General features: G+C 39.5%; 2 long non-coding RNA genes across 5 annotated transcripts; both read right to left on the reverse strand.

Annotated features, from left to right (window-relative positions):
• Positions 1 to 35,602: 35,602 nt before the first annotated feature.
• Positions 35,603 to 119,695, reverse strand: LOC116443219. Of its 4 annotated transcripts, none has more exons than XR_004239783.1 (4): positions 117,398 to 119,695; positions 43,106 to 43,268; positions 37,996 to 38,115; positions 35,603 to 36,842 (listed from the first exon to the last, which is right to left on the reverse strand). It is a non-coding gene; the product is annotated as an uncharacterized LOC116443219 (long non-coding RNA). The 4 variants fall into 4 exon arrangements; XR_004239781.1 differs by having other exon boundaries at positions 37,996 to 38,141; XR_004239782.1 differs by lacking the exon at positions 117,398 to 119,695 and adding an exon at positions 43,574 to 55,822 and having other exon boundaries at positions 37,996 to 38,141.
• On the reverse strand, positions 71,315 to 74,090 carry LOC116443218. Its single transcript, XR_004239780.1, has 2 exons — positions 73,523 to 74,090; positions 71,315 to 71,934 (listed from the first exon to the last, which is right to left on the reverse strand). It is a non-coding gene; the product is annotated as an uncharacterized LOC116443218 (long non-coding RNA).
• Positions 119,696 to 140,400: the final 20,705 nt, after the last annotated feature.

Consider the following 140,400-nt stretch of genomic DNA (forward strand, 5'->3'; position numbering starts at 1 on the left):
TTTTTGGATTCCCCATTTTGCTGCTTCACTGCATTTTTCATCTTTGACTCTTCTAATTTCCTTCTATTGCCATTTATTTTTGGTTTTATTATTTCTCTTCATTGTTATTTCTTTTAAAGTTTTTATTCCTCTTTATTTGGACTGTTTATGTATGTGTTTGTTTTCTGCTTTTGCTTTTACAAAGCCTTTACTCTCTCTTCTTGTCATGCTTGCAACAGGAATTGTTCATAGCATACTTCTATTAAAATATTGTACAAAGTTGCCTGCATCATTTTGTCAGATCAAAGTGTCAAAAAACTAAAAAGAAGCACTCTGGACTGTATTAGGTGCTTAACTAAGATCCACAGCTCTATACATGAAGGTTGATTTTTTAAAGCCAGTGTTCCTTTCCCAAACTATGGTATCAACTGTGTGAGGAAGAGGGACATGGAAAGACTTGCTTCATTTCATTTTATATGTTTCAGGACAGTGGTTAATCTTTGGTCCACTTTTGTTTGTTGCAAGAAGCTGATACAGGAGAGAGATGGATTTTTCCAGGACTGTGAGAACCAGATGAATGGAGAGGGTTGAGCACGTTGGGGGAATCAGGAGCACTGATTCTGGAATTCCAGTTCTGTTTTAAAATACTGCTACAGAGTTGCAGAGGGATCCAAAGAGGAGAGGTCAGGTAACCTCTCTGTTTGGAATCAACTTTTCCATTTGATGCTGAAATGACGTACAACTTGTGCCTGAGCTCAGCATGCGAGTTGGATTGCCATTCTTCTAGGATAGAAACTTGTTCTGGCGTACAAGGAAAGTCAATATTCACTCTGAGTAAATCAACCACAGTATTTACAACAGTGTAGCCCTTTGACCAGCTCTAATTTTCACACATGAGGTTTTCAGCTGCTGAATCTGGTTGTTATATTATTGTGTTGGCTTTGGTACATTGTGATGCTGTCAACTGAAGTTATAAATGAGTTATAAAAGAGCTTCTGCTTCCTGGGAAACTCAGCTTTTCAATAACTTTTTCACAACTTACCAGAAAGAAAGCAGACAATTTCAAATTGTCTTGAAAGCATCATTTATCCTTTTTCCTTGGTTTATGATTAATCACAGTATTTTGTCTCACGTTTGATTTTTTTCTACAGTTTTTTACTCTATAATCTGGTTTGAGTGTAACATTGACCCCATTGTGAGAAGGAGACTGGATTAAGTTCCTTTCAACATGATTTTTTCTGTGATTCTTTCATTTTACGCATTTTTAAAATTCAAAAGCTATTTAATAATGGAAAAACAAAATATTACGGACCTGGAAATATAATATTTTTTAATTGTGAAATTGTTTTCTGAAGTTTCAGTGAAATCAGCAAATTCACCTAACCACTTTTGGTTTCATTAAAATTGTGTTGTCCAAGAGAAAGATACTATTAGGAGCAAACACATATACTATTAACCATAGCACTCCAGTTTTATCCCAGCATAAGTTATCTGAGAAGCAGGAACCATTACTTCTTACAGTTCAGATTATTAGTCTTGCTAAAATTTGTGCTGTCTTAATATTCATAGCTCTTAGCAGTGTTGCCTGTCCCTATCACATCATCCAGGTAAAGGTATGAGTGTACAACAAATAATGCTCATGTATATATACTCATTTCAGGATTTATTCTGCATTTACCAACTTCACTAGAAGCAAAATCAGCCACTTCCATTAGCACTTCTTATAAAATGTCAGCTGCATATTATGTACGCATAGTTTGATCTAAGTGCAGCTCCCATGGGATTTACCTCTCTAGAACAAGATCTAGCTAAGAGGTAGCAATATAATAAGCCATAGTGGGAAAACCCCAATGAACCAGATTTATAGAAATTTATGGTTATGCACATTGAAAGCCAGAACCAATATAATCAGCGATGAGGAAATTTGAAAAAAATAAAAGCTTATTCTAATCCAAAGATCAGCCAAGTGTGTCATACAAATGATTTTGTAAATATCTCATTTTCTGTGAAATTGCCACATTTCTGCAAAACAGAGATTTAGTATTTCTTAGGTCTATTTTCTTAACATCAAGATTAATTTAGTTCCTGTTTGAGTAAAAGTTCAGTTCAGTGTTGATCTTATTCAAAATGCCTAACACGTATCCTGATAAACAAATTAAAATGATTGTGCATGAAACAAATCTCTGTTGCAAGGAAAAAGTAATAAAAAAAAAAGAGATGCTGTTCAGCATTTGCAGAATCTCTAGTCTTATAATTTATCTGAGTGGTATAGAGGGTGCACTGAAGATTAGCAAATTCATGACAGATTCAAAAACTGAACATATTTCAGAGTATGGTCCTCATTGTTGATGAGGAGACCTCAGGTCAAAATGATCTATGACAAATATTTGTTCCACTGACAACTCTGAAATGGAAAATCAAGAAAGAAATTATATCGTCTCTGAAGAGACTCAACTAAAGTGTCCCATGTAATAAAAAAAAGGACAAACTAATATTGAAGATTAAGTGATAAACCCACATTGCCTTTCAATTTCTAGTGCATATAAGCTTTGCAATCGGTTTAACGGAAGGATATTCTGGAGGGCATGGAATTATGCCAGAATAGGGTCTCTTGACATTATGTGAAATTTCCCTGCACTATTTTTATCTTAATTTTATTTTACACCTAAATCACCAGCATTCTGCTGCAGTGTCATGCTGATGTCTGAGTTTACAAACGTGTCAGACCAGACTGCCACAAAATAAGTGAAGACTTGAGGCTACATAGAGGACAAACATCCAGAGTGCTGCTAGTAAAGGCAGAAGTAAAGAAAAAGCTTTTATTTCTTTCTTTAGGGTTCAGAGGGCAGAAGAACTCCAAAATTAAACTTGAAAGAGTTCAAAAAATCAGATAATTGCCTCTCTAGGAACTCAAACTTCAAATCGAATTAGAAGGCAGCATTCTCCCTCCTCCTTCTGCCACCTAAACTTCAAGGCATATAAACTTCATTAGATGCCTCCTAATTAGGAGTCTTTCTAGGCTCCTGTTTCTTCAGCATATGCCCATTGTATGCACAGTGATGCCTAGCACACCGTCCACACCTGCTGAAGACCCCACTTCAGCAGAGGTATTCAATGCACTTCCAAAGTAATGCAGTGAACCATTTCTTTACCATCGAGGCAGCAGAAGTAGATGTTTTCTGTGGCAGAACAGTTAGGAAACATTGCCTTAAATACTGCTGACTCTAACTTGAGGGAAGTCCAACCCACACATCCAAGAGACTAGTGTGAGCCTGATAGGATGGACAGCTGGGGACATGCTGCCTTTCTTGCACTGCATTGCAAGAAACTTGAGTGACATTATTAATAGAAAAGAATATCCAGCAATGAGTATTAGGGGTAATGTTTTTTGATAACCCTGGGCAGTAACCCTCAATTTCTCACCCTCTTATTAGCCAATGAGCTAAAAACTCTAAAGAAGTTTTCACAGCAAGAGCTGGGACCAGGAATCTACTTTTCAAGTTGTACACCTTATTTTTAGCACCCAAACCCATTTCCTTATACACTCCTCTCTGGTTTATGTTATCCGGCATTTATTCATACCGACTGGCTGAGTTTCACTGTAGTTCAAAGTCTGGTCTTGCCTGAGCACCATGCAGGCTGATGCACAAGGTAATGTCTAGGGAGAAGGAAGCTGAAGCCAGAGATTTCTCTAATCTCAAGGAGAAAACCCAAAAAACCACAAAAAACCCTAACAAAAAAAAATCCACCTTATCTGTAGTTTCAGAAGTGATCAAAACATCCTGAAGACCTGAATCTGAAGCCTAAATCACAAGAATGATCAGTATTTCAGACATTTCTCTTAAAACTTTGATGAGTTAAGTGACAAGTTCCACACTGCAAAGCAAGGAGAAGGGCTTAGTCTCCCATGAAGTCTGTAGAAACCTCAGATTCCTCCATCAAAATTTAGGACTCTTTTACGGGAATGATAGGTCTGACACGTGAAACTTAGGAGATATCACAACTGATTTTTAGATATTTTTGTCATCTAGTGGATATGTCTCTTTTAGGATTCTGCCAAAGAAATTAAAATATAGTGTCTGCAACATTTAGGTGCTTTGCAAAACCCACCAGGTGCATCTATCAGCACCAAAGATGCCTTTGTAACTTTGAGCATGGGTCTGTATCAGAGGACGAAAACTTTGCTAATGTCCAGACCCAGCGAAATAGATTAAAAATTAAAATTGCTCAGACTAAGTCCCAGTTAAACTCACTAAGGAAGATTCACCTGTGTTTACCGTTTTAATTTGGTTGAAAACACAAAGTATCTTCTTGTCGAGAAAAATGCATGACAATCTCTCTAGAAATAAACACAGCATCTGGAACACTGTCTTTCTGCTGTGCTTTCACACCACCCTGCAGCAAGCACCAGTGTGGAAAAGGAAGGATGCCTGGGACTTCCTTTACAGAAATTTCTGACTGGCTGTTCCACATGCCCACTAGCAATTACAGTAATTTAAAGAAGCCTTTGGGGTTTTAAGGCTCTCCTATTTTCCCACTGAGCTCAACAGCTTCCTGTGAGGAGACCTAAGGCACCACAAGAAGGGCAAATGGCACAAAATCATTCCAGCAGCTTGCAGTATGTGGGCAATGGGGTATTCTCTGAGGAACTGATGGCTTCTTCATGCCATAAGATGGCATAAAGAGGAAGTCAGATGCATCCCCTAGGAGCTGTAAACACTTACACATGAGTCTGAAATGATCTGTTTGTGAATGTTTATGTCAATAAAGGAGATCTCCGAAAAATCTACTGAGTGTGAACTTCAAGGCAATGTAAACAGGACCAGATGAACATTTAAATGACTGTAACTAAGATGTCTTTGTTGTCATCTTTTTACATCGAAAATTTCTGCAACCAAAAGGGCAGATTTATCCCAAATCAGTGAAAATACAGAGCTGCACATTTCTGACCTCATGTTATCCATGCTAGCTCTGACACTGTGTGTTTCACCATCTGAACTATAACAGAGCTTTGAATTTTAGGTGTTTTGTTGGAGGGGGCTTTATGGGGGGTAAGGGAAAAAGTCGTGGATTGGGGTTTTTTGCTTTAATGACAAGTTTACCTCTTAGACTTCTGCACTATCCTCTGATGGCTTGCTGTTTCAATAATTTATCTCCTTTGTCATCTTGCAGGTTCACCAGTGCAGGATCAATGTCATAAAATTTAAGGGCACTAGTTCACTTGCTCAGATGGAGCATGGATTTTACAGGAAGAGTAAAGCTAGTATAGATATTTAAGAGCTGAATAATAAAATGTCCCTTCATCTGTGTACTTAATTAGCTGCTTTCCTCATGATTACAAAGATCAGTACCAGGAAGAGAGGAGCTTTTAGGTCTCAGCAGGTTAACTCCACACCAGAGGATTAGACAGGACCCAAACTGTGATGCTTAGTGTTCTCAAATCCAGGACAGAGCTGGCATCCAGTACTCATCTATTCTGCTCTGCAGTGAGGTGAGACATTTGTGGAACTAAAAGCTCTGAGCAATTAAAAAACAAACAAACAAAAACAAAACAAAAACCATGGAATCATTTTGGATGCATTTTTGCAGATTGCTGTGTTTAAAAAAGGCAAATATGAATATGTAATAAATGATAAATTATTTCCTCCTCCTTGTTATCACTGGCAACTATATTGCTTTGTCATACAACTGCTGCAAAGGCTAATCCTCCACACTTGGAAAATCTTCTTATTCTAACTGCCATGGCCGTGCTGAAGCCAGGGTTTATGTCCCTAAAAATAGGAGCAGGATTACTTAGGTTGCAGTTCACTGAAGTAGTTTAAAGGTTTTCAGATGTGGAGTGAGGAGAGAAAAAAATTATTATAAACTATCAAAGCTCAAAATTACCATTTTAATCAACTTTAATTAAAGCCTTCATACATTCCCATACAAAGGCTTCCAGCATGAATGAACTCCTATCCCATTATGAAAATGAACCACCAATAGGCACTTATTTTAACTCCTTACCTCAAACTTTTCATATCTGCCTCAGAACCCCCTGGCTTTAGTTTATTGATTCCAACTTTACAGTGTTGAGTAGGGGTTTTAAGAAGGATTTAGGCACTTGCACCCACAATTGCAATCCCAACAATCCCTACTTACATATGGCCTAACCCTGGGCCTTTTGGGAAAAATCAGGCCAGGGTGAGGTTAAGGGCAGCCAAAGTCAAAGGCTCGCCTTCCTTCTGAGCAGGCAGTCAGCAAACTGAGTCTCAGGTGTATGCTAGGGACAAATAATAAAGAACAAACTAGAGGCAGAAGTGAGTCCAAAAGTTCAATAGAAGATATCTAAGCATGAAAACAGAGCAAAGAATCCCAGCATTTGAAAATGTTTAAGAAGTTAAAATATGTTACTGGGTATACTCTACTTTGAGAAGTGAAGAGGGAAGAGAATAAAATTTGTATGGGACTAAACCACCACCAGGCTTTAGACCAGGTCTCTGCCTCTCATGCCTAAGCCCTAAGCTGGGCCTTCCACTACTTAGCATTCTTCCTCCACTTAATATGCACCATTTAACATAAGGTCTATTCTGGGAGGCTTGGCTGGAGAGTTCCGAAAACAATCTAACAGGATACAAGTCCTTCCAAGAAATAAAGGGAACTACTCTTTCTTGCACAAGATGCAGGAGAACAAATGTCCCCTTTTTTTTTTTTTTTTTAATAGCCTCATTCTAAGAGGTTTTCACCCAGGCAGAACAACCTGTAGTTCAATTCAGCCTTCAGATCCAGGCAAGCTGGATCTGAGAATAATGTCTCAACTGTGGGAGCACAGCCTGTGGGAGCACAGCCTTGTACAAAGGAAAATGATTTGACTCTGAGCCTTCTCTCCATCTTCTCTCTACCCTTTCTTTCCATCCAAGCTGTGTCACTCTACAAAGGGGATTGCTGAATCAAAAGAAGGGAAGACAATAGGACAAAGAAGTGTTCTACCCCGATGTTAAGACAGCAGTTTAGGATGAAAAAACCTATAGTTTTGGTGTCTCTGTTGCTGGGACAGTTTTTCTTTAGTGTAAAACACAGAAATTGCTCTTTGACCCAGAATATTGTAGCCCAGGACATCTCCTTTGTAAACTAAGGACCCTGAACCTGGGTGATCAAATCATGCTCTACCTGACCCTCTTTGCCTCCTTTTTTTCCCCAGTAAACTCTGAATCATTTTCACTCACCTGTATGTTTCAGCTAAGGATATGAAAGATGTCTCTTCCCATGCTCACCTCAGTATTCAGGAAACTTACCTTTGAGATGGGAAATATGATTTTGAATCAAAGAAGATGCAATCAAAATTTCTCTTTCCTCAGAGAGTGTCCTGAAAGTCAAACTTTTAAATGAAAGTTTCATTTTAAGAAATTTTCTTGGCTTTGGATGTGGATGAGAACCCAACTTTTAGCCCCTTGGGACAGAGTCAGAAAACCCAAGCATGCAATCTCATGCTCCCTCCACTGTTTAATGCAGTTAGGACATGAAAACAGGAGAGAGAAATGCTTTCTCCTCCTCAGATGTCCCAGCTGCCCTTAGAGGATGTGCTGGCATGGCCAGTGTCCTCTGCTCAGCTGGCAAGACTACTTACTTCTCTACTTTCTTTCTTCCTTTTATTTTTCTGTCCCTCTCAGATATTCATTACTTACATAATTGCACACAGTTATTGCACAGCAAAGCAGCTTCCCCGCTCAGAGCAGACTGCACTCCCTTCTCTGGAAGACAATTCTCAGCTTTCTCTTGGAGAAGGTTACAGGCCCTGGGCATCAAGGATACAGAACACTCCTTGCTTCTCTGCCCTGTGTGGGAACCAGTGACTTCTCAGTTTCATTTGTCAGCTTGGTGCTTCTTTTCTGTGTAGCCCAAGGTGTCCCTCAAGTGCATTGAAAGTTTTCATGCCAAGGCTTACAACCCCCTGCACACACTGCACGTGAAGGTAAGGTACCAAACCCCCTGCTTCCATCTTCTTTCAGGAGACAGGTGCCTACAGGCTAGGCACTCTAATTACTAAATTACAGGTTTTTTGCTTCTATTCTCTCACATTCCCTCTCCTTAACCTTCAGCATAGGTAACAGTTGCTGAAAAATATTCCAATGTGCAATAATATTACCTTTTTTTTTTTTTATATGTTTGGCTGTTCAGGTTTTCTGCTCAGATACAACAGTGAGTAGGACTTCTGAGTTTCCTTTCAGTTTACCTTGGTTAAACACCAGCGTAGACGTTATCCAAAAGAAGACTTTGGTGGCAAGCAGTAGTGGATGGGGGATACCTCTGCTGCGTGAATATTTGCAAGTAGGCTCATTCAGGGGATTGTCTTTCCACTGGCCAAGAAGAGTGAAGGCACTGTGCTCTAACCATAAAATTGAGTTTTATTGTTCTTCACAAATCTTGTCCTTCACATCAACCAGCCAAGAAAAAAAAAAACCCAGAACTCCTCCAGCTAAACCTGAGTTCCTCCAGCTGGACAGATGGTGTCCCTTCCACAGGCAATGTTTCCACCTTCCTCTCTACCGCACTCCATCTTTCTGCCATGTTGGCGTAATTTGATTCCCACAACTGACAGGGCAGAAGAGAAGGTCTCAGTCACAGAAGAGACTGGCCGGAAAATGTAACCCATGGATTGGCAGCAAGGCAGGAATGCTCAACTGGGAACCCAGTAGGCATAAAGATATAAATAGACCCATGCTTCGGTCCAGGTCAGATCTGCTTCAGGAACCCTATCCTTGAACAGTGAACAAATACCTAACTTTGGTTTCCACAGCTATCTGTGCCTGACAACTGTCAGGAGCATGGCCTGTAGAACAAACTCAAATATAGTTTGCCAGAGGTGAAGCTAACCTGTCTATGGAAGTGCTATAATGCATTAGTATAAAGAAAAAACAGCTAAGTATTGTAGCAAATAATCTCTGTACTATAATTTTAATCAGTTCCAGAAACTTCTATCCTTCAGGTAAAGATTTCTAAAAATTATATTCTTTGTGTTAATTTCCTTAGATAAATAGATATAATAATAGATAAAAAAACAACTGAGGACAATTTCTAATAAATCAGTGTCATGATAATAAAGTAATGATCAGCCAAATTTCTTAAAAATAAACCATCCTGAAACCTTCCTATTTGGAGTTTATCTCATTTATTTGCAAATAAAGTATTTTACAAGTTAGACAATGGATAGTAAAACATTTCTATTACAACTTAAGGAGATATGCCTTCAACATAGTTGAAGGCTCTACCAGATCTAAGAATATTTTTTTTAATTTATTTTTTTTTCATCCACAAACTTAGCCTATATTGGGGATTTTGTGTTTTGATATTTCTATCACTGAATGGAAGCAAAAAATGTTTAATTTCTATTTATTTAACTTAATCATTTTCCTATTCCAGCTGCTTCATATCGCTCTCTTCCTGTCTTCACCAAACAGATTATTTTGGTTTGACTACATGCAGTATTTATTATGCATTGTGTGACTACAGGAAACACCTTAGGTTTTGTTTCTTTTCCCTGTTCTCCATGTGGTCTTTCTTTTATTTTGGTCACTTAATATTGTTCTCAGTTTTGTCAACCAAACTAAGTCTTCTGGGACCTGCTGATGTCATGGTGATCTATGACTTTGCAGAACAACAAATTATGGATTCATGTGGGATGACCAAGTGCTCACAGTTTAATTGACGAAGTTTTTCACTTCAGTAATTATCTTCTAAAATGCAGTAGCAGATTTCCATTTTCATCCAACAAACCTCTCGAGCAGGGAATGCAGTTCCTTCAATATTCTGAAGTGTCTAGATATTGTACTCAAGACATTTGATACAGAAATCTCCCCTCTGTGTCTACTAAGGCATCAAGAGAAGTGTTTTTCTTTCTCTAGTAGCCTTCTACTTCAATTACTCAGGTTTTCCTCATTGACAAACTGCATTGCTGATACTATTCTGACACATGTTCTACGTGGGCACACACTGCATAAGCAGTAGCTACGTTTCAGATGCATACAACAGGCTATGCAAACAAATATATGTAAAATATATGTACAACCTCTCCTTGTGGTTCCTAAATGGTTTATCAGCAGAGGTCATGGGCCAGCCATTGGATCCCTTCAAGTGATCTCTTGCAGCTTTTAGATCTGATTGTAGAATTACTGTCTGCTTAAAACTAAAATTATTATATGCTTACAGAATGACATTTGGCAGTGACAGACTCAGTTCTGATATGTACCATAGGTTTCCTGGGTGATTTCCAAGCAATGTATATACTCTTTCTCTGCATTTCTTCCACGATTTTAAAATCAAAACAAACAAAATCAATCAAACAAACAAAAAACCAAGCAAACAAGCAAACAAAAAACTATACCCCACACAAACTAGGAATGTCATTCCTATCTTTTCTGATAGGGATTTGAACTCTGTGGGAAATGCATAGCTTCTGAGCATTCCAGATGTGTATTTACCCACAAAAGGCCAAAACTCTTTTAGAGTCTCCAGATGCTGTTGTAGCACAGACAATAATTTCTACTGCATATAACGGATTTTGAACTTCTAAACAGTTATAGAATTCTCAGTGTTCATAGACTGACAGGGAATGGGTGAAAAACAAATGTTCTAACAAATTTTCTTGGTCTTTTCTGATAATTGTTATTTTTCATTTCTAACACTTTAGCACTATGGTAAATACCATGTGTCCTTTTTGCTCTTCAAACTACTGACAAAAACGGCAAAAATTATGTTTCTGCACACTTCAAATTTCTTTCATCCCACCACAAAAGAGCGGCTAAAATTTCTTCGTTCACTATTTTTTAATCTCTGTGAGCTATCTCAGGCTACATGCTGGGCTGAAGAGTTAATTCTTGGAATCTCAGATGATAGAATGTCTTACACTCTCCATCATATTTTCCATAAGGTTCTATTCAACATCCACCTATAAATCCACCCTTTTCTTTTTTTTTCCATACACCCTGCAATTCTGCTGAGAAGTGACTGTCTGGTCAACAGGGTCAATCTACGGTCTGATTCAGAACCAGAAATCATATTATATGCTCTTTTTCAGGAAACATGATCTAATCATGGGACAGAGATTGGTGCTAGAGGCTATCTAATTCATCACTCTGTCCAAAAGTAGGATTAATTTGTTTTATGATGCTTGAAATAAATGTTTGTCTAGCAAGTTCTAGGAGATCTCCAATGATGAAGCTGCTAGAGTCTTGCCAAGAAATCTATCCTGCTCTTTGAAGGGATACTTACGAAAAATGTAAAACAAAGTCTTACCTGATGATTTATAAGAGAACAACTAGGTTGTCAGATGGTTCTATATAATTGCCAGTCCTTTCTGAAACCATGAAAATGTGCTTGTGTTTCATAGCAGGTGTGGAGATCCATAGCGCAACAAAACTGAAGATGCAGAGGCCATGCTTTTGCATTCGACATCTAGGAGAAATATTAACAATACAAAGTTTTCCTAAAAGAATTATCTAGTTCTATTCCACTAGTTAAAATACTAAAACACTCATCAAAATGAAGAGATGTAGATCATCCTTTGGACTTAGAATATCTGGGAAAAGAAAAAAGGTAGAAAATAATCCTTTTCTATCTTTTCACAGTTCCAAAATATCAATTTATCTATTTGACCTGAAGATCACTTACAGCAGGAAAATGATGCCTTTACATTAAATATATGTATGAAAATTCTTGGCTGGATCAGCTAGTACTGGCTAGTACAGTTTTCATGCTGTTCATGGAGGACAGATCAGGTTATGAAAATAAAACAGCAGTGAAAATCGTTATCTCTCTATAAATTTTGAACAAATCTGATTAAAACAACAGCATAATAAAAGGAATATTCATCTTACATGTATGGAACACAACAACTTGTGTTATTTTGTTCTTTTAACAAAGAATTTATTAGTTATTTAGAATATTTTTGTGTGCAGAAGGAGTTCAGTAGAAAGCAACAAAGATAACACATTGATTTAAATTAGAATGCTACAGAGTAAGACCAATCTAGTGTGGAGTAGATGAGAAAGAAAAATACAGTGCTCTTTTATGATAGAAATGTAAATTAATTAAGACTTTTGACAGCAGTACATGCTAAGTTAGAAATAGCAGCTCCTTGGTTTAATGTTATTTTTCATGTGGTAGCCCAAGTACAAGGAAAAATAAACTCACTGAAGAAAAAAACTGGTCATTTATTTCTGGTGTATTTAATAGTTTAGATCCTTTCATCTTGCATTATGTTATGGTTGAGTGGCTATCATTTAGTTTTCATCAGCTCTTTAAACTTCCCCAACTAAATACCTTGCTATGGCAAATTCTAAAACTCAGCTTATAAATCTTGAACATTTTCAAATTATTCTGGTGTTATGGTAAAAACTCGAATTTTTTGGACATTGCAGAAAGAAAAAGATTTGAAATTTGGCACTTTTGGAAAATATTTATTAAATTGTGTCTTTTCTTTCCTAGAGGCTAAAAGTATCTGATTAATGTTCTTAAATCACACTGTACCTCCTCTCGTGCTTGTACAGTGGTAGAACTTGGTTACTTTGACAGGTATATATTTTTAGAAAACAATTCCCAGGCCAAAACTTTTGCCTATTCGTCTCCTTTCCCCTGAGAACTGTTAGAATTAATTTTGCTTTTCATTGAGTGAACTCATGAACCGTAACAAACAAAGGCTGGGGAAAATCAGAACTTTTTAAATTAACTTAGCAAGGTCCTGTCCGTGGCTTCTCTGTTAATGCAAACCATCTCCAGATCACATTTAACTCTTTCTAATCTTATCTACTGCATTCAATGTCTTATGGGGTGACTAAGCTATTACAGATATCCTCATCTTTGTAAATTATTCTCCTTCTTATACCCAGGAATATGACTCCAGGGCTCATCGCTGCTCGAATAGCTGAAAAATATAGTTCTGTGACACAATGCAGCAGTAAGAGTCCCCTCCTTCAGGGGTTAAACTGTGCAGGTATGAGCTACAGCTAGTTAGGAGGAGTTCAGAAGACCTGGTTGTTAAAAACAACTCCAGTGCACAGCCTTACAATTCACACTCGCTGTGGGGATGGTTCTTCCTCTCACTATTCCTTTCATCCTTTGCTTTCAAATTCAAATCAAGAGGGCTTGCTCTGTCTCCATGCTCCAAAGCTCAACCCTAATCTGAACATTCAGAGTCAGCACACTGCTAGAACTTTGAATGGGCTGAAGATATCTCTAAACAAAGCTGGTTACCATTGTATTTAAGGGTCTAAAACCCTAGGAGCTAAAAATCAAGAGATTAAAGAAGACTAGTTGAAATATTTCCCTTGCAAAAAAGCTGCATATTCAGTTTTCTGCAGGAATATGTGGTTCTGTCAAAGTTTTGCCCAAAATAACGCAGCCTAGGAGAAGATCTGACCCATTCACCCACCTCTCCGCCCCTCCCTGCCTGCTTCACCGAGTGTCTCAGCTGTATGCTAGAGATCTCTATGGATGCTCCAGCATATTTTCCCCAAATTGCCCATTTGATATCCTCCTGCAAGAGTGAGACTTACAAAGTTTTCTGCTCCTCACTCCCCCTCAAAAATGTCTCTGAGAGTTGGCTAAGCCCACAGTTCCTCTAGTTAGCTGCTCCTTTCTCAGCCAGCCGTGCCCTTACTACAGCCCAGTACAGGCTGCAGAAACACCCAGACCTGACAAATGAGCTATCCGTACTGGATAGACTAAAAGTCTGCATTTAGGAGTGCCTGAATTCAATTTTGGGGGGATTGAAAATATAAACAGAATGTATTTCCTAATTCAAAATGAGTGGAGAAGTTAAATTATATTCTTTTTCCTGACCAGTTGCAGTTTGGTCTCTGTTGCTAACCTAGAGGGAGGACAGGTTTGGTGATTCATGCAAGGAGAATAACTCTTTAAAGTACATTTTGTACTGAAAATAATTAGGATAACCTTTAATTTATAGTATGAATCACCAGAAGACATATTTCACAGCTAGTGCATCATACTTCCACTGTGTGATTCCCTGGATGGGAGGTGCCTTGCGCCTGCCTCTGTCAGTAGCTCCATTATCTATGATGGCACATAGTGATTGCTGTGCTTGCACTGGGATTGACCCCCTCCTCTCATCTGAGAGCCACCAAGCTCTGCCACGGGGTGGAAGAGGCTGCCAAACTTGCTCCAGCCCACCCAAGAGGAGAAGATGCCCTGGTCATCTGCCACCTTGAGGGTGTTTCCATCCGTGTAGTGAGGCAAAATGTCTGCACGGGCAAGGACGGGCAGGAGCCACCCCTGGCTGCTGGTAGCCTTCAGCAGGGAGAAGGAAACCCTAGATCAGGCCTTGTGCTGGCAGCTTCCTCTGCCTACCTAACTCTGATGGGCTTTACACACATCCAAAGGCAGGTGACAGCTGGAAAAAAAAAAAAAAACAAGGATGTGAGGATCATGGATCCACAAGCTGGCACCTAAAAATTGGAGTTCGTGGTGGTTTTACTCCCTTGTGGATTGAACCCTGAGGGATCACTGAGCAGCACACCTGTTCCAACAGCTGCTCTTGGCTATATCCAGTTTCCAGAAGTCCTTGAGAGCCTCTGGAGTGTTTCGAGAAGCAAACGATGACATGGGCTCCTTTGGGAAAGTCCCCTCCAGCTGGCAGGTTATGTCATCACCATCATGCCTGCGTGTGGTGTGACTGCAACAGCCACACCAGCCCTGGACTTAAAGGACCCCTGCAGGGGGCAACTAATTTTACCAGGCAGTCTGGGAAGGGAGGATAATTCTCCCTATGTTTGGTCAGCACCCTTGTCAATCTACAAATGTGTGTGAATGATTTTTTTTTTTTCCAGTTATATCTTTCCCTGGGATTTTTCTCTAACAAGCAGAAAGTAGCCCTGCTGTGCCTTTCTATTCTTTCCACGTAGGGTTACCATGCATCTAACTACCAGCAACTCTCTTTATTCTTCCCTAGATTTATCTGCATCAGCACTGCTGAATTTTTATACAAAGTACATCATTGAAGAGCTCATTTTTGTTGATTTTAAATTCTTGTAAATGGAGATGAAATATGATTGATAAATGGATAGGGAAAAACCTTAATTAAAAAATATTGTAGCTTCCTTAGGTAATCTGTTTGTTGCAATGCATCCTAACCCTATAGCATAAAGCGAGGGCTGAGACAGCATTCTGAATTATAAGGGCATGAAATACTTGCTCAGTTTTACTTGCTTGATGCACTCGCTCTTGTACTCACTAGTCCTGTAGTTTCAGCCTACTTGCTTGGCAGCTGCACCATGTTCTTCAAAGTGTTACATGACATTTGTGGAAAAAAAACCCAAGTTAGAATAATGAGTCCTCCATTCTTTCAGGCTTCAAGGATTTCATTCATTACAGGATGCAGACAAGAGGTGAGGATTCTACAGTGTCACTGATATATTTTTTGATTCACCTATTACTTAGTTGTTGCTACAATTTTGAGGCAGTTTTTAATACATTTTTGGGTTTTTTTCATTTGCTTTTAAAGAGGCTAAACAACCAAACTAACATTTCCAAAGTCCTACAATCCCCACACAGCATAGTGGCAGGATGGCCGCCGTGTGTCCTGACATAAAGTAAGACAAATGCTGCAGTTATCAAAACCACAGCAAATCAATTGGCTGTTTATGTGTTCCTGTTCCCTCTTCACAGTAGCCAGAATAGCATCCTGCAGAGATAACTGCTCTCTACATGCCATTGGGAAGTCATTCTTCAGTTATAGTAAGTTAGAAAAGGCCAAAAATATAAATTAAATTGGCCTTTTATTGCCAGCATTCCAAACTAAGTGAAGTTTAGCAGCACTGAGACATACCCGCTGTTATCTGCAATTTCAGCCCTAAGACTAGCAATTCTGGAACAGAGAAATAATTGGCCTAAATCGTCCATGAGTCCTGTATTCTCCCCCAGGAGAAGCTTTTTAGCTAAACCATTAGGGTTCGAGATAAAACCTTGTGGTTGTTTTCCCCGTGGACAGTGTATCGGGTTCCTTGCAAAGCAGCTGCATACTTCCTTCAAAATGGTTTGGTGACGTTTGTTTGTATTAGTCGAGCTGAAGTAGGAGTGAACATACTCGAGGTGATGCAGGAGTCCAAAAGAGCTGAAAAAGCAGAAACATAATGCATGAATAAGCAAGTAGAATATGATCAACATCTAAGTTTGATGCAATTTAGGGATTGCTAATTCAGATGGTATTTGTAGGGGTTCTACCTGCAAGAATATACATAAAAATTTTTAATTGCTAAATTTGCTCTTCATAAAAATTCATCAGTTTTGTCACACTGTGGTACAATTTTGGTCTGTTTAGGTTCTCAGTGAGATACCACAGGCTTATTTGTGAACAAGATAGGAAAGTAGCCAGGAACTTAAGCAGCCAGGGTCCAAGCCAATAATTCCACCATGGATTCGAATAACCTTAAGGTAACATTCAGCTGTGTCTACTTGACAGCAGTTCCCTTGAATCCACTGCAGCAGCAAGAATTAACCATAATGGGTGCCTGCCATGCCAGAGTGGCTGAAAAAGGCTGAGCTGAACAGCAGAGCCAGATATGGAGTTGATTCCGAGTAACATAAATGGCATTTAGCACCCTGTGAATAGTTACTCCCACAAAAACATTGACTGACACCAATTCATGCACCCTTACAAAGGTGTCTAGTACTGTCACCGGAACTTTGGGAAAAGCAGAAACTCTCCAACAAGAATTTTTTAGTGTTAGAGAATCAAGGCATTGCTTTATTTCAGCCAGGATATTATTCTGGCCAAGATGTGCAATAGAAATCCTTTCATCCATACATGCTAGGGTTGTGCAGTGAAAATGATTCCATCACACATAGTTCTTTACCAGACTTTTCACATGTTTATATAGACAAAACCCAAAGAAATTCCTGTTGATTGATCTTAAATTACACAATTCTTAGTATTTAATCCCCTATTGGTTTTTGATCCCTTCGTCTTCATCGCTAATTTGGTCCTCATTCTTTGGTTCTCTTATCAGTCTTTTCCCAGACCACGTGTCTCCGACCCGCTCCAGGGGGTGGTGTTCCAAGGGGTAATGTTCATTAATGGTCGTTATCTCCTGTGTCTCTCCTGGCTACTCCCAATCTGTGTAGATGTTGAACTCATCAGGCCTCTCCTGGTGAACAGTTTTAGGAAGAGGAACTTCAGTTCCCTACCCATTGGGTGAAGTCGAACAAACCCATGACTAAAGTTACAAAGAAAATTTTAAAAGTTGTATCATTTCCAACAGTACCATGAGTAACACATCAGGCTATCCTGCCTGGCTCTTACAATGCACAATTCTGCTGGCCCTGTATTTGTCAGCTTACTGTACGCAGTCCAGGACATTGCAAATAATAATAAGTGACGAAGGGTGGGCGGCAGAACTAAGCCTATAAGGTCATCAAGTTTCTGTGGGACACCAGAGGGTCCATTTGACAGAGACACCAAATTGAGGTATTAAATTATTAAGGCTGCCTGATCAACTTTAATTCAGTTTCTCATATATGTATCTCCATATGTATATGGAGATGCAGTCTTAAATTATGTTCCTTTTTTCTAGTCCCATTCCTCCTCCACGCTCCCAATTCATTTCTAACTGCTGAGTCCTGCTGTTTCCTCTCTCCCCACTCTCTTCCTTCTTCCTTATGCCTGGCATCTCACTCAGCCATGGTAGGCATCTGCAGTACCTGCATTTACACAGGGAGGATAATTTTCTGGCAGTTTAGTGGATTTCTAGCATGTTGCTGCAGATGGCATGGGGGAGGAATAGGGGCTTGTTCATTAAAGTCTCAGTAGTCTCTACTGAGCAGACAAAATTTTTTTCTGAAACCTTCCAGTTTGGCAAGATAGGGGAAAGTAGATTCTTGATACAAAGGTTCCCTGCTACCCCTCAGCTAGTCCTTGTCTCACATACAGGAGGCCTAATGTTGCTGAGAATCTTTCAGGCATGGGCTGAAGAACCTGATTTCCCACAGACATACCCCTTTTTGGAAACATCTGAATAGAAATAAAAATAAAACAGCCCAAGGCACTTCTGAGCATAAATATGTCAAGCCATGACTATTCCTGAGTACCAAAAATTGGACCTTTCTAGAAGTATCACACAAAATTCAATTGTAATTGGGCTAGCAGACAAGTCTCTCAGAATGCAAGTTAATATTTTACATTGAGTAAAATAAATTGTCTATTATACTAATATGTCCCATTTGAATAAATTCCATATTATGTAATCTGAATATTAAAATTCCTTTCTGTTAAGGTCTGAAACAGGTAGACAGTAATGTATGGGGAACTAACCATCCAAGTACAGAATTATCTGCAGTATAGCAATGCACATGTAGCTAGAGGGGCTGATCATGAAGAAAATGGTAATCTAGCTGACTGACATCTTGCATTCAATTCTCTGAGAACAGGAGAGATACTACAGTAGCATAAAAACTGATACAAGATAAAAATAAAGGTTCTAGATCTATATACATCAAGGACCTGTTTTGGAACTGGCCTAAGACAATAGGAGCACACCTGCGTGTACTCCAAAGAAAAGTTTGGTCCTTCGTATGTAGCATGAATGATATCTTTTTCTTGCCAGATACTGAACTACTTTAAGTAATGAAGAGTGTTTTATGTAACATTTGCTGAGAAACAGTCAGTATTTTTGTTCTCTCACCAAACCCTCACTCCCATCTCCCTGCCCAGGAAGAAATGCTTGTGTCTCAGGTCAACAATCCAGGCATATTTTTCTGCTAGTATTTATCTTTATCTGAGAAAAAGGTTGCACCTTTGCCACTGGATCACCTGTCACACATATGGCCTATTTGTCCAATTAAACACCTACGTGTCCCATCCATACATTCATCCTCTCAGGTCTTAGTTCCTGCTACCAGCTTCTCTCTTGCTACTCTTTTCCCACAAAAATAGTTTGAGTCTACTGTTTTAACCATGCCAGCTCTCTTTTCTGCATCACCTCCTTTTGCTCAGTCACAGCAACCATCGCTTACCAGTATTCACTGCTAATGTCCCAGGCAGCTTATCCTACCTTACGTATAGCTCTTCACTCATTATGAGGACATCAACTTCTATCTTCAGCCAGCCCAACTTCCAGCTAATTAGATGACAGGAACAGTGCAAATACTTAGATCCCATATAACTCCAGGGAAATTTTTTCCAAAGGAAAAATGAAAGACATAAGAAAGACAAAGAAAAGTAGAGTATAAGCTCTTATGGTTCCTTTGGCTTCTTATGCTCCTGCAACAGAATCTCTATTCTCAACTATAGATTTTTAATTAATGTAGTTGTTCTTTAACTATCTCTTAATTGTTTAACAACCTGTTTAACTACCTGTACTTTCCAGTGTCAGTATGAGCTTTGATAAGTACATCACTGCAAGATCCTCTTGATGGCTTTCCAGCAATTATACTATAGACTGGAGTAATACATGGGATCCCTTGTTCCAGTCTGAGCAAAACGTACATCTTAAAGATGCAATGATATTTGCTGTCTTGCAGTAATTGATAAAGTAAATGAACAAGCATTTAAGAGAATTATAAAACAAATGTTTCTTTCAACAAATTTAAAATTGAATTTAGTTAAAGATTTTAAAACAAACTTAAAGATTTTAAGGCAATCTTTAAAATGCACTGTCTTGTTTTGCATAGCCCTGGCACCTGATTTTAAGGAATCATTCCAAGCTCTTTCTAAACTTGACCATCTTTCTCTTTGGAGACTGGTATGAATCATGTCTCTCATTTTCATTGTTATGGTCTTCCTTCTGTGGGAGGTGCTTATTGAAATGCTGAGTTAGATTCCCAAAAGCAGTAAATGTACATTGCTTTACTTGCTTTCAAGGTACCAGGCTAATTTATGCAAGATGAGTATAAGGGGCCCAGGTTTCAATTTTATCCCATCATAGGAAAAACATATATCAACATCTCTCTCCCTGGTACTTGTAGGCCACAATAATGATAACTTCTGCTTTTCAACCTCATTTGATTTCCACAAGATATTCTTAGCACATAAATGTTAATCATCTGTGCAAACAGGAAGATACCTGTTTACAGTGAGTACATAAAGCTATCACTGAAATACTTCCTAGGCCTGGATTTTTCCCTCTGGACCAGATGCAATTCCTTTTCAGTGATTTAATTGCTTCCTTTCCATTTAATTACTTTGAAGATTAACTGCAGGCAAGTGTATTCCAATAATAGGCTCATCTACAAAGAACAGGAAGCTTTCCCTGTGGTCGAGGGAATTCACCACTTCCGACTGCAGCTCAGCTATTTAGCTATCAGGTTTCCCTTTGCCCCTGGGCTTTATGTGTCACCTTGTCTGTTTGAGCATAAGGAAATGTCATGGGATGAACTGCTTATTCTTGAATTCACATACAGAGTTTCTGGCAGGAAATAGAAAAATCCTTCTTCTCATGGGGGCAACAGATGCAAATATCTCAGGTCCAAGTATTAAATTATTAATTATATACCATTAATGTTAGTGATATCTAGAAGACTTTCCCCCAGTAAATTTCTGGGGAGAAAAAAAGAGTTAAAACCAGGCAGCTTTTTATTTGTGCATAATATTATCTGGGCAAAGATCCTTTCTTGGACCTGACACACATATTGCAAAGTGATTGATTCAATCTACCTTTCATTGGAACTACTTTGTTTCAAAGCTGGGACTGATATTGTTGCTTTCTGTATGTAAAAATGACACATCATGGGAATTTGTTTTCCTCTTCTTAGGTGAAGAATGAGTATTATTTTGAGACAATTTGTGGTTTGGGGATTAAGTGATTTACAAGAAATTTTTTTACTTCAGATTTTACACCTAAGTCCATCAGAAAATTTTATGCTGAACTAGAGTGGTGTGACTGTGAGCTCCCCACCCCTGACTACCCCCTTGCAAGAACAAAATACAACACACATTTAGCACAGCGCCACAACCTCTTGCACATCCATTGATTAGAAGAAGTTCATGCGATCCAGGTGGGGAAAAGGACTAGGGAACACTTGCAAATAGAATGGCAGCAATCTGCAGATAACAGAGGCACTCTAACCCCTTCCCTATTCTGCAGCACAATGCCCTGGTATATGTGCCAGGAGAGGTAAATTGAAAGTGTTCTGTAGCTAATGCTAAAGCAAGTTATACTACCTTGAGTTAGGTAACTTTTTTCTGACAATGCTTGGGAAATATTTTTATTCAAGAGTGCTTTTCATCCAGAAGTAGTTGTGCACAAAATATTTTTCTGCCTCTCAAATTCTAAGAACGTTTCTGTTTATATTTGAGAGGTTTATGACTCACTAAATAGTCTACATGAGGGAATCAGGGGAACAATGAATAAAACACATTTTTTGTTTTATTTTCTTTTCTTTTTAATTGAAACTCAACCAAAGTAATTTGGCCTCCAATTTATGCTCATTGGTAGAAAACTACCCATCTTAAATTCAGTAAAACTGCTAACGAGTTTTCAGATGCTTCCATTTAATCAAATTTTGGAGGTGGTTTTTGTTGTCTCCTTTAATCATACATTTTGTTTCTATATTTCCTTTTCCACTGATTGTGGTAGGTGGAAGGAGACTTATCTTTGTCCTACCCAGCAGACATGCTGCCTATTTATTAAAATGTACAGCAGCACAGTCATGGAAAATACAGATATGTGTGGGAAATAGGAAGGGTTGCTACTGAGTTCTTTGTGTGTGCTACATCTAGCAGATTAAATAGTTTTATGTAAGAAGGTGGGGAGGTGGCAGGGGGAACTTGGCCTGTTTTCCCCAACAAAAGATTTCTTTTGCAATTAATCTGAAGGAGTGGGATGCTTATCCGCCAGTCTCACCCAAAAGCTTCTCAAGCTCTTGGGAGAGGAAGGTTTACCCACAAATTTGATCAGCCAGTGCACACAGCTCCTGGGGCAGCTCCCGGGGCTAAATTTCTGTCCAGATCCATAATGAAAAAGTACCAGGTATTTACCCAGGCTGGGGAAGCACCTGCCAGACCATTCCATAAGCACATGGATCTGGGCTAGCCAGAGCAGAACTCATCTCCTGGAGAGCCTCCAGGCTAAACCAATGTCAGGTAGGAAATACAGGAAGAAACAAAGAATGTTATGATGGGAAATAGAGGAAAAGAGAGAGAACTGAGGTTAATTCATTTAGGAACAGAAGTGAGGTGTTGACTGTATTTTGACAAGGTGGTATAGACAGTTTGAGGGAAATTAAGTTTATTGTAGTGCTGGGAAGTTTGCAGTCTGATATTAATCCTGGGAAGTCCTTCATGCAGTCTCATATATACTTGACTTGCACACCTTCTCCTGTGAGTTTCAAGACCATAAAAACCCAAAAGGCCTGACTGAGGAAGAGTTTAGATAAGGACCTGCTGAGGGAAAAGCTGCAGCATGAGTTTGCACTGTGCTAGACACACGGAACTTAAATGAGGAAAACTTTCTGGACATCTCAGTTTTGGGAAAGATTCAGTCAGGTAGCATGCCCTGTGGGGCTCTTGAGAACCTGCTCCTTTGGTCAAGATCCCCACCCAAGTGAAAGATGTGGAAAGCTTCCACTGCAACCGTAGTATAAATTTGGTTTGAAAGGTGCCCAAGTACAAGACAGAAGTTCACAATTTGATTAGTCCTTGACCCCATGGAACGAGGCTCTTTAGGGAGAGCTACACTGCAGACACAGGGCAGAGTGGGATTATAATGCCTCTAAATGTTTCTAAAGCCATGAGAGTCACTTATGCACCTTCCAGTCTAATGTAAGGTAAAACCCGTGCCAATTCTTAGCCAACAGCTTTACAGCTACATACAGCTATAAACACCAGTCTTCATACAGTTATTTTTTTTTTTACTCCTGTTTTACTCCAGGTTTACTCCTGTTCTTTGGCCACCATATTTGGATGCTACACAAATAATTAGAATAAATGTAAAAACCAATAGTTCACACTATGCAGCAGTATGTACAAGTGCTAACGGCTGTGCTTATGGAAAAACACTTAGAAGAATCAAGAACTAGCAGTGATGAGCAGCGGCTGCTACCAGTTCTAGCTCATTTAAACAAAAGGAGAATTTCTGAAAGCAAATGCAATAAAATGTAAGTGTCCAGTCTTACTGAAATGATGCGCTAATGTCCAATACTGACTCATTAGATAAGTAAAATTCAGATTTACAGTAATGTACAAGAGAACAAGGGAGTCCTTGTTTTACCTATTATGCTGTGTCCTTCCAGCAGACTCAAAAACGCAAACCAATTTGATTCATCACGATGCTCTAGAGATTCACAGTATCCATGTTATTTCTGAAAAATATATAACTTTTCATTAAAGACTTCCAGTGACAGAGGATCCAGTCTTCCCAATCTAGCCAGTGTTCCCATGCTCAGTTAACTTTATAATTAGAAAACATTTCTAGTAACTTTAATCTTTTGTGTGTTAATTTAACTGCCTATCTTCTTTTCCCATTCTTTGTGGATACAGACAAAAGTGTTGTTTCCTTTTGTACCAACAGGAATAGCTTAATGTTCTTAAAATTTCTTTCCTAAATGTCCTTCTCTGTCTTTCTTAGGCCAGATAGCACCCATTCTTCCAATCTCACTTCCTCATGGCTTCTACAACTTTTGATCATAGCATGCATCTTGTGCGATGTATTTCTGACTTTTTACACCATGAGCAGGATATTCATCTTTCCAAAAGAATCTGACATTGTTGATTCTGACCCAGTATGTGATCCACTGTAATCTTAAGATCTTTATGAAGAACTTGCTTTCTGATATTTACCATCATCTTGAATTTATATAACTGATATTTTCTATACTATCTTGCTCTTTCTCTTAACCTTGCCCTCATTCCTTTTCTATCTTGAGTTATATCCTATGCTTCCAGTCCATGTCTCCAGACTTTTATTTTTACTGTTATCCTCCAACACATTTGGGGTCCTTCCGAGCACACTGTGTCAGATACAAAACTAATGAGCATTTTGACTATTCCACCATCTGTTTAGCTAATGAAAACCTTGAACAGGAGCAGATCTAAGGCAGACCCCCCACAGAACCCTGAGCATAATTAGATTTTTATTAACTTCTCTATGGTGTGGTTATCTAATCAGTTTTGTGCCCACAAAATAAAGTCTATGTTTTTCTTACTTTGGACATGAGAATATCAACAGAGACTGTGCCAAAAACTTTGCTCAAGTAAAGGTGCATATGTTCTTCTGCTCCTCATCTGTCCATGGGACCTATTACCTGGTCATTGAAAGAGTGAATTTATTTTGCTCTGATTTGTTCTTGGTAAATCTGTGTTGGCTTTGGGTTCTCTCCCTGTTGTTTTCTAGGTTCTGAAGACTGTTCCAGATTTATTCTGTGAATTGAAGTTAAACTGTCATCTGTCATCTTTTCCTTTTTTTTTTGGTACTCTTCAGATGAATAGGCACTAACCTTCTACTTAATAAAAGTCATAATAGATGCACTTTAATGGCTCACAGGCAAAGAAATATGCACTTAGCATTAAAACTAGGTATTTGTCACACTAGTATTTAAATTGTGGTTATGTTAAAGCATTTGATTTCCTTTCATTGAGGAGTATTTACAATATCATTATTTCATCTTGGTTACACCTTGAAAATGCTAATAGGAATAAAATATTTAAAGATACTTTGAAAGCTTTGGAGGTCACTCATTTATGGCCATTCTAGAGTAGAAATTTTGATTCTGCTCTTGGATTAGGGTAAGTGTTTCAACGTGTCTCAATGTCTTAGGGATATTGTACAGAAATGTTTTATGGGTGTAAAGAGCCCAAGATTTTGGGGATGCACAAGGAAAACTTTAAACTGCAGATTTTCAGCTTTATCTTCACAATAGTAACAGAAGATGAGATCCACACAGTCTAAGTTTGGCAACAGAAGAGTTAGTTGCCTGGGCTACAGTAACTATGCAGGCTCTCCTTCTGGGCAATGGAAACAAGCTGACACCTCCTTCCTAAAAGTGGTACAAAGCAGATGAGGTATCTCTTCCACTTTCTCTCATTGGCACTAACATGTGTAGTTAAGATAGATTTTGCCAGCTGCTCTAGGGAGATGTTGAGGAAAGCAGGTGATAGGTCCCACTGCAAAAATTGGTGGTTCTTAGTGGAATTGCTGCTGTTATCTCAAGTGTGTGAATCTTCAAGTTACACTGACATCCCTGCTGGATTAGCCTAGGACTGAGTAAACAGACCAGTAAAATAAGCAATTTTCTTGCTCATCATGGTAGCCTGACATGTACGAGTTCAGGCATACTGATAAGTGAATCTCTGTTGCTATGTTAGATGCTAGTTCTGTATATAAGTGAAGAATTTGTATTGTGAAGACTGTTTATTGGGATGGGTGAAACACGTCAGTCTTATTCCTTCAGTAGTGAAGAAAATGGTATACACCACAAAAAAGAACTTTTAAAAAGTGTTTACAGACATTTATCATACAGACAGAATTTGTTCAGAGCAGAAGGGACCTCGATATGTCTTTAGACCAATCTCCTGCTCAAAGCAGGTGGGGTCTACAATTAGCTGAAGCCCTGAAGTTTTAAAAGAGAAAGACACAAAGCAAAGGGACAAATTTTTAATATTTCTGGAAATAAATCAATATTTAGAAAATGGGAGCTAGAAAAAAGCTTTCTCTCTGGTCAGATAGTTCTGTACCTGTTCTTTTAGGAATATTCATAAAGATGAGTAAAAACAAATGAAAAATACGCATAATATGCATACAGAAAAATACTTTGGAATTATTTTCAGAGTTGATACACAATTGAATGTATGCTTATTCGAAAAGAACTTTGTTTAATTGGTCTGAATTTTAATGCAACTAATTGTTCCAGAATTTCCTTTACTTCAGGTATAAATAACCTGAAAACAATGCACAACATTTGATTTGGGGTTCCCTGAAATATTTCAGGCAAATGCAAAATAAAAATTAATTATACTTGTTTGATCTTTGTTGCTGTCTTGTTTTTGGGGTTTTTTTTTTCCACCGAGAATATTGCTTTGGCTTGTTCTGGCCTGAATTTTTAATCCCTTTATCTTTGTGGCTCAAGCATGGACCAAAACTGCATTAATTAGTCAATTCCAACTGGTGTCATGAGCCAGTCAGAGAAAGGATCTTGGCCTAGATCAGCATTGAGACGTGTATAAATTAGGGTCCCAACCAAAATGGTGTCAGCTCATCATGATATTTCAGTCTTCCATGAACTCACTGACTGTTTTCATTCCATTATTGGATCCATGATTTTTTAGGTTAGTCAATCAACCAAAATTAGTGATAAAACAACTTTGTTCAGCAGAACCTCCTTTTTTCTTGACAGGTAGTATTGCCTGTTCACAGAGAATCGCAACACTAAGTAAAATGAAAATCAAGCTTTTTGTCCAGAAATCAATGCTTTTTTTGCCAGACTTTTATGTTCTGACACGGAGAGTCACTCATGCATTATATAAGTCCATTGAAACTAGTTTGGTGATGTCTGCATCATCAGTTCACATTTCAGGTCTGTGTTGTACAAGGTACAGTAAGCTGTTTCTAAACAATTCCCTTTCTAAATTGCAGATGTATATATATATATATTTGTATGTATGTATTTGCATATATATACTTGACATTTAAGCTGCATTGCTTTGAACTAAATCAGCTGACAGGCCTTCTTAATGCTAACAGCTTTAGCATGGCACTGCTTAACTGATTCATATCCAGTAAAATGGCATCTGTTAGTGGCACAAACATATGCCTTATAAGATCAAACAGCTACTAAGAGAAAAGAACTTCAGTACTACATGAGATTGGACAAATTCTGTTTTCACAGATGTGAATGTAAATTTTACATCACTGAGTGAGAATTATTTGAGCTTTACATTGAGTTGTTACTACTAATGCTACAGGAGATTACGTTGTGATAGCACTGTGTGTAGCCTCTGGAGAAAAACAAAACTGTTAAGGCAATTGTCATTATGAGTAATAGGAAACTGCAACATCTTTCTCTCTTTCATATTATCTACAGAAAATTAGGTAGGAGAAAATCATAATGGTCTTTTGCTTGCAATACAACACAGGAATATAAGTCATGATTACTCTGAGTAAACAGAAATCATATACTAGATTAATCCCATCATTTTCAGTGGATCTATTTTTTGAGGTTTGTATAACCTGATATGCTAGACAGATTTTGGACCACAAAAGGAAAAGTAGAATTGCCTTTTGTCAAGTCATTTGGGTCTGCAAAATTTTGATACTCTTCTTCCAAGTTTCTAACTGCAATTTTGTCATTTTCAATATCTGAAAAGAATGGAAAGATATAAAATTTTGCTAGGGGAAAAAAAATCTCCTTTTTAAAAAGTATTTTATTGACTTTTCATATTTGGTTTGGAATTAATGGAAAGGGACTCCCCACACTCAAGGTAAGAAATGTGCAACTTCCAAGCGCCTAAGGGAAACACCACGTTCTCTATATTTCAAGTGCTCCTAGCACAGTTCCAACATTGTTTCAACCACTTCATCCAGGGTGATGCCGCAGGTGACTAATTTTATAAATAGCAATAAACTGAGTGACTCTATGATTTACATCAGTTGGGCCATCTTGGCTTGAAATGAAACAGGTTGTGCTGTGCTCTACACAGTTTGAAGGAGGTCTATTGTATCACCCAAGTAACTGATTTCCAGAGCAGCAGAAAAAGATATTGTGTAGAAATCAAATCAGTAGGAAAATGTCTCAGCTGAAATATACTCTGTCTGCAATCAGAAAAAGAGGGCAGAAGTCTTCTAAGGTAAGTGTGAATTATTTAAAAATCTGCAAGTTCTACAGCATTTTCTTATTAGTTATTCAATCATTAATAAAATTCATAAGTCTCTGCCAGCATGCAATCTGAGGTTCTAAATGCATTGAACAGCCAGAAGCTTCATAATAAAGCACTTCTATCAAAAGCTAGAAGCAGAAGTCCACCTTGAGGTAGGAAATCCATTAATTTGAAATCCTAATTACTTCCCATTTTTATAAAAGGTTACTGTGCATTGTTGATGGAGCAGAGAAAATTACTTGGAAATTAATTTTTCCCACAAGTCCAGGGATGACCCAACATGATTTCAGATGACTACATTTGATTAATGGAAAGGAAAGGATCAGTCACAGGGGCAGGTTTTCCAAGCTGGGGAAGTACATCAGGATGGCATCGCAGGAGGGCCGGACTGTGCTTCACTGAGATGTCTGCCCTTCCCCATCCTGATCTTCTCCATGTGAATGAGAAACCTAAGAAACTTTTAAGGGGGCATTTTTAAAAGCAACATTTATAGTGGGTGAAACTTTCAGAAAAGCAAACACATTAAGGAAAACTTCCTAGAAAAGAAATCAAACCCAATAACAACAAAAAGCAAAAATAGACAGGCTCAGTTCTAACTATTTTTTCTCATTATTGTTTCTTAGTTCTTATTCATCGCCTTGTTATCACAAACCAACATAGAAGTTAGGTTTATTGTGATAGCACAAACAGGTGACTATCAACACAAATGCTGAGATAATGTAAAGTGAGATATCTTGAAGCTGCCTGTCACATCCCAATTATATCTCTAACTTGTGTAAATCCTCCAAATGTCTTGTTTTATTAAGGTATTTTAATATTGCTATGTGTATAGAAAATTTATTTTAGCCTTAAAAGCCTATCTAACAAATACCTTTATCTTTTTTAAGGACTGTACTACCTAATGTTCAGTCTTCCGTATTTTGCAGAGGTCTGAAACATTAATCTTTTAATCATAACAACTTCAGCTGATCTTTGGAAGAGTATGAGAAATAAAAAGGAGAAGAATCCCACAGAACTGGTTAAGAGAATCTGTTCATATTCTGGGATAATGCCTGTTGCTCTTTCTGTGACATTCAAGTTCATCTGCAGAAAAGAAGACAATAGTTCATGACTTTAGACCTTCACTGGAGAAACATTCATAGATATCATTTCACACTGAGTGAATGGGGTATTAGATGACTCTTAAATTCCTCAGGAAATTTCCTTGCATGAAATTAAAGGAGAAGAGGGAAGAAGTGAATAACCAGATATATGCTCTAGAGGCAAAAGCATATCTGCTCTGCCAGCACAACATCTGAATGGACCACCATGCCCTAACATAAAACACAAGCCGCACTTCAGGAAAATTTTAAAAGTACTTAGTGAGGGGAGGGGACGGAGAAATCTTCATGTGCCAGAGAGGGAAAAGTTCATAGACTTACATCAGCTCTACTTTAGTCTACCCATCTCTATTGCAATGTTGCAAACATAGATTTAAAAATATATGCTGCTGCAATTTAATATTTTTGGCTATTCTTCTTAGGAAGGTTTCTTTCATTACAATGTGGGTTTTCTTCTAAATGGGTGCTAGGAAATCTAGGGTATAAAACGACATGACTATGCCAACATGCACAATTAGTCACAGTGTATTTGTCAGATCTAAATATATCTATGTTATTTTAGTTCATTGCTGATTTTTCCTAAAAGTTTCAGATTATCACATCAATTGTGCAGACAGGCTAGAGTATGAGACTAGGTGACACAAATTTCTGAAATATTGATAAATACAGATGCAGCAGAGAGGGATTAAAGCCAAATCCAAGCAGATGTTTTAGAAATGAATGTTGATTGCTGAGGAATGGCACACTAGATGGAGTTCTATTGAGTCTGCAAGGGCACTGCAGACAATTCCTGACGCACATAAAGCAGAAGAAACAGCTCCAACACTAGATGGTCTTTTTACTTTTCATTTAGTTCCTGAAAACATGTCGGTGGGCAAACGAACTGAAACTGTGTCACAGTGTCTTCTTCTCCAACACAGATATGTTAAAGCTCCCTAAGGGCCAAAAATGAATATAACTTCTGCAACAGCTTGCAGGTCTGACAAAAAAGCAAAAGACATGTTGTTCTCATGATGGCTCCAGCTGATGGTATACAAAAATGTCGTAAAGACTGTGTTTTACTGAAATTTCTGAATGTGATAAAGGAGAACAATATTTAATTTTCACTGAGTTTTGATGTATTGCTTTCATTCTGATCATTATATTCTTTTTAGCAAAAGCAAAACCAAAAAATGCACTGCAGTCCAGGGCTGGTGGATGCATGACCCGAAGAAGGACCAGGGCTGTAACAGCATTGTAAACCAGCAGTATAGTTGCACTTTCAAAGAGATGGAGAGGGTGGCATGGGTCCTTGGTCTCGTTCCTCTTGTTACAGCCTATAAGCAGCTCACTCCAACATAAGCTTGTCCAACCCCTGCACAGAGCAGCAATGTTATCTTGGTGGCACCATGGAGAAGAAAAGGACAATTTTCATGGTCACTTAAAAGATCATCACTGAATACAATTTCAATGAATAAAATTTCTACACCACCTCGCATGCCCCAGCTGGACTGGCTAGCCCCGGGTGCAGTGCTCCAGGACACTCTGCAGAGTCCATATGAGACTTTGATACCACCAGGTTCCTGAGGTAAAATGCCTACGAAATTTGCTCTCATAAGCAAGACAAACTGTGGATACCTGCAAATGATGATCAGAATGAGATTTCAGATGTAGCTCATTGCAGACCAACATGTCCATATATAGCAAAAAGCAAATCACAATCTTTTGCAGTTACAGCGCACAGAGGTATAAATACATATTGGTATGTATACGCAGTATGCATTGCATATAAATGCAATTCATATACATACAAAAAAAGCTCATTCTATCTAGATATTCATATATGAATGTCCTTTTCAAAGGAAACTGGAGGACCAAATTGTATCTAAATTGCGTGGACCTTCAATGCAGGAAACAGGCACCTTACCAGCCCAGGAGAACCTGCAATATCCAATTAGGAGAGGGGAAGCACTAGTCCCATATAGAATTGTTGTAACTCATTTCCCTCCCTGCAGGCAGCCAAGAAAGTCTGGTGCCGAGGTTTCATCCTGCTGCTGTCATTTCTCCTCTGCCCCTTTTGAGGCATTAGATGGAGAACAATTCCTGTTCCACATTAAGTGGAGAGACTGCAATTCTTCCCATCCTTCACACAAGAGTCCACAAAATGATAAAGGCATATAGGACCCTATATTCTTGTCTAGGTACTAGAAAGGCTCGATCCACAAAGCAATTTCATTTTGCCTATCTACAGTGCTTACATTTAAAAAAAAAGTTTCTAAAGTGCACATCAGAATATAGTTTTACAATGAATTTATGTTAGAACAAGATCAAGATAAGACATTTGCATTTGCACATAGTTTGCACACCTCTTAATTTTCAAGAAAAAAATCATTCTAGGATCACTGAAGCTTTTGGGGTCATGGCAGAGCAAGAAACTGAACCCAGACCTTCTGCACCAGATGAGGAATATAATCAGTGGCCCTTCTCCCTCCATTGCCTGTTTTTAGAAGAGCACAACTAGCTTTCCAAGCCTGTCCTGGTATGGTTAAAAATCAGCACCTGGGCACACAAGGCAATTTGAGCCTCCATCTAGTTTTCCCTGCTTCTGACATGATTTTGTTTCTCTTTTTTCAATAAATGGACAGAACATGAACACGAGTTAGTTCTCTAGGTTTCCAAATATAGAGCACATGGCTTTGGATACCCTCAAGGTGTCAGCACAGATATGGAACAAAGTCCTTCAGCAGTCCATCAATTTGTTGTAGAAATTGATTTTTATTCTCTGTTCTTAATGCAAAGCTTTGACAGCAAAGCACCAACAGTGTCATTCCCCAAAGTATAACTACCAAAAGGAGGAAAATTTATTGAGGTTTTCTCAGGATGTCTCTAATTATTCAAGTTAATACCTCACGTATGGAAAACTTCCAGCAAAAAAATGGGGAAATTTGCCTTCCACGCAATGACACAAAAGTGATGTTTGGGATTCAACACTGGCATAATTGAACTGCCAAATGTTATTTAATATAATAAAATGAAGCTCTAGAAACCGGAAGTGTGAATTTCAATTATTTTAATTAATTTTTTAAAACTCAACACATATTAACAGCCTTTTGCCATAGAACGAAAGTGTGCACATTTATATCAACTGAGGATCCAATTTACATGAAACTTGGAATCACAATGGGCACTTTTGGGGGCCTTATGTAATTTTTATGAGGACATGTACTACCTCATATAGACAAATCATAGTGCTGTAGGAGAGTTTCAGTTGTAAAAATCCACCTGCCTGAAGCAAACAGTCCACAGTTACTGACATTCTTCCTTTGGTAACTACTGAGTGTGCATCCATATCACAAACAGTTTAGTCTTCTACAAAAGCAACAGCCTTCCTTAGTGGGAAAATCAGAGAGCTGAGAACAAGAAAATCAAGAGATCAAGATCAAGTTTTGTGCAGTACAGATATGTCTAAAAGTTTGCAGACCTTAACAATTTTCCTAAAAAAACTTCAGACTCACATTTACTGTGTTTTAAATATGTCTCTAAAGTGTAAAAAGATTAGAAAGTTCTGATGACCTAATTAAGTGTAATTCAGTTAATTTTATATGCTCAAGGCAGGACTCTCATTAAAAATATTTAAATGCCTCTGCTGTTCAAAGCTTGTTATAAAAAATTTCCAAAACTGCCAACATTTTAGTATTTTTTCTAATAAACAGGAAATCACAGCAATAACTGTCTACTTACACTAGGGAAAGTGATGAGGCTGAGGCTCTTTTCAATTCAGATTACTTATATTGATATTCACTCCTGTTTATCTTCCAAAGTGAATTAAGAGAAGATATCCAAGGCCCTGCAATCTATGATATGACATGGGGAAAGTCCCACACAAACATGAGTTCTTGGCACAGCATTAGCCACACAAAAGGTGTTAAGGAAAAGCTCTACTTGAAAAGATTGGTGCTGTCATGCAATTTACTTCTCTGGTGGTGTGAACAGATCCTGACAATCTACATAGAATAAAACCACTATCCTTTCTGGGATCCTTTTTGCAATACACATTACCCTTGTTCTTGGAATCACTGATGCTCACTGCCTGTGTTGAGTCAAGCTTCTACACAGACAAAGACTCTTAAAAACAAATTCTGCATCATCCATAAGAAAAATACAGTTTCTGTTTCATCAGTCATGGTGACACAGCTCCACCCTTATTTTAGCCTAGACCTTGAAATTTGCAGGGTTCAAGCCACAGAAGTGGGGGTCAAGGAAGCATGCTGAGGAGAGTGAATGGGCTGAGAGAGCAAAGGAAAGTGACGTTTCAGGAGAAGAAATAATTTTGCAGTAGTAGAGGTAATGTTCCTTTCTCTTTTGGAAAGTTTATTGCTGTTGTCTTTTAGGGGGCTTAAAATCCGGACAGCCTCTTTCTGCCATTAGCAGTTCACAAAGTGCAGGAATGTTGTTTCATTCATTGAAATGCAGTAGGAGAGAGTGCAAATTGTCTACCTTGTTAAGGACTTAACAAGTTTTCCATGGTTTAACAGGAATTGTTTTTCAGAGGGAGAAGAAGGGGAGTTGTTTGCCTTCAGCTTGAAATACAGTACTGTGCTTTACAGGTGAAAGGTCTGAAAAGTTTGTTCATGGAGTGTAAAACATAAAACCTGCTCCCCCAAGAAACCTTCTCTGGTGGACTTTAACATCTGGGATCCTTACACTGCACACGTATATGGAGCACATTGCCTGCTGACTCAGAAAATGAGGCCAGCCACCTTTTGGGATCTGCTTTCCAAGAAACCAGTCTCTCCTGGTACATCAGACTGGCAGGTGAGATAAGCCAAGAGAGATCCAACAAGTCATCACAAGTACTCCTTTCTGAAACTTGCTTTCTGCTTTTACCAGGCAGAATCACAGTATCTTGAACTCCAGGATCAAGGTGCATGCCTCATCCAGTTCTTCTCACTGGAGAGAATACCTACCATGACCATGCTTTTCTCCAGAGGGATGGGTTAGGAGCCATTTTTAAACACGGCTTTTCTCAAACTGTTCTTTTATAGCTTTAAATCACCCATGCCCAAGAATCATATGAAACAGGCATTAAAAAAGAAAACAAAAGGTAGTTTTGTGCAAATCAAGGGAGTAAGTGTAATAACCTTTGAGCGCTTCATGTTGGTCAAGTGCACTGAAGAATAAAATGTTTAATGGAAAGCATTCTGGTCTATACTTGTGTATGTCCTATCTTTAATGGTAACATCTGCCTCAATAATTCACAGAAAATATCCAAACTTTTGTTTAAGGGACACTGTCTGGTCTGTAGGTCAGCCTCTCCAGTGATTCTTTTTCTATGACTTTTCAGGAGATGGCTAAGAGGTTTTATCCTTTCACTTTATACCTAAGAGCATCATGTTCTACAGATTCATATTCTGAAAGATGCAGTGATTCACACATAAGTGGAAAAAAATGAGAATAAAGTAATTGCTCTGTGGGATTCAAATATAAAAGCAAGAGCAAAAGCTGGGTTTTCTTTGTTTTAGCAACAAACTGACTACCATAATAAAAAAGAAAAGAAATAATGTTTTAGCAACAAACTGACTACCACAATAAAAAAGAATAGAAATAATATCGGGATGTCAGGAGGATAAAGAGACTTCTATGGGACTTCAGGAAAATTAATTGTATCAATTTAGCAGTGCTGAATACCTAATAATGGTGAGCAGCTGAGAGTGAATCAGCATTGCATCAAGTATGCCTATTCTCTCAGGAAGTGTTTCAATTCAACATGAGAAGCAGACTGTAACTTTTTTGTGATTGACAATGACTAAGATGCATGTAAGATGCTAGAGGATTGAGTCATTCTCCTTGCATTTCTCAAAGTGATAGCAGAAGAAATAATTCAAGGAAATAGATTAGCCAGATTCTCAAATTCAAGCCAATATTTTTTAAGACTTGAAGTAGTTTTCTAAATTCCTACTTCGCTTTTGCTGCCCTTTTTATTTCCAGAAGGCCATTAGTTGTTGCTGGCATCCCTTCTCCAGAGCATGTTCCACAGACCTGCAAGCTGTTGCTGGTTCTGGTGCCATCAGAAAAGCTTTGCCTGGTTCTGTGTTTCTGTGCACAAGGTGCCACAATTCCAGGAACACTGCTGATTCCCCAGAGTTTGTGTCTGTCCTGATAGGTAATGTCACTTCTGCAAAAATGGGCCTTGATTTTTTGACAACTTTTAAGCATCTGCTGTAGCCAGCTGCTGCAGCCTCCTGATTACCAGAAATTGCTCTTGTATATGATTGAAAAATCTCAACAGAAGAAATAAAAAGCAACAGTGTTCTGGCTAGAAAAAAAATTGGGCGAAATCATCCTAGGAGACAGGAACAACTTCTGTTTACTCTGTGAGCTTAGGCTGCTCACTGAGATGATCCTCCTGAGATGTCTTGGGGGACAATTCCACTCTGAGAAGCACAGCAACGTATTTTTTTTTAATTCATAATTAATTAATGAAATATTCAAAAGTGCATGGCTGTGGTTCTGCAACAATTTTCAAATGCCATTTCATTCATATTTCTGCAAAGATCACAATGAGATGCAGGACACACCACTCACCACTGTTTAATCTGAATCAATGGAGCTCGTTTGTAAAGAATGTGAAGTCTATCTTAACATCAAACATGTTGATAGGAGTTCAAAAGCTGAATTCTCATGTAAAAATTAGGAGACAATATTTGAATACACTACACCATTTATTCTATTTTCCAAAAAAAGCATCATCCTGTCTTGTAGCCCCATGAACTATATTTGCACTATATTGTAAACGAAAGACAAACTCCAGTAAGGATACTTTAAGTCTCATAAACTTTTGAATTTGAAGGAAGAACTTGATTTAAAGTGACAACACAAGTACTAACACCAGAACATTCAGTCAGAGTTTAACTTAGATGACAGTAAGTGAACATAAAACCACACAGAACTTTAAAATATTAATACTTATTCATGCTGCCTGCATTGAACATTACAACTCCTACCAATCCAGACAGCTTTAATAAGCCTTTATTATTCCTTTAACCCCTAGGAATCCACGCATTCATGTGTTTATGTGGTGTTCCTAAGTAGCGTGCATGCTCATGTCTTAACTTCAGCCTCAGAGTCACTGCTCAAATGCACATCTGTGGTGTCAGTGGTCACAAGTCTCTTGTTTCCAGTCACATCTCCCCACTGGGCAGATACAGACTGCACTAAGTCGAGGCTCTGGTGGCAAAGTAGCGATTCCTTCTCTGCCGCAAATTGCTCCATTACAAGCAACGCAACAAAACTTAATAGGACATGTAGAACTTACCTGAATATCTGTAGATCTCTTTCCCAGTGATTCTCAGTGTCCCTTCAACCACTGAGGTTTTTTTTTACTGACCTTTCTCACTGCTAGTTAATAGTTCTCAACATGCTGCAAAGAGTAGGCTCTGTTTTTCTGAATCTAAGCTTTGGATTCATAACAACAACTCTAGATGCATAAAAGAATGATAAAAGGAGTATTCTAGGAATTTTTTTCCCTCTGCTTTTCTCTGGCTGCTTAGTCACAGCTGTTCTGTGTCCTGGATGTTCATGAGACTATTGTCTTTTCAGCGACAATACACAGTCCGTCTGTCAGAGGTTCCCTGACTGTGTTTCCTCCACTCTTCCATCTTTTGAAATCCAAGGACTTCCAGAGCACCTGGCTACAGGAATCTGATTAGAGGGAAACATAGGTTCCTGTAGACCTAAAATAACCCAGTGAAGAAAGAAAGAAGCATGACTGAAAGCCAACAAGGACTAGGTAATGCATATTTAACCGTCAGGGACTTTTACGTTGTGTGACTGCTCTATCTCATCTTGGAGAGGTTGTCACATGCAGTCAGCACCAGCTGGTGTCCTGTTGGTGTTTCTGAGACCAGTCTTTTGAAGATATTCCCAGTGAACTCTGAGGCAGAGACATTTTCCCTCATGTGGTTGCATTCTCCTTTGTCACATTTTCACTTCTGTAGAGGTAAAACACGGAAAAATTGATATTTCATATTTCACACCTGCAGCCATGCTGAACTGAAAATTTCTCCTGAAACACAAGGAGGTGTTACAATAAAGATGCTCCACTACTGCTGCCCATAAGCTCATTGGCAAACAATTCTGACCCTCTCCTAAAACCAGTGTTACTCAGGTCACTGATAGTCATTTCTGAGCTGCACTGGTTGTATGAGTCACAACTCTGTCAGCAGAGTTACTCTCATAACTGGTAGTGGTGCCTGCTCCTGGTGCTATGACAAGCTACACAACACAGCTGATTTTCACATCTCTAACACACATCTCTTGTTTTTCGTTCAATGCAAGCCCACTTTTTTATTCCACAGGAGTAGCTCCAAGATAATGAGCATAGCAAGGCACTACTGTGTACATATACATTTGTTTATAGCACGTAAGCACAGGCAATAGGCTCTGCAGCCAGGCCTCCAGTTCTTTTATCACATTCTTGGTTTCATCCAAATTTACCATCTTCAAAAGCCTTGATCTTTCCCGATCAACATCTTTGGCTTTTCAGAGTACTGCAAGCAGATCAGATGAATTCATCCTTTGAATCACTCCAGAGAATTAGTGTGCACAGACCAAAAGTTCAGTGCAAGTTAGATTTTCCATGTTATTTATGGTGATTGGAGATTATTGAGGGACCACTAATTTTTTGCACTGTTTGCCTTGCAGCACTGTTGTTTGCTATACAGTAAATTTATTCCAGGTCCTGAAGTGGACTGCATTGTGATTCTCTAGACCTCAGTGTCTTTATATGTCAAGGAGGGGTCCCTCTGGAGCTCTTCATATCATTCCAATAGATCTGAAAGGTGTCTCCATCACATCTAAAACTTCTCATTTCCTTTCCAGTGGGTCTGCAAATGGTCTGATGTTTCTAAGGACCATTTTGTCATGTTTGATCATGAACTGTGCAATAGTAGCATGAAGCTGTCAGTCACTTCTTTGATAAATCTTTCTTGGTGTGTTCTATGTCACATATACTGTACAGTAATACCTGATACCTTTGAAAGAACACCAAATTTCTATTTATTTCTCCTTTTAAACATACATAAAAGGCAATCTTACCTAGTCTGACTTTTGAAGGTTTTGAATCTCATGTGTTAAATTACTTACAAATTCATTCCTGTTTTCCTGAGGAAGTTAACTATCCCAAACTTGTTGTTTCTAGATTCAGCACGGCAAAGTTTGAGATGTATTTTGGTCCTATCCATAACGAGTCTTATCGAATGCCATCTTGATGCACACATATGCAGAGAGATCTATGGATGGAAAACATTCACCATTCACAGTAATTCTGCTTCTTACTAATGTTTTGCAACAAAATGTACAGGTTTGTTATGATCCCAATATTAAAGGCACTCAGACTCTGGAAGGTATTATTTAAAATGCTACTTATTAGAGCTAACATTCCCAGGAAAAAAATAGCATAGACAATCATAGGATCATTTAGGTTGGAAAATACCTCTAAGATCATCAAGTCTAAATATTACCCAAGCACTGCCAAGTCCATCACTAAACCATAACCTTAAGCATCACATCTATACGTCTTTCAAATGCATTGACAGATGGTGACTCACCCACTTTCCTGGACAACCTGTTTGTGGCAGTGCAGGTGGCTCCAACCATTGTTTCTCCTGAGAAAAACCGAGGCAACCAGCTGTGGTGGTTAGCAACCCAAGTTTAGCATGTAACTTCAGCCATGGTGAGAACCCATGATTCCCTTGTTTTGTCTTTTGCATGTTTTCCCCTGATTGGTTAATATTTTGTCTCTCTGTTTTATGTATGAAATTATGTATATTCATTTTCCTTCTTTAATATGTATTAGGTCTAGAAAGTTCCTTGTTCCTCGACGCCCCATTGGATCCTTCCCTGAGTCCCTCCTATGTGTTGTTCCCATTGGTTCCCTTCCCGTCAATCCCACCTGCTTGTGTCTATACCATTGGCTGGATCCCTTTCCCCACCTACTCCATACCCAGTATAAGATCCCTGGACCCTCCCTACTCCATACCCAGTATAAGACCCCTGGCCTCTTCATCCTGTCTTTTCACAGGAGTAAACCTGCGTGGAACACACAGGGAGAGTCCCCTCTCTTCCCTTCTTTCCCTTGGCCTGCGTGCCTGCATAACGGTGACAGGAAGATACAGCCCCTTTTGGGGTGAGGACCTGAGTGCCGCCTTCCAGAGGGGTTTCAGCATTGACCTCTGGGCTTCTTTGTGTCGGCACACGAGGGGTAAAACCCCCTTCCGTCAGCTCCCAGGGGCTGACAACCCCTCCACCTGTTCCAGTGTTTGACAACCCTTTAGGTGAAGAAATTTTCCCTACTACCCAATCTAAACTTCCCCTGCACAACTTGAAGCCATTTCGTCTCATCTTGTCACTTGTTACCTGGAAGAAGAGACCAACCCCACCTGTCTACAACCTTCCGTCAGGTCATTGTAGAGAGTGGTAAGATTTCCCCATGGCTTCCTTTTTCCCAGGCTAAACCCCAGCTTCCTCAGCCATTCCACATCAGACTTGTGTTCCAGACCCTTCACTAGTTCTGTTGTCCTTCTCTGGACACATTTCAGCACCTCAATGTTTTTCTTTAAACACTGCATGTTTAAAGAAAACAGATGATCCTGCAATTTCCCCACAATGACTATCTCACCGTGCCCATCCCAGGTCAGGGGACACTGTTGGTCACAGACTAATAGGGGCAATTGCACTTTGTGTGTCTGATGGATAAACTGCTATGGTAATTGCCTATCTGCATACTGTATACACAGTATCACCCAGAACTGGGCAGAGTGCTCAAGGTGTGGCCTCACCAGTGTCAAGTACAGGGTTACAATCCCTTCCTTGGCCCTGCTGGCCACACTATTCTTCATACCAGCCAGGATGCCATTGGTCTTCTTGGCCATCTGGGCACACTGCTGGCTCACGTTCAGCTGGCTGTCAACCAGCATCTCCAGCTTCTTTTTCCTCTGGACAGCTTCCCAGCCACTCTTCCCCCAGCCTGTAGCACTGCATGGGGTTGTTGTGACCCAAGGAAAGGACCCAGCACTTTGCTCTCTTGAACTTCGCACAATTATCCTTGGCCCATTGATCCAGTCTGACCAGGTCCCTCTGCAGAGCCTTGCATGAGACTAACAGTCCTGCCAACTTGGTGCCATCTGCAAACTTACTGAAGGTGTCCTTGATCCCCATATCCATATTACCAATAAAAGATATTATACAGGACTGGCCCTGATACTTTGGGAGCCTTTGGGAACACCATTAGTGACTGGTCACCGATTGTATTTAATTCCATTTACCACTACTCTCAGGGCTGAGACATCCAGCCAGTTTTTCATCCAGGGAAGACCACACCTATCCATGTCATAAGCAGCTAATTTCTGCTTGAGGATGATGTGGGAGACAGTGTCAAAGACTACTAAAATCTAGGTAGACAACATCCACAGTCTTCCCCTCATCCACTAAATGGGTCACCTTGTCATAGAAGGAGGTCAGGTAGGTCAAGCAGCACTGCTTTCATATACCCATGCTGGCTAGGAGGTTCAGAGTCTTACATCCCTTTAGATGGAAACACCCTGATAAAGAGCAATCTAAAAAGACTGTTAGGTGGTCCTCCTTCCTTTTTCATATGTGTTCATTTGCAAATGTTTGGAGTATCCACAGGTCCTAATTTCCATTGTTTGATCTCTTTTGGAGGGGGGGGAGGAAGTGATTTCATATCCTCAGACTGCAGTATTGGCTAACCAAAAAAAAATCAAATAACTTATTAAGACTTTGGGAATAACTTCCTAAGTCACAAAGAGCTTTCTTCTCCCTCATCAAAGACAATAATGTAATGTAGGACTTAAAAATTAGATAAGTATATAATCTGTAATATCACGTTTCACAATGATGTCTCTTTTTCATAGGCTCCAAATCAATTACAATGCATAATTAAGTTGCCAGAGAAATGGAAAAGTTATCTGCAGGTGGTGATTAGAAGCTCAAGCAAAGATGTTCTCACAGTCCTGATTCCAAATATGAGGCTGCAAATGTCAGCTGTAGGGTTTGTCTAACCTTTGGACTAGAGTGAATTGATAGAGATTAGTCAGATAATAAGAACAGAATGTACATGGTTTGTGTGGCCACACCAAGCTGATGATAGGGAATAAAAACATATTTTAGGAAAAGATAGTGTCATTTCAGCAATGACGCAGTACTCCTATGCAGTGAAAAACCCATTCATACAAGTGAGAAAATGTTCAGAAGGGGTTTAGTCTGAGCCATTAAAACCATAAGCAAACTTGAGCCAGCAGCAGAAGGAATGCCCTGGGCAGTGCAGAAGTTAAAGCATTCACATTTTAAAACAGTGAGTGCAACATTTGCTTAAGAACAAGGACACTAACAGGAAATGGCACACACCGAGTGTGTGCCAAAAAAGTACTGAAATGTCTCAGCCTCGTCTGTACTTACTGAAGATTGTCTAGCATCATGGATTGTTATCTGCCCCCTTTTCAGTTAAAAAAAAAAAAAAAGAGTAAATACAAATTTGCAATTACTTTCCACACCAGAGAGAGACAGCAGTTAAACAAAAGCCCTGTTCCCTGAGTCAGTGAGGATGGTGCTGAGAACCTAGAGAAAATACACGACTACCTGACATCCATGCAGCCCTTGGAGATACACTGCAAGGAACTCAGTCAATGAGTGCAAGAAACATTCATCATAAGCTGACAGAAAATATTCACAGAAACAAAATAGGGCCATGGGCCTTCCCAGAAGGCAAAGCAACTGCCAAAAGATGGTGAGAAAAATGAGAAGCAACTAAAACATAGTAATGCCTTTTTGATCAGAGATATACATAACTCACCCTTTTGTCCTCCCTCACTATCTTTCTCAGAATTCCTAGATACAGCACACCAAACTTTCCTTCTTCACCCACATTCCTTGTTTTTTCTCATACTGACCTCACTTCTTTCACTTTCTGTGGCAGAGATTTTTTTTTCCTACACTCTGTTACTGTACAGAAGTGGAGTCCTGATGTACATAGGTTGGATTCTGTTTTGACAGAAGAGTTGCTGATGCCTCTCCTTGGGTATGCCCTGATAGAAGGCAGGTGGATTTAGCCTTACTCAAATCCTTTTTTCAGCAGCCCATGATAAGACCTGAATAATTTTGGGGAGGGAAAAATAACCCCAAGAACCATTCCTTTTCAAATTTTACCAAAAAAATTACATGTGGATAGAAATCACTTCTGGACCAGAAAAAATTCAGAAAATTTCTGACTGTTATTAGACATTAAAACCAGGATATTAGAATATAAACATGATATAACCTCAGACCTGTGACCATAATAAGCTATTCTGGCTCCCAGAACAACAAGGCATCAACCTTTTACATCTATAACTGTATGTACAAATATATATTAATTTCTGTCTCTAATCCTTCTCTGTCCAGAGTCTTGATTGCTCATCAGAAATCTATCATTCACTGTTTATACAGTATGTGGAGAGGCAATTACCATAGCAGTTTATCCATCAGACACACAAAGTGCAATTGCCCCTATTAGTCTGTGACCAACAGTGTCCCCTGATCTGGGGTCGGCACAGTGAGAGAGTCATTGTGGGGAAGTTGCAGGATCACCTGACAGAACCCCTCTTCCCCTGCATCCTGACAGCAGCCTCCTTTTCCATCCCTCATCCTCCTCCTTCCAGCAAGCCTGGGAATAAGGAATATCTTCCTGTGGTATGAAGACAGGTGGCATGGCAAAGCCAACTGCAGGGAAGTAGAGGGAGACTAGCAGTGTGTATTCATGTGTGTGCATCTGCACTCTGCATGGGGTTACAGCCTGCAGACAGCAGACCATGGAGATCAGAGGGCACCACCAGATTTATCTTGCCTTTTTGCCATTTTCTGCTATCCTTTTGTCTCTTATCCCTGCAAACCATAAATTCCTCAGCCAAAACGGAACTGCAGACACCCCTGTGGTGAAGCATGGATGCTGGATAACAGCATGCAGCAATTACTGAAATGCATTGAAAAGGGATATGGAGAAGGACACAATGGTCTCTGAGGGTCTCTGCAACAGGCCTGATTCTGGTAAACTGAGAGTACTTTCTTGTGCCTGTATTTTTTTCAGTTTTCAAACAATGCATTAGGTTTGTATTCATTTTTTGGATTGGTGAGGGGAGAGGTCTCAAAAGAATTTTTCCAACTCATTTTCTGTCTTCTGTCTTCTCTGAAAAAAGGATACTTCCACAAGGTTCCACCTTCCACCTTCTTTTTCTTCCATTACAGAATGAATTGGTGATAGCATTCAATTCAGTAAAAACGCATTTAAGAGGCCTGCCGAAGAGCATGATCAGCATTTGTGTGTTTTGGCTCACAGGATAGTTTTGCCCCGTTTCACTCATATTCTGAGAAAAAAACAGGGAGTTAAATTTGTTATGCAATTCCTTTCTTCTCCTACAAGTAATTCTTAAAGACTTCAATCACAAGCAGTTATGTATCATTTCCCTCTGAATAACTTGTTTTGTTTATCCCTGATAAACTGATTTTTTATCACTGCACCAGCTGATTGTGCTTTTTATTAAAATAAAACACAGCAAAGACTTGTCAGCCCAGCCAAAGCCTGGCACACTGTGTGGTGTCAGGCAGGAGAGCTGAAGGAGCCCAGTTAATGGGCAGAAGTTCAATACCTCTTCATGGAAAATGTGCTAACCTGTTGTTTCCAGTGCCTTGAGTGATATGGCTTGTATAGAGCTGGGAGGGGAGAGTAGATGGGAGAAGCCAAAAAATCCTTCTGAAAAATAAGAGCTATACTTATTTCCAATATACTTATACTTAAAGGTAGTTTTAAATGTCCCTATGACCAAAATATAACTAAATTACAACAGAAATTTCAGGCTTTCACTGTCAGTGATAGGCACAACAGCCAGTCTTTTAAGCAGGTCTTGCCACTCAATTTTCTGAATATGCAGCTTCCTTTTACATAATATGTGAAGCAGAAATTTAAGTCAAGGAAATTCCATTAAAGAAAGATCCCATTTGTTCAAATGATCTAGTTTTCCTAATGTCTATTCATTAAATATCTTGTAGAAATTATAAAGTGCTGTCCAAAGATTGTCTTCTGAAAATCACAATCATTATATAAGAGAGCGGTCTATTTGCAAAATAATTACAGTTTTGAAAAAAGAAGACATAAGAGAGACGGATATCACCCCTGCATCATCACTGATCAGGTTTAGGATGCCCATCCTCTCATACATCTTTTCAGTGATTTATTTTTGCATTTTGCTGTTGATGTGAGTGATGTATTATAAGAGGGAATGGTGTTACAAATCATAATGAAAAGTATTTTCTGCTACTTTTGTGAAGAAGGTGGCTGGTATTTCACATGCAGTTCTAAGTATAGGAGAAAGCAGTGTCAAGGACTACTAGCTCTACTTTATTTCACAGCTCTCCACATATAAAGAGACTCAATTCTTAGTAGGCCTGGATGAAGCAGCTGATGCAGCTTACAGTGCTGCAGATAAAGGGAGGATTGCTAGTGGAAATAAGGAATCAAGGTGAAACTGAATCCCTTTCTCTTTGCCATTCCAGGCATTTGTGATCTTGTTGGCTACAGCTCTTGAATATGAAACGCTAGAAAGGACCTTGTCTGTGTTTTTTCCTCTCCTCTCTGTCTCTTTAATAAGAACCTTGCTGAAAGTTGTAAGAGACAAAGAGAGGTTCCATTTCAGGGATGGGGGTGGAATCTCCAGGGGTTATTTTGCATGTAAGCATGACAGATGGAAAATGTTTCCAAGGGAAGTCTGCACAAGTGGCAGCCAAGTACTCCAAGTGTAAATGCACTTGGCAAACACAGGAGAAAAAGATACCTCGGCCTCCTGCTTGAGAACTGCCTTATTCTGTACCTCTCCAAGCACATGACATATCTCTTTATTTTGATAATGTCTCATGGCAAGCACAGGTCTCACAGTTTGATCAGCACAGGGTATACCTGAGTCCCACAGGTAGCTGACTGCAGACCACAACTGACTGCCAGAGCTGATTCTCCAGTTCCACACCCAGCCCAGGAGACACATGGAAATATATCAAAGTTTATATTATATATAATAGATTTCTTTTTTTATTATTCACTTCCTGAAACATGGTTCAAACAGGTTGAGGACCTTCAGGACCTGGGTATACATACTCTGCTATTTCCCACAGAGTCTGAAACATTAGTTCCAGTGCCTCTGGTTTCCTTCTTAGTCATAATCTAGCCAGACACAGCTACCTTGATGACTTCTTGATAAGCTCAAAATTGTATTTACCATTGATCAGTCAAATTTCAGCCAGGATAAATAACTGCTGTTTTGTTTAAAGCCACCACACCATGTACTGTCACAAAGAAAATGCAGTATGTTACATAGTTTCACCCGAGATTCTGCTGCTTGTATTGCTCAAGCATGAGGATTTTCTTTCTCCAAACACTAGTCATGGAGTAATTAGTGGTTTTCTTCTCATTTCCTAGTTGCCATTACAATGACCAAGCCATCTTCTTCACCCTTTATTTTATTGTCTTCCTCCTACTGTTGTTTCACAAAAGGAACATTCTCCTATCATATCCAAGTTATGAAGATAGAAAGACGTCAGATGGATTTCATCTCCGACTTCTTAGTTTTTGTGTCTGACTTCAGAGTTGGATGTTTCATGTCTTCTATCCCTTTTTTCTCCAGTTTTGCCAGAGAAAAAGAAATATTCATCTCAAGTCACATCTTGACAGGCTGCATAGGCGTAATCTGTGGGCAGTCAAAGGTAAAGCCAAAAGCAGCCCTTATTGGTTGCAATCACTAAATAATGACAGGAAAAGTTTTAGAAAAATGCCGGTTTGCCACTGTGTGCTAAGTTAATTCTTTAATCTGATTCTGGGCAGCAGGTCAGTAATCCAGTTTTAATTAGACAGACTTACTGCTCTTCGCAAAAGTATCGTTTAACTGTTATCTCTGGGATGGATGCATGAAAATGCTTTTAGCTATGTCTCATCTAAATTTGGTTTTTTGTGATTCTTCCACTCAAAATAATTGCATTGGCACATAGCAAATGCAGAAGAGGATATGCTGAAGAAGTTGGATGGAACGTGAGAAACCATTTTCTGCATCCAATTTCCCATAATAGCTCCAAGAGCAGGCCAAGTAATAATGTCCAAAAACCCACCATAACTTACAGAAAGTGCAAGACATTTTGATAAGATGCCCATTTTGGTAATAAAATTGAACAGGAATATTTCTATAGAAAAATATATCCCAAGTAACATTGCTTCAAGAGAAAATAATCTACTTAAATTTTCAATACTTTTTTGAAAAACAGGTTTGCATTCTTGCCTTGGGGAAAAACCGAATGGTGGGGCATTTCAGTCATTACAGTATATTACACAGAAAACTAAGCATAGCCATTCTGCACAAAATAAAAAGTATGTATAGCCCCAGTTATTGTTCTGATAGTGGTCAACAACAGATACCAAGGGAAAAATTTAAGAATAGAGGGAACATTCAGGACTCTTAAGAATATTCTCTCATTTTTTACCAGTTTACAACTCAAGGATTTCCTGAAACAGAAGTTGTGTCTTTGTGTTTAACACTTTTCATGTATTTTTACCCCATGAATGCATCCAGTTGCTTTTGAAATCCAGCAGTTGATTTTTGAACTCAAAATTACGTCAAATCTGGTCCAGGAGCAGTATCAAAACCCTGTTCATATACAAAAAAATTAAAAAATGTATCACAGAAAGTACAACATAAGTGTTTCTTCTGCAAAATACATATATAAACTGAAATGAAAATTCAAAAATTAGTAACAGAGATGCTGAAAGAGAAAATTATATAGGACAGACAATTCTAATAATCAGCATAATAGTTCCCTATCTAGCTTTGGATACTATTAGCAGGCCATATTCTCCAAAAGAGAGACTCTTTTGTAAGGTGCAATCACATAAAAGATGTGGTTTTAATTACCAAGAAACAAAAGGACCTCAATTTTACATCTTGCCTGAAAAACAGCGCATAGAATAATTATGCTGAGATAATTATTCATTATGGACTCAGCAATCTGACACCTACTGATTCACCCACATCATTTTTATTGTAGTGCCCACATTTTCCTTTGAGATGCCAATCTACAGGCTTGATTTCAACTTCATTAAGGCAATGGAAATGTTTAAGATAACTTTAAAGTAGTGTACAGCAGAATTTGCATTTTAATCAAGCTCAGGGTTTAGTCAGAGAGTTCCCAAAATAAGTGAGGGTGGGAATCAAGCTCTACCTCACCATGTCCTTATCCCCTGGTATATAGTAAAAGCAAGGTTCCAAGAAGCAAGACCCACAGGGGGTTGGTGGTGCTTCCGAAACTTTGCTTGGGTCTGTGTAACTGATTTGCTTATCCACATCCTCTGTCCTGTTTATTTTGAAAGACGTGTCAAGACCAAAGCCCTAGGGGACATGGCTACAGATCTGGCAGTGATCCCTGGAATAGCCACTGGTGCACAAGGGAAGGAAAACAGTGACTGGCCAGGAAATTAGAGTTGGTTTTACTAGCACTTTATTCACCCCAATCCAACAAACAGTTCTTCTCATATGGATTTAATTACAAACTCAGAAGTAATTGAGGGAAAGTGTTAGACTTTGTTTCTTTAACGCATATCTAGGAAACAACCAGATACCTTGGGAAAGTTATTTACTATTGGTGCACAGAGTCAGCACAGTTTTGCTCATGTCTCCAAAACACCAAATGCATGCAATTTTTAAGTGAATGTCTACAAGCATATTTACTATGCAGGATTACAATACCTCTCCTGCAAGCAGATTTGAAATTTACTGTCAGCAAATGAAATGTCTATGGAAAACTTATCCTGAAATTTAGTAAGCAAACAGACTGCCACTCCCATTGTAAATTGGAATCAGTACTACCAAGCTTTATATATTTGTACAATTCAACCAGAAATCCCCTGGGCTCCCTCTCAGCAGAATGAATAGGGAACAGCAAAACATGGTGTGGTTTAATTCATGCCAGGATGGAGATGTACACAAAAGACATTAGACTTGGACACGTGTTACCTCCACCAGTGATCAATGTGTAAATTGAAGTAATCTTCCTATAAGAGCCTGTATTGAACAGTTCTTTCTATTCACATGCACTCCTGTGCATCTAAAAAAATGTTGTTATTATTAACTTGGATTGTTTTAAATAGCTTTGATGCAAAACAACTCTTCTAGTCCACACAGATTTCACTAGGCTTCTTTTGCAAATCCATTAAGTAGACAATACATATTTTTAAGGGCCAGAAATGTTTTCCTTCCCAGATGACGGAAAGAAAACAATGTTTTGCTGACCTTGAAGAACATCCAAGGAAATCTTCATTTCTATATTGAAGAGGAAGAACAAATAAGATAACCTTGGAATTCAACCATATTACTACAGATAGGCTGCAACAACTCACAGACCAATACTTGGGAAGCACAAACATCTTTATATAGATATTTGTGAGGGTTAAACCTAACTTATTGTATCTTGACTACTTCATTACCAAAATACATTTCCTTTTCTCTGAGATAAGAACAACTTCTTTTCCTTCTGTTATTCTCTGATGGTAATATTTGTCAATACTCTGTGACCTTGTGATCATCCATTCTAAGAAGAAAAAAGAATTGGCCTGTGATGGAACCAGAAAATATAGTGTAGCACATTATTTTGGAGATTAATTTATTAAGGAGTACAGACACTTTACAAAACAAATTACCATTTGTTTCTGTCATTATTAGTGCAAATTAATTTTTACAGTAGAACTTAATGAGCAATTATTTACACTCAACATATTTGGGTCTAGGCCAAGGTCCAGGTTGCAGTAGCACCCAAGTGTCACTGTGAGATTTGACACCATCCCAAGTGCTGTAGAATCCCTGTGGTCATGCAGCTACTCAGCATTCTTCATGCTCAGGTCCATCCACATGCTTTGAATTGCATAAAAGTGAAAAGGTGGCATATAAAATAGATCTTGTGTGTGGCAAGTGAGTTTTGATGATTGAAACTAGTAACTCTGATAGATTGTTAGAAAAAGATGGCTCTGGAGATAAGGAAGGCCAAACTAAACAAATGTTTCTAACTAGGCTTGTTCTAAATTAGTCTATGAGATACTGAAAGAATATTGTATGCCTGCACAGAACAAAGCAAGATGTAAATTTAAAACTTGTTAGTACTAATTATCAAGTAAGGTTCTTAACAAAGTCACATCCTTAGCAATTCTATACTTGAAAACACTTCTTACCTCAATAGAAACATGAAAAAGGACACTTAGAAAGGACTTCTTCTTTGTTTTAGTCTGTCTACTTATATTTTTTTTGTATTCCCAAGTCAGTTAACTTAAGAATGTTTATGAACCCTATATCCATTGTTTAAAACTTTAGGAACTTGTTTTGAGTCCAAACGGTTCTACTGGCACATTATGATCAGAGTCATGATTTTATTAAATGTCAACTTTTCAGAAAGCAAATTCACTTTAGCAATACCTTGTAAGGAAGTTTGAAACAAAAACTTCTCTATCGTAAAAATATCTAGTTAAACAATTTAAGTAACAAATCAAGAATTTTTAAGGTAGTTGCCTTTTATAACAGGAAACAGACATAGGATTCATTTCATTGTCTTTACATGTCTATCATGTATGCATGTATGTATGAACAGCTGTTCATACAGCTCAACAGATAAGTTGAGGAGTGATTTAGGTCATATTGTCTAAAATAAATCTTAAGACAAACTGGCTCACCTGTAGACATTGCACTGTAGACCTCTAACTGTAATGAGCCCCAACACCAATCTCTTCACCCAGCCAGCATTGACACAGAGCAAGCTGTGCACTGGTGTCTCTTATATTAATTGTGTCTCTGAGATAATTGTTCCACATCTTTCCACTCTCTTATGAGGGGACTGCATCACTTAGGGCCCCACTCAGAAACTGAGATAAGGGTCATGACAGACTCCTTTGTAATGTCCAGTCATGACAAAGAAACTCAGAACACCAAAGAATCCAGTCCATATATCAACCATATAGTCAAAACATATGTTTGTATTTAGTGCTGGTGAAAACAGGAATGAGTTTTTAACATTTTCGTTGCACAACAGACACATTAGAAGGCTCTGAGTTTCTTCCAGAGACCTTTTTTTGCCTACAGTATTAGTTAAATATTCATAATTATCTTTAACAGAGTATTTTGTTTTTTCAATGACTTGCTAATGTAAATGAAAAATCTGAGCTTCTCTCTTAAATTTATTCCATTTTTTAGGGTTGCCTGCATTGCAGGCTTCCAGCTTTTATTCAGGGTTTGTTTAAGCTGATGTTTACCTAACATACCAGCAAGAGATGCACCAAAAAAAATTCAAATCCCTTTGGAAAGTATTTATCCTGATATTAGATTCAGCCTTTGCAAAAGATCCAGTCCTCAAATAATTGGGGAGAAGGGTATAAAAATTAATTATATGGAAAAGTCATCGAAAGCTATTAACTCATCCCTTTTCTGGAAATATCCCAGATGCACAAAGAAAACCACATCTCTGTAGCAATTCAGGGATAAAAGACCAACAAGCCACCAAACCAATAAGCATACAAGCCCATTTTCCTTGCGCAGTGTGCTGCACTTTATAGCTACATTTAGTGCCCTGTAGAAATGTCAAATACTTATCATAACCAGTTCATAAGACCTTTGAGATTCACAGTAGCTGGCTGTGACCAGCTTGTTTCAAATTAGATTAGTCCAACCTAATTTTCTATCCATGTTATGTACAGTTATTTGAGGTGGAAGGCTATCAGCTCAGGGCAGGCAAACAAGACTCCAAGCTTCAGCCCTTTTGAAAAGCATGTGCAACTTCTGGCCTTTCCCCCCATGTGTCATTGCTACATCCAGCTTCTAAATATCACACTAAGTGACGTTAGTGAATGTGTAAACATGCAGCAACTTTGGGAATACTAAAGCAGTCCCAGCCCACCATCCCAGGGAAATCTGTGCGTCTGTGACTAAATGGGTATTTATCATTTCCTGAGCTCTGTGCTGGCAGCCAGCCAGCAGAGTGTGTACGTTGAAATTAGAATAGATTGGGAGACAGGACTTTGTTCCAAATTGGTCTGGATGACGATAGCAATTTTGAAGGCAGCTCCACATTTTTAAAGGCTCATTGTGTGTACCTATAAAGGAGAGGGGAGAAACATTTAGGAAAATAACAGAAAGGAAATCTAATGGCAGAATATATACTTTTTTTGTTATTTTTATTTTATTCTTTTACAGCATTATTTTGTTATCATTAACAGAGGAGCTAGACCTTGCTAACATCACATAGAGAAATGCATGGAGCAGGAATGGAGAAAATACTATTTCTGGTCATCTGTTTATTATTTAGTAATTTTTCCTGTTACAAGTGCTCTCATTGCAAAGACAAAAAGGTTTTATCAATGGTGTCAATTCTGGCATGGAAAAAGTTAATAATTACTGTTAATAGGAGTAATCCAGTTTTGCCATGTGGTTGAGTGATCTTCACTCATCAGTTTACTCTTGAGTTTTACTCTACTCCTTGAAAATAGTAGGTGGACTTACAACCCCAGCTTAGCTTATTTTTTCCTGCAACATTCCATATCTACTGTATAAAGCAGGATATTTTAGCAAATGTATGTACTATTTTTTGTTGCTCACACTCTTCTGTAAAATGATTTGTGAAGTGGTAAGTCAATATCAATAAAGATGTCAAGGATCAGCATTAATTTCATTAGCCTACCAGAAGCACTGATAATTTTTTTGTGCTTTGAATGTTTGCCAGAAGAAAGATAGCCCAGGCACACTGTTCACCAGCCATAAGAGTAATCAGTGCGCAGCTGTTCAAAAACAAGATCTGATACAATGGAAAGACCATAACTCACAAGATATACATACTTTTAAATAATTATATGAGGAACTGACCTTGTGGCACTATTTTTTCATTCCTTAAGATCCAGTATTGAAGATGAAATAATACTAAAGGGAGTAATTCTGTTTTCACCAAGCACCAGAATTCTGTGTATAAAGTCCTCAATGTTATTCCCAAATTGCTGTCTTTACATTGTCTGGAGAGTCATCTGACCCAGCCCCATGTTGTAAGAGTTATGATGGTAAGAGAATGGCTGCTATTCTGAACGTCGAATATATGGATTTTTCACCTCAGACTGGACCACCAATAAGAATACAGTACATGGTATATCTCAACCATACCCAAAGGACATCTTGAGAACTAGATTGACACCTATGACTAGCTGACTTGAGCATGTACTAGCCAAAATCAACATAGTCAGTTCACCTAGTGATATCTTTGGCCATCCTTTGATAGGTGAGTTATATCTTGCTTCAAATGTAAGCAAATCCTGTAGGCCTGGGCATGTTTTAAAACACATTAAGTTTTTTTAGCATATAGCCTTCAGCCATATAATTTTCATGCAATCAGGGAAGAAGAAAATTTGGAGAAAGCTCTGTTCTCTTTACATCAGTAACATTTCTGTCTAGTACCGAAGTAAACAGCCTTTTCCATGGCCCTTTGCTATTGTCAGTGAGCACTTAAAATTTTTTCAGTCAAAAGGATTGAGTGCTTCACCTCCTTCTCCTTCAGAGAACCACAGAGCTGGCCTCTCATTTAAAGCCATCCAAGGCATCCTCTAAACCTTTGCAATAATAATGTCAGGACCTAAGCAATTCAAAGGAAATAGCTTCCTCAAAACTGGAATCCTCTTCAGCATGGACAGCTGTGTCTCTGTGGAGCACGGCTTGCCTTCTTCCTTGTCGCGCACAAATGTTCATTGCCTTTGATCTGGCTCCCCTTGCAGCTGCTCAGCAGCAGAACTAGGGGCTCCATAAGGATGTAATACAGCTCTGAGCTTTATTAATGCCTGGTCTAGCTTGTCCCAGTTTACAGAAATTATCTGGCTAGTCTGAAAGCAGCAGTACAGCAGGACACAATATCCCCTTTCTCTGTCTTTCCTGTGTCCATGCTAAGCCTTAAATCTCAATGGACCTCTGACTCAGCTGAGATCCTCAGAAGAGGAATTTCTTACAGACTAGGCAGAAACATAAAATCCTGTTGAGGGGACATCACAGACTCTTCTGTGAGCAGATGGGGCTTGTGCACAAAAAAAAGCCCTCAAGACAGCAGTGCTTTAAACAGATGCTTTCCACAGATTCCTATGGAGTCAAGGAAGACAGAATCAAACTGACTTGCTCTAACGCTTTGTAGTGTTACAGTTAGGATATTTTAAAACAGAGATTTGCAGGTAGGGAGCTAGCTACACATGACTAAATGCCTGTTAGGCTGCTACAACACTCACTTCTCACAGTGACAGAGTTTGCTACCTACTGCAGATGGAGTCCCTTTTTTCCTGTTCTGTGACTTTGGGCCATATTGGCTTACTGCGTAACACCATGGATAGAGAAGGGGGAAGAAAAAAGTCTTTAAATAGCAATTCGCTGATGAACCACTAAGCTCTCTTTACAGCAAAATAGCTGAATGGCATATACACATTTTCAGGAATCCATCCCATCTGTTTTTTAAGTTCTTTGTAAGAACCTGAACACATATGGTGCCAAAATATTCACTGCATTCCACAAGGACTTGGTGGGTGCCACATCATGTTCCCAGTTGTGAATGATACGGTACTGATAATGACAAGTGTGTACTTCTCTTCCTTGTCTGGTAACAAGAAAACAGTGTTAACTTTAGTCTCTATAAGTTAAAAATGTCCCATTTGCTGCTGGTAGAGGCAATAGGCAGAAGACATACCACAGGACCACCAATAAGAATACAATTCTTATTTATAGCACAACTTACTACATGTAAGTTAGAGTTTAGCAACCATACTGTCAGTACCTTCAGCATAGCAGCCTTCTGTGGTGGGCTGACCTGCCTTTCTCCTGCTCTGTCTGGTAAAGACAATCAAGCATATCTTTATCTTTCTTTAAAGCAGCATTTGCATGCCAGTACCTGTAACACTTTTACTAAACATGCTTAACTACTCAGTCAGTTTTTACAAGTGGTCTCTGAAGTTTTGGGGGGCATTATTTTGTTGCAGACACCAAGAAGAAACCTGGACAGGGAATATTGCAAAGTGTATTTTTTTTGTTTTCTCTTGCTGTCTGGTTGCTGAAATAAATAAGGATCATATGATGCCAATGTCTGTCTGTTAGTTCCTTTAATGATTTCTGAATCTACTGCTGATTTTCTACCAACTTTGGTGTATGGCAAAATATCCCAAATGAATTAAATTCTCAGAAAGAAATTGAAGGCTGAGAAACTCAGTGAGAGCCTCACTGAGGAAAAGGTTAAAATGAGTGTTCATACTTCATTCGTCATAACAGATGCTTACTATGACCTCAACTTTAACAAAAAAATCCATAGGAAAACAGGTTTGAGTACTACTGCTGCTTACCAACTTGGGCTCAATGGTATAAGAGAAATCTGTATTTTTATGTACAAAATAGCATCTGTAGGAAGGGGAGCATTGTCTCACGTACCTCTGCATAAGGTTTTTGTGTTTGTTTGAATTAAGTGAACAGAAGAATAAAAACTCTGCTTTGTTATGTATGTTGACTTTGGCTTGCCCTAAAATCACTTTAGCAGCTTACCAGCTAAGTGATTTCTGAGTACTTATATGCATCTTAAGTTGCTTTTACAGACTTTGGCCAACAAAATAAATACCCATTGAAAGAGCTGGAGTAAAATGCAAAATAAAGATGGCAACCAATGAAACTTGGCAAACAATCCATAACAAATGATCTCTTAAATGAATATTATCTCTTTTTTCTGTACTCGAGCTGCCCATTGGCTCACTGAAGTTTTCATTCAGAATTCAAAACTATTTTAATTATCTTTTTGGAATAATTTGTGGCATAAAGTGGTTTATTGTGAACATTGGTTATTCAAACTTAAACTGTACCTGTAGTTCTATTGTATGGGTGATACACATCCTTGGCTACCTCATTCTTCTCCCTTGAGAATGATCTCATTACCACCTCCATGGTACCTGCTGAGTGCATATATATATTTCTTAGAAAGTTTTCAGATTTTTAGGAATTTTACCAGATCAAGAATCTTCTTAATTTAAAATTTGATGATCAAAAGTATCTCTCAACATTTGCTTGAAAATAACTGTGTCTAAGATGTTTCATAAATATTGGTGGGAAACAAATCCCACACAATGTACAAGGGCAATAAAGTCGTGGAAACTATAACTTTGATAGTAAATGAATATTTATGGACTCTTTTACAGTAACCAGGTCACACAACATGTCTAAACGACTTCTTAAAGCTGTTCTTCAAATATAAAAGTTTAATATGGGAAAACATAATTTGTTCAATCCCATGTTCATCAATTCCAAATCCTTTTGATAGCTCTCTGTTGCTCACTCCCTCCATAGCTTGTGCTGGTCTCCTTGCTGATGGCTTCCTCAAATACTTACCTAGGTATCCTTTGATGCAAGATTACACAATGGCAGGAGACACAAAATCTGAAGTGTTATGCAAAGATATATATTAGTTTTTCATTATAAAGTTTCCTCCCTTTGAAGTTCTAAGGAAACTACAATTTCCTTTCTCCTGCTCTAAGATATATATATTCACTCACAGTTAAATACATCTCCCATAACAATTCATTTCCCAGGCCTAACCAATACTTAGGTGCAGTTCAAAGAGTGCCTTTGATCTGCACATAGTTCCTCAAAAAATCTTTATCTTTGCATTGAGGTGATGAGGAATCCTACCAAGAAATGGCTTCCTGCATCAAATTAATTGAGACCACGTAACACTTTCAAGCAATACCTTATTAACGTTTGCATTTGTAAAGTCCACATCAGTAATTATTTGCACAATGTAGGAACACTGTGCTTGGTTAGACCAATAGAGGAGGGAGTTTTAAAAGCATGAATTCACTTCAATACTGTACATCAAATAAAACCTTGTTTACCATTCTGTATCAGATTACACTCCACAACAGTAGTGACTACACTTGGGAGCCAGCCATTTATCATGTTAAAAACAAGGACTTTTGAGGCCAATGATCTACAGTAGCTCTATATAAAAAGCGGTTGTATTTTTATGCCTTTGCTAAGTTCTGTGGTTAAGTGGCTCACCTCGTAAGCACTACCCAATGTAAGCCATACAGAGTGAGTATTTATGCAAAGCATCCCACTGAATTTAGTGAGGCTATTCGTGTATGCTCTCAAAAATGAAAGTGTGGTTCATACAGCACAGCCCTCAGCCTGTGTCTGAGACTGCACAGAGCTCAAAATGCAGTGGCCCTGCAATCTGCTGGCTGAGGCTTGCGGGGGAGACAAGCAGCAAGCAGTAAATTAGAGCAGTAACTCAGAGCTGTGCCATCATCACTTACAAGTACTTATAAATTGTTTATCCTCCCCCTTCATGCTGTAGCTATAGGCTTTCTTGTTCCTACATCTGCTAAATATGACTGCTCTGCTTACTTACCAATCTCCAAGGAAGGCAGCAAGGCTCACTTACAGGTTACATCACACGCCAAGGGGTGAAGCACCAGCTTTGTGCTGAGCATTGTCATCTCTCTTAATTTTGATTGATTTCCTTTTACCTGAATTTAATCAGATTACAGGCAAACATGGGTTTAAGGGCAACAGCTAACCTAACAAAGCTGAGTTTTTCCTTCTCTGTGGATGTGAGCATAACAAAATAGAAATGCAGGAAAGGCATAAGATGGTCTTAAATGGCTTGGGTTTCATTCACATACCCCCTTTGGCTTCTCATCAGATCACCCTCCTTCGGCTCGCCACAAGACACCCCTTTCCAGAAGCAGCTACGCAGAATAAGGGCAAATGAGAGCAGGATATGAGAATTCACCAGTAAGCCAGTGACCTGAAAGATGTGTTTTGTTTTACACGTAAATGCAGTGCTGGTCCAGTTTCAGACCATGTCACTCAGTCACTGTCACTGCAGTCACTGGCAGTAGCTGCTGCCCAGGGCCACTACAGTATCTTTGCCTCCATGTGGAGGTGGAAGCCCAGGTCAGCTGTGGATCAGCATAATCCTACCACCTGGTTAACAGGAATAAATGGGAACAAAAGAAAGCAAAAACTTGTTCTAATAGACTCCTGTTCATTTAATGAGCACACCATGCTTTTCTGTGCATGTTATTCTTAGTGTCCCCATGGCAATTTGATCATCTAAGAAGGGATTGGGAAGTCAGTCCAGCTAAAAGGGCCTGTGGCAGAACTAGGATCTATGTTACCTTTACTCACAGCCCTCTTCTTTGACCACTAGATGATGTTGATGACTAGATACTTTGAGGTTCTATGACAGCTTGCTTGGACACATCTGTTTCCAGGCAATTATCACAGAGATATCTCCATTCTTTAAAATTGACTACAATTGAAATCCTACAATAAACTCAATTTAATATATTGGCAAACTGACATATAGCTTCTAATTCAGTCTGTGAAGTCTCATCTTTTTAAGAGCACAGACCCTTCTGTCACTGAGAAAGGCCTGAAAAGCTCCTGCAGTCTCATGGGGAGTATTAACCACTGATGAGGATCTGTCTTAATACACGAGAGAACAAGGGTCAGAGTAGTTCAACAAGAAGTGTGAGAGCTTAGCAGCAGGAAAAATCCTTCTAATGGCCTAGGGTATAAACATGATTAGAAGGGAAATTTATAATTTTTCCCAGCAAATTTCAAGCAAGCCAGCCAAGCTGCGTGAGGATTTTAATATTTTCTCTTGCTACCAAGGATGCTGTGCCAGAAGCCCTCAGACCTGCCTGCAGTCATATTTCTAAACTTGCAAAGCATACTGCCCCAAAGACGGGGCAGTCTATTTCTGTCACAGATTAAGTGACCTCTGCACTTTTTGCATCTAGCTGTGGAGAAAGCTGCAGGTGGAGGAGTGTTCATCCTTTGGTTAAGCTAAACCTTTGTTTGCTGTGTTCACATGAATAACTTATAGGGCCTTGGCATCATGCAAGCAGCACTGACACAGTTGACATGACAGCACTATAGACTGAATCCCGATCTGCCCTCAGAGGAGAAGATGGGATGTTTGCTCGTTTCACATTTCACCAAGTCGAGCTGTTCAACTATTTATAAGATGAATAGAAATTTCCACTACTTCAGCTGACACACCTGCCTTTACCTAGCAACTGCTCAAAGGGAGCCAGCTGAGACAGAAGAGGCTTTGAGAGACACAGCCCAGAGGGGAGCCTGCTGCTGCCACCCCTGCCAGCCCTCTCCGTGCCACCAGCTCCCACCTCTTGGCAAGCCAGCAGCCCTTTCCACTTGCCTAAAAAGCTATTTATACCCAGCACAGCTCAGGAGAGGAAGTGCCTTCCTGTGCAGCCTTCCCTGGGCAGTGAGCAGCATGAGAGCAGCAGGGAGTTCTGCAGGCGCCTCAGGGAAGAGCACAGGGAGACTGCCCTGCCTAGCTTGGGGTGACCACCATGGTGACATGAAGCAACCTTCCCAATGGCATGGTGCTAGCACCCACCCTGCTGCAACGCAGTCCTGGATACTCCTCGTGCCACGTGCCCCCTTCAGGGTGCCTGGTGATCCCTGACAGTGCAGGGAGCCCACCTGGCACCAATCACTGTACCTTTTCATCCAGTTCCAGGCCCATGGGAATGCAACCACCACTTCCTAGTGTTCTGCTGGTTTTGACACAAACAAGCGAGGATGAGGAACATCGCTCAACCCAAGGCATTTGTCCCGAGCTTATTTGCCTGATGAATTGCAGCCTGGCCCATATGCAGTGCCTGCAGTCACTGAGATTTCACATTTGACTCACGTATCTATAGGGTCTCTCAAACAGCCTGTTTCCACCAGGCTGCCAGTGGCAGAAAGGACAGAGCCCCACTGCATAATCGCATTTTTGTGATTTTAACAGGGGTTAAAATATAGATGAGCTAGTGCAACTAGGGAAGAACGCATGAAAAATGGCACTTTCCTACTTTAATGCTGTAACTGTGGAGAGTGACTGACAAAACTTTTTGGCAACTGGCCCAGAGCTGGACGAGTCAGAAGACCTGCTTTTACAGAAATAGTGAACCTAGTCCTAACCAGGAATAAAGTTCCATCATCTTGGTGACTTCAAACACACAAAAACTGAGGAAGGAAGAGGCTATACACGTGATGCTGCAGCCCAATTTAAGGCAGGAATAGGCAAGGACATTGAACAGACAATGAGGGGGTGGCAGCAAGAGGAACATGTGCCAGCACAGATTCATCACTCGTGCTGTTGCCAGGCTAAGAAAAAAAAAAAAATTAAAAGGTATACTAAAACAAACTGCATTTCCTAGGTGTTGCTTCCTCAGCCTGTTATCATCAGAAGGGATGGGGATGCATCTAGCAGCAGTGCCCCGAGCCAGCCGGGAACACAGGCTGGGGTATGTGAGGAGTCGGCTCCCTCTCAGCGGGGAGAGGGGCTCTTGAAAGGTAGTTTTCTTTACTCTGATACCTTAAATGTTTACCCACTAGCATTTGATGGTTTTGGAGAGGGAGGCCTGTAACTAAATATGACATATTCTTGTTCACAATAACATACCATGTGGCAGCTTTAAAAGAAGAATATTTGACTACACGGTTTTGATGCTGAGGATGAAAAGACCATAATTGCCACAGTAATGTGAATTGTGTTTGTGAAGGAAGGAGTTTACTAAAAAGCAGGAAAGAAGATAAAGTAGGATAAGTTTTATGTTTAAAATTAGATTGACCTGAGTTGAGAAAATAAATGTTGGGAAAAAAGTAAATGTGGTTTGGAAAGGGAAGGGAAAAGGTGTTTCCAGGAGACATGCTTCAGTTTCAAAATATCTTGTACTTTTCACAAAGAAACAGACTGTGACCAAAATACTCAGCAGCTTTTCTCCCTTGTGCTTGACACATGCTCTCAAATGTAGGGCTGAGATCAGATGTGAGGGAGGGCAGGGGAGGAGGTTCCCAACAGCAAGTGAAGCTGAATCAACCAAGTCATCCTTTTGTATTTCAGTAACCTCAGACAAAGACTGGTGGTAATCTTCAGGATATTTCTTCCATCTTTTCCCTTCCCTTCCCTTCCCTTCCCTTCCCTTCCCTTCCCTTCCCTTCCCTTCCCTTCCCTTCCCTTCCCTTCCCTTTCCTTCCCTTCCCTTCCCTTCCCCATTCTTCCTCCCCAGTCCTAGCACTGTTGTTCATCTTGGTAGCAAGCTCTTTGAGCTGTTAAAGCTCTTTGCTGGAGCTCTGAGTGCTCTCTTTAAAACTGAAAATCATCCTGCCATCACCCACCTTGCTTTACACCCACCCACTTAGGAAATCTGAAAGCTGTGTATCTTGTCAGAGGCTGCTAATGCTATTAATTCTCCTGCCTTAGCAGTCTATCCAGAATATGAAAGCAGGTTTTCTGCAGATTCCTGGGCTATAGCACATTCTGCTGCATTTCCCATACACATTCCAGGGTCTGTTTCCCATGGTTAAAAATAAAAAAGTCTGATTCAACATTCTCTCATTTCATTTGTACATGACTGAGATACCATTGGTTTTTACCTGCATAATACAAACTTTGCCCCCTAAACCTTATTGTGAATCTCTCCCTGTTTCCTGGCAGGCTAAATTCCCCTCTCTAAGCACAACCAGACTATTTCCCAAGCCCAGACTAGCAGAGTTACAAATACCCTGGGTCTCTGTAGCTTGCTATGGAGACATACCTGAGTGTGGTGCACAGCCACTGTTAGATATACTATCCAGTAGCCATGGATCTCTACTCCCTACCTAAGCACTGTTAATGCTTTACCTATCAAATGAAGTTGAATTATCAGATGCTTTAATTACACACCAGATTTTAACTCATTCTTACGCTAGGAAAATAGTCCTAGCGTGACAACTTTAGCACCCCCCAATATCAGCTGGAAGCAAAGAAACACACTGCTCTTAGAAAATTTTCTCTCACAGCTTGATAATTCCTTCCACAAAGGCACTGTCATCCCAAGAGGATATAGAAAAGCATGTACTGAAGCTGATTTTCAATTGCACAAGTGTCTTGCTGTTGAACCCGGGCTTCAAAAAGGGCATTTGAAGAAAGCAAAAATAGGGAACATCTGATTTCTATGAAAGCAGTTTCAGCCATCCTAGATTCAAATAGAATCTAGAACGGCTGAAACTGCTTTCATAGAAATGAGTCTTAGATAAATTTAGCCCACTGTGTAGAGGATGATGTGTCCAAGGGGAAAGGGGATACAGGCAAGGAGCAAGAGTTTGCTCTGCTGGTGACACTCTGATCCTCAGATGCAATAGAATCATAGCATAACAGGTTGGAAGGGGACAGTGAAAGCAGACTGTGCTTCAGCACAGAAAAACTCAGAATGCTGTAGGAGTAAATGAGGCAGGCAGGCTTTGGCACAGCTTCAGAAAATCCTCAAAATGGCCTTACAAAACAAGTTGAGCCTATATGTCTTCGCTGCCTGATCTTGATTCAAAGCAGTGAATCTTGCCTAGGAACGAGAGCATGGGGCAAATAAAATATATTATACAATCAAGGGCTGCACTACATTTACTGTATAGAAAGAGATTAAAATATTTCGAGGATTTGATTGAGACATTTTTAACAGCCCTTACATTATAAATATCTTCAGCACTAGGAAAACAGCACATTTGATAATAAGGCAGAAGACATCACATTGGGAGCCACATGTGTGCTGCTTACAACATGACCAGTGACTGTACTAAGGCAAGAAAGGGAAGAAGAATTTGTTGTGGTGAACTGTCTTTGTGATTGTTCTGATCCAGGGAAAATATTGATCAGAGGTAGTAAAACATAAAATGCTAACTAAAACAATAAAATGACCAGATGAAACATAATAGGGTAGGAATGGTTTAATCTTTCCAAAAGGTTTAGTTAATTTAAAAGGTAACTAAGACTCAAGCGTCCCTTGGGAGCCAACACTGTAATACTCCATTCCATGCACTATGACTGAGACAAGATCTAAGGAGGTCATGAGCAGCATAATAGGAAAGATCTTATTTTAAACCTTAGCCACTGGTGGAAATAAAACTCATTTGTCTTCGGAACAGTGTTAAAAAGTAGATTAGATGTTTGTTTGTAATGAGAGTTTTGTGTTTGTTTTATGTAATTTCCAGTAATACTGCCTCACTCTGTTGTAATAGCACTAACCATTCTTTCCTTCTCTGGTGACTTCATTTAAGCAGAATTATGCAGTTCAGAGTAGGTTTATGGATAAGTTTGATGTGGTGAACCTTATTCTTCTATACATTAAAAAAGAGGAAGCTGCTGAGTATACAGTCATGGGAAATGCACCAGGCTGGGGAGGACCACCATTGCTCCATAAAGGTGCAGGTAACCAGAAGGAACATGGATGCTTAATATGCTGCAGCACAGTACTAGCCAAATTCACAGCAGTCCCATCACTAAAGAGGAGTCTTAAGAGTGGAATATCTGGTGATATAAATGGTCCCTGTTTTCTGACAGTCAAATAAGTCTTTTTCCCTTTTGTACAGATAGCTGTGAGGAGGTTTTTTTTTCAAGTTAGTGATATAAATGAGGGAATGATTAGGCTCAAAAAACCCCCAGGTTTTCTTACCTACAGATTTTAAAACCATCCAGAAAATCAACTGCAAAGTCAACTGCAGCATTTAGAATATCAGCTGAAGACACACATGGCTGAGGAAACCAGAACTAGTTTGCTTCATAGCCTGTGTAACATAGGGATGAGATCTGAAAAGCTAATGGAATTTCTACACTAGTAGTAGCATGCCAGCCAAGCTGGATCTGCGACAATCATGGTGGTACCCTGCCCTGACCCCATGAGGACTCCACAGCCACCAAAAATGGCAGCAATACGTCTTATAACTGAGCATGAAAGCAACATTACCTGAAGGGAGATGCTCACTCCTCCTACTTCCCACCCTCACTTGCCATCTGTGCTTGAATTTGCCTGGAGTGAGATGATCTCAGGAGGATATTATCTGCCTTCCTCCCCAAGCTAGTTGCTGCTGACTGCACTGTACTAAGTGTGCACTAGTCCCAGACTGTCCTAGATCATGGATCTTCTTGCTCTATTGCAAGGTATACATGCACCCTAATCATCCCTAAACTTCACCATCCCTTTGATGCCAGTGCAGCTGCACTCACAAACTCATTGGATTGAACATTGAATCCATGAAAGAATAAATAATTCCAAACCTGCAGTTAGGTCTAAAACCTCATGAGTAACTTTCCTGTCCAAGATGAAGTCTCTACTTTTGCACACTCACTGCTGAGTACTGAAGAACAATGCCAGGTCTGAGAGGAGACACCTGTCAAATGTCATTATATGTGCTCTGAAATGCTGACAAATCAGAAATACACACAATTAGAATTTAAATATTTGTTCACAGATGGAAGAAAACATGTATCCTGGCAAATATCACTCTGTGGTGAAAACAATCCCTTCAGCTAAGTTTCCTCTATGCCCCAAATCCCTACTTACTTCAATAGAGTGTTTTGGAGTGCCATGGCTCTCTCTGCACCCAGCAGAGCCAGGCTGTTGAGCCACAATGTTCAATGTACCCATTTTTCTAAATTAAAAGGCCTCTGGTCATCATCATTGTACTCAGTCACTGCCTATTCCAGGAGATCATGCCTCTTTCCCTGTGGGATAGACATTGGGTTTTTGTTTGGTTGGGGTTTTTTTCTCCAGGGATTGAAGAAACAAACCCACTAAAATGATAAGCACTATTATTTCCCCAGAGAAATCCTATCAAAACATTATTTTTTTCTTTTCTGAAGAGGATCTACTGGTCCTCCAGGTTATCCTCTCCTCACACTACCCACTTTTACAAGTATTTTACCAATTGTTTGGCTCCATGCATTTACCTCTAAAGCTCTCCAAGGATAAAAGATTGGCAGCTACTTGAGCATAAATACACGCTAGGGCAAAAATGGAGATGGAAATAAGATCAGCAAAAGCATTGCAGCTCTATTTTCCTAATGAAGCAGAACTCTCACACTAAGCCGGGCTTACACTCTGTAATCAAGCACATTTCTCACAATGCTGGGCTTATGGAGAGCCCTGTGCAGAACAAGGTAATTATCAGCTGCCACAGCTCAGAAGGGCTCCATTCCCCTCTTCATTTTGCTCAGTTGTCAACTTATATTAAGAAAGAAAATGAAGAAAACCCTGCATTTTCAGAGGCACAATAAAGACAGGCTCTATGTATGTATCCACTTCCCTCCAATCCCCACCCCAAAAAAAAAAAAAAAAAAAAAAAAGTGGAGGAGAGAGGGGGTTCAGAAGATGAAATATGGTTGTGTTGGTCATCCTTGTGAAACATGTTTTTGCAAGGATGAGGCAAACCTAGTTTTCGATCCCTTTTCCAAAGGACTGCATTGTGGAAATCACTTCATACATGATGAATAGTATTGACTAAATTCAAGTATTTTGACAAGGACTTCCCTGGTACTGAAAGGCAGGGACCAGTGACAGTCCAGAGGACAATGAAACTGGTAAGGAGATAAACTGAGGCACACTAAATCTCTGACTTCCTCAGAGGGAATGAATGTTAGTACAGATACAGGGGTGTGATTTATTTAGGTAGTAATAGTAATACAGGGTTATTTTCTCCTATCCAAATGTACAGAAAGTGCTTTGTGAAGAGTTTGTTTTGAAGCCCTTGTGGGACTGCAGGACCTAAGACAGAGTAAAGCTTTGATATCTCTATGTGTACAAATGTCCAGGCACTGCATACCATAAAACCTAGCCAGGCAACACATACGAGCAAAAGGAAATGTCACTGAAAAGTCAGAAAATTGCACTGACCAAGTAGTTCTAGAATAATGAGTTACATTCAGTCCAAAAAACCACCAGAAAGTTTTATCAAAAAGAATTTAACTTTTATTTAAGAGCATAAACAGATGTGAGAGAAATAAAATCACTCAGAAAACTTTTCTCAAGATGTGACCTACGGCAAAACAAATCATACCAGCATGCAATGAAAAAGCAGACCATGAAGGCATGCAAAATGAGAAAAAAAGTTAGAATCTTATAGGAGTATGAGGGAGAACCGCAGAACCACAGAATGGATGATGTTGGCAGGGGCATCTGGGGATCATCTAATTCCAGCCTCTGCTCAAAGCAAAGTCAACCACAATAGGTTACTCAGGTCTGTGTCCATTCAGGCCTTGAAAACCCTCAAGGATGGAGCCACCACAACCCGTCTGGGCAAACTGGTCCTGTTGTTCAATCACCCTTATAGTAAAAAAGTGTTTTCTTATTTTAAATGTTCTGTGCCCACTGTCTCTTTTCCATTCATTGAACACCACTAAGAGCCTCGTTCCATCTTCTTTATCCCCATCCTTCAGGTATATAATACACATTCACAGGATCCCCCTGAGATTTGTCTTCTCCAGGCAGGGCTGTCCCAACCCCCTCAGGCTTTCCTCATATGAAAGATGCTCCAATCCCTCAACCATCTTTGTGACCCTTCAATGAACTCAGGCCAGTATTTCCATGTGCCTGTTGATGTGGGGACTGAACACTCCAGCTGTGCCTCATCAGGGCTGAGTGATGCAGGATGTAATTAGTGCACTGACTCAAAGGGAAGAAATCACTGGTAAAACATTTAAAAATTTGGTATTGGTGATAAACTACAAAATATCTGAGAGCAGAGTGCTACTTTAACCAAATTTTCCAAAAGACACTTGAACTTGGTGGTGCCTAAAAGGATTCCCATGGTACATTAATGAGCCCAAGAGAAGAACTTGAGATCTTTGTGCCTATACTTTAGGATATGACAAATAATTATCAGCTTCTGAAGTGTGTGAATGTGGTTAGCTGAAAAAAGTGGTAAAAGATGGTGACATTATAACAAAGTCAAGATTTTGTTACTTCTAATTGGGTAAAAACTGTCACTGAACATCTCCTTCAGGACACCTCGCAAGCTAGAATGTACATGGGTATGCACACATGGGGAAATACATGAAAGCACACACAAAAAATGAAGCTTCTCCATGACCTTCTCAGTGACCTGGAAAGAATATTTTTTAAGGAACATTTTGCCTGGTGAGAGCAATGCTGTCAATGCTCGCTTTAGCTTTGGCAAGGGAGGGTGGGCAAGTGAAATTTTCATTATACTGAACCATGATGCACTTAATGGTGAGAGAACTACACTCACAAACACACCAGCACGTCTCTCCCAATCCATTCCCATCAGAGGATACACACAAGTTGTGACCTGAGAGGATTGTAAGATGTTAACAAAGTATGTAATTGGCTCCACATGGAAAATCAATTACCTCCATAAAAAAGGCATTTGTTAGTCATGGTCCAAATGCTAGGACATAAATTTTCATATCTGAAAACTGAGGAAAATTGGAGGGATTAGAGGAGAACTGATGCTGTTTACCTACGGCTTTCTCTTTTAAGAGGCTAGCTGGAGTTCTGCAGTTACACCAGAGTTCTGTACTACACTCATTACCCTATAGTACATGTATTCACAGTCCAAAAATGTCAGATGTTCTTAGGACATCTAGGTACTCCTGACCTCACACATACTTTCATAGCAGCCTAATTCTACAGCTATATCTTCGAAACTCCTTTCCCTGGCAATTAATGCAGCTCAGTTTTTGCTTAAGAAAATAATGTTCCAATGTTTTTAAAATATAATAAAGCCTGGAGAATCTAAACTGCTTGCCAGGAATGAAAATTTGGTGATGAGCAAAGGAAATGAGCAGAGGTCTGTGCACACAGGATGTTGGAGACTGGAGGAAAGAATCCTGCCGGGAACAGTTTCACCCCACTATGGTTTAAAAGTCAAATACAGCTCCAGATCTGAATCATAATTAGACTCCTGCTGAAAGTTTAACTCCTGATTACTGAAATGGGTAGTAAATGCAACCAAATATGAATAATGACATCCCACATCAAAAGCAGCACTAAGTAGACAACAGTGCTCAAGACTTAAATATTTAAGTGGACTAAAATAAATATCCTCAGAACCCGACCTATCTCATCTGGGCAGGTAGCAGCCCTATACGTTCTGTGATCATCTTGGAAGAATTTTTTCTCCAGATGTTTATGTTCCTCAGAAAAATGATTGGTATTCTATTTTTATAGAAAACAATTTATGGAAGAAACAATTTATGGAAGAAGTCCAACAATATGAATTGAAATTTGGCTATCTGCCAAAGAGGGGTTTGGTAAACATTCAATCTTTCTTTCAAGTTTCCAAGAAGCAGTTATATATAATTCAACAGTTCCCACTGTTGCAATAAAATGGCAATAAGAATAAACAGACTAAGCACTGAGTGGCGAGAAGCCCAAACTAAGAATCTTTACTTGAGGAGCTGAGTTGGTGGAACCAGACTGAGAAAGAGCTAGCAACAGCCCAGGAAAATGGCAAAAGAGAGTAAATTGGTTGCAAGGAGGCAGAGACACATTGCTTGGGGGCAGCAGGGTACCCAAAAACTGGAAGGAAAAGGAGAGAAAAGCAGAAAGCATAGCAAGGAGAAAGAGTAGGGAAGGTATAAGGAGACAGAAAAGGGAAAAAAACAGTGGCAGTCACACCTAGCTATATAAAGGAAGATAATTGCTCATGTAGGCAACATCGAGACTGTAATATTAATTTTAAAGCTTTAGGGATTAAATAATAGCAATAATTTTAGCTAAAATATGACTTTCTTAAGTATCTCCTAAATCTCTAAATTGGGTAAAAACCAAAAAGTTAGCACACTGTTAAACGAGTGAAGAATTGCAATAGCAATGGTGTTGAAGGTAAATAACAGTCCAGCAAAATGCAACAAGTGGCTATTAAGAGCAGCTTGGGAATGTTTCTGTACTGAAAGTCAAATGCAGTTAACATTTCTTCCTGATGAAATAATCCTATCCAATAATTACAACTTCAAATTCGTTGTTTCTTTATTTTATCATTGTCTTCCTCGTACCAGCCTGGGTGACACATTATTTCCATTAATGCGTAGGTTATCATGTTGAAGCATATGGAATCAAAGCTTTGCAGATTGGGAGAAGTGGTATTTTGCTGTGATAATAACACCATTTCTGCATAACTAGCCACTGACCTTTGTTCTTTTCATCAGCAAATACACCATCTTTGTAACAAAAGTAAAGCTGAGGGATTTGAAAATGTCAAAATAGCAAGCAACAAAGAGCCCTTGGCCCATATAAATATTTACATTTGAAATATCCATTTGCTGAACTGAATATTTCAGCTGTTGAGGGCAGCCTGAATCTCATTACATCAGCTCCACAGGCCTATTGGTGCTCTTGCTTTGAAGACAAGAACAGCAGATTTATTGTGTGATATGCACATTCCAAGCACCCAGCACACTTCCAAAGTGGGTTGTATTCCAGCAATGCCATGTCTCTACTGTTCAATTTTTATGATAGCATCCAGACTCCACAGCTGTGTAGCTTTCTAATATTGAATACAGATCCCTCACAAGACAGCTGTCTTGGAGGGTTTCTTTGGTTTTTGGTTTCTGTTCTTTTTATTAAGAACCCCAAACTTCTAAAACCTAGGTAAAATATTGCCTAGCAGAAAATCCATTTTAATTCATTAATTATTCTGATCTGGTGCTCCAGTGAGTAAAATACTGTCCAATACTTGCAATTCAGGAAGATTAGTGCATGCAGCCCTTTGTCTGGATGCAGCCAGCTCAGCCCCCATTTAAGCCAGTCTTTCTCATGATCGACGCATAGACAGGCCCCTCTGTGTACAGACCTGGTCCTCTGTAGTGCTAGACCAGGTCCTCATGCTCCTGTGACCTTGTGAGGGACCAGGTCTTTGGGATAAGATTAGATAAGAAGAGGGAAGAATGTGGATATATGTCTCCCCCCTTTTGGCCTTGCCTTGCAAAGGAAATCCATGTAAAAGGCGTCTCAGCTCCTTTCTGGGAATGTCAACATAAGTGCAGTGTAGGGACATCGGCCAGGTCAATAGTCCTTGCCACCACTGTTCTGATTAATCTTTGCCTCCCCAGAAAAGGCTGGTGGCGACAGGCCTCAGGTGTAGCGTGGCCGAATCTGCTCCAGTGGAGTCATTGGGCCTCCTCCACAGGTGTTGCCACCCTTGCCCCTTCCACTGGAGGCAGCCTGGCCCAGGATATAAAACAGGAGAAGTCCAGGAGAGGAATGCAGATGCATTTTTTTTTCCATTGTGGGTGTTTACTCAAGAGAAAGATATCCAAACTGGCATTTTTCATGTAATACACTGTGGTTGGTCTATAGTTCTCCCAACTTCAGCACGTATTTAGCATTGAATACTCCCAAATGTATGTATATTTACCATTCCAGCTAATTTGGAAGTATTTTGTATAGTCTGCTCTGTTACTTCTGTACATCTCAATATGCCAAATAGATAGCTGAGATGTTGCTGTGGGACCCTCTTTAGTAGCTGCTTGTCTGTTTCCATACACATGCTAAATATCACTATAAAGTGCTGCCTTCACTTCAGAAAAGGCTCTAAACCAGACATTATTGGCCTGAATAACTTGATTTCTCAAAAGTCCTGCATTTTCATTTCTTTCTAATTGATTTTTCTCGGTTCTTCCTGAATATCCTGGTAAAAGGTGGAGCTAAAGAAGTTTCCCAGTCTTCAGATTTAGATTCCATTTTTTCTTTGTCATGATACTTTCTAGCATTTCTATGACAAATAAATATTTCTGCTCCCATTAATATTTTATGAAACCAACAACCAGCTGTGTAATGAATCAAACCCAAGTTTAGTGAGTCTATAAATGGTAAATTGGCAATATATGTAAATGCTGGCCTGACTGTGATATTTCTATCTTTTTCTAAAGTTCTTTATAACCAACATTATCACTGAATACATCTCAAGGGAACTCTGTGATAATATAATGATCCTCAGAAATTTGTGGTGCAACTATGGGCCAGAACATGGAGTACATTTACAATGAAAGCATCAGTCTGGCTCACAGTGCATGTAACTATTAATGCTTAGCAAGTATGCCTTGCCTGGGATGTAATGTACTACAAATAATTGCCTAGTGTGCTTCAGCTTTGTGCAAGTTCTGTGAAAATACTCTTTTCCTTTCACTGACATAATTTTTTCTCATTACCAGGGATTTTTTTTCTTATTACCAGGGATTTTTTTTTTTACCACTAACTAACTGCTTAGAAGGAAACATACCCTCCAGTGGAAAAGCACAGTGCTGTGATAAAGACTAAAAAGCGATCTACAACTCACCAATAGGTGACATTCATAATAAGGTTCGTCACTATTTCCAAGTACTTTTCTATTAAGCCATTACTTTACTGTGTCAAAGTTCAAGCACAGAAAATTTCCTTCATTGTGGCGATTAAGTAAGTGTTATTACTTACAGCAAATGCATTGGGTATGAGAGCTAAAGCAGAGCTGGAATTAACAAAAATGTACAGAGTACTGTTGGTAAGTGTTATGAATAATTTTTAAACAAATAAAGGAGCAAGCACCTCAACACACATACACACACATACATTGGCACACATGGGGCTCTTTATGTACTCTAACACGAAGAACAATTTTGCAATTGAAAGGCTAAACTTTTGAATCTATGAGCAGCTATTTGAAAGGTGTGTGTCACGTCTGTAAAACCAAACAGCTGCTCACAGTTCACACCTTGACAAGCCAGAGCACGGGGCTGTGCACACTCATTTACACGGACTTATACTGTCCCTCATGCTTAGGCTGCACAGCCTGAGGTGGAATTGCAGGTTATAAAGTGCATTGTAGTAACAACTACAGTTTCATGACACAGAGGCCAAAGCTTTTACAGCTCATTGCCATTAATAGCCTGGGTTATGTTGTTCTTGACCTTTCTGTGTGAGGGGGTGCTCAGGGCACAGTGAGCTTTTTGTTTTACCCTTTCAAATGCTTTCTCTGGGCAAACTGGGACTTCCTCGTGTCAGTGGATCAGGAGTCCTGCCACTTCCCAGCTTCCAGGTGAGCAATCAGCATGAGTGGTGTGTCTTCCAGCCTCCCTGTCGCTCACAGAAGGCTGCAACAGCAGCATCTTAAAGCCTGTCCTTCCTTACAATGGAGTTAGTCATAAAGGAAATGGGCCTTTTGAGACACCACACAAGGGGAACTACTTGCCCAGTGTCCCAGCAGAAACCGGGATTCAAGACATGGATTACCCTGCTCCTTGCCTCTGGTCAAGGCACCAAAAACACAATCAAGCCAGCTACAACAGGATATCCCCATGTATTGTCTGGAACCTTCCCCTCACAAGGACTGACCCAACCTCACTCTGATTAGCCTGAGTAATCCGGTGTCACATGTGAACATGAAAGGAATCTAAGCACTTATTAAATATACATTTCCCTTCCTATTAACATAGTTATATCAATATTTTAATGCCATGTTGCCTTTTAGATTGTTTGCCTACTGTAACATGAGGTCCCTGCTGGAGCAGACACCACAGAAATTGATGAGTTTATGGATGACATTTATTTCAGCATGAGGAGTTGTCATCAGTGGTGATTTTCTGCTCCAAATACTTACATTTCATCATGAAATAACATCTCTAGTCCCTTCTACCAATAAAGCCAATGGGACAGCATGAAGGTGTACAGAGTAGGGCTGAAGTTTCATATTCAAGCAACAAAAGGTAAATTTTTTATTGCCAAAGAGAGCTAACTTGTGATCAAACCTAATTACATATATATAAGAACATATTCAACCCAGTACAAATGTGCTGACTCTATTGCCATACATCAGGAGGAAATTTGATGCTTGACTGGTTTTGGGGTGAAATTCATGTCTATAGGAAGTTTGTCTGAGGGTTTTATTTCCTGTGTTTTACAATCTCTTTCTCATCCTGTTTAGTGTTTTTGCTTTCTTCTGGTTATAGAGTAATCATCCCAATGTCTCAGTCATTTGCCTGGAAAACAATAGCTGGCAGTTATTGTGCTAAAGAGCCCATTATGTTATCCCTGCCACAATCCTCGGTGTTTTCAGTTATTGCACTTGATAGGCGTCATTAGGGTTCTAGTGCTGTTAGTCACTTTCCTGATCTTTCATGTTTCTTCTACTCAGGAAGCATCTTTTCCTAGAAACAATCAAAGAGAATAAAACCAGATTACATCCAGCACCTTGGGGTAATGGCATCTAACATTCAAATAAGCAGGTAACTCCAATTAAAAATGTGACTTTGTGCTCACACAAAGTCATTCCACAGAAGTCTACAGAACTAGTTAAGAGAGAAACATTGTTCAGTCAGTAATTATTAGATGGCACATTGTAAGAGTCTGGAGGACACTGTGTTATCATGAACTGGGATGTGTTAATTGGAGTGGCACAGACCTGCCCATCTCACATACTGTGAGGTTACTGTGTGCCATCTACAAAAAATTTTTGATGATGCTGTGGGTGTGTGAAGACTGAGACAGACTTAAAGTTCTGTTTGAGGGATGGATGTGCAGCTACCACATAGGGAAGGAGACCTTCGCATTTGCAGGGTGAAGCTCTCTCTTTCCTGTTGCTGTCTAAGTCCCTGGCATGTCTTGTGCATAGCAAGAGAAAGCAGCACGAGAGGACGCCACGTGGGTCAGTAGCACCCACATTCATGAGGAGTCAGCAAGGGTCTGTGCATGTGCTGGGACACGTGCTCATTGCTTCATCTTGGTATCTAGATTCCACCTTGAAAACAGAGATTTGCTGAGTCATCTCAAATCTAAACTGCTTAGGCCACTTGAACCAGACAACCTTGCCTTTGGTGGGAAAGCAGTATGTAAAATGAAAGCCAGTTTCCCCAGGAAAAAAGTTTTAGACCACAGGAAAGAAAAATCAGGCTCATGTCACTTCATCAAACACCCTCTCTTCAGAAAGTGCCACAGGTTTTTAATATCTAATCAGGAAAGGCAGATCATGGTTTAGTTTATATTGTTTCATCTCAAAATTTCACACACAGTAAACTGGATCAAATGCTAAGGATTCAAACTACAGTTAATTTGCAATCCTAACATGAGCAATCTGTTCCTAGCATCCCTAGCAGAAAAGGACCAAGAATTTAGTTAGAGTGCTGGCAGAATATTGCAATTTTAAAAGAAGATTCAAGATAGATGAGGCTAATCCTTACCGCATATATATTTTATATGAATTTACAGGTCTTTGGATTGTCTTAGAGAAATGGCAAGTATATGGACAAACTTTCATCTTTGCTACAAAGCTGATCAAACAGGACATTTTTAGTTAGTAATGCAGTAATAAGATATAACTTGTTTCATTTTTATTGCAGTTTATATTCCAAGCAACAGTGGGACACCAAGCACTGCATTAGCATGCACCATAAAACAAGTAAAACAAGTATATATTTCCTATCCTCCTCTACCATTAAAACTCAAGAACTGTTCCAGTTACTGTTGTTTTTCTCGTGCCCAGTTTTCCTAAGAGGTTATATTCGAAGGAGAGTGAGGGATAATCCATGCCATAATTCTTGAATTAGGAAAGATTCTCAGAGAAAAAAAAAATTCACAAAAACTCCCTGGGGTGAGAGAGTATACACTGTATCTTTCTCTTTCAGGCGCAGATTCCTCCAGAAATGACATAGCTGTGAAACTAAAAGCTTAGCACAGAAACAGCTCCTGGACACCTCCTTCTTATGCATATATTTAGTATGCAGTTATGGACATACTTACAGATAGCGATACATAAGCAGCAGAGTCACCATCAGCTGAACCAGTGATTTCAGAGAAGGCGAAATACTTCTCCAGAGGGATAGGATAATATTTTAAAGGGAACGTCCAGGCTTTCTGTTGGCCTTTTCACTGAAAAAAAAAGCCCATCTGGGAGGCTCAGCAGAACAGGGATATGCTTTGTATATGCAGAAGGAGAGGGTGAGTGGTGTGGCTGTGGAAAAACCATAATCCTACAGGCTGGGAAATATTCCTTCAGCTCCACACTGGTTAAGCCTCTTTCTGATACAAGCATAAATCATCTTTTTGTTGGGGGGTTGAGAGAAGGGAAAATTTGTGCCCAGATTTCTCCTTGAGAATCCGCCAGTGCATTTGCCGTTAGGAAATGACTAAAATAAGCCTCTGCACATATGTCCTTAAAAACACTTTGACTGCATTCCTCTGTAATTATTAAGCTTCTTCAGAGTCTGTAAGCCAGTGAGAAAGGGATTAGAGGGGTTACTTTGTGCCTCTGTGCCCATAAAAATCCCTTGGCTAATGCAGCACAGTGCTCGGAGCATCCTGACAGCTTTCATATAATCCCTGCCTCCCAGCCGCCACCACCACTGCATTCCCATTATTTAGACACATTCAAATTTCATGCAGTAATGTGAAAGCATTCCAACATGGAAACAAGATCCACATTATAAATCACATTTAAAAACTAACCTGCCAGTTGGAGTGGAGCAGCAACACAGCTGCATGATAAACCCACACTCAATTTTATGCTGTAAGGACAATCAGGAGATGTAAATTGTCAGTTAATATCTGCTAACATTTCCTATTGTCCTGGCAGTTCAGGACAGGGATCATTTTCTATACCTGTCCTTGTAGGAGAGGTCACAATAGGACACAGATCCTGGAGTTGCATCTGAGCATAAATACATGATAGCAATGGCAGAAGAGTGATCTGCTCCCTGTCACCATTCAGGGGATTTTCATGTCAGAAGAGAACTTGCAATGCTCAGTGGTGTTGCACTGAAAATAAGTCATTGTATCATAGGCAGCAGTAACACAGGACTGGAAGCTATCTTCTGGGTCACAGAATCTGCTTCTAGTGCCAGTATGCTATTATATAATGCCTTTCACTAACCCATCTCTAAGAATCCTAATTTTTTTAAAGGCAACATTTCCTCACAATAAATTCAGGGAGGAATCCTGGACTGTGGAAAGGTTTGAAGGAAGCACTGCTGTTAAACCCAAGAACAGCTGTAAACATCCAAAGAGAACAGCTTCCAGATCGTGATGTTAAAGCAGAGAATCAACTGTCAAATGTGCATTAAAACAACATCTGCAAGACAGAATCAAAAAATCTCCTTTGTGAAGCCAACCGATTACAAATACTTCCTGGGTACACAGGAACCTCGCTCCACTTCGCAGAAGTCAACTGTGAGGCCACACCGTGCCTGGAGGAGCTGGGGAGGAAGCTGCTTGTCATGCACTGGCTGTCTGCAAGCAGAGGGAAGCCCATCAGCTGCTCCATTTGCAGCAGGTGCAACAAGGAGGGTCACAGTCAGGGCAAACCAGTAACCCAGCTTTGGTACTGCCTTGTTCCCGCCCTGCCCCCTCACATTTGCCTGTATCCCTTGGCACATCATCTCAGTGTATCTTGGTCACCATGTGTGAAGAGGAGATAATAACACCTCTTGCCTGCACATCTATTTAGGCTGCAAATGCCTTCCAACAAAGACTGTCTCTTACTTTGTTTACCAACAGTATGTAGTGCATGGGCTCAATCTTTTGTGTAGATCCTGATCACTAATACTCATTATTATAGTAGTGATGATAAACACAGTAATCATTCAATATGAATCTAACAGTAACCAAGTTGCTTTGGCTTTGTTTCTATCAGAATAGTTATCCTACATACATGAAGCCACAGCAGTTAGGAACACAGAGCAGTTCTACCTTTTGTGGAAGGGCTGCTGGTAATGTCTGGCTGCACACAGGATGCACCTTAAAACACCATACAGATACGTAAGCATGCAACAAACACACAAGTGTTCAGACACTGATCACATCTGACCATTTAAAACTGTCATCTTCTATGCTCTGTCCCTTTGCAGATTATCCTTCATATGAAAGCTTCAAAAATAGAATCTCTGAAATACTATTTTATGACAATATTACAAGGCAAATAAGCAAAGGATATGCATTACAAACAGAACAGTCCATTATCTTTTCCTGATAAATTCACTCACCTCTTTAAAAATAGTGAATGGCCAGGAATACCAATACTTCCTCATTCCAAATAAAGGATTTGATGGATCCATGGTGCAGAGCAGAAGTTAAAACAGTAGTTAAGAACTGCAGTCTGATCCTAAAGCCCTTTGGTGTTTGAACAAATTCTGCTGAAACTGCTTGGCTAATTTGCTATAGTTAATTTTTTAATAGATGAGCTCACAAAGTGACATATTTCAAACATAAAATCTTAATATACCTTTATAGTAAAGTGTATGCCATTGTTCATGGGCAAAGAGAAGGAAGCTCTGAGCTAATTTTTAAACCCAGGGGAATATCAACAGCCAGACAGCTGCTAAGGCTTTTTGCTTGATCCCTTTGCAAATTCTTATCAGCTATTCATGGCCAAAATGTGTCATGTGCCAATCTAAAATCACGTTGGAGGAACTGGTGGAAAGGGTCTCCTTTTTCATGCTCCCAGCAGGCTTATGTCAGAAGGCTGTGAGGGATAACCATTGCTATTTATAGATAATCTCCCTTTGAAAGGTCACCCTTCATTGTGTGCTCATTTCGCCCCATAGCTGTCCAAAAGTCATTCTCCTGCAGCTCATCCCTAAAGAGTATTTTTTAAGCAGATAAAAATGAAATAAATCATGCAATAAAGCAGAAGATAGTGTTTGTTTTACAGTTGACAGCCCAAGCAATGCATGGCACTCACGTTATCTCTTGGGCTTTTAATTACAACATAGGCAGGATTATTTTGTTTGAGTTTTTTAACAACTTCACTATCTTCATCCAGGAGAAGGGACTTACTTAAGAGGTTGTACATTCCTGATAATAGGAGTTTTGGGCACTGAATCACTTCCTTTATCATGAACTACTCATGTGGAATCAAAGAGTCACTTAAAAGCCCAACAAACTGCAACTTGCAGCAAGTCGGGGAGAACAACGGTGCCTGCTCTGCAATTCTCAGCACTTCTGATTCTGAGAAAAGGAACAAAATAGCTGCCACATTATGAAACTAAGCTTTGATTCTTTCTATATATTTGAGTGGTCATCCTGAGCTAAAAGCTGACTGCCTTTCCTGCTTTCTGCTGAGACGCAAGTTGGAGGAAGCAAGTGAAGAGATGACAGCACTGAGCACTAAAATAAGAGAAGCATTGAATAGCAGAAAGAAAAAAAAGTGTATTTTTACCCAAAGCAGTGCGCAGCAGTACACCAACACAGTGATATTTTCTTTATTTCAACACCATCAAAGTTCAATTAATGGAAACAAGAGGACTGTCACTGTGGCAAGAGATCGATGCAGAGAAGAAGAACTATGGGTAGGGAGGGGAGATAAAACAGGGTGAGGTTTTGTGGAAGAAGAGGCCAATGTCACCTGAAAAGAAATGGGCAGGGGATTTTAGAAGATCTGACTTAAAAGCACAGAGATAACACATAATGTTCTGTTCAAAAAAACTCTCTTGTGCTGCTATCCTTAAAAAGAGGTAAAGGTAATGAGTGAAGCCTTCTCATCCCTCTTCTGAGAGTGGGCAGACAGGGATGTGGGTCGGCTTTCCTCAGGATCCACAGCGCTGCCTTTTGCTGAGCTTTATCATCATGTCAAGCAAAATGGAGCATGATACTGCCAGGAAAGCAAAACAGCTTCAGGTTATGAAGAGCACTGCCAGAAGTTGCTCTTAGTGTTGTTATTGTGTCTTTTGTCCTGATTAAATTTTGAGTATAGATGGCAGGATTTGTTCCATGGAAAACAATGGCTAGACTGCTGAGGAGGACAAGGGAATTGGTGATCTCACCACAATGAAGCTAATTCTGTAACATATATTGCAACAGCTTTTCTTGCTGTTCATTAAATAAGGCCTAGCTTAGAGGCAGTTTTTGCATTTTTGGACTGTTTAAACAATTAAATCATTACTCAAGGCAACATTGCATTAAAAATCAGAAAGCACTGAAGTTCTTCCTCAAAAGAAATTTAAAGGATTCAAATTGTGTTTGAACAGGAAAAACAGGACTCTAGTTTTTGGACTATTCATGCAAATGACTCATCTGCAGGGAAAAAAAATTAAAAAAACAAACCAGCCTGTAAATGTCTGATTATTGGATGGTGATTTTTGTCAGCTTCCACTAGGCAGATTAGTAATTCCGAAATTTCTTTATGGATGTCTTCCTTTTTGTTTCAATAGGCACATGGGTTTAACTCAGCCATATTTATCATTTAAAGTGCTGCTCTGGATACTGTGTGGTTGGAATTTTAAGTTTAGATAGGGTTCACCTCAGCTAACTGCAGCCTTGCAAAATTGAAACCTCTAGTCCGAGACTGTCATCATCTATGTTATTTGAACAGACAGTGCAGAGAACATTGCTCCTCTAGAGGGTTCATCCCATCTCTGTTCTACACACTTAATTTTTGATTATGGATTGAGAGAAACCCTGAAGAAAAAAGCTTGGGGGTTTTGGTTGACAAAAAGCACAACACAAGCCAGTAATGTGCACTGGCAGCCCAGAAAACCAACCATGTGGTGGGCTGCAGGTCAAGGGGGATTATTGTGCCTCTCTACTCTACTCTGGTGAGATTCCACCTGCAGTGCTGCATCCAGCTCTGGGGTCCTCAACACAGGTAGGACATGGACCAAGCTGGACCAAGTCCAAAGGAGGACAAAAAAGATGATCAAAGGGCTGGGGCACCTCTCTTATGAAGACAAGCTGAGAGAGTTGGACTTGTTCATTATGGAGAGATGAAGACTCCAGGAATCAGAGCTTATAGCCCCTTCCATTAGGAAGCCTACAGGAGGTCTGGAGAAGGACTTTGCACAGTGGTATGTAGTGATGGGACAGGTGAAATGGTTTTAAACTGAAAGAGTGTAGGTTTGCATTAGATATAAGGAAGAAATTCTTTATTGTGAGGGTGGTGCTAACCAGAGAAAGAGTTGCCCAGAGAAGTTATGAATGTCCCATCCCTACTAATGCTCAAAGCCAGGTTGGATGTGGCTTTCAGAAATCTGGTCTAGCAAAAGGTGTCCCTGCCCATGGCAGGGGGTTTGGAACTAGATGGCCTTTAAAGGTCCCTTCCTGCATAAACCATTCTATGATTCAAGGAATCATCCTTTGAAAACACTTGTAACTCTTAGCTATTGTCATGGTTTAGTATAGTTTGGGTTTTTAGTGAAGAAGGCATCAGCCATGGAAGTGATTCTCTTGCAAAGAAGTGCTTACAGCTTCCTCTATGACCTGACAGAACCAATCAACTGGCTAGTTTGAATATTGGCAACTTTTTAAGCCACTTAAGAAGCTTGACACGCCTCTGTGGTCCACATTTAAGAACTAACAAACCCCTGGAAAGCTCTCCTTTTCTTCTGGCTTTCAGTCAGGTAGGAGGGGGGGCCTGCAGGCAGCCCAGCGGGGCCAGGCCGGGCCTTGCTTGGCCTGGCCAGGTCGTCCAAGGCATGGCCCAGTTCCATCTGTGGCCCCCCCCACAGCCCTGCTCCGTGCAGGCAGCCCCTGGCGAGGCCGGGGCTCATCTGAGACCGCTGGCCCGCTGTCTGGCAAAGCTCATGTGACCAACAGTGATAAGCGAATTCCAGCTGCAAAGCCCGAGTAAGATTTACCCTTAAGTGCTGTAAGTTTCCTCCAGAACAGATGAAGCCTGCAGACATCAATCCTCTCCCGAGCCAGAGGAAGAGGAAATGTGGAGGCAAGTGAAGAAAACACCACAGAGACACCAAAGTCAGTAAAAAAGGAAGGGCTGAAACCCTGAGAGAGGAGAAAGAGGAGATGCTTCAAGCCTAGAAGCTGATATTCTGTTGTAAAGCTATGGTGATGGACTATGATACATGAGAGTACCTGTTGTAATTTCATGAAAGCATGGGGGAGTGGAGCGTTCAAATTGCAATGGTGAGCAAAAGTACCTGTGCTGAAAAAATTAGTTACTCTAATTGTGAGCAAAAGTACCTGTGCTGAAATAAGCAAATGACAGTAGCTGTAATTTGATGAGGACCCTTGCTCCCAGGGAAGGAGAAGACCTCTGTTCCTAGAGATGAAAGTGATGAAGACCTTTGCTCCCAGGGGAGGGGGAGGGCCTCTATTCCTAGACATGAAGATGCTCCCAGAGATAGGTGAAGAGAACCTATCATAAGAACAGCTCATCCTTAAAATGGTACCCCAGTAGCTCAAGACTGGACCCTCGAAAGCAGTTGTGGGGAAAGCTGTAAGACGAGGGAAGGGACTTTCACGTGTGACCAGGGAACCAACCCAGGCGGCTGTCTGGCTGTGACATTGAAGCCATGAAAGAACTTCTTATGGAGATGTCTCCATAGCATGAGCAAGAGAGACTCCTCTCCCTAAGTGAACTGAAAAAGGTTATTATAGAAGTGGTAAATTGACTGAAAATCTCAAGGGTCGTCTTTTTACATTGTCAGTGGGAGAAGAGAGAAAGGTGGGGGGAGGAGAAGTGTTCTGAAGGTTTTGTCTGACTTTTTTTTCTTTCTTTTAGGTCTATTAATAAACTTCTTTATATTCTTTTAAGTTTTGTGCCTGCTTTGCTTTCTCCTAATTCTTATCTCACAGAAGGTAAATAAGTAAGTAATGGATATTTTGAACCAAACCACTACACTTAATTGGTGTTTCTGCCTGGTTTACAAACTGAACCCACTACAGCTATCTACAGAGGGACTATACAGAGCCCTTTGAGAAAACATTTGTCTCTTAGAGGGCTGAAAGACCATCTTCTGTAGTCACTATTAAACTAATACATCCACATCAAGGTTGACAGCATTTTGTATCTAAGACATGTGGGGAAAAGGATTCTCTTATGCCCAGAGTCTCCCTTTCCTGAACTGACAAGTAGGAATGAGAAGAGAGGTGATGAATTTTCCCACCTGCACTCTGCCTGTAGGAATCAGAGGTCAGCAGGAAGGAAATGTGTTCTGCTGTACTGGTACCTTATCTTACCTTCCTTTCCTATAGATGGGAGGAAGGAGGGAACAGACTAGAAATCTCTGAATAAAACATCAATCTAGTTGTAATTTTGTCTGAATTAGTCTTGATTTTAGATAACTTATTATTGAGAAAACCATTCCTCATTGTTAAGAGAAAAGCATAGCTGGAGAGTTTGTCACAAAATGTGTCATGACCCAAGAGCCCACATGACTAGCATCAAGGCCTTGTCTTTCCATTTGCCAGTATAAAGCTTGTGGAAGATTTTGAAAGACAACTTAAATAGACAAAGAAAGGCATTAAGTGGCACCCAAACAAGTAAACGTAGGCACAGGTAGGATTCTCCTCTCATTAAGACCACTGTCTGTCTCTCACTCTGGAAGGTTTTTATTCAAAGTAAAAGGGTGCTAGTCATGGCTTCAGGAATTATATCTTCATCTTGCATTCCCTATCAAGAGATCCTTGCAGACAAAGGAACCTCATCTAGACCCCTAGGATAAGTTTATGGGGCTAGCCAGAAACCTATTCTGCATGGTTTTGCCTATGCTTAATAGGTCAGCAGATGTCTTTTTCCATTGGAGTAGTGGAATGACAGTCTACAGGTGATGTCTCATGCTCCCAGGCAGTACTTAGTGTACACTCCACTGTTTTCGTATCATCTTCCACTCAATCTTTAATATCAGTGGGGCAGGAGACCCTTTTAATATTGCTTCCAAATTATTAGCCGCCACATCACTTAGAATGGGGATGAATGATTGTAAGATTTTTGTTTGTCTTCATCTGATGGAAGAAAACTGCCTCAGAGACCCGCAGATGATGGTTGACTTTGAGCTGTTAAAGTGCCCAACAGGGAGGCCTCCTCATAAAGAATACAAATTTGATTTCCTGGTGGCGTACAGCAAAATCTGCTTTTACTCCAAGATGAGGCACATTTTCTCCCTTACCCTAAGAAACAGAGAGGAGTATTTAACTGAGAACAGCATAATTTCTGGGTAACACATCATTATTTCAAATAGTCCAGAGAGTTCCATACAACTGTAGTTCTCAGCAGGCAAAAAAAGCATCTGTCAGTCTTCTCTCACTGTCAGTTAGACTCTACTGTCAGCTAGAATCACCAGTGCACTGTAGACTTTGGCATAAGCAGCACCAAAATATGCTGATGGTCACCTAATTGAGAAGGTACCTTTAAAAACTCTGTTGGATTTGTTAGCATCATTTTGCAGAAAATTGCCTTTTTTTTTTTATTCTACAAGTAGTTTAGGCTCTTAGATTCATGTTTTGAGATTTTGTGTGTCCTTCCGTCTGTCTCCACTTTTCCGTCTCCAGTGAATCAGTTAGAGTCTCAAACATGGAGTCGTTTCTTAATTTATTCTTTGGACTTAAGCTGTGCTTTGCTCTTTACTCTTTGACAAAACACCAGCATTTCATCAAGTCTTTGGCCTTTTCAATCTCTGCCCTGATGTGGGCACCTCACATGGGAGAATACATGAGACATGATTTTATACCCACAAAATTCGATATATGCACTACACTTATGCTGTGATACAAGGCTGCCTTTGTCTACCGATGTCACCAACAGGCTATTAGAAAACTACTCTTACAGAAATTGCAAATCATTTTCATTTTATCGTAAGATTTCTGTTTGAGAAAAGGATTACCTTATTTTAAGCCCTGGACCATTTTAATTCCAGGCATCTAGCTTTAAGCATTCACTCTGCTGTCCAGTGCTGAAAACAAGCAAAGAAAAAAACCTCTGTCTTGCCTCACTGTCATCCCAACCATTTTCTTTTGATCTTTTAGCAGGCAGGGTGTGGAGTGTGTGTGTGGGGGGGTTAACAGATCTTTAACAAAAACAAACAAATTAAAAAAAATAATGACTTAACGGCTTCTTAAGGTCTACCTGATCTGTAGCTCATACAGATATGATATCTTACTTTACTTACTCAACTATTTCATATTTCATTACATATATCTTAATCATAGAATAGAGGGGATGTCTAAAGATTATCTAGTCTAATCCCCACACACACTATGATAGGTTCACCTGGAGCAGGTTGCACAGGATCATGTCCAAGCAGGTTTAAACATCTCCAGAGGAGACACCACCTCTCTGGGCAGACTGTTCTTGCGTTTTTTTCACTTTCTAGGCAAAAGACTTTTTCCCCATCGTCAGATGGAACTTCCTGTGTTACAAATTGGGCCCGTTGACCCTTATCCTATTACTGGACACCTCTGGCCCCATCCTCTTGACACCCTCTCTTAAGATATTCATATGCATTGATACTATCCCTTCTCAGTCCTCTTTTTCCAGGCTAAACAAGCCCAGCTCACTTGGTCTTTCCTTATAAGATAGATGCTCCTGTCCCCTAAACATCTTTGCAAACTTCTGCTGAATTCTTTCCAGGAATTCCTAGTCTTTCTTGTCCTGAGGAACCCAGAACTGGACATAGGACTCCAAATGTGGCCTCACTAAAGCTGTGGAGAGGGGCAGGATCACTTCCCTCATCCTGCTGGCAATGCTCTTCCCCAGGATCTCATTGGCCTTCTTGGCCATGAGGACGAACTGCTCGCTTATAGGCATCTTGTTGTCTGCCAAGACCCCCAGCTCCTTTTTCACAGAGCTGCTTTCCAGCAGGTCAGCCCCCAGCCTGTGCTGGTACCTGGGGTTATTCCTCCCCAGGTGCAGGACCCTGCATCTGCCTTTGTTGAATATCATGATGTTCCTTTCTGCTCAAGTCTCCAGCCTGTCAATGTCCCTTTGAATGGCAATATAGCTTTCTGGTCTATCAGCAACTCCTCACAGTTTTGTATCATCAGAACATTTGATGAAAGTACACTCTGTCCCTTCATCCACATCCTCCATTACTAAGTTGAACATCTGCATCAATATTCCACAGCAAGCCTGACAGTTGAAATTTAAACCTTTGGGTTTTTTCCATATTATGCCTCAGAATGCCTTTAGAGTGCTGGGAATGTACTGGCAATTTTTCTAAGTCTTACGAGATCTTCTTGGAGTGCTTTAGAAAATAATCCAGAGCTTGAGGAATGATTCACAGATTTCTATTTTCTTTAATACGTAACCTCATGCATGTACAAGGCTGAACACCGGCCACAATTGAGTCCGATCTCTACAATCATAGGCAACACAGAACAAAATAGTGATATCCTGTCTTTCTATAAAGAATATTCTCCACCTTCCAATGGAGCACTATGAAATGGAAAAAGGAAGAGAGATAAAGCTCTTAACATTTTCTGCTGGCAAGAGATACAAGATCACAGAAGCTGACTTACAGAGGTTTTAAGATTATGGGCAAGAGATATAATGATTTTCCCAGTAGGCTTGATTTTAACACCCATTGTGATTTTTTCCCCTCCAGGTTCTCTGCAAAACATTAAGCAGCTCTGTAATAAAGTTACATCAATACAAAACAATAGCTGCACTCTGCCTCTGTACGCTGTGGCTGCCAGCCACCAGCCAAATGTGAATCCTTTGTGTCATTCATAGCTCTGCATGTTTGGAAGAAGGACTGAGTTCAAGTTAAGATTGACGTTATGAAGAATGACAGGTCCCATTTTTAAGCATCCATCCATTTGGTGATGTTATTTTTTTCACTGCCCTACAGAACCAAGATTCCCCCCAGTGACAATGCGCAGTACTGCTAAAATTCAGTTTTCCTCATGGTATCGTGGCCACAGCAAACCCGGGGGAATAAGGCATGTACAGATATGTGCAGGTCACACCACCCTACCACTCCACTCTGCTTCACCTTTGTGTGCAGGCAAGGTAGTGAAGTATGTGAGACTTGAGAGCATGACTCTTATTATGATATTTGCATCAGTGTCTATACTTACAAGAACTGACTGGACAGGCAGAACAGAGGGCTCGTGTGACAAGCTCATATATATTCACAAACAAAAAGACAGAACTGATAGATCTAATTTTAGGCTTACCAGCAATCTCTTTATAATAAGAAGAAAAAAATAAATGTTCAGCACACTAGTAAATGGAACTTTTACTGTACCAGTAAGATATCATTTTTAATAGGCATGGCTCTGGACCAAGACAAAGAAGGTGCTGTGTGAAGTCTGATCTTATGAAACACATTAAAGAAACTGGGAGACTGAGTAAGTATCTAGTCCAGATCAGACACAGTCATCCTGACCCTCTGTGGGCTTACAGTCACATTAGCAACTGTCATCCTTGTTGGAAATACTTTAAAATCAGTGACTTACCGAAGTAAATTACTGTGGTGAGTAAGCCTCAATGAACAGAAGCCATAACATCTAAAGTTACGCATACACATGTGAGCTGAAGAAAGTGGCCATTTACATCCTTGCTTGTCAATAGAGAGACAAAGGCAAATTCATTCATCATGCCTATATCAGATTTCTGATCTGAGAGGAGAGGAAGTGAACTCTAAACTTCCTAAGTCTCTCCATTAACTGTAGTTACCACCTGGCATGTAGCCTTCAGCACTTTGGAAGCGGGGAAATTTCATTTTGTGCATCAAGGGACCAGTCTCCAAAATGTAATGCTTCTGGTCAAAAAGCGTATTCTTCATCCCAACAACTCAAGCTGTGTAGCACAGAAGCAGCTGTGTCACAGCCATTGTTGAGGTACACTGGAACTATTGCTTTTGCCTCCAACAGTATCCAGGATTGCACAACACTGGTTTGCATGCTTCTGCTTAGGTATCTAGAGCATGTCCTGTCAGATCTGTAACTAAAGCAGACACCAATCCACAGCAGGAAGAAAAAGAAAAATCTTGCAGACATGACACAAGCAAGTGTGAAATATTCAAGACAGGTTTTTTATTCTACCTGTTACCTAATTTTACTATTGTGTTGGCTGTTCACAAGCTTTGAACCAGACATCACAAAAGAATAATGCCATAAACTTGATCCCTGAGCTGCAAAGCTTTTCAGTAATATTTGTTTGTTATCACTTCAGTAGCTCATAGTAGTTAACATCTGACTGAACTTTCTATAGCAAAGAACCAGATTAAAGAAATAGTACACCAAGGACTGAAATACTACGTGTCTTTTTTTCTTTATTGACAAATTACTGTGATGATAAGCACCGGCAGATATACGAGAAAGCATTTGAAGGAAGGAAAATGTTATATTTGCAGAAAATTTCATCATTCAGTTTAGTCTTAGAAACCAAAGGAAAATCAGAGGTAATGTAAGTGAGTGTAGCTGTTGTATTTATTTAGTCCCATGGGCAGTGCCATGACAGACACTGTTGTAAGTGCAGTTTTTGCACAGTATTTCATGTTTCCCATGGAGCCTATCATTCCCAAACAGCCTTTTTGTCACTCAGCAATTTTTAAAATCAGATTCTTACCCATCTTTACTTTCTGCATTATAATAAATCCTCTGCTATAACGTTTTGTTCACTCACTAGTAAATAAGTTGAAATGCGGTCTGTTTCCTCTGTGAAGTACTTGATTCCTTTAATGCACTGAGTTCATACTAACTTTTTCCTCTATCTTTATGTGGGTAGATGAATTCATAGACCATGATGCTTACACAAAAATTGTTAGAAGCAGAAAATTATGAGATACGTAAAAGTAAACTTAAATTCATAAATGTGCCCTAGAAAGGCTTGTAGGCAGTTTTGTTATTATTTGTGAACTCAGGGTTTTGTTTTCCATACACACAACTCTAACCATGATGACACCTTCAGTGGTACCGGCTTTAACCAAGTTCGTTCCTTGCCTCCTGCCTTTACCAATTTCCTGTTAATCTTACAAAATGCTTCAGGGAAAAAGATTGGTCATTCCTGCCAGCTGCTCACAGCTTGTTGTCAATACTTTCTCATGGCTAATATTTTTGCACTAAATTACAACTCTATTAAATCTGGTCCAGTAAAACAGAGATACAATAATAGAAATAACACATGGGATGGCCTAAGTGTATAAAATAGGGATTGCGTTTCTTAGAGCTAGGGTGGATTGAACTTGTCAAATAGTAGGAGGTCTTAATTTTCTGGAAGGCCTTGTTACACAGTAGAGAGAGCCACTTTCAGGGTGCTCTGCTGCGATGACTTAAACATCTGGTTTAGAAGAAGCTAAATTGCGAACTAGACTTGCCTCCATTCTTTTGGCAGGGAGCCCATCTGCCCACTCTTTTGCATTACACTTAACTGTATATACACTTAACTTTATCTGGGGTGAAGTTAGTTAAGAATCACCCTTGTCTTTCACGAAAAATGACTGAATTCAGAAAATTCAAGAGCAGCATAGATCTATGCGAGATCTAATTTTATCCCAGGAGGCTGAATAAAAGTATTCATCTGTATTTTTACAAGCTTTTTTTGCTAGAGCTTTGGAAATATCTCAACGAGGAGCAAAGATCTTAATCACAGTTCAACATGCCCATGCCATTCTAAAAAGATAGATGTCTTGACACTCTCAAGTAATGGAATATTCTGTTTGGTCTTAGTCATGATTATGCATAACGCAGTGGAGCAGACCTTCAGTGCCCTGTACAAGGAGCCTACTGGAAGAAACACAGTGAATGTCATTTACTGATATAAAGCTTACATTTCTGACTGTCACAGTGTTGGTAGACTGATTTATCTGTCCTTTGGGAAAACTCTGGGATGGGATTTGAAAGGTCACTGATATCAGTGGATGTCTGTGCCACATTCTGAAGTACAAAGAGCAAGAGATTTTATGGAGGATCAGAAAGGAGTTGCACAACAAAGATTTGGCGATCATATCTGTGGTAGCAGAAATATTCTACATAGACTCTTAATATGCTGTCTGTAGAGTTACAATCTGTACAGAAAAATATAAAAGCAAGAGATAACAGGAGTAAATACTGCTTCAAGTCAGCACATCATCTCTTATTGACCAGTACAGAGACTGCTGGACTAAAGATTGTAGCTGTATTCACAACCCTGGGGAGTTTTCCCTGTGAATTCTTGGGCAGCATGGCTGCTTTAGGAGATTGCTGGGAAGCACAAGAGGGTTTCTGGTGTCTCAGGCCCTCCTCATGAGGGGCTGGTAGTCAGTGCCCTCCTGGGAGCCAGTCTGGACCTGTGAGGTCTGCAGGCTTTGTTGCACCATCCACGGGGCCCCACAGCAGGTCCTTCCCTATCCTTAAACATTGATGAAGCAATGCAGCAGGAAGGACCTCATGGAGAGGTTCCTCTCTGTTTTATCTGTGCTTTGTTCCTGCTGAATTTGCAGGTAGGACAGACGGTGGTTGTAAGGTGACAGACACTTCAGGTGGCACTGGTACCAACTCAAAACATCCTTCAGGAAAGAGAAAAAAAAGACACCCATGCTGTTCATAGTGCTAGGGAACACATCTCAAATTAACTGCTATTGCTATTTGTGTAAGAATGATCACTTGGTTGTAAAAAAAAGAAGCAAATAAAACAGAAATGTCTGTGCTGAGGAGAGTGGGTTTATACCATCAGCCTGATTATCAGGAAAACTCAGGTCAGAGTCAACAGAAAAGATGTGGTAAAAAATCTGTGCTTCTGAAGGTGTGATCTCAGAATAATGAGCTGCATTTCTAGCAAACAGGCAATAAACAACCTCATATCAGCTTCTTTATGAAGTAAGGCACAAGCTCGAACACAAAGAATGCTCTGGATATGCTCTGAGTAAATTTGTTCTGTCATTTTTAAGCAATGGTCCTACACTGAATATAAATGCATAGATAACTCCAAGCTGTTTGATTTTATCCAAAAGGGTGTTTGAATAGAGACCTATCCACAAATTACAGAGCTGGGAAGCAAGTAGAGCAGAACTCCTCTCAGCAGGCCCTCCTTAGCTTGGCCCATCTGCACTGTAGGGGCTGTACCCATGGCAGTGATTTTAGTCAGCAGACATAGGAGAAGACAAATAATAGAATTTGTCTTTTGTTTGATAAGAGGGAATAATTACTTTTGTGTCACTAGGAAGGGGGATTTTCGGATTTTTCCTGTATTTTAGGCTTTACAGGCCACTGGACATCAGGAGTTCTGAGATTTTATTGAATGAGGCACACAGCAGAAAATGTTCTAAATGAATTAGAATTTTATGGGAGTTTTGATTAGTTACGCATTTTGAATGTTTCGGGATTGCGTAGAAGCAGTGTATTTTTCCTTCTCACCAACCATTATGTCCTCTCTATATACCCAGTGTTCCTCCGTAATTCTTCCCAAGATTCAGCAATGTCTTCTAAACTCCCCTTAGACATTTTGAAATTCATTTCTCCAACACAATTGCCCTAATGTAGAACTGGGATGGACATGAGTTTCCACCATCTTCAGTGAGTGGTAAAGCCCCCATCAAACAATGTCATTGTTTCCCATTAGACAATAATGGTCTGGTGGGGGGGAAAGGGCAGAGAGTCATAAAGGAATTGTGGAAAAGTATCCCTACAGGACAAAGAAAGATTTCCCTTCCTAATGAGACCAAAGGAGCAAAGCAGCTGCTGAAATAGTACTGCACCCAACAGGTTTGAACTGCATAGAAAAGTCCTGCACATTTGCAACCCTGCAAATCTCTGACCAGTGTCAGCTTCTTGAGCTTTAACACGAGGGCATGTGTCACAAGGTCTGAATCATCCAGCCTATGTCAGCAGATCTCTATAAATTTTACTCATCTGCTGGACTCTTACTGTATAAGTCATTGAGTTCTGCAGGTTTCTAAACAGCTTTTAGCTTGTTTGCCCCTACGTTAAATGCAAGATAATGTATCTGGCTGTTTAAAGGTTTTATTGTCAAGACATAAAACTTTTTACAAATTATTGTCTTTTACTTTCCAGGTAGTAAAGTGTTTGAATAAGTAAATCTGACTTGATTTTGCCTGATAGTATTGCTCCGTGACTAATTCACTTTTATTGCGTCATAAATGAACTCCATGGCCATTTTACTCTTAGTTCCGAGTGCATTTTTTATTAAAGCAGTCTATAAAGTTTTGTTTGTGGAGCAATAACACTGAACATGTTGGCATAAGTTACAAAGGCCTAAGTGGTCTGGGACATGTTTTTTTCTTTGCTTTGTCTTTTAAGCCATTGAGTTCACCTGGAGTGTTTCTGTTGTCAGTTCCAGTTCCAGTAATGGACAGGAAAATATTTGCCAGGAAAAATGCTCAGCTCTAGAACTTGTTTCCAGCTGGACTGCTAGTCCTTCTAGACTTTAGGGCACAGAGCAAAGCTTTTTTTGTGTTTCTTCATAAGAAAATCCACATACTTCTTTTCTTAGGAGACTTAGTGGGGAAATTGGTTACACCTGAAGTTTCTAGAGGGCTTTTACACTCTTGGATATTAATTAGCTTCATGATTTTCTTTTCTCTAGAGTTGTTGGTAATATGTTGTGAATTATTTATTAGATTTTTTTGAATGGAAATCCAACCAGGTGCTTGGGCAGAGGTCACATGTTTTATAGATATGCATGTCAATAAATAAATAAAGATCTGTGAGTGCCTCTCTGTAGACAAGGTTCAGGAATTATCAGAAGAAAAGAGGTAAAAACAGAGTGAATATTTTGACACTGAGAGTCTTTTTGGCTGATGTCATAGATTTTTCTTTTCCTCAATATCCTCTGAATTCTTTTATGGTATTTCCTAATAAACTATGTCAGTACCGTACGTGGCAAGCACCATTTTCAGAGGAACATTGAATGGATTTCATTTTGCAAAGTGCCAGGGACATACTGGTTACAAGGACACACCCTACAAAACCAACTTCCATTCAAAATATTTTACCTTCACACTCCAGGTACAAGACCTTGAACTTCATAAAGAAAATTTTATACTACAGATATAGCCTTCTGTTCTCTGTGCAAGTGATCCAAGAGCAGACATGGGTACTTTTACTCATCTTTTTCAGCTGTCCAGCAAATACTCCCTGTGAATGTATTTCAGGCTACAGGTTGTTCATGAACTATTCAACTGTTTTTGAATATATGCTTCTCTCAAGGCTCTGACTCACATTCACTAAGCAAACAGCTGTGGTGGCTAAGACCTTACTGCCTCTTCTCGCCCCATCCCAGCTGTTTGTTATTGACCCTCTGCCAGAAATTCTTGCTTCTGTTCCAGATACAGCAAAACCTGCTGCACCTCAGCTGCTCCAGCTCATAATCTGGTGTCTTACTGCAAAACAACTTCTATTGCTCAGTTAAGCTCGTGTACAGGGCTGTAAAATGGAACAGCTGAGGCGCAGTAAAATGCTCTATTCTGCCATCTCTTTAATTGGGAGCCATATCTTCTTGGAAGAAGTGCTGATTTAACTAGTTCAGCAAGACCTACCACAGCTTGCCTGTCAGTGTTCTCCTGACCGTGTATTGGCACTGCATTACTTTTAGGTGTCTAAAAATGTTATAAACAAAGTTAAGAAGTTTTGATGTCTGTAATAGCACCAACTACTGTAACAGCACACCATTGGACAGCTTTTGCCACCTGCATGTTTGTTACATATATGAGTATATTCACTTAAAAAGTAGAAATTCCCTGCTCTTCAAATAAGCAAGCACCTAAAATTCATTGAACAGCAAGGATGTATGAACATATGAGCATAAGATGAGAAAAGTCAATCAGAATTTGCAAAACTATTCTCAAATGGTTTTGCTCACATCTGTCTCAAGCTTAATTGAAATATAAACTATTTAAAACTGGCTGGGGGAAAAATAGCAAATTAAAGGAATACTGTGGAAATAGAAAGGGCACACATCTTAGGCATACACTAAGAATAAAGTGAAACCATACATTTATTCATATCAGGTTTCTGAAAATAAAATATTAAAGCAGACAGGAAAAAATTCTTGGTGTTTTTTAATCTTTTCAGAGTAAGTGAAACATACAAAGGATGTTTGTGCAAAAATAGCTACTCTGACTTGGATGACTGCTAGGTACAGTAAATATTTTCAGGAATATTCCATTCAGGCCTGCCCTGTAAATATCTGTGCACAAGGTAAGATCACACACAACGCATATCACTCTGTCCCTTAACTGGATTACACAAGAAATACAGCAGCTAAAAATTTGGTCAGATATGTATGTTTCCACGGGAAGAAAATGCCTTCTACTCCAACTGAAGTCAATCTATTACTATACTACAAAAGGTGGAAAACATCCAGACAGAGAATTCCCAGGAGATGAATCAGTTGTTCTTTATAAATATGACAGTAAAACTGTACCACTGTTGAATTAACACTTGCCAGACAAGCAGGTCAACCACCGAAACACAGCCCAATTTGCATAGTTTTACAAACATAATGTGCTGTGAAGTAGATTAAAGCAGCTGTTGCTTAGAATCAAACTGAAGAGAAATTCAAATGGTTTATACAGTTAGACTTTTCTACACTGGCAGCTGCTTCAGACCTTTTGCCTTGAGGGAAAATACCAATGGATTTTGCAATACAGAAAGCACAATACATTGGACTTCAATTATTGGAAATAAAAAAGATTTTAACAGGGAAAGATTAATACCAATGATGATGCAGCTTAATAAGATTTTCATGAAAAAAAATTATTTTCCTAGCATGATCGCAGCTTGGGATATAGGCATGTAGGATATATAATTATTCTAATTACAGGGAAAATTGAAGGAATTTGACTATTATTGCCCTTTAGCTAGTTGTCCTGAATATGAGAGTCACCATACCTATTATGGCAACAGCAGAATTTGAAAGGGCAGAACAATACTGGTGACTCTCTATTCTTCTATATGGTTGTTGATTATGCTTTCAGCTAACAAGAATTAATGCTTCCTGAATGTAGCACCTTCCTCCAGCATTCATTTCTGCTGCTGTGCCATTTACTTTGGCTATGAGATCCAGGAAGAAAGGAGAAGGTATTCCCAAATTTATTATTTACCTTCAACAATTTTTCTTTGTTGTGTTATTGCTTCACTTCACATTTACTACAACTTTCCATGCAAAAAATCTATAAGGCAAAAAATCTTTTATTTGTTCCTGGAGCAAGCTGAAGCCTTTAAAGCAACAAGTTTTAAGGAAAAAAAAAGTGTATTTTATCTTTTCTTAAACTTTCCTTTGGACCCTGGAATTACACATTCACAGAATTACAAAATGGTTGAGGTTGACAGAGACCTCTTGGAGATCATATAGTCCAAACCTACAACTAAAGCAGTTGGCTCAGGACCATGACCAATAGAGTTCTGAATACCTGTAAAAATGAAGACTCTACAACTCCTCTGGACGACCTCTTCCAGCTGTTGTTGCACCACCTTCACAGTTAAAGTATTTTTTCTTGTGCATGTAACCACACACAGTAAATACAGATACATTAGAACATGTAATATCTTAATTATTGCTTAACACAGTAATCTTTCTATTAAGTTTCATTTTTCTTCTACATGGTTTATGGACTCAGCCTTTTGTCTCCTGCTGTTACCCTGCCCTATAACCCCCAGTGGATCCATTTAACCCTATTTAAGTTGAGACGCTCTTCTATTTTATTCAGTGGAGGTGAACTTTTGTACTGGGAGAATAAATCCTAGAGAAACTATTCTGGTTTTACACTATATAAATATAAATAGAATGTATAAATAGAATTTGACTGCTCCTGTCTAATCTAAAATACGCCTCAATTATTATGCAATTAGCATCAAAATGAGATATGATTCATGGAAAAAGCACGCAACAATTAGCAAATATACCTGGCTACAGTACATTAGCAGTCCTGGGAAAAGAAAAAAGACATAATTAATATATTTCTGTAAGGAATCACCTGATTTCGTAGTTAAGTTTCAAGTTACTGGAATGATCTCATAAGGAAATTCTGGCCATTGCAACAGCTTTGCTTACTCTGTAGCTTTCACAGCACATATCATTCAGAACAGCAGGAGAATCACAGATTTGGATAGGCCTGTGAAATCTTTCTATGAGCTCAGAATATCTGCCATCACTGTGCTTCTGTCTGTTAGAAGGAGGGGATGAAAGTCTGAATACTTTCATATCTTTTTAAATCCAAGCCTCACCACTATAAATTCCAGGTTGGGATCTAAAATTTACCATCAGAAAAAGCTGGATCACCCTGATTAGAACAACTGGTGTTTATTCATTTATTTATGAAGAATTTGAAATGAGATTCATCTGACATTGAAGCTCATCAATGGTCTTTCATGGAAGAAATATAAGATCTTAAACAAAAAAACAAACAACAACAAACCAAAACAGGGAATGCCTCCTTGACATTTTATTACACAGCTACAGCTTACTGTTTCAAACTGTGTTGCACCCCCAGTCATCAAACTAACTGATCCAAGAGATCCTCTTCTTCTCTAACTTCCAGGACAGGGCTGTTGTCATACAGTGGCATGGATTTACACACATCTCTATATACGATTGGTGGTTGGGTGTGCTTAGAGTCAGCTTACAGAGGTGCATACAGAGGGAGAGAAGACAAGGTGGCACTCGGTATGTTCTCGTTTGCAGCCACCCAGAGACCCAAGAACTAATATTCTCCAAAAGAAAGACAAACATGTGAAGAGTGTCCATATTTATACAGCAAGCACAGCTAGGGAAGCCAACTGGCAGCTCTACCTGCATGTGTGCTCCCTAGGAGAGGATCACCAGCCAGGCAGCTGCAGAAGCCTGGCAGACTTACACACACACACACACACACACACACACACACACTGTCAACACCATTCACACAGAAAAGGGGAGAAAGGAAGGAAAACTGAATCTAGATCTCCATTGAGATGTACCCTGAGCAAAGTGATGATACATCTCTGCTTCCTCCCAACTTATTTCTTCTCCCTAGGGCAGCTTTTCCAGGTCAGTAACAGACTGTACCATCTGCCCTGATGGGAATGAATATGGTGAAAACCCCAGAAGAACAAACATAGCCTGGCAGGGGGAAAACACTGCTAAAAAGCAGTTCCTAAAAGCAAAATGCTTGGAGTTCTGGTTTGAGTCATGAGCCAAAGGACAAGGCAGACCAGCACAAACGTTGTTAATGTGGATGCATGCCCAATGCGAAGCAGCCAAAGTTCTTGGTGCCACTGCACGATAGCACAGCTGACCAGTACCTGCAGGCCAGCTTCGCAGGCAATGATGCTTTTACCTTTTAGAAAACCCGCAAAGTGCCTTCTCTGAGCATTTTCCTCCTAATGCCCTCAAGGTATTCAAGCTACTGCTGCTCAGAGGCAATGCATTTTCACACTTGTGCTCTCTTCCTTTCACCTTGCACCTCACCATCCCATCTGAGTCCTTAAGGGCTACAATTTGTTTAGTGGTTGGGTTTAGCTGTTCTAAAGAGACAAGAAAGTATACCTGAGCTTTTAGCAGCATGACTCACTTGAAAGCTAGTTTTCATGCCCAGCACAATAGCTGAAGTCAGGATCCATTTTGCATGTGTTGTAAGAGAGTTCACAGCTACTGTGCTGTAGGAGGATGTAAGGGGAGCAGGCAATTACAGCCCACAGGTACAGGTATCCTCCTACCCTGACAGGCTTCTGCAGAAGCCTTTTTCTGTGATTTTTTGCTCGTGCACATGGGAATGACTGGATTTATAGCAGTTCTTGGGAGAGGCAGGGACTTAAGGATTTGGAGACACAAGGGCAAATTCTTCTCTTGAACCCACGTGGTGGATTGAAGAGGAGAAAATATCTGTATGAAATAAAGCCAGGTACTGTGACTCTTTCTCATAGGTAAATATTTCTTTAATTTTTTGGTATATCCAGCTGTGGCCTGTAGCAGAAAGGAATATCTCATAATGAGCTCTGTTATAAATGGCTCTGAAACACAGAGTGTTGGAATGCCACTAAAAATATTTTGTCTGTGGCTTTTGCTAAGGCTCAGCTCCTCAGGAAATACTTTCATTGTTTAATGCTGTCATTTTGTACATATCCAATATTTTCTTAATCTGTCACTGAGAATAGTTTATTTATAACATATAACAAGCTTATTTTCCAATTGCATGCTGTAAATATGTCTTAACAGTCTTGCCAAAAAAACTAACTATTCACTATAGCTGCTCAGTTATAGACATTTAACCACTTTATTAGCTTTTAAAAATACCAGAAGTATGTGTCAAATCCTCCCTTACCCCCCTTTTTTTCCACTGAAATAGTGGACGTACAAGTTTGGGTCAGGATTTAGCCCTGAATTTGTCATTCACATCTCTCCAGTAGTAATACCAAGGGGCAGAGAAACTTAAAGACACCTACTCCATGTTTCTTACTTGCTCCCTAAAAATTTGCCACTAACCCATGATAAAAGCAACTTATGGAGCTAGAAAACAAGGAGTTTCTCCAGTCTTGCTGGGGCATTTATGGGGAGACTTCAGTGCCATCATAAGCTGTCTCTTGTTATCCCCTGGAAGATATGAAGGGAGAAAAAAAGACCCTCTGTTTCTTAGGCCTGGGGATTGTTATATAGATTGCCTGCTGAATTCTACAGCTGGCAGCCAGGTAAGGCTTATAAAATGTGTTTCATAAGCAGTACAATGTAGCATGTATTCTGCCACGGATCCTGTTTGCTTGGAGGAGCTAACTGATCAAAGAGTTTTGTACTCTAAATGTTATTAGGTCTATACAGGTGTGTGCGTGTGTGTGTGTCTATGTAGAGGATAAAAATGAAGCTATGTGGACTACAGAGATCTTGTTGAGGCATTCATACATCTACCAGCAGGTCTGCTGACAGTTTAGGGTTTTTTAATATATTTACACAGCTGTAATATATATACTTTTATGGGGACCATTTTCCGTCATTAGCTTTCCAACAGGTTAAGAAGGTTATTCATAGATATATCTACACACAATGAGCCAAGCTCTGGTCTCAGCTGTAGCAGTGTAAATCTGGAGTCACTCATTAAAATCGATTGCTTTTCCTTTTTTTTTTTCCCCATTTAACTTGTACCTGGTAACAAAAAGGAATTTGTCCTCCATGTATTCCAAGATCCCAGCAAGAGTGCTGACCTTCTGTACTCAAGCAGATAATCTGCTGGTCATTTCTGTGTCATAGTTGTGGAAACAGCCTGACAGCTCTGTGTTCTGCAGTCATATGCTTTGGCTGATAAGATGATAGGAATCAGTCTTGCTGCAAGTAATGTCCAAAGGCTGTCTCTAGGACTGTTTTTAATTCACAAGTGCTGCTTCTACCTCACTAATGTCTAAAAAATAGTCTAGAATTTCCTCAGATATTTATTTCTTCTGACTAAAATCCATATACACACTTTAGCCACACCTAGAGCAAGTTGTCATTAGAATATCATTAAAATATGGATTGTGATATGGGCCCAAAGCTGATATTGCCTCTGCAAGTGGAAATCTTTAGTAAAAGCACTTCAGTGCTTAGAAAGTAATTCCAGATTTCTGCTACTGTCATAGAGACTGAAGTTTGTTCTTCATTGAGTCGCTCTTTTTAACTGATATGGTTAGACAAGTTTTTAGACCAAACATTCTTTTTCAGCTGTGTCAGGAGATTTTTAAAAGCTACTTTGTCACTTGTCTTAATGTGGCAGCTTCATGGCTGTAGGGACGCTGTGTCTCAGCAGTGCCTGCACTGCTGTTTTTTTCCACTGCAAGAAACTCGATGGATGAAAAGGAGCTGGGAAGGACTATGTCAAACCAGAAATACAGGGATTTCCACAGAGAATAAACTGCACTGTTTTCAGGGTCACACTAACTTATTTATGCATGAGGAAATAAGCAAAGTCATCTGAGAAACTTGGGAGGCACTCCTTTGGTATATTAGCAAATTAAGTAGGCTGTAAGGCCAGGGTTGGATGTTGGCAAAATTTGGATGTTGCCTAAACTGAATGATATCTCTATCAAAGCAACCTTTTTGCTTTGCAAAAGCTAGTTACAAAACAGTTAATTCCCACACAGTGTGGCATTCCATCTCATTGCAGGACAAGCTGCAAGACAAACATGGAAATCACTGAAGTGAATTAGACTGGAAACTATCTTCCACAGGGCCAAATCTTTTCACATATTTCTACTCTACCAGACAGAACTAAGCCCTGACCCCCCAATTTAATTCTCTCAGTGAAGCTGGAGTGAGTCCCAAACAGGTTCTAGGTTTCCAATTTAATATGGGATTTCCTTTCTATATAAGGATATAGGATGGAATATGGGAAGGTTACCCATTTCTGCATTTGCTATACTTTTTCAATAGAAGCCACTAAGTTTAGATTGAAGCATGTACAGTTGTCCAACCTGTTCCACACCTTGCTTTGCCCAGTCCTCCCACTGCTACCTCCAGCCACCCTTACCTGACAGCAACAAGGACAGGAAGGGGACGCAGGCAGTGAGACAGACACTGGGGACCACAAAACTGTCTCTGGATGCTTAGTGCAGTACCTGTGTGGCAGCAGCTGAGCAAAGAGCAGGAGAGAGGGGTGGTTCAGGTGAGACATGGTCAGAGTGGTCTCACTGCCACTCAGTGGGCTCTGCACGCCAGGCTGCTTCCCCCAGGTCAGCTGCATGCGCTGCCCAGAGCTGGAGATACCTGCAAATCCCAGCTGCCTTCAAGGTCTGTTTTCATTTGCCTGAGCAAAGGTATCCCCGAGGTCTGGTTACACATTGGTTTCTGTCACATACAAAGAAAGAGGGAGGATTTTTTAAGGAAAGGTTATTAAAGTCTGTGTAAGATGCTGAGAAACCCAAACATAAACTCCCTCAAAAATAATAGTAAATGTGTGAGAAATTCTTCATTTCAAGTGTTTGTATAGTGTAGCCCTATATAATGTTACAAGCTGTAGTCCTAAGTGTCGCAATCTTAACTATACACCAGCATGTGTTTTAAAATGTAATGCGTTTTGATGTCCTGTTTGCATTGGACTCACTACTGTAGGTCTCTGCAGGACACTGTTTACAAAAGAGATTACCAAAAATAAAAATTACAAAACAAAGTGGTGTAAGTTTCAGAAATGAGAGTAGGAATGCCTCCCTCCGGAAGTTTTTACCACAAGTACAGATATAAACAAGGCCAAAGGGATTCAGTATAAATCAAGTTATTTTCCTATTACCTCGGTAAGACAAGGGCTCAACTGCTATCCTGGTCTTATTTTACAGGCTAAAACCTGGAACTAGTTTAAATCTACTTTAATCTAGTTCATAGTTCATGAAACAGCTGTATTGAAATGGAAATTTTTTGTGTTGAGTTCTTTACCTTCTAGATGAAAAACACCACACATACAAAGCAGTTCTTGTTTATGAATCATTTATATCTCTAGAAGCATAACAAGAAAAGGTAGCCTTGGAAAAGTTAGCTCCTTTCTATGCCACCAAGATGGACTCGGCTCTGGCTTTTGCACTGTCTTACAATTATACATATGTTATCAGTGGGGAGAACTGATAGAGACATTGTCACTCTCTTTCCTACTCCACCTCCCAATTTCTAATATATTGCACTAAAAATTTACTGTTCAATATGAGCTGCTCTTGCTTTATCTCCTTTTTTCTTTCTTTCTTTTCCTTTCTTTCTTTTTCTTTCTTTTTCTTTCTTTCTTTCTTTTTCTTTCTTTCTTTCTTTCTTTCTTTCTTTATTTCTTTCTTTCTTTCTTTCTTTCTTTATTTCTTTCTTTCTTTCTTTCTTTATTTATGTTTCTTCTTTCTCTTTCCCTTTCTATCTTTCTTTTTCTTCTTTCTCTTTCCCTTTCTCTCTTTCTTTCCCTTCCTTCCTTCCTTCCTTCCTTCCTTCCTTCCTTCCTTCCTTCCTTCCTTCCTTCCTTCCTTCCTTCCTTCCTTCCTTCCTTCCTTCCTTCCTTCCTTCCTTCCTTCCTTCCTTCCTTCCTTCCTTCCTTCCTTCCTTCCTTCCTTCCTTCCTTCCTTCCTTCCTTCCTTCCTTCCTTCCTTCCTTCCTTCCTTCCTTCCTTCCTTCCTTCCTTCCTTCCTTCCTTCTTTTCTTGTTACTTCCCCAAACTTTAACCCTCTTGGACCACAAGGACATCCCATTTGTGATCCACAGCACTACTGAACAATTACTGGTGTTCACCTTACCCCTGCTGTAAGTAATCGGGGCATCACTCACTGATGTCCTTAGTTTCTATTATAGTAGTATATAGTAGTCCTGTTCGTCACCAAGGTCCCTTTAGCCTAAATGCTGTTTAATTAAATATTCTGTAGCTATATATCACAGCAGAGTGTGAAGAACTGGGAGACAACATAACTTTGTCAATGTGCTGTTTGCCTGGATTAATTAACTTTCACAATTTTAATGGTCAGACAGCATGCTGGTGTTACTATACTGATTTTGGTTTAGGGATAAGTACAGGGCTGGTGAGGACTTCAAACTAATGTACCATGTCACTCTACATATCAATAGAAACAGTTCCTGCCCCAGAATTCCTTATAGCCTGATAGGCAACACAGACAAAAGGGTACCTGGAGAGCAAAGGCATGGAAAGGAGAATATCTATGGGCACAGCCACTGGCCTGTTCCTGAGAGTGAGCCTGTGCACTCAGCTGCCTACTCTTGCTGCCCCAGCAGCAGATGCAGTCTTAAGCACATAAGAGCTGTGAAACTCAACTCAGTCAGACAAGCTGACATCCTTCTTAATTATGTTGTGCAAATGGACTCATTTCATTCATGAGTGAAGTATGTCCACATCAACACTTGAAAGAAACAAATATAAGCCCTGCTTGTTTCAACCTGGCTATAAGTCTAACATGAAATATCTTTGTACAAGATCAGGTCTAAGTTGTGGTCTCCTGCATTGCCATGCTGTTACAGAGCCTGACTACAGAGAGGAAATGTGCTTGAGCAAGGATTTACCACTCCAGGCAAGTGATACACTCTGGTTTATAAGTATAAATTTCCACAGATAGGAGAAGCATTTTTTTCCTTAGCCACAATAGATGCTGATATGTGCCTTAGCTGGGATCTATTGTGCTCCTTGCTGATGGCTGCAAGGTAGCATGGTAAGTGGATCCTGTGCTGGCCAACAATATCACAGTGACAGATGAGTATTATGATAATCACAAGGTACTGGATAATCACCTCTGTTACTTACCTCACTGCCTGAGCCTCAACTCTCATCTTCAGAATAAGGAGTAATTTAACTGCAGTCAAACTCCCTGATTTTGTGCTGCTCCAGACAAGACTCTGACCTGAACCTGGCCCTACATGTTTTTCTCAAACATTCAGAATAAAATGAATATTTGAAGATTATGCTTCATTTTAGATAAATTGGCCATTGAATGTAGGTGTTCAGTTCATCTTCAAGAAATGTGAACTACAGATCATCCAAGGCAATGGATCTCATTTATTACTCTGTAATGTTTGGTACTCTGTAACGTGAGCAACTGCATCACTGAGATTTTTCCCTGTGACTGAAAAATTTTTTTAAGGGCCCAGTAAAGTGTTATCCATCATCATATATATCAATTAAAAAAAAAAATCTGACAAAGCATAATACTAATTCTTTTTGGTGAAAAGTGCTCAGTTCAGGTTCTGTGCAGCAGCAGCAGAAGAAAGCAGGGCTGTTTACCACAGCACACATCTCACAAAAGCTGCTGGTATTCAGCTGAGTGTCTGATTTCTCTGTTTGAAAGAAGAGTCCACTGGGTGCAGTTAAAATGCAAAGGAGAATATAAAAAAGTGGAATCCTGTGTGGGTGAATAAGCAGTTTCTTTGAAGCTCAAATCTGACACATATTTCAGAGCTCAACAGAAGCAAAAATCAATTCTCAGATTACTCTTCTTTCTGGCTTTGGATGAACTTGAAAGGAGAGCTGACACCAGCATGTACAGACATGTCCACAACCATTTCTGGGCCCTTCACATTTCCAGGAACAGGCAAAAACAACCAACATGAGGAAATAGCTTGGCAGATAGAGCCAGAACATTGTCTCAATTTTTTTATTACTCTTACCTACTTCAAGTGACTGACCCCTGGAAGACCTGGGGTTTCTCTTTCCTAAAGCTCCAGTTGAATATTTGCCCTCTGGGGAATGTTAGCTACAGATTCTAATGAGAACAGAGACAATGTGGCTCTGCCTTCTGCATCAGTAGCTCCAGGATCAGACAAGTAGAGACTTGTGTTATTCCTCCCCTCCTTACCTTCCCCTCAGCCAACAAACCTCCCTTCTCACTTGACGAGTAGAGGAAGAAGGAGATGGAGAGGGAAGTATGAAATGAAGAGCAATTTATTGCTTACCCAGAGAAATTCCCCAGCAGACTAGGGCCACTGGATCACCTCTCAAGCAAAACCTGGGGCTGATATCTGAAGACATCAAACCATGTGGCAGGAGGAGCCTGAGGTTCTGCTGATGCCCTGAGAACCTGCATGGGATGGGAACCTGGTCCAGCACACTGCTCCACAAATAACAGTGTAATCCATGGTCAAGGGCTCAGCTTCATCTACCCTTGGCCATGAGATGCTGATGGCAGGCTCCCATCCTTACCCATCCTGTGGGCCATCTGTCCAGGAACCACACCTATCCTTCAAACCCAAGCCCTTACTGAAAATGTTCATGTGGCTGAAAGCCTTTGAAAACCATGGGATGGAAATTTTCTATACAAAATGCCATGGTCGGTGGTGGAAAATATTTTGTAGGAAGTTTATTCACAATTATTCCTGTTTAACTGAAATAGAAATGTATAGTGGATTCTTTTGATTATCTAAGTACTGCATTAAGAAAAGCGATTCGCCCAGCATCAGGGGGTTCACAGGCTCTTCCCACCACTTTACATTCTGCTTTGAGCAATGTCCAAACTCAATTTAACATTTATATCCTCTTCCTAGTGTTGTTATGAGGTAATGGTTCTCTTAATCTAAATCTTATCTGCCCAGCTGCAGTTTTTATATTTTCCTCTGACTGTGTTAGTCACATAAGATCAAAGGACATGAGAATTCCGTAAATCTTTCAGAGCTTAAGATTATAAAGGTGGAATCTATTTTATCAGTTAACTTTATTAATGCTCTGCAGTCTGAACTGGATTTGAAATTCAAGTGAGTAGCACTCACTAACAAAAGAAATAAAATGCACCATGAGAAAAATTTAGTCTATTAATGTCTGCTACTTTTCACTTACAATAACAGAAATAGATTAAATGTACAACAAAGAGTGGAGAAAAATAAAGTCTATCTCTTTATTTCTCTCCTTCTCTATCGTTGCTCAAATAAGATATTTATGTATTCGTTGTCATTAAAAAATTGGTTTATGATTTTATTCAAGCAATACTCCAATAAAGGCAGAGAAATTAAGTTTATCTGAGTATAAATTGAATATCATCAATCTGTATATAGATCTATCACCTTTCAGAAGGCATCAGTTACGGAGTTTATTAGATTTTAGGCATGAACTCTACAGCAGAAGGAACAGTGAGGCCTGGATTGTGGCTGATGCTTCTGTGTGGTCTGTAAATGAATGTGTGCATGGATGTTTATGGACATGTGAGTGTTCCTATGTAAAACATCTTGCCAGAAACTTTTCTAAGGATTAGGCAGCTGACCAGCTTCTGCAAGCCTGTCATCATTTGCCCAACCTCTCTCACTGCCTTCCAAAGGGAAATTTTCTCCCCAGGAAAAAGAGTGCTACTTGCTTGTCCAGAAAGGAAATTAAATAACTCAACAATTATGACCAACAGAATGCATTGTGAAGATAGTCAGTCCTGAGAAATTTCATCTTTGTCAGGCTATAATTTCTATTCTCTAGTTAAGTGGTTTTTGAATTTGGGTTGGTTTTAAAAGGTGGAAGCTGAGGCAACATGCCATGTGGCTATGAAACTGTATCACAGGGCAGATCTCTGCCCTTCCTAGTGGTGTGAGCATCCAGGAAGAGACACAGCTCTGGCAACTGTTCCAGCCCTGACTCTGCACCTTATCAAATCCACATCAGCAATATTTAGAAGCCAGAGCACAATTTCTATGCCATGTCAAAGCTCCATTTTGAAAAACGTCCTCACCAAGCAGAGCAGCTTTGCTTTGATGATCCATTACTATGCATAATTTCAGGGAGACATCAAGCAAGGAGGCACAAGTGGTTTTTTGCTATGTGCTACAACAAAGTGAAGAGGAGAAAGGGTTAATTTCTAACCCTCTTGGAGGTGGAGAAAGGCAAAATGGCTGTTACCCTCCATCCACAAAATATGAGTCATTAACATGAAGATATGTTTATTGAAGAGCTTTTAGATCATATTTAAATAGCCCATCTTTAAGGGCTTAGGTACAGTCACAAGTCACAATATTCTTCCACTTCTCATAAAAGTGAGGCAACTAACCTGTGATGTATTTATTCTATACAGCCAATTTTCTATCAAAGACATTTTCATATCTGATCAGTACATATCCCAATCTGCTTATAGTCTCAAATGAATCTTCTGTAACTTCAGAGTTGCAATGAAGAGGAGTGTGCAGCCTTTACATGGGTGGCCCTTTCAGTCAAGAACAGTTCACCAGCACACCTGTATTTTCCAAGACAACCAAAAGCCAAAGAGAGACAAAACATACTTCTCTGATTTTGTGTGACCTAGAAGGAAGACTACATAGTATGTAGATGCGATAAATTGGATTAAACCTCTACAATGAAGAGAGAGTTGCAAGGTTTCTTTAGGGTAAGATAAGAAGGCTACAAACATCTCTGTGTAACTTTTGGTGAAACCAGAGCAGTGTCTTCATTAAAGGCTTTTATGACCCTATCTAGCTTCACTTGTCCATGGAAAAATGTCTCTGGCTCTTATTATTATTGTATGCATTAAAGAACCAGCAAATGAACTTAGTGTAATAGGAGAGAAGAGAGCAAGGAAGAACCAGAAACAAGGAAGAGCCAGAACAAGTACTAGTAGCTATTCTTCAGAAATGCCTGAAAAGACTTTTACAGGATGAGTGTTCCCACAGGAGAGCTTAGAAGTATCACCAAAAGAGTGGTTTCTTAACAAGTTTCTGCTGTGTGAGGGGAAATAGGACTTTGCATACCCCTTTTAAACAAACACATTGTCAGCAAAGATGATCAGTTCCACTCACTCCATCAGTGAGCTAAAAATTATTTTCCTATTGGATCCTAGCCAAAGCTATCTTGTGCCATGGAAAGATCATGATTGATTTCAGTTCCAGTGGATGTTGTCCTTAGGCCCCATACCGAGGCTTCCTATTGCACCTCCCTTAATGCAAGGCTTGCAGAGGAAGACTCCGCCTGGGCTTCATCTGTCCCACTACAGGTTTGACTGGCACTTAACAGCAGTGGCTCTCTAGAGTACAGCAGAGAAACAATGTCATTTCTTACCTGCCTTTGGCCCATGGAGATGAGTCTTGTTCAAGAACTATTTTCCATACAGGTAGAAAAGTATGCTAAGAGAGGGATTTTGAAATCAGTACATCTTTCTGTATCAGAAACTGTAATTTCCTATTAGCAGCTCTACCCAGAGACATCAGAAAGTGAAGTACTTATGTCTTTAAGCTGAATGGCAATTCTGTTGAATTAAGCACATATGCAAGAATTTTACTGTCTGGCTTCTCTTGCAGAATACATAAACAAATGAAGTCTATTAAAAAATAATGACAATATTCAAAATAATTTGGTCTCAGGCTCAGAACTAAGCAAATTTAGAAATATATGGGTTTGACTGACCTTTTACTGGGGATTAAGATCATGGTGACACACAATTAGTGATGTAAACCAAGAAACATTATGTCTAATTTAGGGACATATATCAGATGTGAGGGAAACAATTGGAGAGAATGGTGTTCAGGAAGAAAGGGTAGCATGACAGATTATTTTGAATGTTTTTGTGCATGTTTATTTTTACACTTAAAGCTACATCACATAAGTAGCAGAGATCTCTATTATCTCTCTGCCCAGCAATGCACTGAGCAGCTGCAGGGGCAGAGCCGTGCTCATGGAGTTCTGTGTACGTCATGAGATGAGAGCCAGCAGTGTGTGCAGCAGGCACAGCATCATCATCAGAGCCTCTTAAAGCTCCAAAGGAGCAGCTACATCCCTCACGCCTGTGAGCAATGATGTATTTATACAGTGGGCCCTCACGGCTCCAGGGGATACCTAATTTCAAACTCCAATCATTTAAATTCTCATATATATATATATATATATATATATATATATATATATATATATATTTACTGAAGGGGCTGTGAGCCGTTAAAAGGAAATGACTGAGAATAAATGAATTATTGTTTTGAGGAGGTGGCTCTGTGTCCAATTTTTTCAAAATACAAAGGCAGACACATAAATCTCAGGTACTCAGCTGGCAAGATGTAGGAAGTTCAAAGTCAAGGCTGCTACTCTGTCCTTGGTTGACCTTTTGTTGCCCTGTGATTTTAAGAACTTCAGTGTGTGCGATCTTGTTTATAAAATGTGTCACAGTACTTATTAACAGGGGTGCAAATTCTGCCTGCCTGCAATGCAGGCAGTTTTTATCTGTTTAGCAGTTGCTTTATCCAGTGTGCATCCAGGATGAAACCGGCCCAAGGCAAAAGTGAATGCCACAATCCTGCCCTTCGTTCTGCAGGTTTGCCCACTCAGTCAGTACCCCTTGTTTACTGCGAGTGGTCTGCATGGACTGATTTAAACCGTCCTTTATCATGTGACAAGAGAGACAGAAATTATCCAGGAAACCATTAAAGCAAGTGCTTATGAAGATGTCTGCTGCATCTGACCTACATTTCACCCATCTGTTACGAATCTGATTTATGGAAAAACTGAAATTATAATACTTTCTGAAAGCCTAAACACTTTTATCTTGGCCTAATTTTGTTGAGTCACATCCTTTTTTTGATACCTGTCTGTCTTCTTACTAAACCAAGATACTTACACATAAGACCTAGAATGATAATGTTCCTAAGCCCCAACCGATTATTTTCTCTGATGTCAGACATAAGAGATGCATAACAACATAGAAGTCAGGATAAGGAAATGGTGGAGCAGCACCAAGTAGGAGAAATTACAGGCTTTGCTGTGTGATTGCCAGCTAGAAGCCTTAGCAGGTCAGCAATCTGAATGATTATTTATTCAGAGCAGATTTGCAAGGAACCAAGCATCTTTTTGCTAATTTCAGTGTCAGAGACATACAATGCTCTGTCACGTTAGGAAAAGGAGGGGAAAGAGCACAAGTGCTACAGAAAAGGATCTGGGAAATGAAGCTTTAATAAATTCTGCTGCAGTATGCCATCTGTTCCAATGGGAAATCTATGCTGTCATAGATCTGAGTGTTGTGGCTAGAAAGACTAAGGGCATGCAACCCAGATTTGTAGACACTGTGTCATGAAAACTACAGGATAGAGCTGAGGCCTTAATGTGATGAGGTTGGACTCTTTTCTGGTTGGGAATACTTCTTGATAATTCTTTTGTCCCCTTTATTTAATTCACTACATAAGCTCAGTAGGTGACAAGGTTTGTAACAAAAAACTAACACAAATATTGACAAAAAATTGACCTGTGTTCATTTACTTTGAGTAATTACCAAGTATAGCAATATGTTTTCTACTCCTTTTGGTGGGCAGAATTTTCACAAGGGGAGGGTTCTGACAAAATCACAGACCTTGGACTCTTAGGGAATAAAAGTCAGATGGGAATCTGACAATAAAGAGGACTAATGTACCTGGGCAAAATCTGAATCTTTCCTCTCTGTGTCTCTTAATTCCTACCTGACTGAAAAAAAGGTAACAAGAGCAAGATGCAATATAATTAATTATTTTTTAATTAAATTTCCTATTACCCACAAACCATATTCATGAACAAGGACTCCTTAAAGGTAGCAAAAAGAGACCAAAAATGAGCGTCTGTTCCAAGGAATGGCTAATATAATCTCTTTATTTCTCTTTTTTATTATTCACCTGTGCACAAAATACCTGCTAATGTTGCTTAGAACAGGGATAATAACATCACAGGCTGGCTAATATGTGTGTTCTGTGACATAGGCCTTTTGAAAGGGATTTCTGTCTTTCTTCCATGACTACCAATGTCTTCTCCAATGTAATATAAACAAGTTCTAACATAAATACAAATGGAGTTCCTGCTTAACATTTGCTATTTTTCAGTACCATTCAGGTACAGCTAAGTCACAGAAATGCAGTGGAAAATTCTGATATCCATGCAGGATTTTAAAAGAAAAAGGTAACTTATTTTCGCAGAACTGTCACTATCTAGAAAATGTTGTAGCCCACTTAGAACTGGGACAGGAGCTAATGCATACAGGGCATGCAGTATGCAAAAGCATACTTTTGTCAGTGTTGGGCATGTAAGGTCTTACAAGCACACTTTAAAATAGGCCTTCCTTTCCCTGTTCAATCAGCTTCCACAGTTTCCACTGAACCACGGTTTGAAAAATCCTTTATTCAGACACAGAAAACCCCTTTTTTTCACTTCATATATATTCATATACATTTATTGGTGCTGTAAATAGAAGAGATAAGCCTATTAAAATCAGGGTCCATCTCTAAGCAAGAAAGACTTGAATAAAAAATGTGCAGACCAATGGTAACATGAAAGCTTAGTCATAGCTAGTGACATAAAATAGTAATGTAATATATGCTCCTTTTGAAGCACAGGCAATTGTGTGTTAATAGGAATTAAAGTCCACCAGTTTGTTCATGTAGGGCAATTTAAAAATTGGGAATTTTGAATGGACTGGAGGGCTAAGACAGGTTCTTCACATACTGATGCTAGCAAGCTTTTTTTCAACATATATTGCTTACAAAATCTATATCTTTTCCAGATGATCCTTATGACTAACATGCAAGATGCACATCATAGGACTACTGGTCAGAAGTGCTTGACTCTCAATGGTTCTATTGGATCAAATCCCTGGACAGCTTTTATATTCACTACCCACTGCTTTTGCATTTATTTAGCTCAGGAACAGGTACCCACTGTAACCAGAATTTAGAATTGCTAGAATGCCCCCATGACAAGAATATCATTTCTGTGAGGTGGTTCCAGGAACTGGCCACTTACAGAAATATGGAAGCTAAAGATTGCATGTCCAGCTGTGCTGGGATTTTTATGCACTTTGGAACTGTGATTCATCCATGTCTCTGAATGCTGAAACTGCCTTATTAAGGGGTAGTGCTAAAAAAAAGGTGTTGACATCCATGAGAAGTAGACAATGTATATGTTGTTCAAACCAGGTATAGGATAAACTGTCTCTCTTTACCCTCCCGACACCTTTTGCCCTCAGGTAGAAGAATGGGGAGGATGTGGTGAGAGGTGGCAGAATAGAAGACAAGAAACTCCAGCAGTGCTCAGAAGAGGGAGGGTTGCAGCACCAGAGAAATGCTTTGGAAAACATTTTGGGCTTCTCTGCTACAAAAACAATCTGTGTTTACTAGGTGCTTTGTGATGCACTTGCAAACTGAACAACCTGCAACAGCCCCATGAAATAGGTAAGACAGAGCAAGTTGAAAATAGCACCGGATCAGCAAGCACACAGTGAGCTGTAAGAGAGATGGTTCAAGCGTGTGCTTCATTCTGCAGGACTCATGACCGCAAAGAAAAGGCTTGCCTTGCTGGAGCAAAGGGTAGGAACAGATACACTTACTCAGATTCTCAGTGTGAATCAATGAGTATAAAAACACAGAAGAATCACAGTGTGTGATATACAATACCTGACAGCATTCACCCAGATATTTCACCTAAAGAGCTGAGGAAAATTTAGGACTAGAAACTTTGTGGTAGGTTTTCACAATTAAAAGGTAGACTTTCTCAAGGAGTTAAGTAATTGCCGTCATGCTGTCTTAAAATCTGAACTTGAAGATGATAGCCACTGAGGAGATTATGGTTTGATTTATCATTTGTATTGTGTAGGACACAGAAAGGGAAAAAAAAAAAGAAATCTGCCCTGATCTTTCAAAGAAATGTAGGCACCTATCCCTGGGCACTACTTGAATGAATGGAGGCTTTTGTCTGTCACCCTGACTCAGGCACCAAAGATCTAAAGTGCTGTCAGACATCTAAATCTTTGTCCTTAATAGGAAAACTATTTTATTTCTCATTTATAACAGATCACTACATAGGAAGCCTAACTACTACCAGAAACAAAGCTCTGTGCCCTGTATGCCTGGATGGTTCCTTGCAGGGCAACAAAGTCCTTTGTTGGATCTACACTTGTCCAGTACCACAGCGGACACGACAGATATCGCAAAAAATTGGATTCGGATGTCCCAAATGCTAAACTAATAACACCTAAAATTTCTATTTCTCATAACAGAACCTTAGTGACACAGAAAAGACAGACAATTTGGTTTGTGTACGGTTATGCTGCATTACACATCCTTCTTGAACAGCAGGCTCAGGTTCATATTTTGAGGTCATCATCTGAATTGCTGGCACCATTTGAAAGAAAATTGCCTCATTCAGACAAAAACTGGAGACTGCCCATGATTTGCTGAAGAGACAGGACAGTGAATATCCATGGTATAGCTAAGCAATTGTTTTGATCCTCAGTCTGGAAACACAAATGAAGACTAAGTGATTTCCACTGTTTCCATTGGTTGGAAACACTCTGTTTACAGTCTTGTTACTATTATTTAATAGAAATTGTGAAAAAAAGGCGACAAATATCGAGTTTGTTGAGAGTCATTATGACAGGCTGACATCAGAATAGTCATCCATCAAGCTGTCTCTTTGGTCTATATAAAGATTATCAAATATAGAATATCAAAATTATCAAATGGTATTTCAAAGTGCTAATCTCTGCCTAAGTAATGCGTTAGCAGCTGTACTGTATTCCTAGGAGAGGAGTCCTTCTTTCCCAAGAGCTCAGGAAAGCATCCCACTCATGTGGGATGTTTCCACATCCCTCTGCTGCCACAGGACTCTTTTTCTCTTACTTCTATTGAATCCATAGTTAAAGTGGAAAGTCTGTGAGTGTTCCCTCGTAACAACTTGTGCAGAATTTTGTCTACAACACCTACAGAGAAGGTCAAAGGGAGATTGGTACATCTGACTCAGGAAGGAAGGACTGAATCAGCTATACAAACAAAATAAATCTGTATTATGGGGTAAAGAGATTGACCTTTAGACATGGCAACGATAGCAGAGTGGAACAGTCATAAAGTTGTTAACCAAATGATTTGGTTTATGACAAGCTTGAATCAAACTGAAAAATCTTTTTTTAATCTTTCATTTCTGCAATGCATTGTTGCAGCATTAAATTGTCTTCTGTGAACAAGTTTTAGTTAGGTATCTAACAAAATGAAAAATCCCACATTTGTTGCATAATAAGTCCTGAGCTGGTTTGGGGTCGGATATCTCCTGGACTTTATTTCTTAAACATAAAAATTACCAGAAGTTCCCAGAATTAAAGATTTGTAATCCTGGGCATTGTGATAAATGGTTACAGGCTGAAAATGTGAACTTAGCTAAAATGAAAAATTCTCTATACACAGCAACAAAAAAAACACTCAGAATTTTTTTCAAAGTGGGACCTTAAAAGCCAAATGTATAACTCTTTAGATTTTTACAGAGTACCAGTGATATATGGACTGGAGTACATTTTCTGTGCAGACACACCTGAGTTTGTTCCACAGCACTAAAAACACTGTGCAGTTTACCCTTGAACCTGAGCCCTACAAGCCACTTTAGATCTGAAAACATCATGACCAAGAACAAGGAGCAAATATTAGGCATTGCACAGACATGTGAAATGTGTCTTGCTGTAAGGAGTCTGCAATACAAATAAACAAGATAGGGAATGACAGGAGGAGATAACACTGAGGAAGTGATTTGTCTAACAATGGCTGACTGCAGTATAGCATCTGGCTCCCCACGCTTCATAAGTTCAAGTCACAAGTGTTTTTGCCCATTTTACAGGCTTGTCCAAATACAATTCTGATACTTATTTTAGAAGTCTTAGTGTCAAAACATATTGTTATTCACTTACCAATGAGATTAAAACACCTTTAAACACCTCAAATCATTCCACATACCTAGTGAGAAAACTACAGTTTATAGATTCTTGTGCTCCAGACACCAGTGGACTGTCTTTATTCTCTCTTCTAATGAGTGATTAAATGATCAATGTAAAGAGACATGTATCCTATCACCTGGGAAACCGTGTTCTTAAAAGGTTGTTCATTTGGACACTACTGGTCAGAGTACCACGGGGCATGGAAACAGTGGTGCTTCCCAAAATAAAAAGAGAATGTGTAGCCAGAGCATTGATCTAAGGCGGTTTGTGCCTTCTTTCTACCAAGGTACAGTGCAGGATGCTTTCAGGAAAAATGCCAATCCTCTCATAATGGATAATTGTTTTAGACTATTCTGTTGTCTACGAGTGCTGAATCTCATCTTAATGGCAGCTTGAGATATGTGGTCTGCTACATAATAGGACATTATCTGAGAAGTTCATTCCTCTTTTTACATTCTCAGTAGGCTTTGGGGAATAACAGATGCAGACAACTGACAGAAAAACATTTTTACTTCCTTTGCCCTTCCTCCCCTCCCAAAAGAACTGCTGGGAAGACACCCATTACCTCAGTTTGCAAACACACAATTGCCTCAGTCAACTGAGCAAGATGGAGAGGAAATGCAAGGGCAACCCACGAGTCTGAAACATAAGCTGTCCTTTCTCTGGCTGGCTACACGGCAGAGATGAGAAGCTGTCTGAGACAGACATAAGTGATATTTCAGTACCATGAACTCGCCAATCATTGTCACCTCTCTAAGGCAGGTTTACAGTGTATGCCAGAAAGCTGCTTCTAGTGACTGAACTGGTAGGTCCAGTGCAATGGGACTAGTTTGGAATTACTGGCTCAAATCCAGGACAAAAGTATTTAATCCTGAACTATCTCCTCTTAGTCTCTTGCCTCTGTAATGTCTTTAAGTGAAAGACATGCACAGTAGCAACATGTTCAGGCCTTGCTGGTGGTTAACGCCACGAGTTTCTAGCTCAAGAGAGCTCAACACTAATTCAAAGACAAGCATTAGATACTGCTGATTTACTTTTCTGAGCATTTTGCCTTCCTTAAGGGAATGTCAGAAAATATCATTGATAAATGAATGTTTTTTCTTAATGCTCTAAACTTCCAAGGTGATTAGAGGTTCTAGAGAATATTGTGGACATGTCAAGAGCAATGCCAGCAGCACTGCATAAAGAAGCACATCATCCAAATCAGTAGAGACCTTTAACCAAACGCTTGAGTCTCTCAACTGTGAGGAATAAAGAGCTAGGGGCATGATACTGGAGGTGAGAAGGCTACTGAAGGCATTCTTGGGGATGATCTTTTATATTCTCCTAGAAAATAAAAGACTTCCAGAGAGAGGAAACAAAAGACCTGAACAGCAGGAATATTTTGGGACTGAAGCCAGGAAAAAGAGTCAGTAACAAAGACTGGTAATTTTGCATGAATTGCTGTTTTGTGTTGTTGAGCACCAGGACACAGCTGGTGTACTGGCGAACCTGAGGTTTTGTATTAACTGTATTGAAATGATAATGAAGTTTTTATTTTATGATTGCAGATGTTAGTGGATTATTGTTATTAAGCCTATTAGTGTAATAGTACAAATATGAGTTTCCTTTTTCTTACCATCTTATTTGTTGTAGGCTAAATTAAATTTAGATAGGTATTAAATATTTTAAAACAACATAAAGGTCAATTAAGGAGATAAAAGCACAGAGAAGAAGGTAGAGTATTTTGTTTCAAATTCTTGAGAATTTGGAGTGAACTTACTGCCTTCTGCTATTTCACACTGGACATGCACTTAGTGGTTCTGGATGGTGATCCCAGGGACAGTTTGGGCAAAAAGGTTGTTTCATGAACCATTGAAAGAGCAATGGTCTGTTTTGCAAACCGCTTCCTCCCTGTGCCTCATTTGAAAAAAAACAACAAAACAACTAGAACTGCAAAGTATCTAACTTCCTGGAATATCTAGATTTCTGCCTGTCTAATGTGGAACATCTCAGGGCTGCTCCGTTTTCAGAGAGGAGGGTCTTCCTGTTCACATTTTCAGTGAATCAGTCTTTGTCTGAGTATCTCAGCTGAACACCCAAAAGGCTAAGCCTGATTGTCAGTATTAGCTTATTTTCAGAATAGAATCCTAGAATCGTTAAGGTTGGAAAAGACTTTTAAGACCATTCAGTTGAGCCATTAAAATACATCACTTATTATTCCAATTATTTATTGGCATTATAATACGTAACTCATTAGTCACCATGGGTATAATATAAAATGCATCAAATGGGTGTACCATGACATTTGACTTACTATGTATGTTTTAGGTATACATTACTTACATTAAGGCAATTCACTACCCTTATGAACTTGCAATCTCTCTGACCATTAGACAACAGTTAAGGACTTTCCCTGTACCACCCAGTGGTTGCTCCCCGCTAAGCAGCAGGATTTTTTTAAGACAGTATTTTCTGCCAAGTTACACTTACAAATGTGAAGCCCTGTTTTTTAATACACCTTTCCAGGCTGTTACATGTGGCCTTTGGCAGCTAACCAACCAGGCAGTGACAGGTGGTGGGGCACCAGCAGAAAGTCATGCTGCAATACAAGTAAGCACTGCGCTCTGACATGGGAATCTAGTACAGGAATCCTCAATTATGTTCAGAGCAAAGAAAATTGCAAAAGGATAATTCCACCCCCTTGTTTGGCTACAGGCATTTGGCTGTGGCTGATCCGGTGTCTGCTGATTCCCCTGAAGCCTTACCTAGGGCACAACACCCAGACAACATGTAACTATTAAAATGAGCCTCTCTCTTTGCTCATGTGCGTGATCAGCCAGTTCAGCCACAAAATCATGATAACTGATTTCTTCCAGAGAGTACTAAGGTTTACTCTTCCTCTGAGCTGTGAATAAGGCCTCTGCTTTCAAAAGGAGGAATAAACTCTTGGTTTTGAAGACCTTGGGAAAGAACTTTAAACTCTTGTCTGTCTATGTGTGTACCTTGAGACATATAAACAAAATAAAACAGACACCGAAAACCCAGTTCTTGGAAATGATAAAATAAATATTTTCCACTTCCTTTTAACTATAGGAATTTATCAGATGTACTTTGTACACCACTCTCTCATCAAGAAAATTCATAATGATAAATACCTTGAAAAACATCTGGTTAGACACGAGGTTTACAATTCTTAATATTACTACTTTGTTTTTAGCAGTTCTTACTTAGTTTTATTCATTTTGCAATGAAAAAATGTTATTATAGAAAAAGCAGTGAAAAGGTTGATTGAGAAGTGATAGCTGTAAGGTGCAGGAAAAGACTGGTCAGACTTTTTTTATTTTCTTGTGAATCTCCCTAGGAGCAGAGCCACATAGAAGAGTCTGTATGTGTGTGCTGTGCACGTGTGCATGCATTTTATGTATACTTGAGCATTTGTACAGATATGCACAAACAAACTTTTATCCATTCTTAGAGAAGCTGTAGCCCAGTTTGCCACTTGAAGGCAGTCAGAATAAAATAACCATTAATCTTCCAGCACAGCATAGGCAGTGACAGGGTAAGCTCCCACATTATGCTGCCAACAAGCTTCCTGGACTGAGAAGTCCTTTCCTTTTTTGCCCTCTTGGCTGAGCCTACCTATAGACATGCCAACAAGCATTAAGAGTTATAGTGTTTTCTGTTATGACACCTGACTCATCAAGGTACTAAACCACCTGCTTGATTTTGAGCATGGGAAATATTTAATTATCCAGGCACATTCTCAACTCCTGTAGCTGAGCAGGCATGGGATTAGTCAGAAAACATAACTGGCAGCACTTACTCTCTCATTTCACACAGACTAACAAATGGAGACAGCAAAGAGTCACTGCTTTCCTGGCCTGTATCTGGATTGTTGCATTAGAGCCAACAGGCAAATAAACATTTTCTGTAAGTCTTGTACTCTCAGATTTTATTATACATTCGTTTTAATTCAGGCCAAATTTCTGTTTCCAATATGTACAGGCAGTTTCCATTGCTTTATAAAAGATTGTATTTGCAACCATGGAAGGGATGTATATTCCACTCTTACCATCAGTGATGTTGAAGCTGCACTTTACTGCAGCAAAGTTTATGGCTCTTTAGCAGGTCAAAGCCTAACAGTAAAGTGCTACAATCTTAGTGAGAAGATCATGTTAAAATGCAAGTGGAAATGGGAATAATCCTTTCCTTCAAAGTACGGAAAGTTATACAAAAATTATTGACCTCAAAAAATGTGGACAACTTTGACCTTTCCCTGAAGTATATGTCTGTCAAGAGGCAAGGTTGAAAAGGATTATATCAATTTATTTTTGTTTCTTTCACTATATCAATTTATTTCTGTCACATACTTAGTACTGAGAAGCAGAGTGCTGCTCCAAACTGTTTCAAAACGAACAGAGTAGCTTAGAATCCCCACACTGCAGACAAAAAGTAAAAAAAAAAAATTGTGAGATGAGCTGTAAGGGCATGCCAAGGGATTCCGTTGAGTATTTAAGGTGGTCTTGCATTTGTGTCAACAGACTCTGGTTGATTTAGCATGATTATACTGATACGTAATTTAGTTGATGGCAGTTTGGAGCTAAAAGTGCCTTGTGATTTCAATGCATATCGTAGTACTGAAGCAAGGCCAACAGAAGATTCACATACCAAGCAGTTCTGCAAAATCAAGTTTTATTGGTTCATTTTGGAAGTCCAGAAGACATTCAGTGAAAATATAAGGACTGCTTTCCGAAGCTGATGTTACATGACTCGAAACAGCATGTACCTACCTTAATATCAAACCCACGCAAACGTTCTCTGTCACCGCTTAAAATTATACTGAAAAGCTTAAAAATTAAAATCTTACAAACAAGTCAAAGTAAAACCTTGACATTAAGTACATAGCTATTTCACTCTTCAGTTGATTTGGTTATGGATGCTAGGACAAAAACATGAATCTGACTAACTAGAAATAAGTGGATTTCTTATTAAAACTCATTCACAGAAAGTTCTGCCAGGAGCTAAACCTGCTCAAATGCAATCTTGACTTGGGCACATGTCCAGTAATAATTGAACAAGAAAATGAACAAGAGATTAACCTTTTTGAAACAGTCTCTGAAACCAGAATTTCCACAGTTTCACACTATGGCAACATGAATCAAGGGACCACCCCTCAGTTACACCTGTAATGACAGTACTGCTCTACCTTTATCATTAGCAATGACTTCTCTTCTGCAAAGGGTTTAGATTTCAGAGAGTTTGCTTCTGGCAGAGTTCACTGCCTAGCTGGAAGTACTATCTTTGATAACAAGGAAGATGCACATCAGACTGTGCATTATTAACTACTCATGACCCTCAAAAGACCTGCTCAAACTTTTCAGATTGATATTACATCTTTGCCTGATTTCTACTAATTATAGTAGAATAATTTGCTTTACTAGCACTGCAAAATTAATCTTATATTTGAAAGAAATATTGTAAATTCAACCAGATGCATGAGAATGTTGTGTCACATATACATAACAAACTTATCAAACAAATATATGTTAATTATCTTTTAAAAACTGCTTGAATCATAATTTTAAGCAAGTACAAATAAGAAAATTAAATAACATCAGCATCAACAATCCAATAAGAACTGGGAAAAAATATTGTCAGTATTGTTTTCTGCTAAATTAGCATAAAAAATGCAATCCAGTTTTTAAAAAACAAGACAGAAAATACCCAGTGTATAGTGTTCTTCAAGACCCAGGGCTCAGAACAGCAGCCAGGTGAAAGAGATGTTACAGCACCCTGGGATGCCAAAAAGTTCTGTATTTACTTCTTCTCTTTCTGAATAGAAATTTCACATTGGATATGAGCTGCCCTCTTAGCAAACGCTTTTCTCAAAAGAAATGCATTTTATGGATTTTTTCTATATTGATAATTTAGTATTTTCCAGTTTCAAAGCATTCCACTTACCTCTCTGCAGTTCAGCACGGTTTCTTATCAGCCATTTCATCACAGTGCCAAAAACCCAACCAAACAGGTGGCCACCACATCAACATGGCACCAGACCAACATTCCTCAGGCCAAATGTCAGCCATCAGCTTATCTGAAGTCACTGTGACATCTAATCTTCTGAGAAATCACCTTTACTTGTTAAAATAGAGAGGGTAATGTTCTACCCAATTCTCAAAGATTTGACAATGACACTGCTTTTAAATTTTTAACTCCCAAGTTTTGTATAACCATCTTCATATCTCAAATTCTTTGGGAAATTTTAGTTTATTTACAAGTATTCTATAAATTTTCTTATACATATTCCTTCCAGAGCTGATGCTAACATAGAGCTACTGGATATGTGTGAATTTTTACAGTTTTCCTTGAGCAGTTTCTGAAGGTTGAGTTTATTTTGTTGACAGGAGACTGAGCATGTGCAGATGTTCCTGTTTTAAATGAGTAGCAGCTTTGGAGTGTTAAGACTAATTCCAGTTGTGTGAAGGATACAGAGAAAGCAAAACAAAATTGCATTTTTTAATTCACTGCAGGCAAATTGCTACTGACCTTGAGGAAACTGTAAGAGAAGTGAGTTTGTGGGAAGTAATTTTTACTTAACCACCATGTGTAATTCTGCTTACACTACTGCAGAACCCTGTGAGGAAGTCAACATAAACCAAAATTTAATACACAATATGAGAACTATTAACATTTAATTTGGGATTATTTTATATAGATTAGTTTTGTATCAACAGTAATGAGTGCTTTGTTTCAGATTGTGGCAGTATTTATTCTTCACTGTACACTGACTGTAGGGTGATTGACAACTTCAAACTAAATGCCAGTAGCCCAAAATAATGTACTCCCTCTCTCAGCTTGTGCTTGAATATTCAAAACTGCAGATGTAGGAGTAAATTAGAAGACAGAGAAGTATAAAAAAGATTCAAATCTTACTGAGATTCAAGGTGCCGGATGTTTGACATTGGTTCACCTCATGAACTCTCTCTCCTTGGATAATTGCAATCAGACATTATCATGCCACAGAAAGGTTTCAAATTTAAGATTCTAGGCTTGAAAATTCTGTTCCATAATAATTCCCATAGAGTAGACCAATGAACTACTATGCTTTTCTCACCCTCTATGGACTTGCTGGATTAAATCCTGAACATGCATTTTTAAGAGATCCTTATTCAAATAAATAAATAAATAAATAATCTAATTATTTAAATCAGAGAGCCCAGTGAGGCTGATTCCTTCAATGTGAGGTTTTTGACCAGAATTGTATCAGCAAGGTTCATTGTGCATATGCCTCTCCACATGTCCAGTAGGCTGCAACCACAGCATTGAGTCCACGTGGATATGTCAATATTAAGCAATATTAATAGGTGCAAAATGAGTTTAAGACCCTATTATCTCACTTGCATAAGCAAACTACGTGCTTGTGCAACAATTTAGCATCTGGTTTTACAGCAATAATAAATTATTCATGTTCATTACTGCACTACTGCAATGGATAAAAAAGGAAAACCCGCTTCAAAATGAAGACAGTCTGCAGTTACATCTTAACAGCCTTACACTTAGCACAGAAGAATCTGTGATACTTACCACTTCTGTTAAGTAAAATGGAGGCTACTCAAAATGAAAGAAGAAATGTTCCCCCACCCTCTGTCATGGCTGATCACCTGGAGAAAAGGCTTAACAGACTTAAATTTAATCATTCATGAATGTGGAGCATCAGTCAAAAGCTACAGCCTCCCCCTCTGAAAATTAACTAACAGATATTTTTGCACATATTCAGGCTGTTAGGCTTTGCAGAAGATTGCAGAAATAGTATCAAGTGACTTCAGCGATTCTGTAGACTCCATGGTCATGCAGTAAGTATGGAATATTTGAGTCTTTCCAGTCCCTAGTTAATATCTCCAGGCAATAAATATCAGTCTGTAAAGAAAGGATAGAATCTGGCAAGTACAGTGAGGGTGCCATGGATTCCTTCTCTGAATTGCTTCATAATGTTATGGAGACTAATAAGACATTGTGAGACCTATAAAAATAATTTCCATCAATATATTTTTTCACTGCCATGAAGTATTGCACCTTTATGATTAATCCCTTCATCACAAAGAAAAAAATTAAAATGCTGACCTGAAACAGATTTACTGGTTTCTTTGACATGTCAGTACGTGAGTAGAATAATGGTTGTTTTGCACAGTAAGAAAAATCCAAACTATTTCCTTCCCACTTCTGCATTTCATTCTAGGTGTAGGATGAGTGAATGTTCAGTACATAGAGAACATGCAAAATACAGGTCAGATTATCAATATATGATATCTGGCCACAGCACAGCACAATCCAGAATTACTCCAATTTACACTAACTTATAAATATGTCCTAAAAGTAGAACTATCTATAAGATTGATATCTCTGTGCCAGTGGCAGAGCAGAAACAAATAACAGATGCAAAACAGATTAAGTGTATATCAGACTTTTTCTGACATGTAAAAATTTAGTGAATTAAAAAGCAAAATGTTTCAGAATTGGGATTTTTTTCGTATTTCAGGGCATCTTTAGTGTAGAGCTGAATGAAATTTGGAAACCAGCCTAGAATTGCAACAGAATAAAAGAGAAACAGAACAGGGAGGTGGCAGAACTGTTGATGGTGTGATAACTCCTCCCCTGGAGCCATGATGAGGGTCTAAAGACCAATCAAGGAGGAAGTGGTAAGTGTTCAATGCCCTAGATAGCTCAATGGAAACTTTATGTAAGCTAATTTTTCTCTTTAAAATAAGCAGCACTAGAGTGTTTCCTTTCTTCACAGGTATGCCATGATTTGGGTGATAGAAATAGCAGTAGCCATGCTAGAAAAACAGGAGGCCAGGTGGGTTGATTTTTCTCAGGAAGAAATTGTGGGAAACAAAGAGATCTAAAAAAATAAGTAGTAGTGTTGCCATAGAAAATGACAAACTAATAGAAAGTTAAGCATAAATCATAACATGGCACAGAGTGCTTTACGTTTACAGTTGCAGGGGTGCAATGCAGCCCTTGCAGACACACCTAGTGTAAATTTTAAATTTTATTTCAGGTCCTGATCTCAGCGGTAGAAGAGGCAGTCACCAGCTCAAAGGTAGCTGCAAAATATGCCCCAGAAGCAGACCAATACAAGGGCAGCTAACTTGAGCCATCATGATGATGATAGCAGGTCCTGAATTAGCCAGCTTACAGGAAGATCAGTTGTTTGGCCACAGCAACTATATCTGAGCATTTGAAAAGGTCAATGCAGCTGTGACTCAAAGCCCACCAGGCTACAAAACAATACCTCTCTCAACTAAGTACTGTTTTTACGTTTTGTTCAGCTGTTGGGTTTTCATAATGGTATGTATGAGGAAAAGGGAATAAAAAAGGTCAACTTGAGGAAGTAACCAGTTATGAAGGATTAAAGACCTGATACTGTAACGTTTTAAGTCAAAAATGTTTGCTTCTTTGGGTTTCAATAAGTAGCAGCTCCTAGGCACATGAGTCAGCAGGTACCTTTGCCTTGTGCAGTCCTGTATTTCAGTGTCCCCAGGATAAATGGCAGAACAACGGCAAGGCGAATGATCTGCGACTATTCCATAGGTTGTACCAGGCACAAGAATCCAAAGCAGAGTTTCAGTGTGATACAGCATGGCAATGCCAGAATTTCTGCATCTTCTAAGCCCTACATCAGATCTGGGCCAGCATGATTTGCAAGAAAAAGCAGCTGCAGAATATGTGCTCTCCTACACTGTTAAGTTTATTCTGAAAAATACTCTATTCTTTTTTTTTCCCAAAATGAAAAACAGCATCAACAAAAAAAACCACCAAAAACCCAAAAAATCAATCAAACAAACAAACAAAAAACATCACAAAGTGGTGAGGTATAGGAAGAGAACATGCATGTCTCAGGAATGATCAGTTTACAAACAGGAAGAACAAAGAACCAGTCTTACTTATACAGCTTTAACAAGCAGACTCCAATTCACATAGTTAATCTAGACTTGTCAGTGTACTTTAATTCTTGAATAGAAGTCTCAGCTCTCTAGAATCACAGGTCCTGACTTAGTGGGTTTGAAAATTAACACTAAAGCACTCAGCTAACCTTCTTTTCCCTGTTTTTAAGAAACTTTCAGTTCTACATCTCCAGGAAATGTGACCAGATATCTTGAAATGAACATAATTCTTAATTATTGCACTGACAAGTTGCCATTTTTAATGAGTTTGATATTTCATTTCCATGAGCCTGATGTGCTGAGAGAGGCTATGTCTCGTCTTTATTTCAGAGAGCAGGGGTCATCATCCAATCACCAATACATCCCACACATAGTTAAATAAGTCCACCACAGATCTTTCTCCTATAATTATAATGCAAGGTAACTATGGTAACGATAGTTGGCAAATCTTGCCTTTTAAATGGCTTCTGTTGCACAGGCTTTTATATCTTCTTCCCCCTCCCCCTTCCTACACACATTTTCTTATTATAACAAGAAGATGTGGGTAACTATTGTGAGATCTATGGATTCCTGTCCTCAGCACTACTGAAGATCATGGCTTCATCAAGACTGACAATTGCATTGAACCCAGTCAGCTTAGATTGCTTTCATATTTTCTGTTTTCAAAATTCCTACATCTAAGATTCCTGCTTATTAATACCTTCACTACATCAATTTGTATTCCCCTTTTTTACCAAGTTCTAACATTACTGAGCTGAATCAGCTTCAAAAAAGATTAAAATCATGACATTTCATGAATGTTTGGCATCTCCATTTAGAATTAGAATGCATAGAAATTTTCCTCTTTATGTAATTATGGGTGCTCATACTCTGTCTGAGCTAAGAAGAACTTAAAAGAAGGCTACTCAGATTCTGTAGAGAGTGTTGTCACTTACTAGTATTTTGACCTGAAGCGAAGACTGTGGTAAAACGCTGCTGCACCCAAAGGTCTGTGTTGCCTGTGAGCTCACTGGCTGCATCTCCTGTCTTAAACTTTTTTCCACTGACTCACCTTTGATTTTTGGCAGATTCTGAACACACTATTCATTATAACACTGGTGATGTGATCATAGTATATACAGCACTACTTGCTTTTTAGAACAAAAGAGTACTTTGTTCTTCTGACTAGTTTAAGATGCATTATGCTTCTTCTATCCATCAAATCACTTCATTTTAAACCTGTACATGATGTCAAATTGTGCTTAAAAATTTTGGCTGCACGTTACTTGTAGTCAAAAGTACAAAAATTCAAGGGCAGACTTAAAGGGCTAAGAAGAAAGCCATTGATCTTCTAATTATAAAATGCATTGCTATCAGTTATCAGTACAATGTTATCAGTTCCCTGATTATTGGAGGAGTAAAGCTGAAAAACATAAAAATAAAACTAGAGCTCCAGTGTGAGAAGAGATATGGAAAAAAACATAGGTACACAACCTGATCTATTAAATTATCTCTATATTTGGGGTTTTAAAAGGCTTAAAATTACAATGATAAAATTCCAGTGGGTTAAAAAATGAAATCTATGGACTAAATTCAGCTGTGATATAAATCTAGAGTAATTCAACTGTAAGCAGTGGTGATGTTCCAGATTTACACCAGTGTAATTGAAACCAGAATCAGCATCATTTATTAAACTCTAGAGGCCATGTTCGTCTCTCAGTATGTTTATTTAAGTCTCATTAGCTACTGAGAAGGAATTGTATACCTAATGGCATGCAATGGATAGCAGGCATAGAAGCAGGGAAGGCAGAGGGATTTTCAGGGCTCAAGAAAGGCAGTCTGTTCCCCAGGAAAGGGATAGTTGTCCCTCTCTAATTCAGTCATGTTATTTATTGCCATGGTTTTGTTTGGAATAGAGTTAAAGCTGGTAGAGTGTGGTGATTTGGATTTAGTATGAGAATAATATTGATAACACAGTGATGTTTTTAGTTGTTGCCAAGCAGTGTTTAGACTAAGTCAAGGACTGTTCAGCTTCTCACGCTCTGCCAGTGAGAAGCTGGAGGGGCACAAGAAGCTGGGAGGGGACATGGCCAGAACAGGTGACCCAAACTGGCCAAAGGGATATTCCATATCATATGGCATCATGCTCACCATATAAACTGGGGGGAAAGCTGCATTGTGCATCACTAGTTTTATATATTACTATTATTATTAATTTTATCAATATTTTATCTTCTTCCTGTTCTGTCCCTTTAAACTATCTTTACCTCAATCCACAGTTTTTCTCACTTTTGCTCTGCCACTTCTCTCCCCCATCCCACTGGGGAGGGCAATGACTGAGTAGCTGTTTGGGGATTATTTGTCAACTGGGCTTAAACCACAACATTTACAGAGCCATAGAAAAATAGCAATGACAACATACAGGGAGATAATAAAGTTACAATTATTATATCTGCATCTATCACTTTAAAGTGTAGCTAAAGAGTTCTAGTTTACTTTGATAGAACACTGCCAGTGAAAAGTGCAGCCTTTTGAGAGGATTTTGGTCTCTTCTCCTACCTATGCCTCTTTTATTCAGACCTGTAGACACCTATGTTTGAGGGCCTATGTTGAGAACAGGTTCTTCTGGGAACGGGACAAAAGATGCAATTTAACAGTTGCTAGATAGGCTCTGTGCTCTTGGATCTTGCTGCTAGAATCATCGCTCTCAATAAAAGAAATAGAAATCATTTGATATCTGTACTAGTTACAAATACAGCTACAGTAAAAAGTAGAGAACCCAAGAAAAGAAGAGAGAACCCAGGGAAATGCAAAATTAACAAGCCTATGTGGCTAAAGAAAGACTCAAATTTATCATAAGAAATATTTCACAGCAATTCCAGAGTTTCTTATTTTATGGACTCAGAGACTTCAATTCCTGTATTTCTGATGTAGATCTCCCTACATTGAAAATCATTCTCTCTGAATTTTGTAAATATGCACACATTTTATAGCACAATCTGAGCACTAAATTGGAGAAATAGAGAAGCCTTACATACCCATCTCCTTCATCCTGGGATTGTCTTGTCAGTCTGAGTTAACCTAAAGATACCCTGATGTTGTTGCAGAAGATAGTTCAGCCTTGCTCTTTCTATTTCACTAGCCAAAAGATCACTCTTATCTGAAGATTTGGAAACCTCTGAGGTCTAAGTTTTTCATTTGTTTTATGTGAAACTCCATGCTTCATTGTAACAAAAATCACAATAGATGTGTCTCAGCAATGCACTTTCCTTTCCTTGGCTTAGGTTACTTTCACCTTCCTAGTACTAGCCATTCAAGAAGACCCCTAGTTTATTTTACTCTAAGACATAATTTGCAGCACCAAACTGAGGGTTTTAGTATATATTCCTTGAGCACATATAATTCCTTATGCATGAAAATTACATGCAGTCACAGAAACCAAAATGTAGTCTTGCAGATGTAAATTCCTTAAGGAAGGCATTTTACTTTGCTTTTTGTACAGGCCAGAAAGTAAAGCCCTAGTTCTTCCATGAACCACTCATATTGATGAAAGGTCTCAGAAATTACAAAATATATACATAAAAAGGTATTTTAAATCTTTCCTTCCCTCCACCCTCTCTAAAAATTATGTTTCTGAGCAGTTAAATCTTGTTGGCCAATGGTGGAAGAGCTGCATTTTGAGTTGCCTTCTGGCAAGGCCCAATGAGCAGAGAAGTTCTAGAAAGACCATCTTAATTGGCCCAGCTCAGGAGAGCCTTTGGTTCATTTTAATCCTGAGATCAATGGAAAACTTTTCTTATTTCAGTTTCTGCAACAAGTATAATTCAGCTAAAATGAGAGTCTGGCCAAGCAAGAAAAATAAAGGCTTTAAAAGTACAATTCCTCTGCCACATTGTTTGTCAGAGAAAAATCATTTTATAGGAGATTCAAAATCAGCATCATGCTTAATCCAAGGTTCTTTCTAGATTTTTAAAAGCTGAAATAATATATAACAAAGAGAAAGACTATGGATCTCTGTACAACATGTAAAAATGTCAAAGCTGGTATTTTGGTTTTGAAATAACAGCATATCTTAGCATAAAGCTGGTGAGTTATCCACATGCTAAGCATTTGGAAAGTCCAGATGCTCTTGAGAAATTTGTTTTTAATAACAGGAAAGATTTTGTTTCCTTTAATTTTTTTAAAAGTGGAAATAAGAATTATTCCTTCTACTCCAGGTTCTGAACCTGGTTCACTGAGTTGCTATTTTTTTCTGAGGTATCCTAAGCACCTTCTTCCAACACTTGAGCAGAAACTGAAGCCATACTAAAGTCTGCCTACGAAATGGATTTTTTCACACTCACTTTGACAAGAATAACGTCAGCAACCAGATTGAACTAGAACAACATAATTATTTTGCTGTTCTTTAGACAGTATTCCCACTTAATAATAGGGAGTCTTAAAGATAAAATTATTCCTGGGGAATGGATCTTCTGGTGCTACGTGCAGCACTCTTACTTCAGCAATCACATTGATGACTTACCATACATCTTTTCATTGCCAAAAATGCAATTGGAATATTGCAGGACTCATGGGTTTTGGATTATACTCACCCAATTTTTGATTTGGCAGTTTATCCAAGTAATAACAGAGATGTACAGATAAGGGATGGTGAGAAATAAGATAAACTTGTTAACCTCAGTACCTACACTGTACTTCTGTTACGTTGATCATTAATTATTTCCGCCTTCATTAATTAATTACTTGAGACAGAAACATAACATCCAGTATTTCTGGTGTGTAGGCTTCATGCAGGAAGGTAGGCACAGCCTCCCAGGGCTCTGCTCAAGGCCTTACACAACCAGCCCAAGGCTTCCTCAAGCAACTCCCATTCTGCTGCATGGTACAACACTATACCATGTTCCATGGCTGGTGTGTCCCTGGCACCGCCAGGAAGATAAATAGATTTGGAATTTAAACATTTTCCTATTGCATTTATCGTGGAAAGTTTATCGTCTCTAGGATAAACTATTTCTTAGATTACAAGAAAGTAGAAAATAATCAAGGAAGGAGATACCTTCTCAGTGGCATGGACACAGGACACAAGTTGTCTGGATTAAGGAGATATATCGAGCTGTTATTCAGGCACATTTTTCACTCACTCATAACCAAGCCTTGATTAACATTAACTTTTAAAATGGATGCCTTGCAGCCATAGGTCCGAGAAATGCTTCAAATTGTATGTCAGGATTTACAGTCATTTTATACTATTGGAGAACTCACATACAGCACATGAAGACTTCCTCCAATCCATTTGGAAAAAAAATGCACCGGTCTTTCAAATAACAGTTATACTTTCTCAGATTCTAACAACTATTTTGGTTAATGCTCCAGGACTTAACTCAGCCACCTATTTATTAAGAAGTCAAGCCAACATTTTCTACTAATGGTAGATGAATGAACAACTTTCAGAATTTCATCACCATTCACCTTTTGCATTACCAAATTAAAAGAGATCACCATTTTTGTACAGTGTTTTTTGACTTAGCATCTCCAAATGCCAAAGATGAAAATGAAACCTTATCTCCCAGAATACACAGTAAAATATTTCAGTATCTCTCCTGTACCTTTAGGATACAGATAGAGGGAATTGTTTTCCCTGCTAAGTATGAAACACAGTAAAGGTTAAATTGGCTAGTGGCTTGAGGTGACACATTTTTCAGATGTTCTGGATGAGATCGTCCCTGAAATTCTATTCTAGAGGTCAAAGTCCTTTTTTTCCTCATGGTAAATAGGCAGTGACTAACTGAAGAACAAGGATAACGCTCAGGTTTATTAGGTGTTCCACAACTACTTGGAAAATGTTTACATCTTTACTTTAAGTGAGTTTGATGGTGACTGAAGCCAGTGATCAAGCAGAGGGTTTGGTAATGCAGAGTGCACTCTGAAAGAAGAACAGCACTGACTGGAACATAAGTGATCGCTTGTGATTCTAGCAGAGGAACTGCAGTCATCATTTAGTCAATGATGTTTATTATTAACTGTGAAGAATGAGCTTTAGGCAGCAGAGCGGGAAATCACTGTGGGTGCAGTGGAAGTAAATGAAGATTTTTGTCCACTCAAGATAGGTTCTTAGATATTTCTGTTAGATATTGATTTTAAGCCTGAATAGAATAAATTATGTTAAATTCACCCTGGCTTCCTATAAATATCATAGCTGCTGTATGGTTCTGTTCCTTTCTTCTACCAGCCCTTTATTGCTCACAAACCTACATGCAAAATAGCATTGATAAATGAAGTATAGCAATTATGAAACAGTAAAATGGGAAAAATTTTCCTGAATGTTACTATTAAGATAAGAGAACACAAGACGGTCTCTGCTTTGGTGACACTGTCAGCAATTTACTGTAGGATAAATAAGTTTTGGGAAGGTACCATAGTTTTTTACATCTTTCTTAAGCCATATACTATTTACATCTAGTCCACTCAAGTGCATTCCATGAGTGCTGGGGGACTTCTAGATGACTCCAGAAGGTAAAAGCAAACCAACAAAGATGATGTTATGTACTTTCCTTGAGCTTCTGTCCTTAGGAAGCATGAAAGTCAACTTGTGCCTGTGCCTCGTTCAGAATCATTTTTCTTTTATGCTCCACTGTACTCTGAGCAATTTCAGTTATAATGTGATACATTTTCTCAAAGTCAAGGTGACATAAAACAGTAAGTGTGTTTCATAACAGATAATTCCTGACCACTGTAATGTCATATTAACATTTTGGTTATCTACCTGAGGTTCAGGGACCCACTTAAATTGAAATGATCCACCTAACAAGATATTAATCAGTGGAGAAGAGATACCAGGGTCTAATATCATTCCAATGATTTTATGTTATAGCAGCTTTATTACAAGAAATATTTTAACTGTAAATGTTATGCTCTCAACTAAAATTTTGTAGAAAAGCTTTTCTGTTTATATTTCAAACATTATAAATAAATAAACATTATAAACAATATAACTCATTTTACAACAAAAGTGATTGATAGCATTATAGCTTCACAATTACTAAACTGCCATGGTGGCAGATACTCTAGAGATATATAAAACCCACAGAAATGTAAAAAATTATAAGATTCAGCCTTAGTATTTCTCAATTATTCATCAAAAAATCAAAGCTACCTCCTCTTCAGGTTTGTGTAAAGAAATACTGCCCTAACAGGAGTCACGGAGTTTGCTGTGGAGCACTGTAAGTGTACCTTAAAACAGATGGCTTCTATAAGTTGCTCCCAAAATCATATGAGTTCTCATGCTGGCATGTGATTCTCTCACAAAAGAACAAAGCTGGATATTTATACAAAACTTGGGAATTACTTAAGGCTACAGTCTCAGGACTTAACAAATCTCAATCATTATACCAAACACATGATCCAAATAAAAATATATCAGATGTTTCTTAAGCACATGGTTGGCAGGCACCATATGGGAAGTGGGCTTGCCCATGTTCCCATTAGTTTCAATGGGCGTTTTGTCCCTTGGTTTCAACTGCAGCAGGGGGAGAGCCTGCTCCAACCAGCATGAGGAGCACAGACACAGCACATGTCCTTGGGACACTTGTTGGTGCTGCCTGGAGTTAGGAAACAGTGACCCCAAAGTGATGTCTAAAGCAGGAGCCTGAGGTTTCTCAGCCACTGCAGCTGCAAATGAAGTGCCACAGAGAAGTAATGACGGTAAGCCATGACAGCCTCTGGCAGACATGTCTCACTTCACACACTGCACAAGTTTTGTGACTGACTCCTGCCTAGCAGCATGATCTGCACTGCTCCATTTATGCAGCACAAAGCCAAGGTCTCTGTCCCACTCCATCACTCTGTGCCGCTGCAGGTCAGTCTAGTCTGCAGCAGCTGACCAGCTGCTGGCATCACTGAGCAGAAGCAGATGCGCTGACCTGTTTAGTACACGCATACTTAGGAAATCAACAAGGTCAAGTGCAAGCCCCTGCATGTGAGTTGGGACAATCCCAAGCACAAATACAGGCTGGGTTGACAATGGATTGAGACCAGAAGAGAAGGACTTGTTAATGTTGGTGCATCAATGAGAAGCTCAGCGTGACCTGTCAATGTGCACTGGCAGCCCAGAAAGCCAACCATGTCCTGGCCAGGTAGCAAAAGAATTGTAACCAGCAGTTTGAGGGAGGTGTTTTTCACCTTCTACTTTGCTCCCATGAGTCCCTACTTGGAATACTACATCCAGCTCTGTGGCCTCCAACATAAGAAAGACATCAACCTGCTGGAGTAAGTCCAGAAGAGGACCATGAAGATAATCAGAGGGCTGGAGCACCTCTCCTATGAAAACAGGTTGGAAGAGTTGGGGTTCCAACCCCTGGAACAGGGGTTGTTCAGTCTGGAGAGGAATAGGCTCCAAGATAACCTCATAGCAGCATTACAGCACCTGAAGGAGGCCTACAAGAAGGCTGGAGAAGGGCGTTTGACAAGCATGTAGTAACAAGACAAAGGGAAATGGCTTTACACTGAAAGAAGGCAGGTTTAGATCAGGTATTAGACATTCTCGACTTTCTGAGGATGGTGAGACACTGGTTGCCCAGAGGAACTGTGGATGCCCCATCCCTGGAAGTGCTCAAGCCAAGTTGAAAGGGGTTTTGAGCAACCTGGGCCTGTGGCAGCATTCCTGCCCATGGCAGAGGGGCTGGAACTAAGTGATCCTTGAGGTCCTTTCCAACCCAAACCATTCTATGATTCTGTGCCTGGACACCTGTGCAGAGTGTGGATGCCACCTTACCTGTGGCTGCCCATTTAATATACAGCTGAGGTTTTCCATACCATTGAGGCAGAACCAGGTTTTTTTCCAGGATGTACCAGTGTGGCAAGAGCCCTGGATGCAAACTCTTGAAATGTGCCTTGAAATGCCAGCTTTCACTTCATCCGTCAAAACAGTACATATAAACAACTTCATGATTGCTCAAGATGCATAGCTGCAATAAGCAGAACTTGCTCGATTTGCCAGGAAACAGCTCAAAGCAATGAGAGCAAATGTGACAAAATATGTTTGGCACAAAGAGCAAAGTCAAAGACTAGAGACCCTATAACAGACCTACCCCTTTTTCTCAAAGTGAGAAAAACACTTTGAGTTCTTGTTTGAGAGTTGTAAAACACTTTGCCTTGTTTTATAAATTCATTCAAGTATCAGAAATGTTTTTCCTTTCCAGAAACAATGCTGTTGAACATATAACCGTCGAGCATGTTTTGCCTTCAGTATGGTTTCTGAGAAATATTGCTTTAAATATGAGGGCTAGACTAAAAAGACAGGCATTTGTATAGGCAGCTATTGCTTCTCTCCATCTTTTGAAGAATTGCCTGTTGAAAATACATTGGGCCTCTATTTGCTTGCACCTTGAGTCATCATAGAGGAAGCTCAAGTTTTATTGGGCAGGTTCATGTAGGAAATATGTTGGCACAACAGAGGTAGACGGTGATAGTAGGAAAGGGACAGATTTTATAGCATTTTAAGAGAACTGAGACAGACAGTGAATATCAGAGACTTCCACTGGTGGGTTAATTTCCATCTTTGCCAGCTCAGGTTGTTAAAAGCCCTTCTGAAGCTGAACTCCCTCAGCTTCTGACCTGCCCTTCTATTCTCCTTTCTTGATGTCATACGAATGTGATACCTGGTGAGGGGACGTTGGCCTACAGGCTGTTCTGACATATCTGACTGAGATGAGTCAAGGCACATGGGCCAGACAGCAGCCACGCCACTCTTCAACTTCATCTGAGTTTTACTTGGAGTAGTGTACTGAGGGCAAGGCACAGCAAATAGAGCTTCTGCTCATCAACAGTTGTCTGCATGTCATGCGGCTTCAAGGCTGAAGCAGGAGAAAAGAAGCTTATATAAACCTTTCTGGGTTTGGTCCCTTCTTAAGAATACTGAGGTAGGTACCACCATGGTCCACAGGAGCTGATCTCTTCAGCACAGGGAGATTCCTCAGGAGACTGATAGCAGTGATTCTTGCCAGCATATTTTTCATTCACAACATGTGGTATCTTCACAACACACACGTGTACATCTCATGCTTCACTGGTTTAAATAATTTTTTTTTTTTTTTTTTTACCATTTGGCATTAATGTACAATGTCTACCCTCAGAAGTCCTCATAGGGCTGGAAGAAAATCTTTAACCAGATGGCAAACTCTGTGGGTAGCAGACAAGCAGTTACAGTGAAAAGGAGGTTTCTAGAAGGCTGCCAGCAAAATAACACTGAAGCTTCTTCCTCAGCATGTGCTTAGATTTGCTTCCCACAAGGCAGTACAAGCAGTGGTGGAGTGGGCTGGATTAAGAATGAGCAACAGTGAGTCACTAATCATTGTCAATTCACTGATAATCACCAGAGCACCACTCCACAATGACAACCTGGCACTGCCATTGATGTCTTACTGTTGTTGAGGGGATCCTTCACAGGACCGCAAGCAGCTTTACTGCAAAAATCAGGTAGCTGCATAGTAAGATTAAAAAAAAGACGGGCACTTTTTCTAGCCAAATACAATTCAATTATAATGAGTTCACTTTGTGTGTCATTGCTAAAGGAAGGAACAGTCTGCAATGTGACACGTGCTGTATCCTACTTAGCAGCCTAAAATTTCTGGCTAGTCTTCCCTTCTGATTTTTTTTCCTGTTGTTTACTCTGGTTTTACAGTAAGTGCATGATGAATATACCCCCAATTAAGTACTTTTTAACTGCCCCACAAAAAAATAATCACTCTTTAAAAAAGATTTTCCTGGAATCCTAGCCTTTATCCATTCTGAATTTAACATAAACACCAGTATCTCTGATGTCATCTTCTAAACAGTGTCAGACTGGGGCAATGCTTTAGTGAGAAACTTCCAAGAAAAATCTAAGCGCTGCAGTGACTCATTCTCTTCCCTCTGACTCAGTACTAGATTGCTTTCCTAAGATGCTCTCCTGGAGGTGTTATCTTTCAGATGAGATAAAAAACTCAGAATCTGACCACATACAGGAATTTTTTTAAACAGGGGGAGGAGATGTATGCTGCATTTTGCTATATATCCCCCATATCCCAACGGAAATTAACTCAGAAACTGTCTGGAGTGGATAAGGCACTAACACTCCCATCTCAGATGTTTGTTCCCACTCTCCCGTTGGAGGGTTAGAGGACAGAAGGATAGCGCACATACTGCTTAATCTCCTTCAGCCAGAGGCAATTTTAAAAAACAAGAGTAGGTGATTGTTAGCTATTCCAGCTTCCTTCGGGTGAGTCAGATAGGGAGAGAATTCACAAGTCCTCCCACAAAGAGAGACCGGGGCAGGATGACCCTCAGTGCTACTGAGCACTGATAATGGTGCAGAACAGTGATGTGAGAATGAATGTCACTCTGGAGTCTCCTGGATGTATCCCAGAAGAGAGTTTCTATTATTTTTGATTTCTTTGTGATAGTACGTCACACCATTCACATAATTTCTTTCCACAGGCAATCAGGGAATGAGGAGTTGCCTGATCAGCTAAATCATAATAACTAAATAGATTTCATTTTTACCTTCTCAACCCATATGCTTCCTTACCATTTCTAATTTGCTTTTTACCCAAGCCCCCACAAAGTATCTTGCTATGAGCTTAAGGCTTCCAGACCATACCTAATGAGCCAGATCACAAAACATCAATGAGCTGCAGTTCAATGAAGATTCCATTCCATGGTCCCACATATTTTCCTAAAAAAAAAAAAAAAAAAAAAAAAAAAAAAATCACAAACAAGCTTTTCTCCTCCACCATCCCAGAGAAACTGAATAAACCTCCAGCCCTCTGAATTATGGAAAAAAAAACCTCATGGTCATTTTAGAAGTCAACTGATAAAGTGATACCTTTAATTGCTGCTAATAGGCTGAAAAAAAACCCACTCTGAAAATGGAATTAGCTACTCAAGCTGTGACAATAGGTGATGATGATGATGATGATAATGTCTTGACTTTTCAGTCTGTGATTGCTAATCATTGTACATGCATGTACATGGGAAGAAAAAAGAAAAAAACAAACCCCAGAGGTGTGCACAGGTTTTGGCACTTCCCAGAATTTTTCTGCTTGGGCAAGCATTACTATTTTCCTTTACTGCCTCAAAATTTTACCCAGGACAGCAATGCAAGAGGAGACCCTGGTTCACGGGTGCTGTAGCACCCTAGAGAAGGGAACAATGCTGACGAATCCCCTTCCCCGTCAGTGCCTCAGGGATCAGTCTCTGCCCTACTGAAAAGCAGCCAGAGTATCTATTCACCCCGCTGCGTGTGACTCCTCAAACAGGCAGAAAAGAAAGAACAAGCAGAGTTTGGCAGGGTAACCTTGCCATTTGCACCTCTCCCAGTTCAAACTTAGTAACTATGAAGGCTGCATTTCTGCAATGAGTAAGGAAGACTGTGCTGTACACGATGATTCATTTCTTAAGTCTGCCTGCAACTTTGAAGTCTTTCATTAACTATGTAATATGCATTCAACAGATTAGCTAAATGATCTAAGTATTATATAATTAATCAGCAGGGTGCAGGATTCCCCATCTGACATTTAGTTGGGAGCATAGAGGTGCTTGTACTTTATGGCCTTGTACAGGCAACTCAAAGCAAATATTCACTAAGTGAATAAAATACCTTGCCTAATTAAAACAGCTCTGGTAGAACTCCTAATGTACCACATTGCATCAGTCTGATGTCAGGCACAAGGCTAATGTGATGTAATGGTATGCCACGGAACACCTTAGGTGCAAAATAATTAATTGTATCCAAGGCAAATAATAGGAATACTTTCAGATAAATACAGCTACACTGTGTGGGTAGGCAGAACCCTTTTCCAGTTCTGCATTAAAGCAAGCTACTAGCAGCTTCACTGGTCTCCAAGGAGCCTGGAGGAAAAGTGTTTCTCTCATCTGCCTCCAGTTTTTCTAAGTACAATTTTATGAATAATGGCCTTTTAGGTTTCATGAAAAAGATTGGTTCAGACTGGTTCAGAAAGCAAATATGTTTATGTTCTTGTTTGTGGAATCTCTTTTCTTTGAGTAAAAAAATCTTTAAAAAAAAATAATTGCAAAATGTAAAGATTTCCTGACTAGAAAGGTATACGTAATTCTTTAACTATTGAAACAAGTATTTTGGGCTTTTCTGTCCCCTCTGAGACTCTTCTGTGAATTTGACCCATAATTTAATTCCCACCAACATTCCCATAGTGTTTTTTCCTTGTCATAGAGTACAAAAAAGTAATAATTCCTCTCCTGCATTAGTTTTGTGAGGCTTAACACGACCTCTTAAAAATATATATATATATATAAAAAATATAATCCTTAATATTCACTATTATATTATATTCAGGCATCTTTGAGAGAGTGAAAGAGAGATTGAGGAAAAAGAGAACCATGAAGGATTTACTCTTCACAAGGAGCAAGTGGCAGTCAGAAATTAACTCTTCCCATAACCCTCAAGCCACATCCCACCTCCTGAGATTAGTTATTGAAATGACAGGAAGGCCTTTAAGTACAATTAAGTTTCTGATGGAAGCAAATTCCTTCACCGTATTTCGTTCCCTCTGTTCCTAAGGGAGGCAGATGCCTACTTGTACTACCTTCTACTAATTGCTACTTATCACAGTCTTTCAAGTAAGTGGCAAATAAAAACTGCAGCTGGACAGATGAACAAGGAAAGAGGATTTATCCCTGAGAACACCTGGTCTGGAAGCAGGTGTTCCTTGTTTTTTTCTCGGGTCAAAGCTAGCTCATGTCAGAGACACCAGAAGCAGCAATCAGCAGAGGTGTCAGAAAGGCCACAGGCTCAGAGCATGGATTCCCTGTGCCAGAGGGCTGGAGACCAGGCTGCCTGCTGCAGCCAAGGGAGGTGTCACAGGATGGGGTGAGAGCTGACAGGAGTGAAATGGTGAGACGATTAAGCCAAGTCCTCTAAATTTTCTGACCCTGCCTTGTTCCTTCTTGTGCTGCAGACCCTGCTCTGACTGTTCTTCCATTACACAGAAATTTTCAGTTTTGCCTCAAACTCAGAAGCTGTGACTCAGCTCTGGTCCAAGCCTGGCACACAGAAGGAGCAATTTATGCATATTGAGTGAGGCCTTTCAGAAGGTGCATTTTCTTCAATCCTTACAGACCTGACACTAAAAAATAGGACGGAGTTGACAAAATGCAAATATCTATAATATGCACATCCCCATCTGAGCTTGTAGGCTAAATGGGCTCTAGAGTTAAGAAGGAGAAACAGGCACTTACAGGGTATAATCTCTCCCGTCTGAAAGAAAATGGCTAAAATAGGGCAGTTCTTTTCATTGACTATAAAAGGAGTAGCATAACTTGGTCAAAGGAGATATCTACAGCGTGGGTGTTTACAGTTAGGTGAGATGTCTCATATCTCCATCTAATAAAGAAAGATAGCAGAGTAGCATTGATTTTAGCTGCAAAAATCATCCACACTTACATTCCCTTTCCATGTGAATGAGTATTCTAGCATTTCAAATTTATATGTTTCTCTAATGGTATTGCCCAGGCTAAAGATTTCCACAAAAAAATTTACAGTCAGGAGAACAGTAGCAACCTACTGGTATATGCACCAAAAAACAAAAATCTTCTCTGACATCTCCCAGCCCATATAAAACCCTTAGAAAAAGCTGTTATTGCTGTATGAAAGTAGTGTCCCATGTAAAGACAGAAAAGTAGATGCTAAAAAGAATGAAAACAAACAAACAAACAAACAACAACAAAAAATGGCAAAAAAAACACAGAAAAATTAACTACCTTGCCTCCAGAAAGTTACATTGTAAATTTGTAGTATTCTGTTTTTAAACTATTCCTTCATGTGATATGTCATCTCAAACATTAATCTAATTGTTTGATATGCTTCTTTTGTCATTTCTGTCATGAGTCCTGCAAGGGCACAACTTGCCACATTAGAATGATACTTTTTGCTTGGTTTCATGACGATATTTAGCTCTTGTTAAAAAGGTATATTTTGTAAGGAAAATAAGTGGGTGGTAGACAGCAGAAAGCAATGAAATAGCAGGACTGTGCTGAAGCATTGTTCGTAATGAGTGTTCTGGTCTCTCTTTGCTTTGTTTGTGTTGGTAGGACCCAGGAAAGACAATCTCTCATTAAGAACAGGCACATTTTTACAATACTGCACTTAATTGGAATGCCTTTCTTATTATGGTAATGCCTGAGGACAAACCAAGATTAAGTCTCCATTATTTGTACAGCACTTAGCTGAAAACACTGCTCACAGTGTACGGTCCAAGTAGACAATACAAAGGAGAGGAAAAGCATGAGGTATGTAAGCAGAGTTAGCAGCAGTAGCAACATCAGGCCAGGTGTTTGGTTTTTTTTTTAATTTTTTCCTTTTTTCCTTTTTTTCTTTTTTCCTTTTTCTTTTGTGGTAATGATAAACAAAATGAAAATTTATTCAAGAACTGAAGAGACCAAGGAAATACGGCAGGTCAAGAAGGAAAAAGTGAGGACTGCGAGGATAATAGTCGGGGAAGTTTGGATCATAACATCTTTCAGCACAGGGCACAGCAGGACAAGGTCTCAGCAAGCCTTCAGCTTCCTTCTTCAATTGCTCCTCCTGCACATTGCTGGTATCTAGAGTACTCTGCCTTCACATTTCCATCAGAGGCTTTACTGTCAGGGGGACCCTAGTGCCGCTGATGGTGAAGGGAGGGATGGACTTGAACTGAGTAACCCTTCCACATCTAATGGAGTGGCTGCTGCTTTAATTGTTTCTGAGCAACTCCAGCAGGTTAAACATACCTATTTAACCAGGTGCCTGTTGGCAGGTTCGAGTACTTTAGCAAGCATAAATTAGCATAACCTTAATGACATTAACAAGATGGGACTGATTTACAGTCACTAAGGAGTCTCAGCTTTGTATCCAAGTAGCCAGTAACACTCCTGCACCTTTCCATAGGAAAAGAAAGCTTCTCTGCAGGAACTCCTTCAGACAGTATTTGTCAGTAAAGAATTGTTTTGAATGTTAAAAAGTCTAATTTGTTGTTCAGGGCTGCAGGGAAGAGTGATTAATCGAGGAGATGTACAGCATTTTTTTAATTCTCATTGTTCTGTTGTCTCACTTTGTATAAAATATGTAGGTGATGGGGTTACAATATCTCCATTGTCATGTGGCTTTGAATTAAAGATACTTCCATTTTTTTCCAAACATATGACTCTTTTTTCATAATTTTTGTGAACACTCTAAAAACAATAGCAATTTCTGTCCCTCCGCTCACCCTCTCATGTCTCACCATACATTTAGCACAGAGAAGAGCTGGAGCATGTCTCTGCCCGTGCGCTTATTTCAACAGATGAAGTGTAATAACAGGCCAGTTGCACAGCAAATTTACTATTGCCAGGATAAATGCAATGCCTTCAGAGCCATCAGATGGTGAGGCTCAACGAGCAAGTAGCCATCTATAGGTACAATACAAGGGGAGTTGTACAAGCACCCCTATGCTCACCTGCAGTAGCCTCCCAACGTGGACTAGGCGGCAATGTCTCTGGAAGGAGAAAAACACCATCAGACAAGGAGTCCCTTCTTGCATTTTGCACAGGTATGAAGTTTGTGTGGGTGTGTATGCCACTTAGTAGTTTGCAAGTCCCAGAGATAAGCTAAAGCCAGGACATTTTAGAATCTACTGCTATTATTGTGTCATTGTTTTTTTATTTGACAGTCACAGCAGTTTCCTATCTCTCTGTAAATTAGTAGTTAGCATCTGAAAACTCTTGAACACTGAGTCTGAGTGTCTGTATGATTCTGAAGAGACAGGAACAAGACTGTCATTGACAGACTCTGGTTCCTCTTAATTCATTCCTGGGAGCTGATGGATTCCTGTGGTTATGGATAGGAGAGGTTAGCATTAAAGTTATGGCAGCCACTGTGTGTGTCAGAGCCCACCTTGTGCCTCTGTGCTGCCGGTTTTCAGCCTAGCCTGTAATCATTTGGCACTTTAATCACAGCACACATGAGTTCCTCTCACTTTGGAGTCCATTCAAGTTATCTAAGGGTGCTCGGTGCTACGGATGCACATGTGCTTCTCGGTCTCACACGACTTCAGTTTTATCTCTGGTACTTTGAGACACATTTTATATGTGAGCACAAAAGGGATCAGAGCAGCCCTGCAAGTGAAGCACAAAATTCAGTGGTTCACACATACCTCAAGCACATTGCTGCTCGGAGGTCTTGGCAGCCAGCCGGCTCCTTCCACGGCAGTCCCATGTCATGCAGCTGCCTTCACTCCTGACATCTGCCATTCAGGACTTGTCTTATCTCACTTGTGTGAGCTTGGCCAGCCACTGCAGAGTCTTAGCCAAGAGTGCTGCTTGAGAAAAGGCATTCATGATAATAGGATATTCACGCAGGAATAAATGAAATTCTTTTACCAGACCTTCATCATTAAACAAGGTCTATGCAAACATGACATTTCATGGCCTGTAACAAAGTAGATGCATGAGCATTTTGGTTTGTGGTCAGTAGCCTAAAGTAGTGTTGGAAAGCTCAATCAGTTCACTGGATGGGTTTGTAAAATACTCCCTGATTGATTTACTTACAAAAAAAAAGGGAGAGTTTCTTTTCCACTTCCATCCCTTTAACCCTTGCCACTTTCTCTGTAATGATGAGCATTTTATACATATATGTAAAATATATAATTTCTTTCTTCCTACATATAGAATAAATTATTCTTGTATGTTTGTACTTCCTAAAGGACATTTTTACATATTTTAGGACACTTCTGCAGTTAAGACTCCTGAACCATATAGAACTTATTGCCAGAAACCTGTAAATGGTCAGTCAGTACTCACTCGACTGCATCTAGAATGCAAGGTGTTTGTGATTTCTTGCTTCAGCCATTGCATTATTTGAAATTTTTGCAGCCCACATTAGTCAAACAAAACTGTGTACCCATACAATTTGAAATTAAAGGGGGAACTGTATTTAAGGCTGCCATTATTTTATCTGATTGGGATAAACCATGGAAACTTCTTATCTCTATATATCAACGTTCTCCAGTAGACTGATAACATTATACAGCCACAACAAACTGGCAAGTTAGCAGTAAAGGAGAAGACTGACAATTTATATCAGCCCGCAACATTTTGGTTCATTAGAGGATCCTTGACTACACAGTCCTGAGTGATGGATTTTGAAGAATCATTTTGTCCATCTGCTCATCACCTTTTTTTAAGGTGTTCATTGAGGGGAAAATAGCTTTCGGTGACCTGGAACATTATAAGCAGAGTTCTCAGCTATCACTTTGCTAACAGCAAAGGGAAAGTACTTATCTCCTAGGCTATTCCAGGCTATCCCAGGTGAATTGTGATTACAGTTCACACACTTCCATGACATTATTAACAATGATGTCTCTGTATCTAGAAGGCCTCAGTCTTTCCTATGTGAAGTGATCTAGCCCGATAAAGTGTCAACCCATGATCTTCCCCACCCTCCACATCCATCTTGTCTGGAAGAGTGTCAGGGGTACCTGTACTTCATGTGAGAATCCCAAAAGCAGCTTTCTATTACCTCTTTCACTACAAAAAAATTCTAACATCACATGGTCAGACGTTGATTATTTGCTACTCCAAGTGCTTGATGCCTGTGAATGAAGTCCTGCATAGGACACGGGATGAAATTTCAGTAAGATGCCTAGTAGATATCTAAAATCTACTTTACTGCCAGCTTTCAGTGTCACAGGTTGTAATTTGGTTGTAATAAGGACTAGGAAAAATACCTTGTTGCCAAAATCAAGTTTGATTTGTTCATTCATTTTATAGCAGTGACTATCTTTTGGAACAAACTGCACAGCACTGCAAACTGAAAAGCCAGCAAAGATCTCTAGCTTCAAAGCCAGCTAATGAAGGAAGAAAAGCATGGTTTAGAAAGGAATTTTGTCTGGATAAAGTCTAGGAAAGTTTGTAACCTTCCAGATCTATCATCCTCCTTAATGCTTATCTTCTGACTTGATTACAAATGGATCCATTATCTATAGGTTTTAGCTCCCAGACTCACTGTCAGGGATT

This window comes from Corvus moneduloides, chromosome 4 (assembly GCF_009650955.1).
Source record: "Corvus moneduloides isolate bCorMon1 chromosome 4, bCorMon1.pri, whole genome shotgun sequence".
NCBI lineage: Eukaryota > Metazoa > Chordata > Aves > Passeriformes > Corvidae > Corvus > Corvus moneduloides.